The following is a 122,805-nucleotide window of genomic DNA, read 5'->3' as shown; positions in this document are numbered from 1 at the left end:
CCTTCAGGACCTTTTCCATTATCTTACCGACCACCGAAGTAAGTCTAACTGGCCTATAATTACCAGGGTCATTCCTATTCCCTTTCTTGAACAGAGGAACAACATTCTCCACTCTCCAGTCCTCTGGCACTATCCCCGTGGACAGCGAGGACCCAAACATCAAAGCCACAGGCTCTGCAATCTCATCCTTTGCCTCCAACGAATCCTTGGGTATATCCCATCTGGCCCAGGGGACCTGTCGACCCTCAGGTTTTTTCAAAATTGCTAATACATCCTTCCTCAGAACATCTACCTCCTCCAGCCTACCCACCTGTATCACACTCTCATCCTGAAAAACATGGCCCCTTTCCTTTGTGAACACTGAAGAAAAGTATTCATTCAACGCCTCTCCTATTTCTTCTGACTCCATGCCCAAGTTCCCACTACTGTCCTTGACCGGCCCTACCCTCACTCTGGTCATTCTTTTATTTCTCACATAAGAGTAAAAAGCCTTGGGGTTTTCCTTGATCCTACCCGCTAAGGACGTCTCATGCCCCCTCCTAGCTCTCCTAAGCCCTTTTTTCAGCTCATTCCTTGCTACCTTGTAATCCTCAAGCGACCCTACTGAACCTTGTTTTCTCAGCCTTACATACTCTTCCTTTTTCCTCTTGACAAGACATTCAACCTCTTTTGTGAACCATGGTTCCCTCACACGGCCATTTCCTCCCTGCCTGACAGGGACATGCCTATCAAGGACACGCAGTATTTGTTCCTTGAACAAGCTCCACTTTTCATTTGTGCCTTTGCCTGACAGTTTCTGTTCCCATTTTATGCTCCCTAATTCTTGCCTAATCGCATCATAATTACCCCTCCACCAATTATAAACCTTGCCCTGCCGTATGGCCCTATCCCTCTCCATTGCAATAGTGAATGTATTGCTTTGCCCTGCCAATGACATCCTCAGCTTGTGAGTCTTTGCAATAATCCCTGACAACAACAGCGGCAGACTATATTTTGCACAGGTCGAACCCAGTCACAAAAATTCCCTGCTGCCAGCCTTAATGAAAGTGGATATGATGCTCAGCCTGTATCGTTGTGATATGCTGTCAATCATCGCAATGGCCTGTCCCCGAGTACACACCACCTTCATTGCAACAGCAACTGCACTCCAAAAATATTCAATTGGCTGTAAAGCCCTGTGGGTGCCCCGAGGATGTGAACAACACTTGTTAGGGTGTTCTGCCTGAATGTGGGGGTTATGGTGGGCCAACCAAAGATCCAGCGACTTTCAGCAGGACAAGATCTAGCCACTGTTTAAATGATGAGTCAAGAACAGGAGGGAGATCGAGAGCGAAGTGGAATGGTGTAACACCAACAATCTCTCCCTCAATGCCAGCAAAACTAAACAGCTATTCATTGACTTCAGGAAGCAAAGTGTTGTACACACCCCTGTCTGCATCAATGGTGCCTAGGTGTGTTATATTTTGAATAATAACTTATCTAAAATATATATATTACTCTTGAATCCACCAGGATGGTAAAATGACCAATAGTCTTCTTGTTGAAAGATTAACTATTTAATGAGTAATAAAATAATAAACTGTGAGTCCTTTTACTCAATACTAAACTAACAATAAAGAATTAAAGTAAAATTCAGATAACTATACACTATTATGACAAACTAGTTCTAACTTCCCACACTCTAGCTGTTCTATGTCTTGCTTGTTCACTGTTCTGAATCACATCATCATGATCATCTGACTTAGAAAAGGCGGGAAATCAGTTCTTATAGTATCTGACTATGAGCCATCTAGTGTTGAAATGACTGTACTACATTTACATACATTGAACAAAGAAAAGTACAACACAGGAACAGGCCCTTCGGCCCTCCAAGCCTGTGCCGACCATGCTGCCCATCTAATCTAAAATCTTCTGCACTTCTGGGGTCCGTATCCCTCTATTCCCATCCTATTCATGTATTTGTCAAGATGCCCCTTAAATGTCACTATCGTCCCTGCTTCCACCACTTCCTCCGGCAGCGAGTTCCAGGCACCCACTACCCTCTGTGTAAAAAAACCTGCCTCGTACATCTCCTCTAAACCTTGCCCCTCTCACCTTAAACCTATGCCCCCTAGCAATTGACCCCTCTACCCTGGGAAAAAGCCTCTGATTATCCACTCTGTCGATGCCCCTCAAGTTTTAGACCTCTACATGATCATGCATATTGATATCTGAATATCACTACAAGTTGGAGATGGTTGACAGCTTCAAATTCCGAGGGGATGCACATCACCAAAAATCTGTCCTGGTCCACCCACGTCGACACCACAACGGAAAAAGCACAACAGCGCCTTTACTTCCTCAGGAAACTTAGGAAATTTGGCATGTCCACATTAACTCTGACCAGCTTTTACAGATGCACCATAGAAAGCGTCCTATCGGGCTGCCTCACAGCCTGATTTGGCAACTGCTCGGCCCAAGACTATAAGAAACTACAGAGAGTCATGAACACAGCCCAGTCCATCACACAAACCTGCCTCCCATCCATTGACTTCATCTACACCTCCCGCAGGCTTTTTACCAGGCTAGAGGGGTCATTTAATGGGGGGGGGGAAAGTATCACGTTACATATAATTGTGTATTTTTAAAATTTCTTTGAACACTTTATTAGTTATAAAAATATTGGGAGATGAGGAAATGGGTGATGAAGGACGATTGGAAGGGGAAGATTATATGATGGGCGGCACAGTAGCGCAGTGGTTAGCACAGTTGCTTCACGGCTCCGGTGTCCGAAGGTTCGATTCTCGGCTTGGGTACAGTCTGTGCGGAGTCTGCACATTCTCCCCGTGTCTGCGTGGGTTTACTCCGGGTGCTCCGGTTTCCTCCCACAGTCCAAAGATGTGCAGCTTAGGTGGATTGGTCAGGCTAAACTGCCCTTAGTGTCCAAAAAGGTTAGGTGGGGTTACTGAGATAGGGTGGAGGTGTGAGCTTAAGTAGGGTGCTCCTTCCAAGGGCGGGTGCAGACTCGATGGGCCGAATGGCCTCCTCCTGCACTGTAAATTCTATGGTCTATGATTGTGGACACAAAATGACGGGAAACCAGTTTATAACTTAGGGGACAAGAGGTGAGAATTCCTGTCAGCGCAGAGATGGAGATTGTAGTACTGGGCCAGGGACAGAGATAGCAATTCCTGTCAGCATGGATCGCAAGAAGGTGCAGCGTCGTTCGATGGCAGAGGTGGTGCCTGTTGATGCAAAGGGTTGAGGTTGTTGTCCGATTCTTTTGGATTTGTCATTCATTTGTCCACAAATGAAGTCCACAGGGTTTCATTGATAAGTTTACTTGACATTTATTTCCTATTATTATTTAGCTAATATGTTTTAGTCCAATAAGTTGATTGATTAGTCTGCAGTTGATTAATATTGATTGCTTGATATGTGTCTTGTTTTATTTTGCTTCTGTTCAATAAATTTTGGTATTATTTGTTAATTCAGTTCTGAGTCTTTGCCAGATCGTTGTTGAATTCAAATACATACAAACATACATAGAAAATAGAAGCAGGACGAGGCCATTCGGCCCTTTCAGCCTGCTCCGCCATTCATTCTGATCATGGCTGATCATCAAGTTCAATACCCTGATCCTGCCTCCCCCCCCCCCCATTTCCCCTGATCCCTTTAGCTCCAAAAGTTATATCTAATTCTGGTTCTAATATGGTTCAAAGGGTAATTTGGGATCCAGTGAATAGGTTGCATGTAACTAAATTATAAAATGAAATGAAAATCGCTTATTGTCACAAGTAGGCTTCAAATGAAGTTACTGTGAAAAGCCCCTAGTCGCCACATTCCGCTGCCTGTTCGAGGAGGCTGTCAAGTCTAAATTTATCAAAACACCCCTTTTTTAAACACACACAAATGGCTCAATTTTGTGAAAAAGGATCATTCACAGAACTTGAACCACCAGGTTCCGAGCCACTTTGTTCGTGGTACCTCTGCGCTATTTTATAGATTTTCTGCCTCCGCTTGAAATGGAAAATACAGACTGACATATTAAACATCATACAAACATTTATTTTCCTACGAGTCGTAAAACATGGGAAATCCTTTTGAAGCTGGTTGTTAAAGCTGCAATTACACTTTTTTGACAATTCTATTAATCATAATAATCTTTATTATTGTCACAAGTAGGCTTACATTAACACTGCAATGAAGTTACTGTGAAAATCCCCCAGTCGCCACACTCCGGCGCCTGTTCGGGTACACAGAGGGAGAATTCAGAATGTCCAATTCATCTAACAAGCACATCTTTCGGGATTTATGGGAGGAAATCGGAGCACCTGGAGGAAACCCACGCAGACATGGGGAGAACGTGCAGACTCCGCACAGACAGTGACCCAAGCCGGGAATCGAACCTGGGACCCTGGCGCTGTGAAGCAACAGTGCTAACCACTGTGCGGCGTTACACCAGATCTTGAATCTTGGGTGCGCTCTATGTAATGGGCCATTTAATGAATTAACTGTCATGATAATAAACGCATTTTGAATATTTTTCTCGAACGCTTTATGAATATGGTTATTTTGGCATTTAGCAAATGTTTACCAAGTCCATCGCTTCAAAAGATTGGACAAGTTGGGCCTGAGTCCACTGGAATTTAGAAGAATGAGAGGTTATTAAAATGTATAAGGTCTTGAGGGGGCTTGACAGAGTGGATGCAGAAAAGATCTTTCCTCTTGTGGGAGAGACCGAAACAATTGAAAAATAAGGGGCTTACCCATGTAAGAAATGGAAAAGGAGAAATATTTTCTTTCAGAAGTTAGTGAGTCTGGGAGTGGTGGAGGCAAGGTCATTGAATATTTTTAAGGTGGCGGTAGATAAATTCTTGCCTAACGAAGAAATGCAAGGTTACCAGGGGGCAGGCAGGTAAGCGTTGAGGCAATAGTCAGATCAGCCATGGCCTTATTGAATGGCAGAGCAGGCTCGAGGGCCAAATGACCCACTCCTATTCTTAATTTGTATGTTCATATGCTCTTAATCGTTCACGGCATGTGGGTATCATTGAAAATGCCAGCACTTGTTTCTCTTAAACTGGTTGGTGCTAAGTCATTTCAGAGGGTAGCTAAGAGTCAACCACATGTAGGCAAGACTGAAGAAGAGTGCGTCAGATTTCCTTAGCATATGGGTTTTTACAACAATCAAAGATGGTCACCAAATCAGATTTTATTGACTGAATTTAAGCTTCACCAGCTGCCATGGTTGGATTTGAACCTGTGTCCTCAAAGCAATAGCCCTGACCTTAGCAACATTACCACTACGCCACCATCTCCCATTGCTATATTTCATTCAACCACAAGTAATATCACAACATGAGAATTTATGCCTGGGAATTCATGGATGTGTTTCATTAATAGGGTGTTTTCAGAGAAGATTGTTTGCATAGGAGATCTCAAGCAGGAATTGTATGAGGACACATGGTCGCCCTATTCCAGGAATAAAAAAAAACAAAGTTAGCAATCCTTACCCACCATGCGCACATAATTTATATTTGTTTATGCATTGTCGTGTTTTGTTTACTTGGTTACCTGGTATTGGGGAATGAGCCCGGCCAGGTGGTAGATGTTTCAGTAGGGGAGCATTTCGGTAACAGTGACCACAATTCAGTAAGTTTTAAAGTACTGGTGGACAAGGATAAGAGTGGTCCTAGGATGAATGTGCTAAATTGGGGGAAGGCTAATTATAACAATATTAGGCGGGAACTGAAGAACATAGATTGGGGGCGGATGTTTGAGGGCAAATCAACATCTGACATGTGGGAGGCTTTCAAGTGGCAGTTGAAAGGAATTCAGGACCGGCATGTTCCTGTGAGGAAGAAGGATAAATACGGCAATTTTCGGGAACCATGGATGACGAGAGATATTGTAGGCCTCGTCAAAAAGAAAAAGGAGGCATTTGTCAGGGCTAAAAGGCTGGGAACAGACAAAGCCTGCGTGGAATATAAGGAAAGTAGGAAGGAACTTAAGCAAGGAGTCAGGAGGGCAAGAAGGGGTCACGAAAAGTCATTGGCAAATAGGATTAAGGAAAATCCCAAGGCTTTTTACACGTACATAAAAAGCAAGAGGGTAGCCAGGGAAAGGGTTGGCCCACTGAAGGATAGGCAAGGGAATCTATGTGTGGAGCCAGAGGAAATGGGCGAGGTACTAAATGAATACTTTGCATCAGTATTCACCAAAGAAAAGAAATTGGTAGATGTTGAGTCTGGAGAAGGGTGTGTAGATAGCCTGGGTCACATTGAGATCCAAAAAGACGAGGTGTTGGGTGTCTTAAAAAATATTAAGGTAGATAAGTCCCCAGGGCCTGATGGAATCTACCCCAGAATACTGAAGGAGGCTGGAGAGGAAATGGCTGAGGCCTTGACAGAAATCTTTGGATCCTCGCTGTCTTCAGGGGATGTCCCGGAGGATTGGAGAATAGCCAATGTTGTTCCTCTGTTTAAGAAGGGTAGCAAGGATAATCCCGGGAACTACAGGCCGGTGAGCCTTACTTCAGTGGTAGGGAAACTACTGGAGAGAATTCTTCGAGACAGGATCTACTCCCATTTGGAAGCAAATGGACGTATTAGTGAGAGGCAGCACGGTTTTGTGAAGGGGAGGTTGTGTCTCACTAACTTGATAGAGTTTTTCGAGGAGGTCACTAAGATGATTGATGCAGGTAGGGCAGTGCATGTTGTCTATATGGACTTCAGTAAGGCCTTTGACAAGGTCCCTCATGGTAGACTAGTACAAAAGGTGAAGTCACACGGGATCAGGGGTGAGCTGGCAAGGTGGATACAGAACTGGCTAGGCCATAGAAGGCAGAGAGTAGCAATGGATGGATGCTTTTATCATTGGAGGGCTGTGACCAGTGGTGTTCCACAGGGATCAGTGCCGGGACCTTTGCTCTTTGTAGTATATATAAATGATTTGGAGGAAAATGTAACTGGTCTGATTAGTAAGTTTGCAGACGACACAAAGGTTGGTGGAATTGCGGATAGCGATGAGGACTGTCGGAGGATACAGCAGCATTTAGATTGTTTGGAGACTTGGGCAGAGAGATGGCAGATGGAGTTTAATCCGGACAAATGTGAGGTAATGCATTTTGGAAGGTCTAATGCAGGTAGGGAATATACAGTGAATGGTAGAACCCTCAAGAGTATTGAAAGTCAAAGAGATCTAGGAGTACAGGTCCACAGGTCATTGAAAGGGGCAACACAGGTGGAGAAGGTAGTCAAGAAGGCATACGGCATGCTTGCCTTCATTGGCCGGGGCATTGAGTATAAGAATTGGCAAGTCATGTTGCAGCTGTATAGAACCTTAGTTAGGCCACACTTGGAGAATAGTGTTCAATTCTGGTCGCCACACTACCAGAAGGATGTGGAGGCTTTAGAGAGGGTGCAGAAGAGATTTACCAGAATGTTGCCTGGTATGGAGGGCATTAGCTATGAGGAGCGGTTGAATAAACTCGGTTTGTTCTCACTGGAACGAAGGAGGTTGACGGGAGACCTGATAGAGGTATACAAAATTATGAGGGGCATAGACAGAGTGTATAGTCAGAGGCTTTTCCCCAGGGTAGAGGGGTCAATTACTAGGGGGCATAGGTTTAAGGTGAGAGGGGCAAGGTTTAGAGTAGATGTACGAGGCAAGTTTTTTACGCAGAGGGTAGTGGGTGCCTGGAACTCGCTACCGGAGGAGGTGGTGGAAGCAGGGACGATAGTGACATTTAAGGGGCATCTTGACAAATACATGAATAGGATGGGAATAGAGGGATACGGACCCAGGAAGTGTAGAAGATTGTAGTTTAGTAGGGCAGCATGGTCGGCACGGGCTTGGAGGGCCGAAGGGCCTGTTCCTGTGCTGTACATTTCTTTGTTCTTTGTTCTTGTTCTTTGTTTTTAAGAAAAAGATAGATGCCTTTCTAAAGAATAAAGGGATTCGGGGATATGGTATACGGGCCGGAGAGTGGAGCTGAGTCCGCAAAGATCAGCCGTGATCTCATTAAATGGCGGAGCAGGCTCGAGGGGCCAGATGGCCTACTCCTGTTCCTAGTTCTTATGCTCTTATGTTCTTATATTTCTGGTCGATGGTTCTTGCGAAGGTTGCGAGCAGGAGAAGAAGGGAGCGAAGGGTCGATCTGAACTTGGCCCCTATCTTTATAGTTCCCAGGAGCTTCGTTTGTGCCCTGTTGGCTGCTTTTCCCATCAGCCTTTTCGGTTAGCCATTTTACATCGGGTTTTGGCCAAATTAATCGGGAATCAGACATTTTAGGTGGCTACAACATACAAACAAAAAACAGAAAATGCTGGGTAATCTCAGCAGGTTTGACAGCACCTGTGGAGAGAGAAACTGTCAACGTTTTATAAGAACATAAGAATTAGGAGCAGGAGCAGGCCATCCGGCCCCTCGAGCCTGCTCCGCCATTCAATGAGATCATGGCTGATCTTGTTTGGACTCAGCTCCACTTTCCGGCCCGAACACCATAACCCTTAATCCCTTTATTCTTCAAAAAACTATCTGTCTTTATCTTAAAAAGAATTTAATGAAGGAGCCTCTACTGCTTCACTGGGCAAGAAATTCCATAGATTCACAACCCTTTGGGTGAAGAAGTTCCACCTAAGCTCAGTCCTAAATCTACTTCCCCTTATTTTGAGGCTATGCCCCCTAGTTCTGCTTTCACCCGCCAGTGGAAACAACCTGCCCGCATCTATCCTATCTATTCCCTTCATAAATTTATACGTTTCTATAAGATCCCCCCTCATCCTTCTAAATTCCAACGAGTACAGTCCCAGTCTACTCAACCTCTCCTCGTAATCCAACCCCTTCAGCTCTGGGATTAACCTAGTGAATCTCCTCTGCACACCCTCCAGTGTCAGTATGTCCTTTCTCAGGTAAGGAGACCAAAACTGAACACAATACTCCAGATGTGGCCTCACTAACACCTTATACAATTGCAGCATGACCGCCCTAGTCTTAAACTCCATCCTTCGAGCAACGAAGGACAAAATTCCATTCGCCTTCTTAATCACCTGTTGCACCTGTAAACCAACTTTTTGCGACTGCTGCACAGCGGCATGTTTTAATATTTTATCATTTAAATAATAATCCTTTTTGCTGTTATTCCTACCAAAATGGATAACCTCTCATTTGTCAACATTGTATTCCATCTGCCAGACCCTAGCCCATTCACCTAACCTATCGAAATCCCTCTGCAGACCTCCGGTATCCTCTGCACTTTTTGCTTTACCACTCATCTTAGTGTCGTCTGCAAACTTGGACACAATACACTTGGTCACCAACTCCAAATCATCTATGTAAATTGTGAACAGTTGTGGGCCCAACACTGATCCCTGAGGGACACCACTAGCTACTGATTGCCAACCAGAGAAACACCCATTAATCCTCACTCTTTCCTTTCTATTAATGAACCAATCCTCTATCCATGCTACTACTTTACCCTTAATGCCATGCATCTTTATCTTATGCAGTTTTGAGTCTGTGTGACTCTTCAAATAGGCTCAAATCTTTTAACTCTGTTCCTCTCTCCCCAGATGCTGCAAGACCTGCTGAGATTACCAAGCATTTTCTGTTTTTATTTCAGATTTCCAGCATTCGCATTATTTTACTTTTATTTAAGAACATGCGAAATACGAGAAGCAGTAGAGCACATGGACCATCCAGAATGCTGTGTCATTCAGTTCGAATGGGGGCTGATCTTAGACTTAATAATAATCTTTATTGTCACAAATAGGATGACATTAACACTGCAATAAGTTACTGTGAAAATCCCCTAGTCACCACACCCCGGCACCTGTTCGGGTACATAGAGGGAGAATTCAGAATGTCCAATTCACCTAGCAGCACGTCTTTGGGGACTTGTGGGAGGAAACTGGAGTACCCGAAGGAAACCCACGCAGACACGGGGAAAACGTGCAGACCCCGCATAGACAGTGACCCAAGCCGGAAATCGAACCTGAGACCCTGGCGTATGAAGCAATAGCGCTCGCCACTGTGCTACCATGCTGCCCCTTGAACTCAATTATCCTGCCTGCTTCCCCCCGTATCTCTTAAACTCTCTTATGTGGTGATATGTATGTTCACATCAATGTATATAGTTGTCCATCAATGTGCATAGTTATCGGTACGACCTCCCATCAGCAGGTGACATTTGAGATCCATCACATGACACATGATACTCACCAGTTGGTAGTAAGTCGTGCAAGAAGATAATCGCGCTTCGAGTAGCTTGCGGAAATTTCACTGAATTTATTTTGTAGCCATCGTCGGTATTGTAGTTCCTTATCTTTCCACGTGTTCGTTAATAAATCATCTTCCCAGTTAAACAATCATATGTTCTGTGTACATCATTACAACGGTTGGATTACAGAACACAACAACCGAGGCCCAAAAATCTTGTCTATCCCAGCTGTACAAATGTATTCAACGGTGCAGCATTGTAGGTCTGCACGCATAGCTTTAAAGCTGTTTTGTTTCCCCTTCCCTATTACAGGTGCTGGCAGAGTTGCTGCAACATTCACACCTGACCTTTGACAAAGAGCCAACCAGGCTCGAAAAGTTAACTCCCTGTTATTGTACACTTTGTGGTAATATGTCGTTACTCTTTGCCTCATAATCCAGAATGGTCTGATGGCACGATGATAAAGAAACCACCAATCTTTAACTTGAAGTAAAACTGATTTATTGGATAATGATTACATTAAACACAGTTTGCACACTCTACAGAGCTGTAACTATTAATAAAGTAAGACGGAGTCTGTTAAATTATAATCTATAATTAAGTGTTAACTAATGAATGGCACGTTCTAATTTTCTGTAATCTGAACTAGTCCTGAGTCGTTATCTATCTCTCGCCTCTGCTAACACGACCCAAGATTCCCTGAGGTCTGAGATGTATACTAGTAACTGGTGGTGCCCTCTAGTGTTTACATTACTGAGATGTAATAATTAACCCTTTAGTTTTATGCCTATATACATATCATTGCACTCCCTCCTCGCTCTCTCTCCACAGATGCTGTCAGACCTGCTGAGATTGTGCAGCATTTGCTGATTTTTTTTGTTTGACATTCCGGCATCCGCGCTAGTTTCCTTTTATTTACCCGGCCCGAGGAGGCCACCCGGAAGTCCCAGAACCCCCCCGTTCATTTAGGACCCTACCTCGCCCAGCGCAGCGCCTGAGACAAAAACACAAATACAACCCAAAGCCGTTCTGAGAATCGAACGGGTCGGGGATTCTGGTGGAAAGGAGAGCGAGCCCTGGGCGGGCAGTCTGCCGGGGTTGGCGGGCGGTGCTGGGTTCAGGCGTGCTCCGGGGGCAGCTGTGGGAGGGCGGGGTCCTGGCGGGTTGTCATTGGGACGAGTGACCGCCGGCCGTGCGGGGAGGCGGGGATGGCGTATCGCGGGCTGCTGGCGCGGCTCCTCGGTGAGTCTTTACCCGCGGCGGCGGCCCGAAGCCCGGCTCCCGGTGGCCGAGTGCGGACAGCGCGGCTCCGGCCACCCCACTGTCCCTCACAGCTGTTGCTCTTTGACGGGGAAGCCTCAGTGTGTAGGCCGCAGAGTGACCCCCCCCTCACCCACACAGGGAGGTGGGGCTGGTCTCTTACACTCGGGGCCAGATTCCTCCGACACCCGCCCAGTCCTCTCCACCACTTGACACTTCTGCCGTCCAGCTTCTTCATGTGTCTTGGACTTGCTTTCCGAATTCTAGTCTTTTATCTATATTTATATATATATATATATATATAAAGTTTTTTTTGTCTCGTCCCCGAAATTTGGAATAGAACCACTAATACTAATCTTTATTAGTGTGATAAATAGGCTTGCAGTAACACTACAATGAAGTTACTGTGAAATCCCCATGTCGCCACGTTCCGGCGCCTGTTCGGGTACACCGAGGGAGAATTCAAAATGTCCAATTCACCTAACAAGCACGTCTTTCGGGACTTGTCGGAGGAACCGGAGCACCCAGAGGAAACCCACGCAGACACGGGGAGAATGTGCAGACTCCGCACAGACAGTGACCCGAGCCGGGAGTCGAACCTGGGACCCTGGTGCTGTGAAGCAGCAGTGCTAACCAGTGTGCTACCATGCCGTTAGTTAGTGGAACAGACAAATGTTTCTGTGGCCATAGACTCCAGGATGGTATGTTGCGTTCCTGGTGCCAGAGCCAAGGATGTCACAGAGTGGCTGCGGTAAATTCCTCTGCGTTAGGGTGAACAGCCAGAGGGTGTGGTACTAGTGACTTGGGTAGGAAGAAGGATGGCTCCGGCAATTAGAATTTCTGGAGCTAGGCCTTCTTGGGGAACATGTTTAAGTTAATATGACCGGGGTATGGGGGTGGGTGGGTAACATTTTAAGCTAACATGACGGGTGTGGGAACCAAGAAGTATTCGAGAGGAATACTAGGATGCACTGAATGGGACTGAAAGCACTCATATAAAGAACAGTAGGTTAGCACTGCCTCACAGCTTCAGGGACCCGGGTTCAATTCCAACCTTGGGTGATTGTGTGGAGTTTGTACATTATTCCCGTGACTGCGTGGGTTTCCTCTGGGTGCTTTGGTTTCCTCTCTCAGTCCAAAGATGTGAAGGTTAGATGGATTGGCCATGATCAATTGCCTGTTAATATTCAGGGATGTGCAGGTTAGGTGGTGACAGGGGTCGGGTGGGGGAGTGGGCCCAGGAAGGGTGCTCTTTCCGAGAGTTGAAACTGACTCGATGGACCGAATGGCCTCCTGCACTGTAGGGATTCTATGAATAGGTGAAGTTGGACTAAGGGATTAAGTATTAACATTTACGTCCGGGTTACTGAGCAGGTATGTGAATGCAGTGTATGGTAAATAAGATTGGGAGGTACAGGCACAGATTGTGTTGTGGAAACATGATGTTATGGTGATGAGACCTGGCTCAAGGATTGGATTGGATTGGATTTGTTTATTGTTGCGTGTACCGAGGTACAGTGAAAAGTATTTTTCTGCGAGCAGCTCAACAGATCATTCAGTACATGAGAAGAAAAGGGAATAAAAGAAAATACATAATAGGGCAACACAACATATACAATGTAACTACAAAAGCACTGGCATCGGATGAAGCATACAGAGTGTAATGTTAATGAAATCAGTCCATAAGAGGGGCATTTAGGAGTCTGGTGACAGTGGGGAAGAAGTTGTTTTTGAGTCTGTTCGTGCGTGTTCTCAGACTTCTGTATCTCCTGCCCGATGGAAGAAGTTGGAAGAGTGAGTAAGCCAGGTGGGAGGGATCTTTGATTATACTGCCCGCTTTCCCCAGGCAGCGGGAGGTGTAGATGGAGTCAATGGATGTGAGGCAGGTTCGTGTGATGGACTGGGCAGTGTTCACGACTCTCTGAAGTTTCTTGTGGTCCTGGGCCGAGCAGTTGCCATACCAGGCTGTGATGCAGCCTGATAGGATGCTTTCTATGGGGCATCTGTAAAAAATAAAGACTGGGTGTTAGGTGTTCAGAAAAGGAAGGAAAGGGGGACAAAGAGTACAAGAGCAAGGAGGTAATGCTGATCTAATACAAGATATTAGTTGGACCTCAGCTGGAGTATTGTGTGCAGTTCTGGGTACCACACTATAGGAAGGATGTGAAAGCATTGGAAGGAGTGCAGAAGAGGTTTACAAGAATGGTTCCAGGGATGAGAGACTTCAGGTATGAAGATTAATTAGAGAAGGCTGAGAAGTAGCACAGTGGTTAGCACTGTTGCTTCACAGTGCCAGCGTTCCAGGTTCGATTCCCGGCTTGGATCACTGTCTGTGCGGAGTCTGCACATTCTCCCTGTGTCTGTGTGGGTTTCCTCCGGGTGCTCCAGTTCCTCCGACAAGTTCCGAAAGACATGCTGTTAGGTGAATTGGACATTCTGAATTCTCCCTCCGTGTACCCAAACAAATGCTGGAATGTGGCGACTAGGGGCTTTTCACAACTTCATTGCAGTGTTGATGTAAGCCTACTTGTGACAATAAAGATTGTGACAATAAGAAGATAAACTGTTCCTGTTCGTAAAAGAATCAAGAAAGAGAGGGAACAGATTTAAAGTGATTTGCAAAAGAAGCAAATGTGATATGAGAAAATACTTTTTCACACACAGTGGTTAGGGTCTGGAATGCACTGTCTGAAAGTGTGGTGGTGGTCGGTTCAAGTGAGGCATTCAAGAGGGCATTTGGTGATTACTTGAATAGAAACAATATACAGAGGTATGGGAAGAAGGCAAGGGAATGGCCAGTTTGGAGAGCCAGTACAAACATGATGGGCCAAACGGCCTCTTTTGGAACCATAACAATTCTGTGAACTATTGAGCTACTTTTGAAATGTAAGCAAAGTCGTCATAGTCCCAGATGACCATAAGCTGCTTTCCCCTTTGAGAGGGAGAGCTGATTGGTGATGATTTAACCTGAGGGTCACCATACCTCGCGCAAGGGACAAAGTTGAGAAGGTGTACCTTCATGAATAACCTGTACGGGAATTGAACCCATGCTGCTGGCCTAGCTTGACATCATGAACCAGCTATTCAGCCAACTGAGTAAACTGCGAAATGCAATATCTGTTGTAATGCTGGAAACGCGGCAGTTTGCACACAGTAAGCTGTCGAAAACTCCAAGGTGATGATGACCAAATAATCTATTCTTGTGATGTTGATTGAGGGATAAGTATTTTATTTTGTTGCAAATATATACTCAATTGGTAAAATATCTGAGAATATGACAAACATTTCAAAATGTCCATCACACAAAGTGTAATAATATTGAGGTTTTCTACATATTGTTATGGGCCAGAGTTTAAAGATCCCCAAAGTGTATCATGGAGTTTACCTGACCCACAACTTTTAATAGATTGTGGTATGGGGAGCACAAGGCCCACTCTACAGGTGTGGTACAGCAGAAATGGAAAAGTATTTTTTAAAGCAAAACAATGTTTATTCTATGAACTCAAGTTAACCTTTTTAAAACATACAATGAACATCTTAGCAACCATTAATTCAAATACAACCCCAAAGAATAAAACACTAAGTAATCATTTGCGCTTTCCCTTTAACATCCATACGACTTAAAAACAAAACCTTTAACAGAAGCACATCAAGTTAAAGTCACTACTGAAAACATTTATAATTCTGAATTCACCAAATGATCAAGAGATAGTTTTTTCATGGCAGCGAGATCAACAGTACAGCTGCTCTGCCTGGCTTCAGCTTCAACACTGAAAACGAAACTAAAACACACGCTGCAGCAAACAGCCTAAAACGAAAGTAAAAAGTTGACAGACAGCCCAGCTCCACCCACTCTCTGACATCACTGCAGTAGTAAACACCCATTTCTTAAAGGCACTCTACAGATATTTATATACATGCCCATTTATAAACACATATTTCTTAAAGGTACTCTCGCATGACAATATATCATGTTGCCCTCTGAGGTACTTCAATACGGTCAAAGAAGCATTACAGACATTTCAAAATGGGAGGGAGAAATATTGCCAGGACACCGGAGATAACTCTTTAAAATAGTGCCATGGGAATCCTTTATATTCACCCGAGCAGGCAGCTGGTGCTTCGCTTTAATGTCTCGTCCAAATGTGTGATGCAAGTTTGTAGATCTCTTGCACAAACAGCAATTAATACATATTCAACTGTAAATTTTACATCCGAGATTGATATTGTTGCTTCACAAATATGTTGAGGGATATGGGGTAAAGGCAGGTATGGAGCTCGGTGGCAGGTCAGGCTTGGTCTCCGTGATTGGTGGAGTGGCTTGAGAAGCTAAATGGCTCACTCCATATGCATGTGCTTTTTGGGGAGAGGGGTACTTGACTCTGGTTCAGTGTACTTACTGTCCCCCTCTTGTATTTTTCCACTTTTTTCTGAACTGAATTGTCTGTATGCATACTTTAATATGGGCGATGGATTTTGTGCATTATTTTGTTTGTGATGAAGTTTTGTTAGACTGAATTTACCAAGTCCGATTTAGCCTGAAGTGCTTCCAGTTTTCCCAATATAATTTTTATTCATTGCTTATCTCCAATATTTCTTTATCCTCCCAGTTTATTTTGTGCTTTTGTACCCTCCATTTGTTAACTTTTCCCCATCTCTGCATATTTCACCCACTTTTATTCCTTTCCCAGTGACTGACGCTCCCCAGGCTCACTATTCGGGTCTTTTTTTATGTCTTTTCTTTCCTTCGTTGATTTTCTTTGTATTGTGGCTGCACGGTAGCACAGTGGTTAGCACAGTTGCTTCACAGCTCCAGAGTCCCAGGTTCGATTCCCGGCTTGGTCACTGTCTGTGCAGAGTCTGCATGTTCTCCCCATGTCTGCCTGGGTTCCCTCCGAGTGCCGGGGTTTCCTCTCACTGTCCAAAGATGTGCAGTTAGGTGGATTGGCCATGATAAATTACCCTTAGTATCCAAAAAGGTGAGGTGGGGTTGTGGGGATAGGGTGGAGATGTGGACTTAGCTGGGGCCAAATGGCCTCCTTCTGCACTGTAAATTCTATGATTCTATGATCTATGATTCAAGGTACAAATAGTACTGGTACTGCTGCCACAGAAACTTGCACTGTTTGACAACTTCAGGTTGTGTACATTGAGCCTGCCGCCAGGTTTATTTGAGATCAGCTTTACAAGAATGGCTGCCTGGTCAAGGGATTTCTGTATCTAGATGCTGCGCCTTGCCAGGGTGGTGTGTAAAGCTTCCAGCTACCCTCTGCTATTTCATCAAAGTTGTGAGGCTGGATGGTAAGTGGTAGAATTTGCGCTAGACTTACTAAAACCAGCCAGACAAATATAAAAGCTCGAGGTTTGTCGAGGGAAAATCGAGATTTTGCAACTCTGTGTTTATTTTGAAAAACGTATGTCGGAAGCTGCCTCCACTTCCAAGACTAACAAAGAGAGAAATAAGGAACGAGAGGATCAATTATGAAGGTAGGCTAGCCAGTAACATTAGGAATGATAATAAAAGTTTCTTTAAATACATTAAAAACAAACGTGAGGCAAAAGTAGACATTGGGCCACTCCAAAATGACGCTGGTAATCTAGTGATGGGAGACAAGGAAATAGCTGAGGAACTAAATAAGTACTTTGCGTCAGTCTTCACAGTAGAAGACATGAGTAATATCCCAACAATTCAGGAGAGTCAGGGGGCAGAGTTGAATATGGTAGCCATCACAAAGGAGAAAGTGCTAGAGAAACTAAGAGGTCTAAAAATTGATAAATCTCCGGGCCCAGATGGGCTACATCCTAGAGTTCTAAAGGAGATAGCTGAAGAAATAGTGGAGGCGTTAGTTATGATCTTTCAAAAATCACTGGAGTCAGGGAAAGTCCCAGAGGATTAGAAAATCGCTGTTGTAACCCCCCTGTTCAAGAAGGGAACAAGGAAAAAGATGGAAAATTATAGGCCAATTAGCCTAACCTCGGTTGTTGGCAAGATTCTAGAATCCATTGTTAAGGATGAGATTTCTAAATTCTTGGAAGTGCAGGGTCGGATTAGGACAAGTCAGCATGGATTTAGTAAGGGGAGGTCGTGCCTGACAAACCTGTTCGAGTTCTTTGAAGAGATAACAAATAGGTTAGACCAAGGAGAGCCAATGGATGTTATCTACCTTGACTTCCAAAAGGCCTTTGATAAGGTACCTCACGGGAGACTGCTGAGTAAAATAAGGGCCCATTATATTCGAGGCAAGGTACTAACATGGATTGACGATTGGCTGTCAGGCAGAAGGCAGAGAGTTGGGATAAAAGGTTCTTTTTTGGAATGGCAACCAGTGACGAGTGGTGTCCCGCAGGGTTCAGTGTTGGGGCCACAGCTGTTCTCTTTATATATTAACGATCTAGATGACGGGACTGGGGGCATTCTGGCTAAGTTTGCCGATGATACAAAGATAGGTGATGGGGCAGGTAGTATGGAGAAGACGGGGAGGCTGCAGAAAGATTTAGACAGTTTAGGAGAGTGGTCCAAGAAATGGCTGATGAAATTCAACGTGGGCAAGTGCGAGGCCTTGCACTTTGGAAAAAAGAATAGAGGCATGGACTATTTTCTAAACGGTGACAAAATTCATAATGCTGAAGTGCAAAGGGACTTGTGTGTCCTAGTCCAGGATTCTCTAAAGGTAAACTTGTAGGTTGAGTCCGTAATTAAGAAAGCAAATGCAATGTTGTCATTTATCTCAAGAGGCTTGGAATATAAAAGCAGGGATGTACTTCTGAAGCTTTATAAAGCATTAGTTAGGCCCCATTTAGAATACTGTGAGCAATTTTGTGCCTCACACCTCAGGAAGGACATACTGGCACTGGAGTGTGTCCAGCGGAGATTCACACGGATGATCCCAGGAATGGTAGGCTTAACATACGATGAACGTCTGAGGATCCTGGGATTATATTCATTGGAGTTCAGGAGGTTGAGGGGAGATCTAATAGAAACTTACAAGATAATGAATGGCTTAGATAGGGTGAACGTCGGGAAGTTGTTTCCATTAGCAGGGGAGACTAGGACCCGGGGGCACAGCCTTAGAATAAAAGGGAGTCACTTTAGAACAGAGATGAGGAGAAATTTCTTCAGCCAGAGAGTGGTGGGTCTGTGGAATTCATTGCCACAGAGGGCGGTGGAGGCCGGGACGTTGAGTGTTTTTAAGACAGAAGTTGATAAATTCTTCATTTCTCGAGGAATTAAGGGCTATGGAGAGAGAGCAGGTAAATGGAGTTGAAATCAGCCATGATTGAATGGTGGAGTGGACTCGATGGGCCAAATGGCCTTACTTCCGCTCCTATGTCTTATGGTCTTGTGGACTGTCCGCACGGCAGAATAAACAAACGAGCATGACGAGATTTGTGCCCATTTGGGTACCATCAAGGAGGCTTTTTGATTTAACATTTTTTTAAAGGTGCAAAGCCACTTTGTGGGCATCTCGTTTTTAAAAAATTACAATGTTAAACACAGTATTTAATTCACTAAATAAAAACAAAATGCCGCAGATGCTGGAAATCTGAAATACAACTCTTCCAATGTTCAATTTCACAGCCAAAGATACCGCACGACATTGATTAAGAATAACTCCAGGTAGTCCGTGCTGGTTACTGCCAAAATTCCTGATGTAAACAATCATTCGGTTTAAAACAGCCCTCCTTAACATGATTATCATATCTCGCCTTCTGCTTTTCTTGCCCCTTTCCTACTTTTGCTTTGTAGCAGATCCAGGTGAGACATTGGTCTTCTACTGATCAATAATCCAGCTGGTGAGAGTCTCGTAGTTATTTGGTGCGATACAATACTGACTTTTCCTGAGTCAGTCACGTCCTAGCAGACTCAGCCCATGCCCTTTTATTACTAGGAGCCTTGCTCTTGCTTCTTGGCTGATATATGCAATATCTACTTCTAACGCTCCAAGCAATGGTATAGTCTCGCCGATGTCCATCCAAAGGTTGATTGTTGCCTGAGTAAGAGCTGGAGCCTGCTTAGAGCTCCAAATCTTCCTGAAGATTTCCTCACTGAATACTGATGCAGAGGCTCATGTGTCCACCTCCATCTTGATTTTCTGTCCATTGACCTTCACTGTAGCATAAGTAGGCTCTGTGTACCCCTCATTCATATTAAACATGTTGTAATAGTGCTCCTCTGCCTGGTCTGAGCTTTCCAAGCGAAGCGCTGGTGACTGAGGCTTCCTTGCATTTGAAGTTCCCTGCTCAGCATTCAATTTTCTCTTTGCACCCCGGCGCTTCTTCGCTAAATGCATCTTATTGTTGCATTTGTGACAAACAAGATCCGTAAACTTAAAATGATTCGCATTGTGTGACCCTCCACACCTAAAACATTCCACTGACGTCATCTTTTTACTGCCAGGTGTTTCTAATACATGCAGTGCACCCCGCCTACTGCCGCCATTGGCCTTCTGAATAAAGTTAAGTAAAGTCACCAAAGTCCCAGATGACCAATAACCTGCTTTCCGCTTTGATGGGTGAGCTGACTAGGGGGGCATTTAACCTGAGGATCACCACAATTCAGACAAAGGAAAAGGGTGAGAAGGTGGGACTTCATGAATAACCAGCCGGTACAGGAATTGAACCCACGTTCCTGGCTTCGCTCCGCATCACAAACCAGCCAACTGAGCTAAACCGGTCCCCTTCTGAATAGCCTTTGCATTATTGACGGCCATTTCCATGCCCTGAGACATTTTTAGAGCCTTCTTAAAACTAAGTGTGACTTCTTCCAGGAAATGCCGCCGAATGCTGTCCTTATTAATGCTACAAATTAGTCTGTCCCAAAACATGCCTACCAAAACTACCCCAAACCTGCAATGTTCAGAGAGCTGGCGCAATTCAGCAACAAAGTTAATTACAGACTGTACTGTCTTCCGAAAATGACTGTGGAATTTGAACCATTGAACAATTACTGAGGGCTTAGGATTGTGGTGATTCTGAACGAGTTTAACTAAATCCACAAATGAAATGTCGTCTGGTTTCCGTGGGTGTAGCTAAATTTCTCACTAGCTTGTAATTCTTTGCTCCACACATGCTGAGGAGAATTGAGTGCTTTCTAGCCTCTTCTGTGATTCCATTTGCCAAGAAAAAGTGTTTCAACCTTTCCACATATTCAGTCCTGTTCTCGTTCCCTTCCACAAGCGAGACACAAACCTAGCAATGGTACTGTTAACTTGTCTTCCATTGGTAAACTTGCAAAATTTCATGTTGAACTTGCTGAAACTTGAATTTTTAAAATTCTCGTCACCAAAAAGATTAGGTGATTTGACCACCAAAATGTCAGCAAAATTTGTGGTCTTTAATATATAAAAATAACAAAGTTTAAAATACAGTATGGACTTTCAAATGGGAGCAACTAGTTAAGCATTGGATAATTGGTTAATTGGATTCTACTAATAGCACTTAAATACGAATATATACCGGTAACAACAACTAATTACATCGCAGCACTTACGGATAACATCAGCAATGAATTTCTATAAGAAGATGCATAATAATAATACTCGACAATAGGGAAAGATTTCATTTATGTAGCGTTTTTCACAACTTCAGGACGTTCAAAACTGCTTTACAACTTCCAGAGTTTAAAAACATTCTTTCATGGGATGTGGGCATCGCTGGCTGGGCCAGCATTTGTTGCCCATCCTCAATTGCCCTTAAACTGAATGGTTTGCTTGGCCATTTCAGAGGGCAGATAAGGGTCAACCACCTTGCTGTGGGCCTGGGGTCACATGTAGGTCAGACCAGGAAGGTTTCTTGGGAAGGTTTCTTTCCCAAAAGGATATTAGTGAACCATAATTGATAATAGATTCATGGTTGTAGCTTTCAATTCCAGATTGATTAATTGAAATAGTATTCCACCAGCTGCCATGGTGGCATTTGAATACTTGTTCCCAGAGCATTTGCCTGGGTCACTGGGTTACCACCACTTGGCCATCTCCCCATAGATGTAGTCACTCTTGAATTGCAGGAAATATTGCAGCTGTGGAAAAGCTGCTTGATGAATCAAAGGTATTCTTGTGAACATGAATGAATGGTGTTTCAAATGTTCTCGCAAAGTGTCAGCCTGGATCTGTTGATTGGGCGGCATGGTCGAACAGTGATTAGCATTGTGACTTCACAGCGCTAGGATCCCAGGTTCGATTCCTGGCTTGGGTCACTGTCTGTGCTGAGTCTGCACATTCTCCCCGTGTCTACGTGGGTTTCTTCTGGGTGCTTCGGTTTCCTCCCACAAGTCCCGAAAGACGTGCTGTTAGGTAATTTGTAACATTCTGAATTCTCCCTCACTGTACCCGAACAGGCGCCGGAATGTGGCGCCTAGGGGCTTTTCACAGTAACTTCATTGCAGTATTAATGTAAGCCTACTTGTGACAATAAAGATTGTTATTAGTATTAAATATGCTGTGAGCTTTGTTCTGATATTCTCCATTCTTTTGGTGTTTCTTCCCAGCCTTAATTCCTTTTATTTTGTTGCGTTTTTCTCCAATTAATTACAAAAGTTGGATGTTGCTCATTTGACCCAGAATTCCTTGGGTTGGCTCTGAGTTTCTCCAACTTCTGTAGATGAATCTTTGGAGTTTGCTCTGTTTAACATTGTCCTGTGTTTTTTTTACCGTAGACTGGTGGAATTGCTAACTTCGGAACAGGCTGGGGTTTTTTTTCTATCAGAATGTGTCTGATTGCTGATTCTGTTTGTGATGTAGACTTTCATGTGAGTCAGGTGTTAGAGAAAAGCTAAGACAATAGGAAAAAACACTACAGATACTGGTAATCTGAATTTAAAACAAAACCATGCTGGAAACACTCAGCAGATCTGGCTTCATCTGTGAGAGAAACAGTTAATGCTTCAGATCAAGATGACATTTTATCAGAACAGATGCAAGGTCACCTCAATCGGAAACATTAACTGTTTCTCTGCACAGCTGCTGCCTGACCTGCTGAGTATTTTTATCATTACTTCTTGTTATATAAGAGAGAAGCTCTCAACTTAGCCAGTGTCCTGCAAATCTATTCCAGTCTGATTGCTTTTTTTTGTTCAGGATAAAGACATAAGCATAAAATAATTACAGAGACAGGAGGCCATTCATGAATGTAAAATCCTCTCATTGCAGCAACCAATTATTTCCAAATCTCCTTTTCTCTAACTAGATGTTTCCATGTTTGATCATTCTTTTGTATGAGGCATTTCCTTAGATTGGATTCTAATTTTTCCTTTTTGCGAATTTGAAGTTTTATCCCTTTGTCCTGCTCTTATGATTTAGTTTGCAGCATTACGTTAATAATTTCCCGGGCGGCATGTGCCACAGTGGTTAGCACTGGGACTGCGGAGCTGAGGACCCGGGTTCGAATCCCGGCTAAATTGTCCCTTAATTGGAATAAATAAGTAAATAATTGGGTACTCTAAATTTATTAAAAAAATATTAATTTCCTGGTTCTTTAATTTGAAAATATGTGCATTTATATAGCATCTTTCATGACCACAGGACATCTCCAAGCGCTTTGCAACCAATGATGTGTTGTTGAATTGGAGTCAAGAATGCAATGTAAGAAACAAGGCAGCCAATTTGCACACCGGAAATTAGCACACACAGCAATATTATAATCTGTTTTTATAATATTGATTTATGAACATGAAAGGCAAGGACACTGGGGAGAGCTCCTCTGCTCTTAATAGTGCCAAGGGTTCAAGCCCACCTGATAGGGAAATCTGGGCTTTGGCTTAATGCCTCATCTGAAACATGGTACCTCTGACTGTGCAGCACTGCCTTAATACCATATTAGAGTGGGACTTGACACCACAGTCATTGATTCAGAGGGGAGAGTGTTACCAACCCACCCACAGCTTACATTTTGTGTGCTATATTGTCTACTTTCTATAAAATAAATTTTCCGAATCCTCTTTCCAATCTTGTCTTTGAAATTCAGACCTCTAACCTGGCAACATTTTTCAACACTGCCTCCAGTTGCTTTGGTCACAATAACTTCTAGATCTATTAGTTAAAGCTGCAAATTGACTGGGGTAATTGAAAGATCGTGCCGTTGACACTTATGATTTTAAGACTTGTGATGTGATATTTGCGGAACTGCCATCTGTCAACTTTATACTAGTATCTTTGTGTTCTTTTGCACTTTGTAAACTATTGACTTAATAGGTTTCAGCTCTTTATTCATAATAATAATCTTTATTATTGTCAAGTAGGCTTACAGTAACACTGCAATGATATTACTGTGAAAATACCCTAGTTGCCACACACTGCTTCACAGCGTCAGAGTCCCAGGTTCGATTCACTGTCTGTGCGGAGTCTGCACGTTCTCCCCGTGTCTGCGTGGGTTTCCTCAGGGTGCTCCAGTTTCCTCCGACAAGTCCCGAAAGACGTGTTGTGAGGTGAATTGGACATTCTGAATTCTCCCTCAGTTTACCCTTCGTGTGACTTAAGTAATTGTGAGCTGGAGCTAGATGTATCAAAATAAAATGAGGGCAAAATAAATGTTTTAGGAATTCTAATGTCGGGTTCAAATGTCATTGATAAAGATTTTTCAAAAATGAGCTGAAGTCAGATCAACAGCTATGCTTTGTTTTAGAAACTGTTTGGAAATGCCAGCATTTATTGCCCAACCTTGATTATCCTGAGAACATGGTGGTCGGCTTCCTTGAACTGCTGCAGTCCATGTGGTGTAGGTGCACCAAAGTGTTGTGAGGCAGAGAGTTCAAGGATTTTGACCCACCGACAGGGAGGAAATGGAAATATAGTTCCACATCAGGATGATGTGTGCCCTTGAGAAGCTGCTGGCGAGCCGACTTCTTGAATCGATGCAAGTATGCCGACAGTGCTGTTAGGAAGGAATTACCAGGATCTTGAACCACTGACAATGAAGGAACATTGACATAGGCAGGGTGGTGAGTGGCTCGGAGGGGAAACTGCAGGTGATGGCGTTCCCATGCATGGTAGCACAATTGCTTCACAGCTCCAGGGTCCCAGGTTCGATTCCGGCTTGGGTCACTATCTGTGCGGAGTCTGCACATCCTCCCCGTGTGTGCGTGGGTTTCCTCCGGGTGCTCCGGTTTCCCCCCACAGTCCAAAGATGTGCGGGTTAGGTGGATCGGCCATGATAAATTTCCCTTAGTGTTGGGTGGAGTTACTGGGTTATGGGGATAGGGTGGAGGTGTTGACCTTGGGTAGGGTGCTCTTTCCAAGAGCCGGTGTAGACTCGATGGGCCGAATGGCCTCCTTCTGCACTGTAAATTCTATGATCTGCTGCTCTTGTCCTTCTAGGTGGTAGAGGTTTGTGTGTTTGGAAGGTACTTTTGAAGGCGCCTTTGGTCAGTTGCTATTGTGCATCTTAATGAGGGAACATGCTGCTAGTGTTCGGTGGTGGTGGAGGGGGTGAATGTTTAAGGTGGTTGTCTGCCTGTTTATTTCATTCACAGTTATCCCACCACCAATTTGCTGTCTGGCTACTACCTGAGGCTGAACAAGGCTATCTGTTGCCTCCATATTCTAATTAACCTGGAGTTGAGCTTCCATTTCCCTATCCTTTCCGATACTAAGACTGTGTGACTTCAATTCCAGAATGTCACTTGTCTCTATCTATGTTCCAACCCATCTGCGACTGGAACTCTCATCCATGATTTTGTTCCCACATTTGTTTGGAATGTTGCCATTCCAATGCTCTTCTGACTGGGTTCCCAGCTCTGCAAACTTCAGCTCATCCAAAATTTCTGCTGCCCATATTCTACCTTGCACAATTTCCATTTGCCTATCACCACTGTGTTCATTGACCTAAATTAAGTCCAGGTCTATCACATCAAATGTATAATTCTCAAACCTGTGGGAAAATCTTTCCATGGTTTCACACTTTATCTCTGTAACCTCTTCCAACCCTAAACTCTTCGAAAACTTCGTGTTCCTTCAATTTTCGCCCTGTACATAGCTGATTTTGTTTGCCCCAACATTGGTGGCCATGCGTTCGCTGTTTATGTGCGAAGCTGTAGGAAGCTGTCTCTGAAACTCGCTCCTCAATCTCCTCATTTTAAGTTTAATAATAATCTTTATTTGTGTCACAAGTAGGCTTATATTAACACTGCAATGCAGTTACTGTGAAAATCTCCTAGTTGCCACATTACGGCGCCTGTTCGGATCCACAGAGGGAGAATTCAGAATGCCCAATTCACCTAACAGCACGTCTTTCTGGAGGAAACCGGAGCACCCGGAGGAAACCACGCAGACACCGGGAGAATGTGCAGACTCTACACAGACAGTGACTCAAGCCGGAAATCGGACCTGGGACCCTGGCGCTGTGAGGCAACAGTGCTAACCACTGCTACCGTGCTGTTAAAAACCTTTTTTTGTCCAAGCATTTGCCCAAATACCTTGCAATGTGATTCAATATCACATGATACTCCTTTGACATATCTTGGAACACTGGCTGAAGGGTGTTATTAAAGCACCCTTACACACATATATATATATATATATATATATATAAAGTGAGTACAGATGAGGAAAATGGTTCAGCGCATTCATTGCAACCTGGTGTCGCAGGTGGTTGTGTCCCCATGTGTCTGCTGCCCTTTTCCTTCGGGCTGGTAGAGGTCGTGAGTTTAGAAGATGTTATAGTGAATTGCTGCAGGACATCACGATACAATGGCATCGCCATCACTGAATCCCCTCCCATTAATATCGTGGAGGTTATCATTGACCAGAAACTGAATTGGTCCAGCCGTATAAATACTGTGGCTACAAGAGCTGGTCAGAGACTGGGAATTCAGCAGCGATAAATTCACTCCTGATTCCCTAATGGCTGCCCACCATCTGCTAGGCTCAAATCAGGGATGTGATAGAAGACTTTCCACTAGCCTGGATGAGTGTAGCTTCAACAACACTCGAGAAGCTCAACGCCATCCAGTCCTGTTTGATTGGCATCCGATCCACCACCGTAAACATTCACTCCCTCCACTGCCGGTGCACAGTGGCAGTGTACCCATTGACTATCATGTGGAGTTTCTCCAACATGTTTCACGCCTTGATCATGGTCATTGGCAGCTTATTTAACCATTTGGGGGCGTAGAAATTGAGCATGATCACGAGTTTGCTTCCTAACCCCACATCCATCCTGTGGATAGTAATCAGGCATAGCTGATTTTGACCTTGCTGCTTATCTGTTTTCAAGCTCTGTAGCTCAGCCCTAGCTCGCTAGGTTTGGCTAATTTAGCACAGATTGTGAATTGAACTTGGGACTCTGTTGTGCAGTCCAACTGGGGGTGGGCAATAAATGCTGGCTTAACCTACGACACCCACATCCCGTAAATGAATTAAAAAAAACACCAAGAAGATATCAGCAGCCTGGTCGGGCAATGCCTTTTTAATAAAGTCTGCATGAATAATTTATCACGGTGGCATTACTACGTAATATATATAAAATCCTGACCAAAAGGAAGCCAATTCTTATTTGTACCATAATAATAAAAGTGAAATACTGCAGATGCTGGAAATCCAAAATAAAAATAGAAAATGCTGTGAAATCCCAGCAGGACTGGCAGCATCTATATAGAGAGTTACAGGGTTAACATTTCAAGCCTCTATAGCTCAGAGCACATTTGTACCATTTGCCGTCTTGTCTCCTTCACATATTTGACCCTGTTCTATCCTGAGAGTGTTGGCTCCTTGCTGGGGTCTTTCTCAAGCATTGTCCACATTGGCAATTGCTGGTAGATGATTTGATTCTGGAGAACATTGCAGCCAAACCCCCAAGCTGTTCTTGCCTGAGATTACTTCTCAAGTCTGGCTTAGTATTCCCAGAGTGAGAACTCTGACCAATTTGTCCTTCCCTCACCCATGTGATTGAGGTGAACTGCAACAATCCCACTGCGATGGGTGAGATCAACAAACATAGTACAGATTGACAATTGAAGCTGGGGGATTTCTGATCGGGCTGCATCATAGCCTGGTATGGCAACTGCTCGGCCCAGGACCGCAAGAAACTTCAGTGAGTCGTGAACACCGCCCAGTCCATCACACGAACCTGCCTCCCATCCATTGACTCCATCTACACCTCCCGCTGCCTGGGGAAAGCGGGCAGTATAATCAAAGATCCCTCCCACCCGGCTTACTCACTCTTCCAACTTCTTCCATCGGGTAGGAGATACAGAAGTCTGAGACCACGCACGAACAGACTCAAAAACAGCTTCTTCCCCACTGTCACCAGACTCCTAAATGCCCCTCTTATGGACTGATTTCATTAACACTACACCCTGTATGCTTCATCCGATGCCAGTGCTTATGTAGTTACATTGTATATGTTGTGTTGCCCTATTATGTATTTTCTTTTATTCCCTTTTCTTCTCATGTACTTAATGATCTGTTGAGCGGCTCGCAGAAAAATACTTTTCACTGTACCTCGGTACACGTGACAATAAACAAATCCATCCATCCATCTGTAGATCCCCACCATTCCATTCGATTTTTAAAAATCAGTTGGTATATGTTTTGTTCTCTCTCTCTCTCTCTAGCTCATCATCTTCTCCAAGCCATTTCCCGGTCGATGGATATCTTCCTAAATTTCTGTTTCTGTGTGGGCGTTAATACTTCAACTCTTCCTTCAATACCTTTTGTATATTCAGTGTTTGAAAACTGATCTGATCCAGGCTCAGTGTAATGGTTTGACCTTGCTATTTGACCCTCTCCTCTGATACCTGTTGTTGTCCACACCGCCGGCGCATTTTATATTTCTCGTGTACAATATCTGAAAATTGTTTTTCTTTTGTTGGACAGAATAGTCCTGCTTAGCCAACACCAGCTGCTAACTGCATTGGAAAAAATCATTAACAGCCTTTTGACATTAGAGAATATTTCTGTGCAGGTGAAATGCTACAGAATGGATTGTTGCTGCAAAGCAGATATTGAAGAGAAATTGTAATCTTGTACTTGGACCTTCAATATGAAAACCAATACTACTTCTATAACCTATGTTGATCCCTTACCTCGTGCAGTAAACAAGAAATTAAATGAGATTTAGGTTCAAGAGACAATCACTGGCGCTTTATTACTGCAGGAATTTTTAAATTTGGTATTTCATGTTTGCAAGTATTGCTATGTTAACCTGTACACTTCTTGAAATTTCTTGGATCGCGGATAATAAAACTTGCGTTAATTCATTGAGTATTATCCGATTCATCTTCGAGCAAAATCTCCAATATCAATGCACTTTTCTTAATATTAAAGGGAGGCATCCTGGAATTGTCGAGCACAGCAGACCACTCAGTCCTTTGTATTGTGCTGGCTCCTTAGTGGAACTATGATAGAAACCTACTTTATTATAGGTAATAAAGGGTTAAGGGAAGAAATGATTTAGTGCATATAGTAAACCAGGACAGAAGAAATTGCTGAGAGCATGAGAAAGATCTGATAAAGGTAGTCAGTATTCAGATTGACTATTCACATCGCATTGTAATCATTACTGGGCAAACCTCCCAGTTCTCGAGAATATGGTGGGAAAGCAGGTGGGCTCGACCACACCACATTATAGTAACATAGAGAAATTTTCCCATGGCATATCTCTTAAAACTTGATGGACAGACATTTTCGGTGAATTATATGAATAATAATAATTTTAACCCAATCACAGTCAGAAAGGGGATGGAGTTTAAAAAGATTATGATTTCTTTAAGAGACCAGGAAAAACCTTTTGCGCTCTCTCGGAATTCATCTTAACCTAACCTACGAAACCTATTTCTACTTTGCTTCGCAAACAGCTATTTACTGTCATTCCAGTTTTGTATCGTGCATTTTGCAAATTGAATTGTATCTCGAATTTGACTCAATCATCTCTATTTGTGTTGGACAAACAACTTTTAAATTCTGTATTTATATGAAATTTGACTTGATCAATAGACTTTGAAACTGACAGAAACATACTCTTGACTTGACTCGAGAAGCTCAGTCTTGAGTTCTGTATGATTGATATATAAGTGCGGCGACACAAAAATATATTAACAAATACAGATCCCATCAAGCTATCCATTTAGTCCTACTCCCCTGCTGTTTCCCCTTGGTCCTGTAAATTTGCTGCTTTAAGGTTTTTATCCTGTTCCCTTTTGAATGTTGCTATTTAATCAGCTTCCACCGCCCTATAAGGATTATAATCAGCTGTTTCCTTTGCAAAACAGTTGAAATCCGTCTCTTCTAGCTCCAATCCTTCTGCCATTGGCAATAGTTTAGCTCAGTGGGCTAGACAGCTGGTTTGTAATGCAGAACAAGGCCAGCAGCGCGGGTTCAATTCCCTTACCGGCTTACCCGAACAGGCACCGGAATGTGACGGCAAGGGGCTTTTCACAGTAACTTCATACTTGTGACAATAAACGATTATTATTATTAGTTTCTCCTTATTTACTCCATCAAAACCATTCATGATTGTGGATGTCTCGAGCAAACCCCTTAACATTTTCTATTCGAAGGTGAACAACCTCAGCTTTTCCAGTCTGCCCATGTAGTCAATGTCTGACTTCCCTCATACCAGCCGAGTAAATCTCTTTTGCAAGGCCTTGATACCCGTTCCAATGTGCAGTTCCCAGAATTGAACAAAACTGATCCAACAGGGCCCTACCCAGTGTTTTCCAAAAGGTTTAGGCATAACATTTTCACATTTGTACTCTTGAGCCTTTATTTACAAAGTCAGGGATTCTGCGTGCTGCTTTAACGGCCTTTCCAGCTATCCTGCTAACTTTGATGGTTTCTGTACATATGTCCCAGGTCTCCCCTGAACCTCTGTTAACATGGTATTTAAAGATTTCTAGTGTCCCTTAGTGTGAGTGTGGCTCCCTGCAAATCTGTTCTCTGATGCTGTCCTTTTATCTCCTTTTGGGCTCATCAACTCAGGATTCACATCCTGATGGGAGAAAGTTAAATTACAAAAGGTTTGGCTAACTCTTTGCCTATTCATTGTATCAAAACTCATAATTTAAAAAATCTCAGTTAAATCTCCTCTTAGTTATGTCCCCTGCAGTGGGAAAATCCACTTTCTCAAGCCTCTTTTCATAACTGCAGTTTTGCATCCCTGCTAACAACCTAGCAAATCTACAGTGTACACTGTCCATGACTTTAAAGCCCAATCATTGGGGTGCTCAAAACTGCTGAACGCGTCCTCGCAATTGACACCAATAGAATGAGAAGTGGTCAACAATTTAAAATTATTAGTGTGTGCAGGAAGATTAAGAGAATTTATTTCGACAAGAGACTTACTGTTTGGAACATTTTGTCATGTGGCATGGCACAAGCAGAGATCTTTTAAGGGAAAATCGGGTGAGTATTGGAAGCAGAAGCTGATACACGCCCATTGATAAAATAGTAGTACTGGCTTCCATCAGCTCTGTGAACATTTTTATTGAAAAGAAAATCAAAAGCAAAATACCAAGGATGTTGGAAATCTAAAATATAAGCAGTAAATGCTGTCCAGCAGATCTGGTCGTATTAGGAGAGGGATGCAAAGTTAATATTTTAGGGCAATTATAAAGATTTGCATTTATATAGAGCCTTTTGTGATCATAGTCAATGAAGTACTCTTGAAGTGTAGTCATTGTTGTAATGTAGGAGATGTGGCAGTCATCATGTACACAGCAAAACAAAAAAGCCCTACAAACAACAGTGTGATAAATGGACAGATTTTGTTTAGTGACGTTGGTTCGGAGATAAATATTGTCCACGACTCACCATTGTTTTTTCAGAATAGTGCCGTGAGATCTTCTGAGCCAACCTGTGAGGGCAGTCAGGGTCTGAGCTAAATGTCTCACCTGAAAGTCAGCACTGGAAGACAATGCAGCACTCTGTCCATGCTGCACGGTGTGCCCACATATTCAGCTTTTGTGGCCCTATCTCGAGAATGAGACTTGAAGCACAACCTTCTTACTCTGAAGTGGGAGTGCCATCAACCGAGCCAGAGCTGACACAACCTGTCCCTGTCATTGTGCAAAGAGAAATCTTGCTCCATAGATATGGTGAACAGAACGTGCAGAATGTTAAATTACTGGACAGTTCTTTCTGTTTCGATTACAGTACTAAAAACATTGCTGCTGTAGCAGGAGGCACCTATGCTTAGACCGAACAGCAGATTTACACCCGCCAACCACCATCCGTACAATTCCCACACCGATCTGTACACTAGAAGGTGTTCCAAGTTTAAGAGGGCAAAATGAGAAGTTGTGAGTGGATCACAGCACGCAAATTGCACATAACTACAATTTAAATTGTGATAACACTGGCTGCATCTCCATTTTCTTTGAATTCACCCTTCGTAGCTTTGGGCCAATCTCTGCCCTTCACCCTCCACCTCTCCTCTTTCCTCCTTTACAACATGCTTCAAAACCAAACTCTGATAAAGGTTTTGGACATCTGCCTTTTCTAATATTTTATGCATTAGTGTCATATATTTTGTTTTTAATGCTGCTGTGGAGCACCTTGAGATGTTTTATTACCTTAAAGGCGCTGTATAAACACAAGTTGTTAATGTAAATACAAGTTATCGTTCAGTAAATGCCCAGAATGTTGATTTATTTTCCTTTCATAGGTGCTGTGTATTTTCAACATTTTCTCATTTTATTCCTGCATTTTCAGTGGTTAATTCTAGCATGTGTTGGGTGGGGTAGATAATTAATTTCAGATTCTCCTTGGTTCACCTCCTTGATTTAGTTTTTAAATTTTTTCATGGGATGTGGACACTGCTGGCTAGACCAGCATTTATTGCCCATCCCTAATTGCCCTTGAGAGGGTGCTGGTTAGGTGTCCTCTTGAACCACTGGGGCTGGTTTAGCACAGGGCTAAAGAGCTGGCTTTTAAAGCAGACCAAGGCAGGCCAGCAGCACGGTTCAATTCCCGTACCAGCCTCCCCGAACAGGTGCCGGAATGTGGCAACTAGGGGCTTTTCACAGTAACTTCATTTGAAGCCTATTTGTGACAATAAGCGATTTTCATTTCATTTCACTGCTGTCCTTCTGCACTGTAAATTCTATCTATCAATCCTTGTGTAAGTACAGCTACGGTGTCGTTAGGGAGGGAGTTCCAGAATTTTGACCCAGCAATGACGGAATGGCGATATATTTCCCCAAGTCAGGATAGAGATTGATTTGGAGAGGAACTTGAAGGTAGTATTGTTCCCATGTATCTGTGGCTCTTGTCCTAGGTTGCAGATTTGGAAGGTGCTATCAAAAGGTGAGCTGCTGCAGTGCATCTTGTAGATGTATACCCTTCTTCCATTGTGGAAGTAGTGGAGGGACTGAATATTTAAAGTGGTGGATGATTTGCCTATCAGTGGGCTGTTTTGTTCTGGGTGGTGTCAAGTTTCCCGAGTGTTGGTAGAGCTTAATAATAATAATCTTTATCAGTGTCACAAGTAGGCTTACATTAACACTGCAATGAAGTTACTGTGAAAATCCCCTAGTCGCCACATTCCACGCCTGTTCGGATACACTGAGAGAGAATTCCGAATATTTAATTCCCCTAACAGCACGTCTTTTGGGACTTGTGGGAGGAAATCGGAGCACCCGGAGGAAACACATGCAGGCATGGGGAGAACTTTCAGACTTCTCACTCATCCAGGCAAATGGAGAATATTCCATCACAACCCTGATTTGTGCCTTGTAGATAGTGGACAGGCTTTGGAGAGTCAAGACGTGAGTCATTGTTCCAGTCCCGGTTGAAGTTATAACTGGACTAGAAGATCCCTGAATGGAATCCTGGCTCAAAAGACCCTAACTTTTACTTTTTAAAAATAAAATATGGAGGAACAGAGTCACAAGACTGTTGATTAGTTTTAACAACATGAAAAAGACATTTATTAAACATGAAAAAAATTGGATTAGAATGCAATTCTTCTTTACTCCCACCTTATCTTAACAAATACACACAGATTTTAAGATTAACGCAGATTACAAAATACATTGTAAACTACAATGGTCTCATTAACACACAGAGCCCCTTTTCAGCACACAGGATGACTGTGGTAAATGCACACTCCACTCTGAACCCAAGTTAGTGTCTGTGGCTGTCTTTGAAGAATCCCCCCAGATGATTGTCACATGAGAGTTTCCAAACTCCACTCCCAAAAACATGCTTTAAATTATTTTCTCATGAAAATGCTTTCCCTTGGCGGTTTCTATTTCAAAATCCAGTCCAGGGTTTATAATTTACACTTTCAAACAAAGCTTTTATTCCACTTTTAACAGTGAATCCAGTCCAGGATTTTACACCAACCCCTTTCAGGATTTCTTTGTATTAAAAACTTTTACACAAACTCTGAGATCCAGCAACTGATTTCTATTGTTAACTCCTGTTCCATAGACTAGTAAAATCTCACAAACCTGAAAATCACTTCAGATGTCTTTCTGGCATCTCAATCTTCCTCTCAAATCTGTTTGCACTGAACAGATCTCTGTTCTAGTATCTTTAACCTCAGACTTCTTGGAAACTTTTCTTAATTTCTTTTGTTTTCTTAACTAGCTGCTCATTACTGCATGGTATGGGTTTTCTTATAGCAAAGCTGAGAGATATTTTCCTACTCTAGCCTACTAAAACACTTTCTGTGAGACCTGCCTTCTCACTCTCTACATATTTCCAACTTCCCTGGCTTCCAGTTAAACTCTAAACTTAAACGCTTATTTTCCCTTACAAGGCCCGAGTTTTTAAGACACAAGATTTCTCTGCAGGCCTATTACTTTTCACACCATAGCCCTCTAAAGGTAGCACAGTGGTTAGCACTGTTGCTTCACAGAGCCAGGGTCCCAGGTTCGATTCCTGCTTGGATCACTGTCTGTGCGGAGTCTGCACGTTCTCCCCATGTCTGCGTGGGTTTCCTCCGGGTGCTCCGGTTTCCTCCCACAATCCAAAAATGTGCAGGTTAGGTCGATTGACCATTCTAAATTGCCCTTTGTGTCCAGAAAAATGGTTAGTTGGGTTTACTGGGTTACGGGGATAGGGTGGAGGTGTGCACTACGGTAGGGTGTTCTTTCCAAGGGCCGGTGCAGACTCGATGGGCCGAATGGCCTCCTTCTGCACTGTAAATTCCCCCCAAAACCTCCTGCCCTTCACCTTGAACTTGTCTCCCCTTATGACTGACGCTTCATCGAAGGGGACCAGCTGATCCCTATCCACCCTGTCCATGCCCCTCATAATCTTGTACACCTTGATCAGGTCGCCCCTCAGTCTTGTCTGCTCGAGTGAAACCAACCCAAGCCTATTGAACCTTTCTTCAAATCTTAAATGTTCCATGCCATGCAATATACTTGATGTGGAGATGCCGGCATTGGACTGGGGTGAGCACAGTATGAAGTCTTACAACACCTGGTTAAAGTCCAACAGGTTTGTTTCAAATCACTAGCTTTCAGAGCACGGCACCTTCCTCAGGTGAAGTCCTGGAGGGGAGGAGAGGTATGTTCCAGAAACATATATGTAGACAAAGATGCAAGACAATGAATGCGAGCATTTGCAGGTAATTCAGTCTTTACAGATCCCGAGATAGGGGTAACCCCAGGTTAAAGAGGTGCGAATTGTCTCAAGCCAGGACAGTTGGTAGGATTTCGCAAACCCAGCCCAGATGGTGGGTGATGAATGTAATGTGACATGAATCCAAGGTCCTGGTTGAGGCCGTACTCATGTGTGCGGAACTTGGCTATACGTTTCTCGGCGATTTTGTGTTGTCGCGCGTCCTGAAGGCCGCCTTGGAGAACGCTTACCCGGAGATCAGAGGCTGAATGCCCTTGACTGCTGAAGTGTCCCCCGACTGGAAGGGAACATTCCTGCCTGGCGATTGTCGTGCGATGTCCGTCATCCGATGTTGCAGCGTCTGCATGGCCTCGCCAATGTACCACGCTTCGGGGCGCATTGGAACTGTCGATCGATGAGCCATATCCCGTTCATACAAGGGCATCTTTCAGCGTCTGTAGATGTCTGTTACGCTCCTCTTCGTCTGGGTAGATCCTGTGTATATAGAATCATAGAATTTACAGTGCAGAAGGAGGCCATTCGGCCCATCGAGTCTGCACCGGCTCTTGGAAAGAGCACCCTACCCAGGCCCACACCTCCACCTTATCCCCATAACCAATAACCCCACCCAACACTAAGGGAAATTTTGGACACTAAGGGCAATTTAGCATGACCAATCTACCTAACCTGCACATCTTTGGACTGTGGGAGGAAACCGGAGCACCCGGAGGAAACCCACGCACACACGGGGAGAACGTGCAAACTCCGCACAGACAGTGACCCAAGCCGGGAATCGAACCTGGGACCCTGGAGCTGTGAAGCAATTGTGCTAACCACTATGCTACCGTGCATCCCCTAAGGACAGGAGGGCCTGTCCATAGGGGATGGCTTCTTTAATGTGTTTAGGGTGGAAGCTGGAGAAGTGGAGCATCGTGAGGTTATCAGTGGGCTTGCGGTAAAGCAAAGTGCTGAGGTGACCGTCCTTGATGGAGATGAGTGTGTTCGAGAATGCAAACGATTCTGGAGAGTTGCCCATGGTGAGTCTGATGGTGAGATGGAACGTATTGATGTCATCGTGTAGTCGTTTAAATGATTCTTCGCTGTGGGTCCAAAGGAAAAAAATGTCATCAATGTATCTGGTGTATAACGTCGGTTGAAGGTCCTGTGCGGTGAGGAGGTCTTGTTCAAACTTGTGCATGAAGATATTGGCATATTGAGGTGCGAATTTGGTCCCCATGGCTGTTCTGTGCATCTGGATGAAGAACTTGTTGTCGAAGGTGAAGACGTTGTGATCCAGAATGAAGCGGATGAGTTGCAGAATTGCGTCTGGCGATTGGCAGTTGTCAGTGTTGAGTACTGAGGCTGTTGCAGCAATGCCGTCATCATGGGGGATACTAGTGTAGAGTGCCGAGATGTTCATTGTGACAAGGAATGTTCCTGGTTCAACTGGTCCATGGGTGCTGAGTTTGTGTAAGAAGTCCGTCGTATCGCGACAGAAGCTGGGCATTCCTTGTATGATGGGTTTCAAGGTGCCCTCAATGTAGCCAGAGAGGTTCTCATACAGGGTCCCATTGCCTGATATGACAGGACGGCCTGGTGTGTTGACCTTGTGTATTTTCGGGAGGCAGTAGAGATCTCCAACGCGGGGAGTCCGTAGGATGAAAGCATGTAGGGTGCTCTGAAGGTCTGGATCCAAGGTCTTAATCAGTCTGTTGAGTTGGCGGGTGTGTTCCTTGGTCGGATCTGCGGGTAACTGTCTGTAGTGTTCCTGGCTGTTGAGTTGTCGGGACACTTCTTTGCAGTAGTCCGTTCTATTCAGTATAACGGTGGCCCCTCCTTTGTCTGCTGGTTTGATGACGATGTTGCGGATGGTCTTGAGAGCGCAGATGGCATTGTGTTGTGCTTGGGTGACGTTCGGGGCTGTCTTGTGAATGCGACTGATGAATCTGGCATTGACGCGACTCCTAAGGGCAGCACGGTGGCGCAGTGGTTAGCACGACTGCCTCACGGGGCCAAGGTCTCAGGTTCGATCCCAGCTCTGGGTCATTGTCCGTGTGAAGTTGACACATTCACCCCGTGTTTTCGTGGGTTTCACCCCCATAACCCAAAGATGTGCAAGGTCATGCTAAATTGCCCCTTCATAGGAAAATATGAGTTTGGTACTCTGAACTTTTGACATAGATACGCTGCAGAGCTGGGCTGAGAGGTGGCAAATGGAGTTTAATGTAGAGAAGTGTGAGGTGATTCACTTTGGAAGGAATAACAGGAATGCGGAATATTTGGCTAATGGTAAAGTTCTTGGAAGTGTGGATGAGCAGAGGGATCTAGGTGTCCATGTACATAGATCCCTGAAAGTTGCCACCCAGGTTGATAGGGTTGTGAAGAAGGCCTATGGAATGTTGGCCTTTATTGGTAGAGGGATTGAGTTCCGGAGTCAGGAGGTCATGTTGCAGCTGTACAGAACTCTGGTACGGCCGCATTTGGAGTATTGCGTACAGTTCTGGTCACCGCATTATAGGAAGGACGTGGAGGCTTTGGAGAGGGTGCAGAGGAGATTTACCAGGATGTTGCCTGGTATGGAGGGAAAATCTTATGAGGAAAGGCTGATGGACTTGAGGTTGTTTTCGTTGGAGAGAAGAAGGTTAAGAGGAGACTTAATAGAGGCATACAAAATGATCAGGGGGTTAGATAGGGTGAGAGTCTTCTCCCGCGGATGGAAATGGCTGGCACGAGGGGACATAGCTTTAAACTGAGGGGTAATAGATATAGGACAGAGGTCAGAGGTAGGTTCTTTACGCAAAGAGTGGTGAGGCCGTGGAATGCCCTACCTGCTACAGTAGTGAACTCACCAACATTGAGGGCATTTAAAAGTTTATTGGATAAGCATATGGATGATAATGGCATAGTGTAGGTTAGATGGCTTTTGTTTCGGTGCAACATCGTGGGCCGAAGGGCCTGTACTGCGCTGTATCGTTCTATGTTCTATGTTCTAACGGCTTGAGCATACATGTCGAGTCTAGGGCAGCGGCCTTCCGGAGGGGTCCAATTCGACTATTTCCTCTTCAGTTGCCGTAACCGATCTGCGGTAATTGTCAAATTACTCCTTCCAAAGTGTATCATCTCACACTTTTCAGGGTTAAATTCCATCTGCCACTTTTCTGCTCACTTGACCATCTCTTCTATATCTTCCTGTAACCCAAAACAATCAGCCTCGCTGTTAACCACCGGGACAATCTTTGTGCCATCCACAAACTTACTGATCCTACCCCCCACACATAGTTATCTTTGTTATTTGACGAATAATAGGGTACCAGCACAGATCCCTGTGGTACGCCACTGGACACTGGCTTCCAGTCACTGCCATCACCCTCTGTCTCCGACAACTAAGCCAATTTTTAATCCACCTTATTAAATTACCCTGTATCCCATGTGCATTTGCCTTTTTTATAAGTCTCCCATGGTTGGACCTTGTCAAAAGCTTTGCTGAAATCCATATAGACTACATCAACTGCACTACCCTCATCTACACACCTGGTTACCTCTTCCAAAAAATTCAACCAAATTTGTTAGGCATGACTTACCTCTGACAAAGCTGTGCTGACTATCCCTGGTCAAACCTTGCCTCTCCAAGTGCAGATCGATTCCTTCAGAATTTTCTCCCAATAATTTCCCTACCATTTACATGAGACTCACCGGCCTGTAGTTCCCTGGCTTATCTCTACAACCTTTCTTAAATAATGGAACTGCATTAGCTCTTCTCCAGTTTTTGGCACCTACGCCATGGCCAGAGAGGAATTAAAAATTTGTGTTAGAGCTCCTGCAATCTCCTCCCACAGCAGCCTGAGACACAATTCATCCGGACACGGGGATTTGCCCATTCCCTGAATTCCATACCTGCTACTTCATTCTCTTGGGTGAAGGCAGATATGAAGTATTCATTCAACACTCTGTTGCTAACTTTTGGTTGGTTCAATTGGCTCTGTTTTATTACCTTTGCTCTCAAGTCGCCAGGTATCTTTATGATACCGCCACGAGGTTCAAGTCCAAGTAATGATCAATAACTCAATACACCGATTAGTAAGATTCAAATAAAAGCATATTTATTCTACACAGTAATCGCTAATCATGCACAAATTCTACGTCTAAGCTAGTTCTACAACTAACAGGCCTATACTTAACTTCGGACTGGCCCACCAGGTCAGGGGAACAAACGGCCTTTCGTTCGGGTTCTGAGTCTATGGGATTCGAAGTTGGTACGGATTGGTAGCTAGGAGCGCCTATCTCCTAGCGAGTGTTGAATTAAGACTTACGGTCTTTTGGTGGTCACTGCACCGGTCACGGTCAAGGTTGGTTCGCGTTGCTGGGTGACCCGGGCAGGAAGAAGAGAGCGAGTTGAACTTGGGGGGCTTAACTTTATAGTCCCCAGGGGCTTCCCGCCTTTCGGGGCGGACCCTGTACCTGGTTCTAGGTGATTGGACTTTGTTCCAATCGCTTGGTTCGATTTGTCCAATACTGGAGTGGTTCCCTGATCGATGGGCGGTCTTGAGGTATTCGTTAATCTTGTTTGTGTTGGCTCCTGCTGGCGCCGGGGAGTCTGGCTTAGTTTTGTGTGTCCCAAATGTTGCTCTTGTTCCCGGGGATTGCTTATTAGTATGTAGCTGGCTGCTACATTATTATGTTGATGGTCGCTGGTATCGATGCTGTCTGGGCTTTTGCAGAGTTAAATACACAGCAAACCTGCACCTGCTGGTTTCTGCCTGTGTTGGCTGAATTTCCCATCAGCCTTTGCCGTTCGCCATTTTAAACCGTGACTTGGCCAATTCAGGTGACTACAACCCTATCAACATCCTCTGGCTCCTTTAGTCCTTAATGTCAAGTGGAGATGTTTAGTTTCTCTCTTGGAGACTATCAGTGCATGGTACATGTGGCGGGAATATCACTTGCTACTTATCAGTCTGAGTCTGAATATTGTCCAGACCCTGCTGTGTCTGGACACAAACTGCTTCAGTATTTGAGGATAACATTCCCACTTCTGACCTAATGATGGAAGCAAGGTCATTGATGAAGCAGCTGAAGATGGTTGGGCTAAAGACTCTACTCTGAGGAACTCCTGCAGCAGTGTCCAGTGACTTGGGTGATTGACCTCCAACAATCAGAACAATCTTCATTTGTGCCACGCATAACTCCAACCAGTGAAGGTTTTCTCCCTGATTCCTTGTGACTCCATTTTGCTAGGGCTCCTTGATGCCAAACTCGGTCAAATGGTGCCTCAGGGGCAGTCACTCTGACCTTATTTCTGGAGTTCATCTTTCCTGTCCATAGTTGGACCAAGGCTACAATTTGGTCAGGAGCTGCATGGCCCTGACAGAACACAAACTGAGCAATTTTCCATATTGCCAGGTAGATGCCAGTGTTGTAGCTGTATTGAACAGCTTGGCTAGCGGTGCAACGAGTTCTGGTTCACAAGTCTTCAGTACTATTTTCTGAATGTTGTCAGGGCCCACAGCCTTTGCAGTATCCAGTGCCTTCAGCACTGACTTTTGTTATCAGCGGTCTATTCTGATTTTGGAAGCACACCATGTCTGCTGCCTGTTCTCTCTGGGTTTATGTGTTCCTTAGTTTCTGGCTTCTGTCAGCTCAACGAGATATTAACATGTGAATCCACTCTCCATTAGCTTAAAGTACTCCTGCAGTACTTCCATACCTGTGCTGGCTCAAAACTACCCAGTTGATAGTGGGTGTTGATCTGCCTCACTTTTATTTGACATCTCATCTGGTCTCCCTGCAGCTTCATGCTCATTCCATCGCAGCTCAATGACAGTAATGACTATAGACTTTAGTGTGTGGTGTTTGATATGACTGCAAACGCTGTAACCTGGCGAATAGACAATTCTGCTTAACCATTTCTCCAGAGAGACGGGAGATGCACATTACGTGCAATTTTTCCTTTCTTTTGCATCCTTCAATTACTTAATTTCAATAGAGAGTACAGTCATTTTTTTTAAACCTAGGTGGACTGGAGTGGTCTGTACGTTTCAGTGTTTCTAGTTTCTATTTTATTGTTTTGTTTCATTTTATCAATGAAAGATTTTCCTCTCTTTTTTCCTTGAGGCGCTGACTCTTGCTGGGGCATGTTGCACGGGCACTGAGCACCTATTAACTTTTGTTCTGTGGGATTAATTGAGTCATCAAATATAACACCACAGAATCTTGGACCAGAGAGCATAGTCTCCGAATACAGGAGTGCCAATTTAAGACTGAGATGAGGAGGATTTTTTTCTTCTCTAGAGGGTTGTGAGACTTTTTCCTTGCCACGCAGTGCTGTGGGGTCAGAGCCCTTGTGTATATTTAAGGCTGAGATAGATTCTTGATCAGTAAGGGAATCCAGTGTTACAGTGGTGACTTCTTTATTTCTATGCGAACCACAAGCTGTTTCTTATATTGACCGAATGACCACACAACATGTGTATTAGTTCAAAGATAGTTTATTAATAACACAAGACTTATTTCTATATGCAATGATACACGCGACTACGCTCTAAACTAGACCTAATAACTAAGATGACCTTTACTTAACTTCGGGGTGACCGGCTCTGTGCGAGAGGTAAGGCCTTTATCTGTGTCCACGTGGGTCAGTTGGAAGTCTTCAGGTTCGTCTCGCTGGGCTCGTCCTTCAGGTCGTGATCGCGGGTCCTTGAACTTGGCTTGTTGATATGCTGCAATTGGTCGCACACAGGCCCGTCCAAAAGAGGCCGAACCCTAGAGTGCAGGGCTTCTTATCCTTCTTCTCTTTCGCGCCTTTATGGGCGGTGCTATCTCTAGCTCCAATGGATCGATAGGGTTTCGATCACCCTCATTGATCCTGGCCAATTAGGGGGCGGATACCTCGGTGGCTGGGCGGGTCCCAGCTATCATTGTTCTAGGCACGTAGGCCTTTCCAAATAAGGGGAAGTGGCGCCGGTTAGTCTGCTACTACTGTAACTCCTTGGTTCAAACTATTGTCCTGGGGGAAATGGTGATTGACTTTTAATGGTTGCAAGTTTTGGTCAGGTCTGGCTTTTTTGCACAATACACAGACTGTGTACTTGTCTGTGTCCAAGTTGACCACAATTCCCATGGTCCTTTGCAGGTGGCCATTTTAGATGGCTACAACGGGGAAGTGGACGTGAGGAATGTCAGATCAGCCATGTGTGATATGGTACAAATTAAGTAATGGTATGATGGGAAAACTGGTCAATGGGAAGACCGGTCAAAAGGTTTGATACAATATAAGAAAAACTGAAACTACTCATTCCAGCTCCCCAGGCCCAGGTAAAGAATGCTGCCCTAACCATTTTCAGACTAGTATGGCCGTAGGCCAACTCTGCATAACTTGAAGTCTGAAAAGATCAGCGAAGGTCGAGCCATTCCAAAACACCGGACCTCGGCAACTCCTGATAAAACTAACTCGTCATAACCCAGGGCCGTAGGAATTTAAAACAAAGATAAGTTCAGGAAGAAAGAAGTCTATTCCGACCTTTCAATGTTCCCTCCGAGGACTAAATAATGGTATGAGTGATATGACCAAACATGTCTTTGCTTCCGTTTGTATTTCCGATCAAACTCCTGACCATACTGTTGTCACATAATCTTGATAAAGTTAATGTATAAATATTGAGCTAATTCTCCGCGAAAGCGTGGAACTTGTGAAAGACTGAGCAGTTTTGTTGACTGCTCTCTGACTTCAATTTCAGCCATTACTGCATGCAGTTGTTTTCGAAAATAAAGCTTGTTATTCTGTCCTAACGATGGTGTTGTATCTTTCTGCTACAGAAGCGGGAAAATATTGACTTTGACACATGATCCTATTGAATGGCAGAGCAGGCTCGAGGGGCCTAATGGCCTCCTCCTGTTATTTCTTGTGGTTTTATGGTCCTACTTTCATGCTCGTCCCCCAAATTCTTCTGTACTCTGATTTTCAAGCAATTATCTCATTCCCTTTCAGTGGCAACTTGAGCATTCTTACTAGATGCTTTCGTGATTGTCTTGAGTGTGTACCCTGTAACACTTAATGATGTTGACAAATCTCTTGAAGCTTTTCTGCTCTAGTGAAAGAGAAATCCAGTTGTGGAAGTCTCCCTTCATAAATGTTACTGTCACACTAGCCACAACATCGTTGTAAATCTGGGCTGTACCTTTCCATTGCTTTCATACACCTTCCTCTCGTAGAGTACTCCAAACTGCACACGGTGCTCCCAACTGGGCAGAATGCCTTGTATAACTTGAACATTGCATCATTGTTTCAGTATTCTATAGATTACACCGATACAAAAGCAAAGGTTCTGTTTTCCTTTTGCTGGAATATATCTGCTTCTGCTGCTTTTTATATAGCGATCAGTGTTCTTTGAGAATATTGAAAACCTTGACTCTAATTAAGTGTGCTCTTTATTGGAGGGATCACTTGTGAGTTATAGTGCCTCAGCTGCCGCTGTGCTAGAGATGAGTTAACTCAGCTTAGACTGGGCATCAACTTTGGCACTATCCTGGTCTGCATGGATCAGTTGATATGTGAGGTGGTGCATTTACTGAGCTGTCGCGAATCGCTAGCAGACTGTACTGAAGTTGGGACTTGCTGGTCTGTCCAACTGAATTGCTATGTTAGCTTAACAAGATTCTGAGAGTGTAACTGGTAAATGTATTTTACTGGAGGTGGATCCATAATCTGACCACATTGGATTGAAACATCATTGTTTGCATTATCACTTGGGCATTGTTTGTTGGTCAACTCCCATGTAACCCTCCGCAGACTGGACATGGTGTGTACATCTGAACCTCCATTCTCTCTCATTCTTTCACGGGATGTGGGTGCTGTTGACAAGGCCAGCATTTTGTGCCCATCCCTAATTGCCCCTGAACTGAGTAGCTTGCGAAGCCATATCAGAGGTTAAGAGTCAACCATAATGCTGTGGATCTGGAGTCACATGTAGGCCAGACCAGGTAAGGACAGTAGATTTCCCCCCATAGAGGACATTAGGGACCAGATGAGTTATTGCAACAAGCTTTTAATTCCAGATTTAAAAAAAGATTTAATTTAAATTCCATCATCCTCCATGGTGATTTGAGCCCATGTCCCCAGAGCATTAACCCGGGCTGCAGAATTACCAGCTCTGTGACATTACCACTGAGGTACCATCTCCCCAATAGTTTGCAGTCAGTCAAGTTGTGTGGGATATTTATGACATCAGAATTCAGTGCTTTTCCCTCTTGTGTCCAACAAAAACAGTTTAGGGACAGTTTTACAAAACAGGGTTGGGCCACCTCATATCGAAAGTCAATCTATCACAGAACCATAACATGGAATATACAGTGCCAAAACAGGGTACTCAGCCCAACTAATCTGTGCTGATTTTTATACCCTACGCCGGTCTCCTACCATTCCACCTTCCTCCTGTCAGCCTTTAATTCCTTTTACCCTCATGTACTCATCAAGTTTCCTTTTGAAAGCATCAAAGTTGCTTGCCCCAACCACGTCCTGTGATAGATAGCAAGTTCCATTTTCTGAATAAATCCATTTGTTCTTTTTTACCCTTTGGACAGAAAGAAACTATTTTCTCCTTTTGTGATTATCTACCTTGTTGGCAACTGAGTAACCACAACATAAGAATATAAGAACTAGGAGCAGGAGTAGGCCATCTGGCCCCTCGAGCCTGCTCCGCCATTCAATGAGATCATGGCTGATCTTTTGTGGACTCAGCTCCACTTTCCGGCCTGAACACCATAACCCTTAATCCCATTATTCTTCAAAAAACGTTATCTTTATCTTAAAAACATTTAATGAAGGAGCCTCAACTGCTTCACTGGGCAAGGAATTCATAGATTCACAACCCTTTGGGTGAAGAAGTTCCTCCTAAACTCAGTCCTAAATCTACTTCCCCTTATTTTGAGGCTATGTCCCCTAGTTCTTCTTTCACCCGCCAGTGGAAACAAGCTGCCCGCATCTATCCTATCTATTCCCTTCAGAATTTTATATGTTCCTATAAGATCCCCCCACATCCTTCTAAATTCCAACGAGTACAGTCCCAGTTTACTCAACCTCTCCTCGTAATCCAACCCCCTCAGCTCTGGGATTAACCTAGTGAATCTCCTCTGCACACCCTCCAGCGCCAGTATGTCCTTTCTCAGGTAAGGAGACCAAAACTGAACACAATACTCCAGGTGTGGCCTCACTAACACCTCATACAATTGCAGCATAACCTCTCTAGTCTTTTTTTAAATTTTAGAGTACCCAATTCATTTTTCCAATTAAGGGGCAATTTAGCATGGCCAATCCACCTACCCTGCACATCTTTTGGGTTGTGGGGGCGAAACCCACGCAAACACTGGGAGAATGTGCAGACTCCACATGGACAGTGATTCAGAGCCGGGATTGAACCTAGGACCTCGGTGCCGTGAGGAAGCAGCCCTAACCACTGCGCCACCGTGCTTCCCTGATAATGGGCAACATTTTGTGCTATTCCTAAATTTAACATCAATAATGAGTCCTTGCATAAGAATAACTGAAACAGTCGGAGTAGATTTAGGAGAAGGTCGATGATGGATTTCCTATGAAATAATTTGTTTAGACCTTCAAAACCTTGTATAAAGTTCTGCATGGATGATTTTTAATTAAAAAGGGAACCATGCAAATTACGGGTAGAACTTAGCACCTGATAAAAGTCAGTTTAAAGATAGGGAACAGAGTGCTAGTGAGAGATGAGAAGCACGGACAGGAAGGATGTTAAGTGGATTACTGCAGTGTTCAGTGCTTAAGCTCCTGTTGTTTCTACACTGTACAAATGACCTGCATGCTGAAACTAATAGTAATAGGCTTGTCAAAACTGCAACACTCAAGTGGGAAGACAGTGGAGATGGAGGTTGCAGTTAATAATTTGCAGAAGGATTTGTGCAACTGGGGAGACTAACGACAAGTGGAATTGAGTACTGACAAACGCAAATTACATTGTACGTTTGGGAAAGAAAAATGCACCTAACTATGAATAGGGAACAAATCGGATAGGGCAGTCAGGCAAGATCTGAGGAAGGAAAGGGTCTATGAATAAAAATAGCTGAATACTAGAGAGGGTTAGACTTCATCAATTCAATGACATTTTTTCAACTCATGGCTACTCTTTGTGGCTCTTGACAGAAAGTTAGTAACATTGATTTAAAGTTATCATGTTATAAATTACAAACTTAACCAGGGTGTTATCACGTTATAAATTACAAACTTAACCAGGGTGTGGGAAGAGATGTTAAAAGTAGCTTCCATTTTTAAGTTATCCTCTCTGTTTACAAATCCCTCCACGGCCTTGCTTTTCCCTATATCTAATCTCCCTATTCAGTCCGGGTCCTTTGCACTGCTCCAGGTCTGCCCTCTTGCACAGTGCTCAATTATTGGCAGCTATGCCTTTAGCAGTCGTGCCTGAAACCTCTTGACCTCTTTTTAAGGCACTCCTTAAAATCTCTTTGACCAAACTTTTATCTGAAGGCCTTTTTAAAAATAGATTTACCTAATTATGTTTTTTTTCCAATTAAGGGGCAATTTAGCATGGCCAATCCACCTACACTGTACATCTTTGGTTTGTGGGGGTGAGACCCATGCAAACACGGGTAGAATGTGCAAACTCCACACGGACAATGATCCAGGGCCAGGATTGAACCTGGGTCCTCAGCGCCGTGAAGCAGCAGTGCTAACCACCGCCATCGTGCCACCCTGAAGATCTTAATATCTCCTTATATGAATCATAAAAATGTAAGAAATAGAAGCTGGAATGGGTCAAAAGATGCCTCATGTAACATAATGACTGAACTTCTACATCTACACCACTTTCCCATCTTATCCTTTCATTACCATAGTGCCCCAACCCTATGAATCTCTGTCTTGAATATATTCAATAAATGAGACTCCACAGCCCGCTGGGATTGAGAATTCCAAAGATTCGCAACCCTCTTGAGTGAAGAAATTGCTCCTCCTCTCAGTCTAAAATAGTTGACCCCTTGTCCCGAGACTCCAACTTCTGAACACTCCATCCAGGGGTAGCAGCCAGTCAACTTTAGTTGTCAAATTGTATTGGACAATATTCCTATGAAGTGCCTTGGGATTGCATAAAGATGCTATGTAAATGCAAGTTGTTTGTTTAAATGCAAGCAAATGCATTTGTTCCTAAGTTTCTTTGACAAACTCATATAACCTCAACATTTCTCAAGCAAAGTAAATGAAGATGGAGCATTGACACATTGCTAATTTCAGTATCCCAGAGCAATTTTGAACTCTTTGCACCCTGCGCATTACGTTTAGCTGTTTATCTTGTGTTAATAGTGGAAATGTGCACTTATCCCCATGGGGGATTATTTGTTTCGGTGATGTCTGCACTGTTTAATACAATTTTGTAGCTAATTTCTTTGGTGTGTTAATTATCAAGTTTCTTTCATCATTCAAAACTTTGTTAAGATAGGCAAGTTTATAAAGACGTATGAGTGAGAGATAAACCTATATCTGACTAGGACCGAGATCATCACTTTATGCATCAAATTATCAAAGCCTAAGTGATGCCCTGGACTCATTTTGATCAGCTGGTGATTGTGTTTGGTGGGGGTGGATTACAAAATCTGAGAGGAATTTCCCCAAATTACTTTTCAAAATTAGCCTGGGTTTTTAAATCTAGTTTTTTTTTTTGCCTCTCCTAGGAAATCATATAGTTTGAGGTGGGATGGAGCGTCTTTGTATCGTGATGCACAAGGCAGCGCTATTATGTGAGCAAAGCTGCATGTAACCAGAGGGTCGTCTCCTGACTGTCATTGTGTTGTGTGAATTGGCACTTTGCCACCGGACCTCCTTGAGTCTGTATAGCATATAATAAATCAGTGCAAAAAGAGACTTGTGTTGCTAACATTGGCCTTTTATTAGTTGCAGTGGAGCGGATTGGAGTAAGGCACTGCTACGCCGGCTCAAGGCAAAACCTCTACATAGACAAAGCAACAAAGGTCATTTGCCAGGGCTTTACTGGGAAGCAGGTGCGTCTTGTTTGCATTCTGTCTGTCTGAAATTAGCGTTTAACTTGCCACCTTTTATGTCTCATTCATTTAATTTTGACACTTGGCATGCGGGTTTGTATCATCTTTGGACCCGAGTATTGGCATTTTCACAATGGCGAACTGCCGTAGGCTTAAGGCAAATCAATGGATTTTAAACCTAGATTTTCTTGTGTGTGGGGGCATGTGTTCAAATCCCACCATGTAAGTTGGATATTAATTGATAAAATCTGAAATAGGAAGCTAGTCTCAGTCATGGTTGTAACAACCCATCTAGTCACTAATGTCCTGTAGGAAATTAACTCTGCTGCCTTGACCTAATATGGTTGATGTGTAACCCTAGAGCCACAGTAAAGTGGTTGACTCTAAACTAAACTCTGAAATGACCTAGCAAGCCACGCCATTCATGGACAACGACTGCTGGCCTCCTCAGTGACACCCACATCTCAAGAGAGTGAAGAAACATTAGACTGGGGATTGTCCCTGAAGCATTTATTCAGAGCGATGCTTGGCAATCCTTTAATAACTGAGTCAATATCTGTAGATATGTAGGTATTCTAGATTGCTGGGGAAATGAATTGTGTAAAATGACAGGGAACTTTTAATTTGTATGGAGATGATTGGGCAAAGAGTTTCTGAGCCCCTGGGTCTGTTTAACAATTTCCACAAAGAAGTCAATAATATTGATATATTAAAAATAATTCTGTCCCTTTCACGTTAAAGGCACCTGTATTTAGAGCAGTTGAAGATCTCTTTTTTTCATGCCATCTGTGTCCACTCCTTTACTGCGTGGGCTACCACACGTTTACCACCCTCTTTGTAAAGTAGTTAAATGTAAAATAGCTGTGCATCTTCCCTCTTCCATACATAGTGTTTATGTCTGCGTTTGTGGCCATTTCCAATTTTATGCAGCAATTAACTTCTGTAATAAACTGTACTTTAATCGTGGGATGTTGATCTTTTGTTGCTGAGGATGCTGATGGAACATTGCTGAAGGAAATAGATTTAGAAGTAAAAAGCTTACCCCCACATACTTGTAAAACTCTGCAAAAGAAAATATTTAGATCAAACTGTTAAAACAAAAATGGTAAAATGGATATCCATTTAATTTAGACCCCGGTGTGTTCAGTTTGTAAGATGATAAATCTCTCCTGAACTTGGTTATTACCGCTTCATAGATTGCCTTTAAGATATTTATTATCAGTTACATTTTTTGTTCATGTTTAATTTAAAGAAATGCATTAGAGCATCGGAATAGAGTTTCTAATAAAATCTTCTCGAGCAGTTGCACAATAAATGTTCCCTGAGCTGTTTATATTCCTCATTCTTTAACATCAGCCATTAAATGTGTCCTTGTGCTGTATATTATCTTGAGAATTGGCTGGCTAACGGGCTTTTTTTGCAATACTTTGCAATACAGTTCAAGCAATACTTGGAAACTAAATTACTTTTGTTGTATTCTTTGTTTTTTTTAAAAATGGGAAGCTCTGTTTTATTTTAAATCCTAATTGCTATTGTGACACACTTGCCTAAATACTGGGCTTGGTGCTCCGACGGGTCGTCGCCGTTTTTGCAAAGCTCCGAAAATCCTGTCTGAAAAGTAGGCTGGTAGAAAAGGACGTCCACATTCTCCGTTTTAATTGCACCCTGTTCTGCCCTTTCCAGTCTGTTCTGAGTTAGTATGTATTAGCCCAGGGAGCAGTCGGTGCAGTGTGTTTTGCCTCAGCTTGGGTTGGATGTAGAATTTTCACACTTGATTGCTCTCCAGTGCTGGAAAACGCATGTGCATGATTAACAAGGCCGTGTTGGGCTCTGAGCTCACTCCCCCTGTACAGTAACATGTGGGCTCTTACTCTTGTGGCTCGCAGATGAATCAGCTTACTTGGCTAAAGTACCAGTGGAGACAAAGTTGGATTAAAGTGCAAGCTGTCGCGTATATTTGAATGTTAATTTGCTAACTTTATTTTCTCTTTCATTTATTGCATATTCCAGGGAACGTTCCACAGTCAACAAGCCTTGGACTATGGTACTAATGTAGTAGGAGGAGTGTCACCAGGGAAAGGGGGCAAAAACCACTTGAATTTACCTGTATTCAACTCCGTTAAAGAGGTAAATGTTTAATGCTTTCAGTGGTGACTTCTCACCGAAAAGAATCCTTCTCTGTTTTAAAGGATGTAACAAAAAACGTGTACAAATATAAAAATTACATTTGTAAGGTGTACCAAATTTCCCCAAGCAAATATTTTCTGCAAATGTAATCATGATGAATTGTTCAAAGAAAATATGGAATCAGCACAAAGTCTTGAGCTTTTCAACAAGTTCAGAATCAGTCTTGAACCGCTTTTGGAATATATCTGTAATTACCTCATTAGCTTCTCAAGCGCTAAAGAGAATATGTAGGTTTCAAATAACTTGGATAAGGGTTTTAAAAATTAAACTTCAACCCAGGGTGAGAAACTCTGTGGGGAATCAATAAGGGACATTTCGATGGTGGAAGTGCTGGCGAGTGTGACCATTGACTGGGGGAGCTGGTGAGACCATTACATGTATAAAATTCTTTACTTGCATTCTACTTCTTCAACACTGCCGATGCTGTGCAGTAAGCCCTCAAAGCCAGTCACTGCACCCAAACAGAAAATGTGCACATAGCTCTTCCCAACTAATTCTCCCCTGACAGAAATACTCCAAAGCCATTCTACCTATGCTCACCCAGGAGCCCATTTCCCAAGTTTCCTCCCCATCTAAATCAGAAGGCAGACCCTTTCTCTGCCACGCATCCAGTGGTTGTTGGTCCCCTTCTTTGGACTGCTGACCTGCAAACCCCCCCCCCCCCCCTCTCTCCGCAGCTGGATCCCCCTCGCCAGGCATTGCCTGAATCCGTGAGCGCCCGTCATTCTGGATGCACCAATACTTCCCCACCCGTCCAGTCCGATACGCAGAACATTACCACCCCCCCAATACCTTGACCATTACCTTAATTACTCAAGTAATACCACGAGTCCCAGCACCTTGGCTCTGCCATAGCTGTTCTCCCTAGTTGCTGATCCCACAGACAAAATGGTAACCATCGTGATGGAAGCCAATTTACCTCTGTGAACAGGGTGAAGCTGGGGTCGAAAATAAATTGTATGTTTTGTACCATTGACCAGTGATCACCAAATAGCTTTGACTTGATTGCAATAGTCACCATTTTGCTTAAAATGTTCAATGCAGTTCACAAAATTTGTGGTGGAAAGTGGATGAATGAAACCCAGTGTGACCCGATAGATTTATGTGTCAAGAACAACTTGCATTTTTATAGCATCTTTAAAACTGAATTAAATAAAAGCACTCTACAAATTTGATTAATACAAATGTCAGGAAAAAGTTAACAGGCACCGAGCCAAAGAAAGAGATACAAAACCTTTGTCAAAGAGACGGGATTTAAGGTAGGTCTTAAATGAGGAGAGCAAATTCGAGAGGTTTAAGGGGGATATTTCAGAACGTTTGGGCCAAAATAACTGAAGGCACATCTGGTGCAGTGGGGCAATAGCAGCAGAGATGGCAAAAGGCCAAAATCAGGAATGGGGAGTTCTTGAAAGAGGAGGGGGAAGGCTGTAAGGCTGGTGGAAGTTAATGAGAGGAAGGGGTTTAACCACAAAAATAGAGTTCCAAATTGGAGGCATTGAAGCACCGAGGTGGGCACAGTTGATTGGTAAGTGGAACATGGTGAGGGAATGGGTTACTTGCAGTAAAATCTTTGTTTGAGCTAAGGTTCACGGAAGGCGAAAGACGGGAGGCTGGTCAGGAAAATACTGAAGTAGTTGAGTCTGGAGTTGGCAAAGACAATGCCGAAGGTTTCAGCAGCATGCAATTTATGGATTTCATTAGTCTCACATGGTGCATGCTCTTTTAAATTCTCCTTTTTTTAATTCTCCTTTTTCACATTTTCTCCCACATTTACACCCATCAACAATAAACAATAATCAGCAAGATATGTCAATCCCCATAATAACAACAATCCCATCCGCCCACCAAACCTCAGCCCACATGTTTACATAAACAAATGACAAAAAGGAATCAGGGATTACCCATAGTCACCCTTAATCTACACAGCCCCCCCTCCCCCCACCCCACCCACCCCCCAACTAATGTTCGATGTTATCCAGTTCTTGAAAGTGCATAATAAATAGTGCCCATGACTTGTAGAACCCCTCCGAGCTTCCCCTCAGTTCGAACTTAACCTTCTCAAGGGTCAAGTATTCAGGTCCCCCCCGCCACGCCAGGGCACTGGGTGGAGAGGCTGCTCTCCATCCCAGCAGGATCCGCCTTCGGGCGATCAACGAGGCGAAGGCTATGATATCTGCCTCCGCTCCCGTTTCCAACCCTGGCTGGTCCGACACCCCAAATATGGCCTCCTGGGGACCCGGGTCCAGTTTCACACGCACCACCTTGGAAATTACCCTAAACACCTCCTTCCAGTACTCCCCTAGCTTTGGACAGGACCAAAACATATGAACGTGATTCGCGGGCTCCCCCCCCCCCCGCAACGCTCACACACATCCTCTACTCCTTCAAAAAATCGGCTCATCCTCGCCCTCGTGAGGTGCGCTCTATATACCACCTTCAGCTGTATCAGCCCCAACCTCGCACATGAGGTGGAGGCATTCACTCTTCGGAGCACCTCACACCAGACCCCCCTCCTCTATAACCTCTCCCAGCTCTTCCTCCCACTTTGCTTTGATCCCTTCCAGTGGTGCCTTATCCTCTTCCAGAATAGCTCCGTACTCCGCTGACACTGCCCCCTTCTCCAGTCCCCTTGTCGTCAACACCTCCTCCAGCAATGTGGAGACCGGTTCCTCTGGGAAGCTCTGTATCTCCTTCCTGGCAAAATCCCGAACCTGCATGTACCTAAACACTTCTCCCTGCTCTAGCCCATACTTCGCTTCCAGCTCCCTCAATCCTGCAAACCGACCCCGAAGAAACAAATCTTTTAGCGTCTTAATCCCCTTCTCTTCCCATTTCCGAAAACTTCCATCCCACCTCCCTGGCTCAAATCTGTGGTTCCCCCGAATCGGCATTTCCCTTGACCCTAAACCCAACCCGAAGTGTTGGCGAAACTGCTTCCAGATTTTCAATGAAGCTATTATTACCGGACTCCCTGAATATTTCCCCGGAGCTATCGGGAGCGGCGCTGTTGCAAGTGCCTTCAGCCCCGACTCCCTGCACAAACTCTCCTCCATTCTGACCCCCAGAGAATCCACCCCTCTGACCCAGCTCCGCACTTTCTCCACATTCGCCGCCCAGTAGTAGTACAACAAGTTATGGAGACCCAAACCCCCTGCCTGCCTTCCCCTCTGTAGCAGCACCTTTCTCACTCTGGCCACCTTCCCTCCCCATATGAATGAGGTAATCCTTCCCTCAACCTCCCTGAAAAAAGACTTCGGCAGGAAAATCGGTAGGCATTGAAAAATAAACAGGAATCGCGGCAACACATTCATTTTAACCGCCTGTACCCGACCGGCCAGTGACAGAGGAAGGCCGTCCCACCTTGCCAGATCGGCTTTCACTCTCCCCACCAAACTAATGATGTTGTACCTGCGAAGCCTCCCCCACTCCCGGGCAACGTGCACCCCCAGATACCTAAAATGAGTCCCTGGTCTACGGAATGGCAGCCCCCCCACCCCTGCCCCCACCCCCAGCAGACACCACAAAGTACTCACTCTTGTCCAGGTTCAACGTGTACCCCGAGAAAGACCCAAATACCCGCAGTAGCTCCAATATTCCTCCTATCGACGCACTCGGCTCCGACACATACAGCAGCAAGTCGTCGGCATATAAGGACACCCTATGCTCTATCCCCTCCCCGCACTATTCCTTTCCATGCTCCCGAACTTCTCAATGCGATGGCCAACGGCTCAATCGCAAGTGCAAACAGCAGGGGGGACATAGGACATCCCTGTCTTGTCCCACGGTGGAGAGGAAAGTATCTCAAACTGATATTGTTTGTGCGGACACTCGCCTTCGGTTCCTTATATAATAGCTTTACCCAGTTCACAAACCTTGGTCCAATCCCAAACCGCTCCAGCACTGCCAGGTACCCCCATTCTACCCGATCAAACGCCTTCTCGGCATCCAATGCCACAACTACCTCTGTTTCCTTTCTTTCCGCCGGTGCCATAACAACGTTCAAGACCCTCCTAATGTTCGAAAACAGCTGCCTCCCTTTCACGAACCCCGTCTGATCCTCCCCTATCACCTTCGGAAGGCACTCCTCCAGCCTACCCGCCAATACCTTCGCCAACACTTTTACGTCCACATTCAGAAGTGATATGGGCCGATACGACCCACACTCCGTCGGATCCTTATCTTTTTTTAGTAACAGGGAAATCGACGCCTGCCCCAAGGTTTGTGGCAACACCCCGTTCCCTATCGCCTCCTCTAACATCCCCACCATCAGGGGTGCCAACCTATCCTTAAATTTTTTATAATATTCCACCGGAAACCCATCCGGCCCTGCCACCTTCCCCGACTGCATCCTCCCAATCGCATCCTTTATCTCCTGCTCCACTATTGCTCCTTCTATGTAGCCCTGTCCCCCTCCCCTAGCCTCGGGTACTCCAACCCATCGAGAAATTCCTGCATCTCACGGTCTCCGAGTGGCTCTGACTTGTACAACCTCTCATAAAACGCCTCAAAAACCTTGTTAATCAGCACTGGGGCCACCACCAACTTCCCTGCCCTATCCTTCACCTGAAGAATTTACCTTGCCGCTGCCTCCCTCCGGAGCTGACCTAACATACCTTATCTCCATGTTCATAAACTGCACCCCTTGCTCGTCAAAGTTGGCGCACCGCCTTCCTGGTGGACAGTCGGTCGAAGCTCGCTTGTAGTTCCTTCCTCTTTTCCAGCTTCGCCGGGTCCCCATCCTCTGCATACCTCCTATCTACCTCCAACATCTCATCTATTACCCTCTGCCACTCCAACCTCTCCTCCTTATCCACCCTAGCCTTAAACAAAATTACCTCACCTCTCACCACCGCCTTTGGAGTCGCCCAGATGACTGCCTTCGACACCTCACCCGTACAATTGAAACCTACATATTCCTTAATTACCTTTTCAATTTTCTCACAGAATACTTGGTTCCCCAAAAGCCCCATATCCAGTTTCCACCCCGGTCTCTGCGCTGCCCCCTTCTCTAGCACCATATCCACCCAATGTGGAGCGTGATCTGACACTGCAATTGCAGAGTATTCCGACCCCTTGACTCCAGCCAGCAAAGCCTTCCCCACCACAAAAAAGTCGATCCGCAAGTATACCTTATGGACCGCTGAGAAAAACGAATACTCCTGTTCCCTTGGGTGCAGGAACCTCCAAGGGTCCACCCCTCCCATTTCCACCATTAGCCCAGCCAGCGCCTTCGCCCCCCCCCCCGCCCCCCGATGGGACCAGCGGGCGTGGCCGTGATCTGTCCAACCTTGGCTCCTGCACCAGGTTCCAGTCCCCCCCCACAATCAGCTCATGCGTGTCTAAGTCGGGAATAGCCCCAACCACCTTCCTCGCGAATCCCACATCATCCCAATTAGATCCGTATACACTTAACAGCGCCACTAACCTCCCCTCCAATGCCCCTGTCACAATCACATATCTACCCCCCTGATCTGCCACCCTTCTCCATCTGGAAGTGTACCCTTTTGCTGACCAGCACCCCGCTACCCCTTGAGCCCTTCCATCAAATCCGGAGTGAAACACTTGGCTAACCAAGCCCTTTTTAAGTCTCACCTGGTCCTTCACCCTCAAGTGAGTCTCCTGCAGCATTGCTACATCGGCTTTCAAACTTTTAAGATGTGCAAGCACCCTTGACCTCTTGACCGGACCTCCTAGCCCTCTCACGTTCCACGTGATTATCCTTACTGGGGGTCTCTCACCCCCCCCCCCCCCCCCCCCCCCCCATACCTTTCTTTCTTATCCACCATCACCATACCACCGGGCCCTGCCCCATAAGCCTGACCCGCCCCTGTCCAATGTTAACATCGAACCCCTTCCCCCCCCTCCCAAGAACCCCCCCTACAAAAACATCCCCCAACATCCCTCCCTCCACCCCCTCTCGCGTGCCTCGTAGGCCCATTGAAGCCTGTTATCCAGGCTCCAACGTCCGCAGTCCTCCTCTCACCTCACCCCCGTTCACTAACTGACTTTAGTTAGCTAGCGCGGGTGGCTCGCCCCCACCAATACCTCTCGCCCCCTTCCGCCCAGTCCCAGAGAAAGAAACACCAAAACAAACCCAACAATCCAACCCCTACAATTCACTAACATGACATTTAACCGTCGCAACACAGAACGCCATAAACTTGAACTCTGTAACAATGCAAAGAGAAGTAAATTTCAAACTTCAATACAAATCAGTAAAAAGAAAGAAAGTTGTAACATTTGTACATTTGTACATTTTCCAGCCACTCAAACACAGGCCACAGTCTTTCTTCCAGTTCCGCTCTTCACGTCTGTCCCAAGCCTTCTGCCCTCACGAACGCCTCAGCCGCCTCCGCTGTCTCAAAATAAAAGTCTTTGGCTTTATATGTTACTCTCAACTTCGCCGGGTACACCACACCAAATCGCACCCCCTTCTTGTACAAAGTTGCCTTCACTCGCCCAACGTTGCTCGTCTTTTTGCCAACTCCACTGTCCAGTCCTGGTAGATCCGAACCGCAGTACCATCCCACAGCACCTCACGCTTCTGTTTCGCCCAGCTTAATACTTTCTCCTTCATGCAAAACTTATGGAAGCAGATAATTACTACCCTTGGCGGCTCGTTCACTTTCGGCTTCGGCCTTAATGACCGATGAGCTCGGTCTAGCTCGTACAGGGTGGGGTTCTCACCCTCCCCCATCATCTCCGCCAACTTCTTAGCGAAGTATTGCGTTGGCCTTGGGCCCTCTGTCCCTTCGGGCAAGCCCACAATTCTCAAATTGTGCCGCCTTGAGCGGTTTTCCAAGTCTTCCAGCTTTGCTCGGAGCCCTCTGTTGACCTCCACCACCCTCCGCAGCTCGTCCCCCATCGAGGTGACCTGGTCGCTGTGTCGTGTCACGGCCTCCTCCACCTCCTTCATCTTCTCGCCCTGCTCTCTCATCTCGGCCAATGCCTTTGCCACCTCCACCCTGATCGGGCCGATTGCCTCCTCCAACAATGACCTCACCACGACCACCATCTCTTTCCTCAGGATCTCCATGTGCCTCACCAAACGTTTTTCCAGCTCCACCACCATCACCTCGGTCATCTTCTCCACTGTAAGTAGTGCGGTCCCGCCTTGCAGTTCGGCTTCCGCCATCCTGTCAACACTTTTGCTTTTGCTCGTCTTCTCCTTCGGAGGCAAACCCGCGTTTCCTCCTTTCTTTGACGCTGCTTTTCGCATCTTTTGGCGGCTTATTGTTTTTTATCTTCTTTCCTTTCTCCTCTCTCCCCCTTCACCCTCCTGCTCTTCATCAATCTGACATTCTTCTTTTTTGAGAAAAAAAAAACTTTTACCAAACTTCCATAAATCTTCTTTCTTTCTCCTCTACATTCATCTGGGACCAGGCTTCAACCTCCTTCTTCCTAGGTGGGAGCCATCCGACGTGGAGCACCCTCCCTACATGGCGCTCGGGCCTGCCGTCACGGCCTCTTCGTAGCTCCGCCCCCGCTGCTCCGACTTGCCGGGCCCGGCCCGGCGCCTCAGCCTCCGCTGCCCGACACCCGCGCGGGATTCTTCGCCGGCTTTGAAACCGGCCCCGCTGGCTGCTCGTGGCGGCCCCAAAGGCCGACGATAGTCGGGGAGTGCGTGGGGTCTCGGGGATTTCCCCGAAATCGCCGCGAATCGCGGCCACAGGCGGGAGGTCTTTTTTTTTTTGCAGCCGCCCTGCTCGCCCACCCCACCGGAAGTCGTGCATGCTCTTTGTAACAAAAGTTTTAATAACAGTTTTGTTTTATCTGAATGCAATTACATATTTTACATATATTGTGGATCATTATGCACTGAAACATTACAGTGAGAGGCTTTGTTTTGTTGATGTTGTCCTCTACAACCCTATGCTTCCCATCTGCAAATATTGGATGCCAATCAGTTCTTCAGTTATTAGTTAAGATGCATACTAATGCAGGGCAGCACCGCGGCACAGTGTGGGTTAGCCCTGCTGCCTCACGGCGTCAAGGTCCCAGGTTCGATCCCGGCTCTGGGTCACTGTCTGTGTGGAGTTTGCACATTCTCCCCGTGTTTGCGTGGGTTTCGCCCCCACAACCCAAAGATGTGCAAGGTAGGTGGATTGAACACACTAAATTGCCCCTTAATTGAAATAATATGAATTGGGTACACTAAATTTATATTTAAAAAAAGATGCATACTAATGTGACCAAGGTTGGCTGGATGGTTCCTCCTTTCCTCCCTCACGAGGCTCCTTTTAATAACATGTTTGCGAATGGGACCTCAGTACATCGGCTATCTCAACAGTCATAGAATCCCAACAACGGGGCAGCACGGTGGCGCAGTGGTTAGCACTGCTGCCTCACGGCGCTGAGGTCCAAGGTTCGATCCCGGCTCTGGGTCACTGTCCGTGTGGTGTTTGCACATTCTCCCTGTGTTTGCGTGGGTTTCGCCCCCACAGCCCAAAGATATGTAGGCTAGGTGGATTGGCCATGCTAAATTGCTCCTCAAGTGGAAAAATTGAATTAGATACTCTTAAGTTTAAAAAAAAAAGAAAGCCCAACAATGTCTCTATCCTGAAGAAGATTCGGCATGTCTGCATCGACTCTCACAAACATTTACAGATGTGCAATGGAGAGCATCTTATCAGGCTGCATCATAGCTTGGTATGGCAACTGCTCGGCCCAAGATCATAAGAAACTGCAGAGTGTGGTGAACTCAGCCCAATGTATCACACAAGCTTGCCACCCTCCCATTGATTCTGTCTAGACCTCCCGCTGCCTCAGGAAGGCAGACCGCATTGTCAGAGACCCCTCCCACCCAGGCTTTGCCCTCTTCCAGACCCTTCCATCAGGTACAAGATACAGAAGTCTGAAGACCCGCACATCCAGACATTGGAACAGCTTCTTCCCCACAGCTACAAGACTCCTCAATGACTATCCCTCGGACTGATCTGTTCCCTATAAGAACACTATTCACGATGCCTTATGCTGCTCTTGCTCCTGTATTTGCTTTGGTTTGGCCCCTTGTTCCGCACTGTAATCAATCACTGTTTGTCGATGTACCATTTGTCAATGTTCTCTGTTGATTATTCTTTTTGTCTAATGTGTACATTCCCTTGGCCACAGAAAAATACTTTTCACTGTACTTCGGTACATGTGACAATAAATATCAATCAATCAATCAAGCGAATAGCCTGTATCCTTATAGGGTTAACTATCCAAACTTTTGAAAGCCCTGTAAAGAATAATTTGCTCTTGTACTTTGTACTTTGAGGCCAAAGAAGGCACTGGAGCTGATGCATCTGTTATCTACGTCCCTCCTCCATTCGCTGCTGCCGCCATCTTCGAGTCGATTGATGCCGAGATCCCACTGGTGGTTTGCATCACAGAAGGAATTCCACAGCAGGACATGGTGCGGGTGAAACATCGACTCATTCGCCAGAATAAGACCCGCCTCGTTGGCCCGAACTGCCCAGGTGTGATAAATGTAAGTGTCTTGAATAAGTGATTTATGCCACTTTAGTTTAAATGGTCAATTTATATTAATTGTGTGTTGATCTTATTTTAAGATACTCCTCCACCCTTCAAGAGTAATAAAACCTGAAGTTAGATTAAGGAGAAAAATATAGTGCAGTCCATTGTGAGCTAAATTACAGGCACTCTCATATCCAACATAAATACATTTACAGCTTTATATAGAGTAGTTTCTTATTCCCCTGTTTTTTCCAATTATAAAGGCACTGATTGTATTTGGGTATCGCTCCTGTCATGATATGCAGACATGCAGATAATGATATACAGACAGGCATCTAATGAACACAGAGAATAGAACATGACCAATGAGCAGACAGGACACTCGGGGGCGGTATCTCACTATAAAAGGCACGAGGCACTCACACTCCGCCGCTTTCCACAGATGAACATCTACAGAGTGAGTCAGAGTATATGTACAGTATCACACCTCCAGCACGTGGCTAAGACCTAGTCTGGTTCAGTCAGACAGAGTAACCACACTTAGGTTAGCAGAGAGTCGAACTCATAGAGAACTGTGCTAACTGTGCTACTGCTTCAACAAATCAGATTGAACTAACTTCAAGGTCTGGAGTATCTTTTGGTTAAAGCTGCATCCAGTTGCAGCCTGTGTTATCCCTGAGTACATAACACAACATGGTACCAGGAGTGGGGTCACCCTGTACGCAAGCACCGCGAGGTAGATGTCAGAAGCAGAATCCGCGACTTGCAGATGGGCTGTTTCACAATGTGCACCCCTTTTTCAATCTTTTCATTGGACTGCGGATAGTGTGGGCTGGAAGTGACATGTTTGAAATGGTATGACTTGGCAAACATAGACCACCCGTGGCTGTTGAAGCAGGGGCCATTGTCACTCATGGCACTGAGTGGGATACCATGCCTGGAGAACGTCTCCTTACAGACCTTGATGACGGTCCGAGTTGTGAGGTCTGAGAGCTTCACGACTTCAGGGTAATTGGAGAAATAGTCAATAATCAACACGTAGTCACGACCATTCACACGAAAGAGTTCAATGCCAACCTTGGACCACGAGGAGGTCTTAATTTAATGCTGCTGGAGCGTCTCCTTGCTCTGCGCTGGCTGGAAGCATTGACAGGTCGCACAGTTGAGAACCATGTTCGAGATGTCCTGGCTAATACCGGGCTAGTAGACAGCCTGCCTGGCTCTGCGCCTGCACTTCTCGACGCTCAGATGTCCTTCATGGATCCTGCAACTTTGGTGATATTGCTGACTCCATGATCAGAGACCGAATCGTTTTTGGAGTTCACTCTGATCCTCTGAGAGAGCAGCTACTGAAAATCAAGCATATGACCCTGCCAGTCGCGATTGAAACATGCACAGTGCATGAGCACGCCAAAAATCACTATGCCCAGTACAAATCGGCTGAACATGAGAAACTTCCATCCCATGAGGCAGTGAGTGTGCAGGCCATCACCCGGATGCAGCGCCTCAGCATTGATGAAAGCGGCTATTTCGAGTGCTTTTCCCGGGGCCCCATGCATGCGCGATGCGAACGGGATAACAAAGCGGCCGACACCCGCACTGCGCATGTGCGACGACGCGTGGAGCGTCAGGACGCCGACATCATGACGTGCTCGAACTATGAGGCCACCAGTCAGGCTTCCATCCCGCCTGTCAAGGCGCCGTCGTCCCCACCAACACCTCTCCGGCGGTCGACAAGGATCAGATGCAAGCCCCAGAGACTGGACTTATGAACATTTGTTTTGTTTGCTATGTTCTGTTTTCTTACATTGGCCAACTGTCTTCACATGTAAATACGTTCACATATGCCACCGTGTGTAAATATGTTAATATATGCCACCACATGCAAGTACGTTCCCATGTGCCAACAAAACATTAAAATAAAGGGGAGATGTCATGATGTGCAGACATGCAGGTAATGATATACAGACAGGCAGCTAATGAACACAGAGAACAGGACATGACCAATGAGCAGGCAGGGCACTTAGGGGTGGTATCTCACTGTAAAAGGCATGAGGCACTCACACTCTGCCTCTTTCCACTGATGAACATCTACAGAGTGAGTCAGGGTGTATGTACAGTATCACACCTCCAGCACGTGGCTAAGAGCTAGTCTGGTTCAGTCAGACAGAGTAACCACACTTAGGTTAGCAGAGAGTCGAACTCATAGAGAACTATGCTAACTGTGCTACTGGTTCAATAAATCAAATTGAACTAACTTCAAGGTCTGGAGTATCTTTTGATTAAAGCTGCATCCAGTTGCAGCCTGTGTTATCCCAGAGTACATAACACAACAGTTCCGACATAACTTGATACAACGCCAGGGTTATTATTCTACACGTGTGAATTATAGATGTTCGCTGACCATTTGACCACAAGTGCATCATAGTCAAATCAGAAGTTATCCTTGTACAAAAGCAAAATTCTGCGAATGCAAGAAATCTGAACAAGAACAGAAAAAGTTGCAAATACTCAAAATTGCACCGGCAGCACCTGTGGAGACCGAAATGGCATTACTGTTTCCGATTGATGATGTTTTATCAAAATTGCTTCCTGTAAAGTACAACATGAAATACAGAATGAAACGTTTCCAGTCGGAATCATTGCAAAAACGACCGAGAGCAGAAAATGGCTGACTCTGTGCCCATTTTTAGATGCTGATGAATACTGAGCTACAAGGTTCGGTGAGCTGGATAGGTATCATAGATTATCTAGTGCAGAAGGATGCCATTTGGACCATCGAGTCTGCACCGGCTCTTGGAAAGAGCACCCTACCCAAGGTCAACACCTCCACCCTATCCCCATAACCCAGAAACCCCACCCAACACTAAGGGCAATTTTGGACACTAAGGGCAATTTATCATGGCCAATCCACCTAACCTGCACATCTTTGGACTGTGGGAGGAAACCGGAGCACCCGGAGGAAACCCACGCACACACAGGGAGGATGTGCAGACTCCCAGTGGTTGTGTGTTCAAATTTCACAATAGCCAGCTGTGAACTTGGACTCTGAAGTTGGTGATTTGTGGACGAGTACGAGAAAAAAATGATCATAAAAGCTGCCAGATTAGCATTTTTGAAAACCCAACCAGCTCGGGGAAAGAAACTTGCTTCCCCGGCTCTGTTTGGCTTACACATGACTGGATTTGACTGTGGGTTGTTGACTCTTGATGCTCCCAGAGCAAGTAAGAATGGGCAATAAATACAGCCTTGCCAACATTGTCCATGGGGCGGGAAAAAAAAGAAGCAAATGTAATGTGTTAAGACCAACCGCGCACTTTTTCTCCTGTCTGGTACGTTGAAGTAGTCTGCTGTTTAGTTAAGAATGTTCAATAGCTGTTTGTTATGTATCATCTCTTGATTATCTTAGTTTGAGCAGCTAGCCTCATTTTTACTTGTTTCTTTCTTTTTTTTTGGCATGTTTGTTTGCATGATGTAAATTGAGAAAAGCTTTTATTTTTGTGCCTCCTTTTTGTATTTTGCTTATTTGATTGTTGCGTGCATTCTGTGACATGCCTTATTCCCTTGAATTCATTTATTCTTTTGAAGCCTGGAGAGTGTAAAATTGGAATCATGCCCGGACATATTCATATGAAAGGACGAATTGGTAAGTACTGGAAACAAATTGGTTTTTATCTCTCTTAAGGATATTTGGCATTATGAAGTGCAATGGGGACAATGCGACTATGTATTTAATCTAGAAAAAATGTTTCCCATGTCTAATTGAGCTGTACAGACAGGAAATGTTTGATTCGTGGAAGATTCAGCCAGGCCTTGGAGTGCTTCGAGTTGATCTCTGTGCTCTGGATTAAGTAGGAGAAATTATCGGTCCGGCTGTTTGCTCTGATTTCACATAACTGTTGCCTTCAGTTGGAGGCAGGATTGGGTTCAGATTGAGGGGCCTGCCAGAGTTGATTAGCAGGGGTTCTGCTTGAACTCTAAATGTTTGAGGTCAGTGAAATTGCACCCCAACAAGAATCAGCACCTTCAGAAAGGGAAAGCGCAAGGTTAGCTTGCAGCTTTTCTTTCCTGCAAGGCGTTGGCAGTGAGCTAACACAATTCAAAACCCCACGTTTGTTCGATACACCCGCATGACTTGTTCTCTTCGGGGAGCAGTTGAGAGGCAATCATGTTGGTGTGGACATAGAGACATATTGAAAACTGCAGCTTTCAATCCTGAAGGCAGCAATGGACGAGCTGAGTGTTTACACTTTGACAGCTTCATTGGTGGGATTCTCTGGCTCCTCCTGTCGACGGGATCGTCTGGTCCTTCCAAAAGCCAAGTGACATTTGGCTGGCCTGCTGCATCCCCAGCGGAGGGACCTGCCATGCTGGGGATGGAAAATCCCAGCTATTGTTTCTGTTATTGGGAGATTTTTATTTCCAGACTTTTAAAGCTGAATTCAAATTTCCAAAGTTCCAGGGTGGGATTTGAACAGATGCTCTCCCAATTGTCTAGGTTTCTAGATTATGGATCCAGTAACATGACACTCTTTTACATGCCCATATTTCTTCTTTGAGAACTTCTTCCCTCCTGTCCTCTTCTGAAGGAGTTAATTCCTCACTGGTTATGACTTCATGAGTGCAGATTACAGTCCAGTGCCTTGCACTGTTGGCTGCTTATTGTCTGAGCTTTTGCAAGTTATCAAACCAGAGAGGCAGAATGGCTGAATTGAAATCTTGTCTTTGCTTTGTATCCATGCATAATTACTTCCAGACACAGCCACTGGATAGTGATGGACAAATGATCAGGCCGGCTTGTAGAGCCTGAGATCAGCTGACTTAGTACTGACGGGGATCCAACCTAAGGCTTTCTTGCTCTATGTGGCTCATCATCTTGGACAAATTAATTGAGCTATGATAATTAAAATAGGCAACAAAATGAGGACATGGCACGCCAAACCATTGTAACCAGGGAACTATTTTGGTGGGGCTCTTTCATATTTTCAATGAACTAATGTATTTATTTTCAGGTATTGTTTCGAGATCTGGCACATTAACGTATGAAGCGGTTCACCAGACGACGCAAGTTGGCCTGGGACAGTCTCTCTGTATTGGTAAGTCACGTGCTTCCATGCCAGGGTCATGCCGGTCTTGTATGCCATGTGTATTGCTACAAGTGCAGCTGTGCCAAGAGAGCGGCATGGAAACAGTATATTCATTAGTACGCTCGTGTGGTGTTCCCACCATTGTGAGTAGTGAAGATGCCTTGATGCAGGTTTTGTGGTAATGTCATGACTCGGCAATTCTTTCTGTTTGTTTTTTAAGCTGACTTAGAAAAAGGTGCAAGTCGTTTTTGGCACAGCTGTCCCACAGCCTTCCTCTAGGGTTACTTCCAGCAACACAAGACCTACTCGTCATGAATCAGCGATACAAACACTGCCTCCGATTTATCATCTACCACTTTTAGGTTCTCCCTTTTGTGTCACCTACACTTTACCTCTACCATCTTTCCCGAACCATTCTTGCCCCTTGACATCCAACATTCACAATGATTGCGACAATGCTCACTTTAATTAAGCATCCAGAGTCACATTTTCTCAGAATTACTGGCAGTATTTTGAAATCTGTCAGCCTTAAAAGTGTTATGAATGGATATTTGCCAAAATCTATTTTGGTTGTGATTTCAACAGCACTCTCTCTTAATAAGCGTTCAAGTGGATGAAAATACATCCAAAATCTGACCAAATCCGTTTTAAGGTCTGTCTTTAATTGTTTTTATCCTAGACCCAGTGCTGGTCCATATCCATCTTCATTTTGGCTGGAGGTTTTCAATTTGCCAAAAGACCCCCATCTAATTACTGTGTCAGCTGAATGCATGCATCTTGCAGGGTGCTAAAAACTGATTGTAGATTCCTAAAAAGAACCAGTTGTGTGTGGCTGATTGCATCAGTTCAGGAGCATGCCAGGCTGTTATAATGATCATTGGTGCTCTGATCTCCTTGTCAAGGTAGCATTCTTCCCCACACCTCCCCTTTGGCAAACACTAATCAATCTTATGACAGGCAGATTTTAATGTCAATCAGGACCTTTATATGTTGTGTGCCATGATTAAAGAAAGAAAATCTGTGTCCTGTGATCTTTAAATCTGGAGAATGAGTGCAAAGCATTAAGGAAAGGATGGGTTTGACTGACATCTTTGGAAGGAAACAAACCTGGGAGATTCCTTCTGCAATACAAAACTCAATTGGATTTCTTCACCAAGCAGAACAAGCAACAAAATAGTTTTGCGATCTTGACTTGTAATGATGAGATACAGAGTAATTTTGGCGATTTAAATCCTAGGTATTGGCGGAGATCCTTTCAATGGAACGGACTTCATTGATTGCCTTGATATCTTCCTGAAGGACCCCAAAACAGAAGGCATTATTCTAATCGGAGAGATTGGAGGCAATGCTGAGGAGAATGCAGCAGATTTTTTGCAGCAGCACAATATGGTGTGTATAAGACTTGCCATCTTTACAAAAAAAAGTATATATCTATCTATCTGTCTTGGGGGTGTGGTGGAGGGAGATTCTGTTAAACATTCATGATTAAACCCCTTTCCTTGAATCAAAGCGAAAACCATGTATTGGGTCAATGCTTCACCATCTTAAGCAGTAGCATTGGATATTCGATTGCTAAACCGAAGAATATGGCAACTTGTCCCAGGGTTCAAGTGGTGTGGTGCTAAACCAGGGAGATCAGAATATTCTTTGTGCTGGTAGCCAGAGGGAGCCCCCGGCATAATGGCCAGCACCTCGAGGAGAGGAGGAATGTGAAAAACATTTGAAAGAATATTGTTTTTTATTCGGCTGTTCACAATTATAAAATAGAATTGGAGTAACTATGGCAGATATGTATATTGGATTGCAGCGGACTAACCGGCTTTGACAATGACTAGTGGACGTCTTGTGGAGTTTCCCGTGCGAGTACACATGTATAGTGGGATGAAAGACCGTGTAGGCAGAGCGGCACAGAAAGCAGCGAGGGGAATTAACCAGATTTGCAAGGAGATTGAATATCGAGGACCACAGAGTTGGTGTATTTATGAAGGCCAAGGAGAAAAATATGATCCTTCCAAACAATGTAAAAAAAATACTCAAGGTGGATGGCACAGTGGTTAGCAGTGCTAAATTGCCCCTTAATTGGAAAAAATAAAATAAAAATAAAATACTTATGGTGCTGTGAAAAGAGGAGGGCAGCTGTGAAAATTGGTGCATGCAATGAATGTCTGTGTTGGTAAGTTTGTCTGCATTTCAATTTTCTTGATGTCTCCATTTTATAAATGTTTCTAATATAGTAGAGAGGATAAGTTAGTTAACTTTCATATTGTTAAACCAGTCAGAAGAATGGGTTTGACTGGGCCTGCTCCCATGGTGAGTTGTGTTGAAGACCACCAGTATTCTTCACAATTTGTGGGTCTTCAAACCTTGCCCAGGGCCAACCAGGTGCTTAAAACCGTCCGGTTTTATTCTCAAGCTCAGGTTAGTTGGCTGTGACCCGACAAAAAGAGAGTTTGAACTCACAATCGCAGATGGAAGTTCTGTTTTGGTAATAAATGAAGATCCTTTCCTGGTAGGGTTAATTCTTCACAGCTTTGTTTTTAAGGTCCTAATGATAATGGATTTTCATGTCTGCCAAGAGAGCAGCTAGACCAAAAGAAAATCGGCATACATACTATTTTTGTTTTGTGTTTGTTGTGTGCAATGCTTTGTGTGCAAGGCATTCAATTATATGGATTACCCTGGATGATTATTACTGTAGATCAATTAATTGATTGTGCTAGTGCACCTTGCACACCTGTGTGTGCATCCCCTCCCTCTCCAAAGCAGTTAAACAACCAAGAACTGGATCTCAGCATTGCTGCAGTGTTTTCCGTTTCTCAGCATGTTCCTGGACTGTCTGCCAGCTATCAGTGTATATACATATTCATTTGAACATGCATAAATCATTGTGCTAACATTTTCACAAGGTGACCTGGGATTTTTTTCCCCTTCCCTTTTTAGATGGATGCAAATTTTAATATAAATTTAGAATAAAGCTTTGCAAAAGCCTGTGTGCAATAGACTTGCTCTTTCCTCGTAGCAGGCCTTTTATTGGTTGATGCAGAACCCTTTGTGCCCCATATTCTCAAAACGCTCACCAGGGGGGTTTATTTAAAAAAAATATTGCATTATTAATTTTTAACCAGATCTGCATGGGCCCTATGCACTCCAAATCTTGATTAGTGCCATGTTGAGTTGGTAATAATGACTTGAGGAAGGGGACCTGTTCTCCCCTGTGTCTATAAATCATTTCTATCTCCATTCTTTTAAATGTTTATCCTGCACATCCCCTTCTGTTACCCTTTTCCCTCGTGGTTTATGCCAGAGTTTGGACACATGCGATTTATTTTGCTGTGCAAAATCTGATTCCTCGCTGTTTATCAGTTCACCTAGTGAGCTGCTGGTCGCAGAAATATTAAAATTGTGCTGCTCAAGCCTGCTTGTGATACCAGTAAAGATTATTATTATTCTTGGTATGAAATTCAGTTGAAGTTGACCAAGGTATTAAACTTTGCAAGCAAGAAAACACCTTTTCTCAGAAGCATCCTAAAGTGTTTGATAGTTGCATTTCGAGGGAGGTTAGATTAGTACATGAGGACAAAGAAATGTATCGTTCTGCAAGTTGGTTAGATGAAGCAAGGTGTGAGAGGTTCACCTTTCGCATAGACCAGCTGAGCCCAATGGCCTGTGTCTGCTGTTGATTTTATGTCAATATTTTATAAGTGCCTCACTGTTAAATACAGTTAAAAAAGTTGTTGTTTAACATCAACTCTCTTAATGACATTAAAGTGAAATAACATTAAATAAGTTGTCAATAAGGTTAAAGGTGACAGTTTCACGTTAACATCATTTGTCACAGGCTTCCTCTTCTGTGACCAGTTTCCTCTCATGCTTTTTCCCGCAGTCAATCGGGTTTTCCCTCGCTCTCAATCCATCTTCCTCCTGCTCCCATCCCCAGCCGACGCTCCTTCTCCCTGCCCTTGCTGCCAACCCCAATCTTTAAATCTGAGATCGATAGAGTTTTGTTAAGCAAAGATATTAATGGCTATGAACCAAAGACAGCTATATGAAGTTGAGTCACAGATCTGCCATGATCTCATTGAATGACGGGACGGCTCAAGGGGCTGAATGGCCTACTCCTGTTCCTATGTCTCTAATCTGCCCCTTGCCTTCCAGCCCCTGTTCTTACCTGAGTCCTCCCGATCTGTTCTTCAGTGTCTTGTGGCTCCGTTCCTGGCTTCACTCCTGAACTCAACGGGGAGGCGATGGCATAGTTGTATTGTCACTGGACTAACAATCCAGAGACTCCGGGTAATGCTCTGGGCCTGGGTTCGAATGGCAGATGGTGCAATTTGAGTTCAATAAAAATCTGGAATTAAACGTCGAATGATGGCCATGAAACCACTCGATTGCCATAAAAACCCTGGTTCATTAATGCCCTTCAGGGAAGGAAATCTGCCGTCCTCACCTGATCTGGCTGACAGTGACTCGAGATCCACCGCAATGCGGTTGCCTCTTAATTGCCCCGTGAAATGGCCTAGCAAGCCACTCAGTTAGGGAAGGGAAACATTGATCAGTGGAAGTAACTGCTAACTGTACTGACCAACATCTGTCACTAGATGGAGCCTGGTCAATCTAAAAGTACTGAGATGAGTACTGTAATTTTTTAACAACATTTTTTGTACATTGTATTGCTTTTATATATAGTGATGTATTCTATTTTACAAGTTATTTCTGCCAGTAATGCACACTATTGCACATGTTTGCCATAGTATTTCAATGTGTACATTGTTTTCTTCTGGGCGAGAAATGTCTGAAAGAAATTAACTCTGACTTTAACATTGATTCCTAAACCCACAATTCACTTAAAGACACTTCATTTAAAGTCACGATTTTCGTGAACACAGCCACAATTTTAAGTGAGGGCCTACTGTACTGTGTTACACGTGACATTGTGCATAGTATTACACGGAACTAATATTGGAAGTATTAAACTTGGAAGGAGAGTATTTATACATGGAGTTGTTCAAATATAGTGGTGGCCAAGCAGACCAAGCAACTTAAAAGGAAGCCAAAAGAAGAGAGAACCATAATTGTTTGTAACCTGCATCATGATCCTTGCTTATTCCCAGAGTTTATACCAGCAAATAATACTAATTCTGTTTGCTGCTTTTGCTACCTCTAGACTTGACTATTCCAAAGCTCTCCTGTCCATCTTCCACCAAGGTAGGTAGGTGAACCCACAGCTCCCCTCCTAACTCTGAGTTTCAGCCTGAACCTGTCTGGATAGAGAAAATGGTCATGGCTCACAATGCTTCTTTAATAGTTTATCGTAACATCGATAAACTTACTAACGCCAGTACTCTGCTCCCCTTGTAAGTTAAATCAGTATTATACTCAGAAAACATTGTTACCATAGCTTCTGAGCTGCACTCGTGCTGTTAACCCTGGAATTACTGCTTCTGAAAAGTTGTTGCTTCTGTTTCAGCTGTTCCTTTAATCCTGTTTTGATGCATCCAATTCCCTTATGAAGTTTATTTTCTGAGACCTCTGTACGGTGCAGTGCTGCCACAACTGCCAGCTGCTGCTTTTACTGTTGCCTTATTGCTATCTGCTACCTCCGGGTGCTCTGGTTTCCTCCCACATGTCCCGAAAGACGTGCATGTTAGACATTCTGAATTCTCCCTCTGTGTACCCGAACAGGAGCCGTAATGTAGCGACTCGGGGCTTTTCACAGTAACTTAATTGTAATGTAAATGTAAGCCTTGTGACAATAAAGATTATTATTACCTGCAGCCACCACTCCTATTGCTAAACACATGTTTCTTAAAACTACTAAACAATCAATTCCGTGAGAGAGATTGCCACAACCTCTCCCCAAACTTGTGTTTTCTTTCAGATTGTAACAGTCTCCTATCCTGGTTCATGAATAGTCCCATTAACATAAAGGTAAAGTCGCCATAGTCCCAGATGGCCATAGGCTGCTTTACCCTTTGAGGGGGAGAGCTGACTGGTGATGGTTTAACCTGAGGATCACCACACCTCAGGCAAGGGGTATGGTTGAGAAGGTGGGGCCTTAGACCAGTTAACATATGAAGATGATTTCAACGGGAAAGATCCTGGTTATAATATCAGCTAGGTATCCCTCTAATCAAAGCGTTCTCTGGGATTAACATTTCCAAGAAATATGGAGGCATATTTGGATGCAGTGGCTCCAAATCTGTAGGTATTATTTACGGGCATTACAGTTTTTAGACACATATTCAATGTGTGGTCTGATGGCTTTGTTAGCTGTCTCTTGGCTAGTATGTTGAAAAAGTCATTGTGTCTATGTCGGGTTTTCAGATTCCCGTGGAATGTTGGGAGGTAGAATTTGGTCGATTTCTGAAAGAGATCCATCACAAACGGCCCTTTATGCTACGCAGTATCTTTCTTTTTGGGCTTTTAAATGTTGGTTTCCTTTAAGCTGGATGCTCTCTTGCTGAAGAACCAGCTACACCCCCCTACGTAAGCCTGAGCTTGTCCAAGTCTGCCCATATCTTAATTCACACCAAGTCTTGTTTACCCATTACCCTGTGTACATTGAGCTACATTGGCTCTCGGTCTGGCATGTCCCCATTAAAAAAATTTGATCCTTGATTTCAAATTTCCCCATGCCTTTGATCCCTCCCTGTGCCCTCCTCTAGCCTGACAGGCCTTCAAGATCTTTCCACTGCTCTGTTTCTGACCTCCAGTACATCCCTCGTTTTTAATTACTCCACCATTGATGGCAATGCCTTCAGTTGTTAAGGCCATGATTTCTGCAGTTCCCTCCCTATACCTCGCCAGCTCCCATTCCAGCCTTCTGAAATGCTCCTTAAAAATCTGAGTCTTCAACTAACCCTTTTGGTCGCCTGTCCTAATGTCTCCTCATGTAGTTTGGTGTCAAATGTTGGTGTTTAACACTCCATGAAGCGCCTTGGAATGTATTTCTATGTTAAAGTTGCTATACAGGTGAAATTCTTTTTGGTTAAGCCCTGAAGGGACAGTAGGGAGAAACTGGTTATAGTTTGGATTGGACCAAGTTATCTATCCTTGATCAGAAATATGAGCCACTGCTGAAGTGAATTGAAGGTTCCTGCTAATGAGTCCTCTGAATGAAAGTAAAACTCAGGTTCTGCCAGTATCTGAACTGTGGCTGTTCCCAGGTTTGCTCCCTGGTCTTGTGAAGTTAGCCAGTACAAGTGTTGGTCCAGGTGTTGCATTTGACCTGGGTGGTGGGCAGAGGGTTAATGAGAGTGAGGAGATGGAGAAGGGGGGGGGAAAGAGAGGCTGGGTAAAATACCACATCCAATGCTGCTCAGTGATCCCTCATGGATATTTGATGAGGAAATTAAATGAAAATCGCTTATTGTCACAAGTAGGCTTCAAATGAAGTTACTGTGAAAAGCCCCATGTCTCCACATTCCGGCGCCTGTTCGGGGAGGCTGCTACGGGACAAGCTTGAGTTCAGCCACAGTGCCATTCCTGATTGTGTGGTCTGTTAATATTCACTGTCTGGGCTAATCACAGAATTGTTATAGCACAGAAGGAGGACATTCGGCCCATTGGGTCTGTGCTAGTTGTCCAAATGAGCGATGCACCAATGCCATTCTCCTGCCTTCCCTCTGTAACCCTGCACATTCTTCCTTTTAAGATAATCCGGTTCCCACTTGAATGTCTTGATTAAACCTGCCTCTACCAGAGTCACGGGAAGATCATTCCAGATCTTAACCACTCGCAGTGTAAAAATAATTCCTCATATCTCATAGCTTCTTTTACCAATTACCTTAAATCTGTACCCCCTCATTTTCAATTCTTCTACCAGTAGAAACAGTTTTACCTATCTACTCTATCATTATCTTCTATCGTATCACTTAACAGTTCCAATTTTTCTAATCTGTCTCCCAACCTGAAGTTATTCCTCCCCGGAATCATTCTTGTGAGTCTTACCTGCGCTCTCTCTGATTGCCCAGAACTGGTTGCATTACTCCTGTTGAGGTCAAAGCAGTATTTTATACAAATTTAACCAAACCTCTTTACTTTTGTACTCTATGCACCTATTAATAACGATTGGGATACTGTATGCTTTATTAACCATGCTCTCAACCTGTCCTGCCACCTTAAGACTTTTGCACATATTCAGGTTCCCCTGCTCCTGCACCCCCTTTGGAATTATACCCTTTAGTGTATAGTGCCTCTCCATGTTGTTCATTCCTAAATGAAGCATTTCACACTCCTCTGCATTGAATTTCATCTCCTTCCTATCCCCCCATTCCAACAACTTGTCTATGACCTTTTGAAATTCTACACTATCCTCCCAGTTCACAATGCTTCCAAGTCTCATACCATCCACAAATATCGAAATTGTGCCCTGTGCACCAAGGTCTAGGCCATTAATATATATCAGGGAAGCAATGGTCTCAGCACTGACCCTGGGGAACTCTACGACAAATATTCCTCCAGCCCGAAAAACATCCATTATTCACAAAGCTAAAAGCAAATTATTACGGATGCTGAAATCTGAAACAAAAACAGAAAATACTGGACAATCTCAGCAGGTCTGACAACATCTGTGGAGAGAGAAGGGAGCTAACATTCTGAGTCTGGCTGACTCTTTGTCAAAGCTTCCAGACTCAACATGTTAGCTCCTTTCTCTCTTCACGGATTCTGTCAGAACTGCTAAGGTTATCCAGCATTTTCTGATACATTAGCCACTACTTTCTGTTTCCTGCCACTCAGCCAATTTCTTATCCATGGTCCTATTGTCCCTTTTATTCCATGATGTGAAAAATGGTTACGTGGATTAGGAATGGCTACATGATTAGGAACCGTATGGAGATAATTAAAAGAAATGTTCTAAAAATAATATTGAGCATACAGAGAATGTAGCTTATTTTTTCTGTCAGAAAGATGTAATCACATCACTTTTTTTCTGGTTAGATATTAGAAACTTGAAGGATAGCAGAATTTGCGCAATATCTGACATTAAATGAAAGATTGGGAGGTCAGCGTGACTTGTTCTCGTGAGAATCCTTGTAGAATTCTCGTTGCAACAAAGAACCTGATTAAATCATGTAATATATTCAAAATATCAAGTAACCTATTTGAAAGTGGTGTGCAGGTTAGGAGCATATCGCATCTTCTTAGATTTTGCTGTAATGAAAGGCGCAGAGTTAAAAATATGGCAATTGTTTCACATTTATTTCAATTTAAATGCATATGATTTTTTAAAAAAATCTTTCAGAATCAATACTAATTTAGATGGCAAAGATCTAATGTTGCTCTGGAAACTAGATGCTGGTTTTACATAGATCAAATCTAACGTGTATTTCACACATAGGTGCTGGCCAAATCCCTCTGTGTACCGAAAACAGCCAGTGACATTGTATTTTAAGTTGTATGGGTGGGATCGTGTAGAGGTTACTAATCTAGACTCCAGATCCTTCCATAGCTGTTTGAGAATTTCAATTCTGGAAATAAAAAGCTGGCATCACTGAAAGCTGCCACAATGCTATCAGATTGTTTGAAAGCTTAGCTAGTTCATCAATGTCCTTTGGCTGTGCTTATCCATGTCCTGTTGCACAGCAATGTGATTGATTCTTTAACTGCCCTCTTGCATCAAGGCTCACCACTTCCTCGTGGTAACTAGAGATGGCCAATAAATGCCAGTAATTCCCACTTTACAGAATGAATTGGGGAAAAGAAAATCCCCAAGATAGCTTGGGTCATGTTTCTTCTGCGTTTCTAACTTCATCGCAACCTTGGTTTGTCCTCCAGCCCTCAATTGGCTGAATCTGAGCTATCCTAATTCTTAAAATGACTGAGTTATTGATAAATCTTCATCAATTTGTTAGTCATATCAACCCTACACTGCAAACTCCTGTTGGCTGGATCTTCATCATGAACACACTACAAGTTCAGAGGACTTCTAAATTCCAAATTTAGTTTTGAAATATTTATCCATGTCCCCTTTTGAAAGCTCTCGATTCTGTTTCCAGTACCGTTTTGAGTAGGGCCTAACCACCTGCTGCAGAACAAAGCTTCTCCTACTTTCCTTCTTTGTTCTTTTGGTCATGATCTTAAATTGATGCCCCGGGTTATTAAATCAATAATCATAAGTTCTATTCCAGGAGATTTTACTCCAGTGGCACAGGAACTTGATGAGGCCGCATCTGGAGTACTGTATACAGTTTTGTTCTCTTTATTTGAAAATGGATATAATTGCATTAGAAGTAATTCAGAGAAGGTTCACGCGACTCATTGCTGGCATGCAGGGCTTATCTTATGACGAGAGGCTGAAACAGGTTGGGCATGAGGGGCTGTTTAGCACAGGGCTAAATCGCTGGCTTTGAAAGCAGACCAAGGTAGGCCAGCAGCACGGTTCAATTCCCGTACCAGCCTCCCCGAACAGGCGCCGGTATGTGGCGACTAGGGGCTTTTCACAGTAACTTCATTTGAAGTCTACTTGTGACAATAAGCGATTTTCATTTCATTTCCCCATTGGTGTTCAGAAGAACGAGCAGTGATCTTATTGAAACATGTAATAAGACCCTGAGGGGACTTGGTCGGGTGGATACAGGGAAGATGTTTCCACTTGTGGGGGAGACTAGAACTAGGATACAGTTTCATTGTTATATACGTTTTAGTAAATTTAGAGCACCCAGTTCTTTTTTTTCCAATTAAGGGGCAATTTAGCGTGGCCGATTCACCTGCCCTGCACATTATTTTGGGTTGTGGGGGCGAGACCTTGGGGTGTCCCAAGGGCAGACACGGGGAGAATGTGCAAACTCCATACGGACAGTGACCTGGGGCCGCGATCAAACCCGGGTCCTCGGCACCGCGAGGCAGCAGTGCTAAGCACTGCACCACAGTGCTGCCCTTGGGATGCAGTTTTAGACAGGGTTGAGGAAAAATTATTTCTCAGACAGGGATGAGGAAAGATTATTTCTCACAGAGGGTCATTAGTCTGTGGAAATCGTCTTCCCCAGAAAGCATTGGATGCTGGGTCATTGACTTTATTCAAGGCTGAGTTAGATAGATTTTTGCTAGCCGTGGGAATTTAAGGTTATTGGGAACAGACAGAAATGATGATCAGATCAGCCATGATCTAATCAATTAGCAGAGCAGGTTTAAGGGTTGAATAGCGTACACCTGCTCCAGTCCTATGTTCCTATATTCCCTCAATGCTACATCCCCACTTATCTTATCTAGCCCCTTCATCAAATCACTGTTTACTTATCCCTGTCTTACTGAAGTGACCTAATTTCAATAGTTTTTCTTCATAACCATAACCAAAGTAGAATTTTAGTGTATTACTTCTGCACCCATGTCTTGGATACTCTTCCAAAAATTGAAAATTAAAAACTGTACGTGTGTTCTAACTCCAGCCACACCAATGATTAATATAGATCTAATGTTACCTCCTTGCTTTTGTAGTCTGCACCCCTAGTTATAAAATTAGATTCCCATGTAAGAAGTTTTATCGATTTGTCCTCTAATTTTTAAGAGATTTAAGCATGCCTTCCCTTCATTTTGTTGTTGTTTCCTCTTATACCTTGGAGTATTTTACTGCATTAGAGGCACTATATAAAAGCAAGCTGTTGCTCCTATGGTGCTGCTTTCCAAGTGGCGGTTTCCCTTCAGTACCTTGCTAAAGTACCCATTAGTCATGCATGAACATTGACAGTAAATGTTGAGGGAATTTGACAATGCAGAGAGGAAGAGAACCACAGCTCAGCTAGATTCTGCCCTCAACCATTCACTTTCCACTGGATAATAATAATAGTAATATAATAATAATAACCTTCTATTGTCACAAGTATGAAGTTACTGTGAAAAGCCCCTAGTCGCCACATTCTGGTGCCTGTTAGGGTACGGGAATTGAACACGCGCGGCTGGCCTTATTCTGGATCACAAACCAGCTGTCTAGCCCACTGAGCTAAACCAGCCCTTATAATAGTCCAATCACCCAACTGAAATTAGATAAGCCGAGGTAACCTGGAGCATCCATGGTTTGTGTGGCTCTGTCCTCACCAGCTTAACCTAACTGAGCTTAACCTAGTGGGAGGCAGTGCCATAGCGGTATTGTCACTGGATTAGCAATCTAGAGATGCCGGGCAATCCTCTGGGACCCTGGGTTTGAATCCCACCATGGCAGATGGTGAATATGAATTCTAGAATTAAATGTAAAAACTCATCTGGTTCACTAATGTCCTTTAGGGAATGAAATCTGCCGTCCTTGCCTGATCTGGCCCACATGTGACTCCGGATCCACAGCAATGTGGTTGACTCTTAAATGCCCTTGGGGATGGGCAATAAATGTTGGTGCACTTCCCAGGAATGAATTAAAAGAAAGCCACTGGGGAGGAGTGACCAGATTTAAGCCCTATATTTCCAGTCATGAAGTCACTTACGGCACAGAAGGTGGCCATCAAGATCCTTGCTGCCTCTCTGTAGAGCAGACCAGTAGGTCCCGTTGCCTTGATCTATCCTTCAAAGGGGCTGGTTTAGCACACTGGGCTAAATCGCTGGCTTTGAAAGCAGACCAGCAGCACGGTTCAATTCCCGTACCAGCCTCCCTGAACAGGCGCCGGAATGTGGCGACTTGGGGCTTTTCACAGTAACTTCATTTGAAGCCTACTTGTGACAATAAGCGGTTTTCATTTCATTTTCAAATGACCAGCCAATTTCCTCTTGAAAGCATTGATTGTCTCTGCTTCCATCCTCTTGTGGACAGCCATTCAATAGTTAAAAAATTCTTCCCTGCATTCCCCTCAAAATCTGTGACCCTTGGTCCCTATACCATCAGCTGACGGGAACAATTTTTCCTTGTTCACCTGGTAAGCCGAGTAAATTTGTGGTATGATTTTGGAAAAATCTTATGCAAATTTTCTTCCGGTATTTCCTATTTTGGATAGGGACAGAAGGACTGCTATTTCAAATTGAATTTTAGTTGACCTTTTATTCATTCTGAAATTCACACTTTGGTCTGACAGGCATATGACTGGTATTTGTGCCTCTATTTTTCTCCCTGAGGATGTCTGTACAGCAGTGGTGTGCAGTGGACGGCAAGTGTTTGATGCTGATTACACTAAAAGCCATTGTTGGCACAAGGGCCAGATGGTAGCTCTGACTGTAACATTAATCTCGGTTACCAGTGTTTCTCTTTGCAGATTTAGGGTTGAACCTCGTCCAAAGGAAGAAGATGTTGCTTTTCTTTGCTGCCAGACAGCTATCGAGGGGTACCAAAAAAGTCAGTTTCAGGCATTGGCAACGCAGCGTGCTAAGGATGTTCAAAAGGAGATTCAGATTTGACAGACACTCATTGATAGTTTTGTTGCAATTTCCTTATGATTTTCATGTACACGGAATTACCACGTTTTCTAATTCTAAGTGTGGTGTTTTTCGAGTTGAAAGTCTTCAAGAAGCTAGCAACAACTGTCTGAAAACTCCATAACCCGTCCATAGCTGCCAGAGAACAGTGAAATATACTTGAGGTGCAATCACTCTTGCGTCTGAGATTTGCCTCTCCTCCAGACCATAATAATAATAATCTTTATTGTCACAAGTAGGCTTACATTAACACTGTAATGAAGTTACTGCGTTCATCTATGCGGGGTTACTTCACTGATACAGCCAAGACCTGTATCACATGCTCTGGTCGTGGATCTAAAAAGCAAGCACCAGTATATTTAAGTAAAGACTGGAGTGGATGCGTAATAATGAGTAGAAGTAAGTGATCTTCTAATTGTGCACCAATGACAGTAAGTCAACAATGTACTGTGTGTTTTACCTTTACCTCTCACCATTTTTGGAGCACTTGACCACTGACACTAAAGGGCTAACCTGTGAGGGTCTGTTTCGTTCTACTAAAACAGGCTATATTTCCTGATTCGTTTCAATTGGGAGTCAGCCATCCACTTGTGAAAAGGGGAAAAATTACAAACATTCTATTTTAACTGTTTTACTTTGAACACTTTAAAGAACAGTTTCTTCCTGGTACATCGGTTACATGTGATAATTTATAACCTTGCCTTCCTCTGTTAAATTATAAACACGTATACCCTTGCTCAGTATCATTGCTCACTACTTGTAAAACTTGTAATATTAGGCAGATAAGGAGCTCCCACGTTAGCACCTGTATTTATCTGGCTTTCATGCTATCAATCTCCCTTGCCCTCTTGCACATTGCACTATGGCCCTTCTGCCCACTGGACACTGAGGTTCCCTCCTCTTCTTAGCATTGTTGCTTCCCAGAGCCAGGGTCCCAGGTTCGATTCCCGCTTGGGTCACTGCCTGTGCAGAATCTGTAAGTTCTCACAGTGTCTGCGTGTGTTTCCTCCCGGTGCTCCGGTTTCCTCCCACAAGTCCCGAAATACGTGCTTGTTAGGTGAATTGGACATTCTGAATTCTCCTTCTGTGTTCCCGAACAGGTGCCGGAGTGTGGCGACTAGGGGCTTTTCACAGTAACTTTGTTGCAGTGTTAATGTAAGCCTACTTGTGACACTAATAAAGATTATTATTATTATAGTCTGGAGGAGAAGGCGCAAGAGTCCTGAATGCATCTCGAGTGTATTTCAATGTGACAATATTATTATTACAAAATCTTCACTGTCAATATTGCTTTCTTTCACCTCTGCCTGTGCTTCCTCCTTCTCTGGCTGCCCAAAATTCTCGTCCATGCCATCATACCCCGAGGCTCAACTTCTCATAAAAGACTAAACTGCCTCCCTGTGGCCAAACCTCCTCCAGTTGCAAAGCATTCAAAAGCTTCCAGCCAATCCTCAAACCTTAACACAGTCTCATATCCCCATTACTCCCCTTTTTCAAAGCTCCAGTTATCCCGTTGTGGTCATCGCAAAATTTGCATATGTTCTGCCTGGGCTTTATTCGTTAATCGTTTTTAGTTTTATATATCAGGTTTGGTGGTTACCTTAATGGTTATCTCACGGCTTTTATGTTGAAAGCATTGACTGCTCTCCTAACACGGGGTTACTTCTACTGGCAGTAAAGCTTAGTCAGGATTGAGAAGTGTCAATGTTTCAGATCGGTGACCTTGCACCAAAATCGATGAAGAAAAGTCACTGACCTGAATCATTAAGTCTGATTCTCTCCACACACGCTGTCGGGCCTGCTGCAAATTTCCAGCATTTTCTGATTTGATATTTCATACAACGAAGTGCTTTGCTAGGCCAATCTGGAGAGCAGTGAAGAATCAGCCACATCAATGTGAGGCTTGAGTCATGTATAGACCACACAAAGGACAGCAGGTTCTTTCCCTGGAGGACTTTAACGTACTAACTGGATTTTTAATAATAAATCTACAGTTTCATAGTCACTTTTGATTTTACATTTTATTTTCAGCTTTTCTTTTTTTTTCAAATTCCTGAATTTAAAATCTCAGCCCATGATGGGGGTTGAACTCATTCACTGGTCTACTAGACCAGTACCGACCATCTACCTGTCAGTCCGTAATGATCGATTTGTTGCTTACTGTTTTTACAGGGGCCCAATGCTAAACCAGTGGTCTCGTTCATTGCTGGTCTTACTGCACCGCCAGGCCGGAGAATGGGACACGCTGGTGCCATCATTGCAGGAGGCAAAGGTGGAGCCAAGGAAAAGATTGCTGCCCTTCAGCATGCTGGAGTGGTAATCAGCATGTCCCCTGCCAAGCTAGGTAGCACCATACAGAAGGTAAATATGAATTTTGGTTCTAGAATTTACAGAGAATGCAAAACCTGAACATTGGGCATGTTTTATCATCTGTAAGATCCTCCATATGAATTTGGACCTTCGTGTAAACACCTCCCTTTGTTCACACAGTCGAAATCATTCCGACTTTGTCTTATCCACCGCTGATATGCGGACTGTCCTAAATGGTCTTCATCCAGTCCTCAGCATTGATTTTCCTTTATAATTGTGATCCACTTCAATTTCATAGAATCTTGCAGCATAGAAGGGGCACCATTTGGCCAATCACCCCTGTGCTGGCCCCTTGAAAGAGCTGTCCAGTTTCATGAGTTAAAGAAAAGCGTTACCCGAAGGTAAATTAAAACTTTGCCCAGCTTATTCAATAGGGCAGCACGGTAGCATGGTGGTTAGCACAATTGCTTCACAGCTCCAGGGTCCCAGGTTCCATTCCCCGCTGGGTCACTGTCTGTGCGGAGTTTGCACGTTCTCCCCGTGTTTGCGTGGGTCTCCTCCGGGTGCTCTGGTTTCCTCCCACAGTCCAAAGACGTGCAGGTTAGGTGGATTGGCCAAGCTAAATTGCCCTTAGTGTCCAACATTGCCCTTAGTGCTGGGTGGGGTTACTGGGTTATGGGGATAGGGTGGAGGTGTGGACTTGGGTAGGGTGCTCTTTCCAAGAGCCGGTGCAGACTCGATGGGCCGAATGGCCTCCTTCTGCACTGTAAATTCTACGTAAAAAAAAAAATGCATGACGAGCCTATTGGATGCCTGTTGAGTTAAGTCTTTTAATTGGAAAACTCCCATTCAATTTCATACAGTTCAGTTTGTGGTCAGTGACTACTGAGCTGGCCGGGTCTCTGTATGATTCCTGTCGCATTGAACACAGCTTTTGATGCCTCAGCCTAAAACAAAGCTCTTTATATCTGTCAACCCCTCATCACTGTAATAGGAGAGATGCAGAATTCTCATTCCTTCTTTCGCCACTTACCTTTTCTTAGAAAAACACACAGTGGAAGTCACATAAAAGCAGTAAATATGACCCAGCTCCTGGTACCATCTGCCTTCTAGGTTTAACTTATCTCCTCAAAATGCTGTAAATATTTTTTTTAAAGAGTTCAATTGTTTTAAAAGAAAGCAATTCCTGGATTCTACGCTCTGAGTGTTCTAGGTTTGGTTCCAACTGTTGTGCTCGACTTGCTGCTTTGCTTTCCTCGCCCAGCGATTGAGTATCTTGTCTTGCTGCAACATGGCTTCTTACACAGTGTGGCCACCCTCTCTCTTGTGACGCTTTCGTCGGCATATTCCCTTAGAGAGCTCTGCACATGGCTCCGCATATCGTTTTGCACCACAGGGCTGCTGTTTTTCTCTCTCGGTGGCAGCACTCTACAAAACAGCCAGGCACACCATGCTGTGTGATCCTTGCTATTGGGCAGATTGACACACTACCCTGCTGACTTGCCACGTTCCCTGGTGCATTGATCCAAGGCATGCACGTTGATACATTCCTGAGATTATTCAAATGAAAACTGATGCTGCTTTAGCACTGAATAATACAGCTGTTAAAAAAACTGCAGATTTTGCGTCTTAGCTGCTACATTGCTTGTACCTTGATCATTTCAAGGCATGTCATTTCAGGGGGAAAACGTGACTTTCCTGTGGCCCCACCATCTTTTCAAACTGCACGTCTTTTCAATTTGTGAAGCTGCTTTTTTAAAAACTTGAGTTTTAATACTCTGGCTACATATTGCAATTCAAGAAGTACATAGAATCTTTGACCATTTCTCGCAGTACAACTGGTCTTGGACTAAGATAACCCAAAGCATAAAGGCCTGATCATGACCCAATAAATCCCACTGAAGTGTGTGTGTGGATTGGGTTTGACTGTGCCTCCACTTAGTCGAATAGCCTACCAGCCTTGTACCAGAAGGGAGGAGTTCCATTCTTACATCTTCATGCAGTCCCTATTCAAATTGTTTCAGCTTGATTTTACCCTCAGCCGCAGCTCCCGGACCACCCTGGTTAAAGGTGGCAATTGACAATTTGGGACTGCAACCGTGGTACACCAGCCCTCGGCTCCTTTTCAGGTTTCACACCATCGACCGCCTCTGTTTTAAATGTTAATTTAGTTCAGTGGTATTAATCTGAACCAAAGGGTAACAGGTTCAAGCCCCATTCCTGTCTTTTGAGTATATAATCCAGGTTGGCAGTTCCATGCAGTCTGTGGGAATGTGGTACTGTTAGACATGAAGAAGAGCAGGAGGTACATTGGAACATAGGTTTGTCAGGTTTTCCTATAAAACAGTAGGAGCTACATTTTAAAGTAATTGATTGGTTGTGAAGCACTTGGGAGAATGCTGAGAGCATAAATGGTGCTTTATAAGAATACAAGTCTTTTTTCTAAAGTGTCAAAAAGATTGTTTCTGTTACGATTTGCCGTGCCATCCATCTTAACACTGTACGAAATGGCAGTGACGTATGGCAATATTTCACTTGTTTCATCGAGTCGCACTACAGCTTGTGGCGGGCTGCAAAAAAACCTAGTCTACTCATTGGAATGAATCAATAGCTTATGTTGTTTCCTTTTAACAAATCAGCTCAAATAATTGTTTTAGTATTGGCATAATGTGTTGGATTTATTGATGAAATAGTGCACTGGGACCCGAAGTCTGCTAGTTAGATTGTCTTAAAAATATATTTTCACATGGGATTACTAGTCATTTGCATGAGGAAACTACAGGGGAATAACAGGCACTGAGACTCAGCTACCTAGCCTGACTATACCTTCAATGCTGTGCAGAATTTCTTCCTGAAAATTTGACTCGCTGTGTCGCGTTTATACTTTCCTCAATAGATGGAGGCTGTGGAGTACAGTAATCCATAAACTGTGAATGCAAGTCACACCAAAACAGTTTGAGAATTTGCATTCTGTTTAAAAATAAATAAATAGTTGGTATCAGTGACAATGACCATGACGCTGTTGGATTATCGTTTTAAACAACTGATTCACGAATGCTTGTAGATCTGGAAACCTGCCATTTCACTGGTCTGTCCTCAGGATCGCTGAGTTGGCTCTCAGTTTCCCTCCGAAGTGGCCTTTAAACCACTGAGCTCTATGAAGGCAAATAGGGATAGACAATAAATACTGGTTGTGTTATGCTGCCCAAAAGCCTGAGATCGATCTTAAAAGATCAAAACCCTCAAGAAAGAGTTGGGAGATTTCTGGAAGAATTTCCCCACAGCCATCCTTTAAGCAGTGCCTGCTATGGCTCAGTTGGTAGCACTCTTGCCTCAGTCAGCAAGTTGTGAGTTCCAGTCCTGCTGTCGGACTTGAGCACAAATATCAAGGCTGACACTCCAATGCCGAGGGAGTGTTGCATGGTTGGAGTTGCTGTCTTTTGGACATGATGCTAAACTGAGTCCACGACTGTGTTCTCAACTGAGAGGTAAAATATCCCATGGTATCATTTTGAAGAAGAGCAGGAGAGATGCCCCCAGCGCCCTGATCAATAATTATCCATCAATCAATATTACAACTCTTGTGGACTGCAGCGGCTCAAGGAGGCGGCTCAGCACCGCCTTCACGAGGGTAATTCGGGATGGTCAATAAATGCCAGCCTAGCCGGTGATGCCCACAACCCATAAACAAATTTTAAAAAACAAACACTACCCTAAAATACTGGTCAGAATCACATAACAAAAAGGGGTCTTGGTTTGTTCATTTACTGGAAAGAAGTGGCTCTGGTGACAATGATACGAGGTGTGAATGCTGGGAGCAGCATGGTGGCGCAGTGGGTTAGCATTGCTGCCTCACGGCACCGAGGTCCCAGGTTCAATCCCGGCTCTGGGTCACTGTCCTCGTGGAGTTTGCACATTCTCCCTGTGTTTGCGTGGGTTTCGCCGCCACAACCCAAAAAATGTGCAGGGTAGGTGGATTGGCCACGCTAAATTGCCCCTTAATTGGAAAAAATGAATTGGGTACTCTAAATTTAAAAAAAAAGTGTGAATGCTTGTAAATGCCACCAAGTGGCAGCAAAACACAATTTATCTGAGCTCCTTGACTTCTTTGGATGTGATAAAGGCCAACACTGAAGATGCAAGCTTAAGATGAGCGTGAGCCTTGATGAATTGACGATGCGATTACTATTTAGTATGCCTACAAATGACCAGGAAATAGTGATACCTAGCTGCAGGTTGAAAGTCATTGTTCTGCACAGTTGTCTTTTCAACACAGTCTTCTATTTCTTTGACTTCTTGTTATCAACTGAATTAACTTAAAGATGTGTGAGTATATGCTGCCATTTAATAATATACCAATATTTTTAATTTTCCATTGCTCTATATTTTTGAAAGGAAAGTACTTGCATTTCTTTTTCTATATTCATTTATGGAATGCGAGCTGGCAGTGCCAGCATGTTTGCCCATCCCTAAATGCCCTTTCTTGAATCACTGCAGTCCATGTAAGTACACCCGTGGTGCTGTTCGGGAGGAAGGTCAAGTGCAGGAACGTTGATATATTTCCAAGCCAGGATGGTGAGTGGCTTGGAGGGACTTTCAGGTGGTGGTGTTCCCACATATCTGCTACCCTTGTCCTTCTAGATGGGTAGTGGTCATAGGTTTCAAAGGTAATATCCTGAGTTCCTGCAGTGCATCTTGTCGATGATGGCAATGTAAAGTTGCCATAGTCTCAGATTACCATAGGCTGCTTCCTTCTTTGAGGGGGGAGAGCTGACTGGCGGTGATTTAACCTGAGGACCTCTACACCTCAGGCGCGGAGCAAGGTTGAGAAGGCGGAGCCATGAATAACCTCAGCCGATGTGGGAATTATATCACGAACCAACTGCCCAGCCAACTGAGCTAAACCGGCTCCACGATGCATACTACTGCTACTGTGTGTAATTGATGGTGGGAGCAAATTGTTTTGGATGGTGTTAGGATCCCAGACCAGACGCTAACATAAAATTCTGACAGTGCAGAAGGAGGCCATTTAGCCCTTCGAGTCTGTGCTGACTCTCTGAAAGAGCACCCTACCCAGGCCCACTGCCCCACCCTATCCCCATAACCCCATCTAACCTGCACATCTTTGACACTAAGGAGCAATTTAGCACGGCCAATCCACCTAACCTTTACATCTTTGGTTAGGATGCCAGACAAGAACCCCAAACACTTTGAATTTGTGAAACTGTGAGGAAAGGATACCTCACCCCAGCAATGACTCTGACCAAAAGGGATCTTTTATGTTAAAATAAACCTTAATTTAAACACAGAATTAACCACATTTACATCAAAGAAAATAGCTTTACAATTATCAGTTAAACAGTTCTTAAGCACAAGGAAAACTTAAACTTACTCCTTACACCTTCACTAACTCGAATCAAGCAACCCCAATACAGTTCAAATGCCAGTTATAAATAAAGTTAACAGAACAGATTTACTTATCTTGTCGAGATTTTTTAAGAGGGAATCTTTCAAGAGCAACCTGAAAATCCTTCTGTCTTGCAGCATTTGGCAAAGCTGCTGTTCAATTTAAAAGCCCAAAACAGACTACAAAACCATAGACAGACCTGGTTCCTCCCATTATTACATAATCTGTATCCCACTATGATGTTCCAACACCTGCTTAGGTAGAACTCAATACAATCCCTCATAAGTTATCTACTCTCCAAGGAAGCTGCAGCAATCATAAAAATGTTGCACTCGGCATCTCTCTGTAAACAAGTAAATGGTTAAAATTAATAATTACCTCATCTTTTATGACTTGAAAATTACAGCTTTAGCAGACATATAGTCTGGATGCCTTAACCTAGATTCTTTAATAATACTGCAACTAATATATACATAATTCATGCTTTTAAAAAACCTTATTGCAATAGATATTAAATGAAATATATATACCAATTTCTTACATTCATCACAATGTGATGCCAATCAAACGGACTGCTTTGTCCTGGATGGTGGTGAGCTTCTTGAGTGTTGATGGAGCTGCACTCATCCAGGCAAGTGGAGAAGATTGCTTCACATTCCTGACTTGTGCCTTGCACCTTGCAGGTGGTCAGCAGGCTTTGGGGAGTCAGGAGGCCAGTTACTTGCCACAAGTATCCCAGCTTCTGACCTTCTCTTGTAGTCACAGCATTTATACAGCTAGCCCAGTTCAGTTTCTGGTCAATGGTAACCCCCAGGATGTTGATAGTGGGGGATTCAGCGGTGGTAATGCCGTTGAATGTCATGGAACAGAAGTTCGATTTCCACTCGTTGGAGTTGGTCATTGCCTGATACCTGTGACGCTAATGTTGCCTGCCACTTGTCAGCCCAAGCTTGGATGTTGTCCAAGTTTGCTGCAGTTTGATATGGACTGCTTCAGCATCTGAGGTGTTGTGAACATTGTGCAATTATCAGCGAACATCCCCACTTCTGACCTTACGGTGAAAGGAAGGTCATTGATGAAGCAGTTGAAGATGGTTGGGCCTAGGACACTACCCCGAGAAACTTTCGCAGTGATGTTTTAGAGCTGAGATAATTGACTTCCAACAAGCAGAACCACCTTCCTTTGTTCTGCTTGATTTCAACCAGTGGAGAGTTTTCCCCCTGACTCCCATTGACTCCAGTTTTGCTTGGGCTCCTTAATGCCATACTTGATGTCAAGGGCTGTAACTCTCGCCTTGCCTCATCTCACCTCATTTAGCTCTTTTGCCCATATTTAATGTTTGAACGATGTCTGTAATGAGGTCAGGAGCTTGAGTGGCCCTGGTGAATCCCAAACTGTGCATCTATGGCAGATTATTGCCAAGCAAGTGCTGCTTGATAGCACTGTTGATGACCCCGTCCATCACTTTACTGATCGAGAGTAGACTGATAGGTTGTTAATTGGCCGGGTTGGATTTGTCCAACTTTTTTGTGTACAGGATATACCTGGGCAATTTTCCATGTTGCCGGGTAAATGCCACTATTGTAGCTATGCTGCAGCATTTTGACTAGGAGAGCAGCAGGTTCAGGTTCCTCAGTACTATTGACGGAATATTGACAGGGTCTAAAGTCTTTGCAGTATCCAGTGCCTTCGGTTGTTTCCTGTTTTCATGTGGAGTGAATTGAATTGGCTGCAGACTGACATCTGTGATGCTGGGGTCCTCCGGAGGAGGTCGAGATGGATCATCACTCGGCACTTCTGGCTGATGATAGCTGCAAATGCATCAGCCTTCCCTTTTGCACATATGTGCTGGGCTCCTCTATCATTGAGGATGGGGATATTTGTGCAGCCTCCTCTTCCAGTTAGTTGTTAATTAACCACCACCATTCATGACTAGATGTGGCAGGTGTGCAGAACTTGGATCTGATCCATTGGTTGTGGAATTGCTTAGCTGTGCCAGTCACTTGCTGCTTATGATGTTTGGCACGCAAGTAATCCTGTGTTGCAGCTTCACCAGCTGGACCCCTCATTTTTTGGTATGCCTGGTGTTGCTCCTGGCATGCTCTCCTGCAATCGTCATTAAACCAGGGTTGATCCCTGGCTTGGTGATAGTCGTAGAGTGGGATATATGCTGGGCCATGGTTACAGATTGTGGTTGATTACAATTCTACTGATGGCCTACAACACCTCATGGCTGCCCGGTCTTGAGTTCATAGAATTATAAAATTAGCAGTGCAGAAGGAGGCCATTCGGCTCATCGAGTCTGCACCAGCTCTTGGAAAGAGCACCCTACCCAAGCCCACACCTCCACCCTATCCCCATAACCCCACCCAACACTAAGGGCAATTTTGGACACTCAGGGCAATTTATCATGGCCAATCCACCTAACCTGCACATCTTTGGACTGTGGGAGGAAACCAGAGCACCCAGAGGAAACCCACGCAGACACGGGGAGAACGTGCAGACTCCGCACAGACAGTGACCCAAGCTGGGAATCGAACCTAGGACCCTGGAGCTGTGAAGCAATTGTGCTAACCACTATGCTACCTTGCTGCCCTGTGCTGAGTTGCTAGATCTGTTCAAATTCTAGCCCATTTAGCAGAATAGTAATGCCACGCTACATGCCACTCTTCAATGTCTCCACAAGGGCTGTGTGGTGGTCACTCCTACCGATATTGGCATGGACAGATGGCACGTTGGTGAGGACGAGGTTAAGTATGTTTTTCCCTCTTGTTGGTTTCCTCACCACCTGCCGCAGACCCAGTCCTTTAGGACTCGGCTAGCTCTGTCTGAGGTGGTGCTACTGAGCCATTCTTGGTGATGGACATTAAATCCCTTACCTTGAATCCATCTGCACCCTTGCCACCCTCCATACTTCCTCCAAGTGGTGTTCAAATGGAGGAGTGTTGATTCATCATTTGATGGGGGTGGTGGTGGTGGGTGCTGTATGTAGTAAACAGGAAGAGGCTCCCTTGCCCATGTTTGACCTAATGTACTGAGACTTCATAGGGTGCAGTGTCGATGTTGAGGGCTCCAGTGCAACTCCTTCCTGATTGTAGGCCACTGTGCCGCCATCTCTGCTGGGTCTGTCCTGCCTGTGAGACAGGATAGACCCACCAGGAATGATGATAGTGGTGTCTGGGACATCATCTGTAAGGTGTAATTCCACGAGTATGACTATGTCAGGTTGCTGCTTGACTGGTCTGTGAGACAGCTCTCCCAGTTTCGACACTCTCCCAAATGTTAGTAAAGGGGACTTTGCAGAGCCCACAGGGCTGAATGGCCATTTTTCTCTGCTGTGTATTCTTTTGAAATAAAGCATGAAAAAAAAAACTATCCAAGAAAGAAGAAAAGTTCACAATGGGCCAAGGGCAGTGAAATCTGCATATTTCTGTATATATGTTGAGAAATCCGCCGGCAGCACATAGCACTCTGAAGGTTGTATAGGGTAGGAAAGAAGACAGGATAAATGAATCAGTTTGCTTTTGCAAATAATACATGTAATAGGAGCAGAATTAGGCCATTCGGCCCATCGAATCCACTCCGCCTTTCAATCATGGCCGTTAGGTTTCTCATCCCCATTCCCTTGCCTTCGCCCCCATAACCCCTGCTCCCCTTATTAATCATAAACCTATCTATCTCTGTCGTAAAGACACTCAATGATTTTATAATTGCAATGAAGTTTTTTTTAAGCATTCGGTAAAGTACATCAAATTAAAAATCTCTGTACTGACTGTCGCTCTCCTACAGTTTATTTTTCTATCTTGCCTGGGAGAATAACAACCAAAAAAGAATATGCCACTGGAGCAAGATGAAGGACAGGAAAATAATTCAGTGAATGGACTAGAGTTTATTAATAACTATAGGTAGGCAGCAGTAATTGCTTTGTATATGTATTGATATACATTTTAAATTCTACAGTTAAACTGATTGTGGGGTGACCAGGTTAAAGGTGGAGAAATAATTTTGTTGAAGGTGGAATTCAATTATTTTGATGAAAGTCATTTTAGATTTTTTTTTTTTGCAGTCGTACCGTTCAACTCCCAGAAGCTAGTTACGTTGTGTGGGAGAGTTATTTGTGCACACTGTTTTCGCAACACCTTTAAGTGGAGTACTTAAGAGCTTTAGAATCACTGTTCCACAGTCGTTGTCAGAGCCTTTCACTGCCTGACTCCGGTTGCTTATATTTTATTTGCGAACCCAGGCATGGAGTTGTCAGCAACCTATTGAACTGCGGAAAGTCCCAACTAAGCCCAGTCTAATCCCCACTCAACATCCACACTCATCTCAGGAACGATTGATAGATAGAGATTCAGGAGCAAGGACGCTGACTGACTTTCTTCTGTTTCTGTTTGCTCCACATTCCCTCCCCTTAATCCAAGATGATGTGCCAGGTTAGCATGCAGATTAAAAGGAAAGGTTGCTGGAAATCTGCAATTTAAACAGACACTGCTGGAACCACGTAGCAGGCCAGACAGCATCTATAGGGAAGTTGGGATATAATATTTTGGTGATCTTTTTGTTTCTTGCCAATTGCCTTGACGAAGGTTTGCGAGTTTGCAGCAGGCAAGGGAACTTTCTGATCTCTTCAGTAAATTGGTTAACGTTACTAACTAGCTTTAACAATTAAGTTTATTTAAAATAACATTTATTTCACTATTTAATTTCCTTTCAGAGGGTCAGTGCAGACTCGATAGGCCGAATGGCCTTCTGCACTGTAAGGATTCTATGATAATAGTCTGTGTGACTTTAACACCAGCCTGAATTAACACAGGAATCCATCCTGTGTTTCCTATAAAATTAGTAATATTTTCAACAAGTGCTTTCCAAAGAATGCCCCTCAAGATGCATTGAATTTTTAATTTACGCTGCTACTTTTAGCCTTGTAATTCCATCTGCCTTTGGTTTCTTCTCTCTTTGTGCTTTTCGCTGAAGTATTGAGCCAGCGGACACTCTGCTGAAAGGCCTGCTGTTGTGATATATCCAGAGGTTCAGGTGCATTGTTTGTTTCTCCCCCATCCTGAGGAGAAATGCTCAACTTCCTCAGCATCTTCCTGCAGCAGGTCAACCAATGCTGAATGTGCATCATGCTGCTTCATGTCCTATCATTACCAGCCTGCTGAGCAGCATATATTCCTGCGATGCTCAAATGTATGTCTTGGCATTCCATCTTATCACTTTGATGAATGTCCTTATTAGAGATGTGCGTGCGTGCTTTAAAAAAAAAAGATCTATATATCGCACCGTCTCTGCCCCCCCCACCCAGATGCTAATTTTCTGTTGTAGTTACTTTGTCCCACTTGTGACCAAACTGGGTCTGCCTTCCTTAAAAACAGCAGGAACCGCCCCCATTGCACCTGTCTCCATTATGGGCTGTCAGCCAAACTGGGTCAACAACAGCAGCTTGCATTTATGTAGCACCTTTTACCCAGTGAAATGTCCCCCAAGGTGCTTCACAGGAGCGACTTTGAACAGAATGTGACAACGAGCCTGCCAGCAGACATGAAGACAGGATGGGTAGATTCTGAGGAGTGAGGGAAGAGAGGTGAAGAGGATTATGGAGTGAACTCTAGAGCTTAAGGGCACAGGCAATTAAAGGCACAAGAGGTCAGTTGTAGGGTAAAGATAAGTGGATGCGCAAGAGGCTGGAATCGCAGAGTCAGGATGCAGGAGGGGTGATGGGCTTAATAAATGTGATGCTACATTTTGCTTGCAGTTCAAAACTCTTAACGGCAAAATAGAATTTTTTTTGAATTGTTGCAATAAAAAGTGAAATTTGGGAAATAGTTTTGAGAGAGACTGGGTGGATTTTGAACTTAATATTTTAAACCCAAATTCATTAGGTTAAGGGAAGACAAGTTGAAAATAATAAAAGTTATATTTAGGACTGATCAAGAGGGTTTTATTCACAGAGTAATCAGTACATTGATTGATGGAGTATGAAGTTTAAACACCCTGGAATCTCTTCCAAATCAATTGGATGCATTAATGGGAGGACATTGGGGTTAGTCTGCTCAGAGAAGCCAGAATTGGGCGAATAGCCTTCTTTGTCTGTTGGATGATCAGAATTTTTTTATGGTGGTATTTACTACACTGCAAAAAGAAGAGGTGTTACCGAGTACTGTTGCTGCAGTTTTAATTAAATTAAAAACACTCCCTCTTTAATTTAAAAAAAAAAATCACTTTGAGTTCAGAATTTGAACCTGCTTTTGATAAATGAGATGCCACTTTGATTATTTTTACCTCTTTTCCAGGAGTTTGAGAAGAGGAAGCTGCTGTAAATCCCTGACAAAAATTGTCTTTAGAACAATATAAGCTTCTCGCACAATCCAGTGCCTCGATCGTCCACCTCACTGTTTCAATCATCTGGATGAAGTGACTGAATCTATATTAAACAGAACAGAGCCATATACATATGTTTTGTCTATTTTGTCTGAATCTGTACACTAGATGAAACACCCACACAGAAAATAAATAGTTTTAAAAACCAGTTAACTTGTGTGTTTTCTTTTGTTGGAGTAAAACCTTTTTGACTGCGGAAAAGCTTGGAGCTTAAAGACAGGAGATGAAATAGCCCCACTTGTTCACATGTCAACCCCTCACTCACTTTCTCAAAATACCCTTCAATTCTTCCTGTGCAGAGTTGCATGATTTTGATATCAACAGTTGGCACCTGCTACTTTATTGAACTTTTTGTTGCATAATCCCATTCCTTTTTGTTATAAGGAGGTCAAAGCTAGACCCTACCAACTAGAACGGCTGACTGTACTTAAAATTGACAGACCACCAGGACCAGATCAGATGAATCCGAGGAGACTGAGAGAAATAAAGTGGAAATTGTGGAAATCTTCCAATCTTTGGTTGCAGGGGCGGTGCTAGCTAAAGGACTGGAGACTAGCGAATGTTAACCCTTGCTCAAAAAAGCATGTAAGGATAAGCCTAGCCAGACAGTTTAAGCTTGGTGTGGCAAAACTTTAATGAACGATAATCTGGAACAAATTAAAATCACTTGGTTAGGTTAATTAAAGCAGTTTGGCAGATTTGTTCAGGGCAAGTACGTTTTGAGTTTTTTTGATGAGGTAACAGATAGCTGCTGAGGGTAATATGGAGGACATGGACTTCTGAAAGGTGTTTGACAAGTGCCACATGACAGAAATTTTACAGCACAGAAAGAGGTCATTTGGCCCATCGTGTCTGTACCGGGCTGTTATGACACCCTGGGTTAGTGTGCAGTTGATTCCAGCCCCACAGATCCTGGAGTCCCTACACGGGTTAATTAACTAATAATTTGTATAACTTTTCTGAGATCTTTGGCCCTTGACTGCTCCAATGACTTACAGGCAACAGATTTGTAAGTTAAACACAACTGTTTATAACAAAAATAGAGATAAGGCGTGCAATAATCATACCAGAATAACAGCCAGCTAATCTACTTGCCCCTTCTACCATCTCACTCTCTACCCAAACACACACAAGACAGACACACACTGAGGTAGGGAAAGGGGTAAAATGATAGGGGCTAAAATTGAAGTCATTGTAACCTATCCTCCCCAGATACAGAATGTTTGAAATCACCAGTTGGATTACTAACGAGGATCTACTGGCAAGGCATTCAATCCGAACTCCCAGGCTGTAGGCTTTCCTCTGGGGAGCTACTTTCACTTTTATTAACCTGGTCCTTCACTCAATAAAACAGCTCCAGGCCTGTGAAATTATTTGTTTCCAACTTCACCAGAATGTTGTCTGAGATAACAGCAGAATTTCCCACATGGGAGTTTAAAAAGGGTCTTCAAACAACTGACCCTGCTCAATCTGGCTGCAGAGAGCGAAAGGTCTTTACTTTAGACAGAGTCTATCAGGTAAGTGATCAAGGCTGTGGCCCTTATGGGTTGCGATCAAACAAACTAAAAGCCAGATGGAGCATTCCTGCCCTTTGCAGAACCTTCCACAACAGTCAGCACCAATCAGCATAGATTACCAGCAAAAAGCCGGGCAATGTAAACTGTTCATTGGCTGACAGCCAAGTCCATCAAGATGAGACTCTCTGACGTCCGACTAAACAGCACATGTTGCTGTAGATTCTTTTTTTAAATTAAAGGTGAAGTCCCATCTTAAAGGCATATGTCCCATTAATTTTCCAGGTACAAAAGTTGAAGTAGCAGAGTACCAAATTAAAAGGAAAAAACAAGGGACAGAGGGATTAACAGTAGGATCCTTACACAGTCCTCTGAATGTGCAATATACATAGTGATATTCCCAGTCTTCACCCATAACGCTGCATATTCTTCCTTTCCAGATAGCAGCTTAATTCCCTTTTGAATACTTTGACCCTGCCTTCACCACACTTTCAGGTAGTGCATTCCAGCCATTAACCACTCGCTGCCTGAAAACATTATTGCTCATGTCGCTTTTGTTTTTTAGCCAATTACTTTAAATCTGTGTTCTCTCGTTCTTGATTCTTTCATGAGTGGTAATAATTCCTCCTTATCTAATCGAACCCCTCATGATTTTTAATACCTCTACCACATCGCCTCGCAGCCTTCTCCAAGGAAAATAGTCCCAACTTCTCCAAACTATCTACATAACTTATCCCTGGAACCATATTCCAATGTCTGCACATCTTGCCTAAAGTGTAGTGCGCAGAATTGGATGCAATACTGCAGCTGAGGCAGAGTTAGTACCTTCTACAAGTTCAACACAACATCCTTGCTCTTAAACTCTGTGCCCCTATTAGTAAAGCCTAGGATTCTATGTACTGCTTTAATCATGCTCTCAACCGGTCTCATCTCCAATGACATGCACATATATTCTCCCGTCCCGCTGCCCCTGCACCTGCTTTGGAGTTGCACTCATTATTTTACATTGTCTCTCCATAATCCTACCAAACTGAATCACTTTACACTTTGTATTGGACTTCATCTGCCACTTGTCTACCCATTCCACCAACTTGGCCATGTCCTTTTTGAATTTTTAGGCTAACCTTACTGTTCACAATGTTTCCAATTTAGTTCCATGTGCAACTTTTGGGATTGCAGCCTGTACACCAGAAGTCTAGATCGTTAACACATTAACATCCAGGCACGAATGTTAAATTAAACACACTTAAAGCTGTACCTTATTTCTAATGTTTACCAGTACAAATGTAACTGCCTTAAAACTACCTTTGCTTTCCTAACACTTTGTCTAAGCAGACAATCCCATCTGCTGGTTACTCTGGGTTATTAAATGCAATGACCTTTGTATAGCTCTCCTTGAAGTTGCATTGTAAGTCCAGAGGGAGCTGTTAGTGGCTCTTCCACTAAATTCCCACACCTCCAAATTCCCAAGTAGCTTCTTTTGTTTGCAGTTCACAGATTAGCTCAGCCTTTTTAAAGGTCTTTGTTCAGTTGTAAAATTTTAAAGCTAGCAATGCACATATCTATATATATTTCATTAAAAAATATATAGTCTGAGGTCTTAGTCCCTCAGCAGCTTGTTGTTCAGCTGCTATTTGTCCTGCCAACTTTTGGTTCCAATTTATTTGCCCCAGGTCCATTTTTACCCCATTGAAGTTGGCTTTATCCTAGTTAATAATATGATAATCTTTATTGCCACAAGTAGGTTTGCATTAACACCGCAATGAAGTTACTGTGAAAATCCCCTAGTCACCACACCCCGTCGTCTGTTCGGGTACATGGAGGGAGAATTCAGAATGTCCAATTCACCTAACCTGTACATCTTTCGCAACTTGTGGGAGGAAACCGAAGCACCCAGAGGAAACCCACGCAGGCGGGGGAGAACATGCAGACACTGAACCAAGCTGAGAATCGAACCTGGGACCCTGGTGTGAGAAGCAACAGTGCTAACCACTGAGCTACCGTGCAAAAGGAAATGGGGCGTGTACAGGCCCAAACTGTTACCTTTAGGGTGAAATGTAGGAGCAACAAGCCCAGGGAACCCTGGATGTCTATGAATTTTCACGACTGAAGAAGAAGGAAAAGAGAGGCTTTTAGCAGGTCTAAAGGGAGCACATCAGCAGAGTCCTTCTTGGCCCATAGGAAGTGCAGGGGGGCACTTAGGAGAGAAAAGAGGGGACAGAAAAAAACACTGGTGAGTGAGATTAAGGAGAATTCCATGATACTCTATAGGTATATTAAGGGGCAGAGGATATCCAGGAAAGAGACCAAAGGGGCAATCTGTGGGTGGAGCCGGAGGACATTGGTAGGGTGTTAAACGAGTACTTCACATCTCTCTTCACTCGGGAGAGAATGTTGGTGCAGAATTTGGGGAGGGGGGAAACTGTGAAGTTCTTGAACAGTTTGACATTGGAAGTTTTGGCAGGCTTAAAAGAGGACAAATCCCCAGGGTTGGATGGTTTGTAACCAGGTGGCTGTGGAAGAAACGGGAAGAAATTACAGGCACTCTGACCCAAATGTTTAATTCCTCTCTGGCCACAGGGAGATTTCAGAGGATTGGAGGACAGCTAATGCGGTTCCACTTTTCAAGAAGGGTGGTAGAGATAAACCAGGTAATTACAGAACAGAGTAGACCATCAGTGGAAAGGAACCTATTGGAGAAAGTTCTGGAGGGAAAATTAATCTCGACTTGGAGAGGCCAGGGATAGTCAGCATGGCTTTGTCAGGCAGATCACGCCTAACGAATTTGATTGAATTTTTCAAGGAGGTGATTGGGTGTAGAGACAAGGGTAGTGCAGTTGATGTTATTTATATGAACTGCAGAAAAGCCTTTGACAAGTCCCACATGGGAAGTAGGTAAAAACACAAGGGATACATGGTAACTTCGCAAGTTGGATCCAAAACGACCTGTGCTAGGAGACAGAGGGTAGTCGTAGGAGGCTATTTGTGTGCCTGGAGGCCTCACAAGGGTGAGGATGAGCTGACCTTTTGACCGAGTGGAGAATGCTTGTGAACGGTGTCGGGCGGGGTCCGCAAATCACATTCATATATTTTGGTCCTGCCCAAAATTGGAGGGGTATTGGAGGGAGGTCTTTCGGGTACTCTCTAAGGTGGTGCATGTGAAACTCGAATTAGATGCCCTAGAAGCCATTTTCGGAGTGTCAGATCGTCTGGGGTTGGAAGCGGGTCTGAGGCAGGTGTCTTAGCCTTCGCCTCGCTAATCGCCCGAAGGCAGATTCTGTTGGAGTGGAGGTCAGCTTCTCCGCCCTGTGCCTCGGAGTGGCGAGGGGACCTGCTGGAATTCTTAACGCTCGAGAAAGTAAAGTACGAGTTGAGGGGGTGGATGGAATGGTTCTACAATTCATGGGCCTTGTTCATCATGCAGTTTCATGAATTGGATGACATCAAACATTGGGGGGGTGAGGGGGTGTGGTTGGGGGGGGGGTTGGAATAAGACCATAAGACAGGAGCAGAATTAGGCCATTTGGCCCATCGAGTTTGCTCCGCCATTCAATCATGGCTGATATTTTCTCATCCCCATTCTCCTGCCTTCTCGCCAAACCCCTGATCCCCTTATTAATCAAGAACCTATCTATCTCTGTCTTAAACACACTCAGTGAATTGGCCTCCACAGCCTTCTGCGGCAAAGAGTTCCACAGTTTCAGCACCCTCTGGCTGAAAAAATTCCTCTTCATCTCTGTTTTAAAGGATCGTCCCTTTAATCTGAGATGGTGTCCTCCTGGTTCTAGTTTTTCCTGCAAGTGGAAACATCCTCTCCGCGTCCACTCTATCCAGGCCTCGCAGTATCTTGTACGTTTCAATAAGATCCCCTCTCATCCTTCTAAACTCCAACGAGTACAGACCCAGAGTCCTCAAACGTTCCTCATACGACAAGTTCTTCATTCCAGGAAATGTATAAATTAATGATGATTCTTTTTCATTGGTGTTTTGTATTCAAATGGTTGGGAGCTGTTTGAGGGTGGGTGGAACGATGGGCATTGTTGGCTGGGGGATTGCCATTGTATTTGTTAATTATTTGTTATTGTACATATGATGAAAATGTGAAAAAAGGAGACTAAAAATACATTTTTTTAAAAGTGCGAGCTGATGCACTTTGGAAGCAGTAACAAGACAAGGGAGGACTCAATTAATGACAGGACACTAGGAAGCTCAGAGGAACAGAGGATCTTGGGTGAGTCTGAGCAGATCCTGTGGATACGGAGGGCTTGTCCATAGGGGCTGGCTTCTTTAATGTGTTTAGTTAGGGTGGAAGCTGGAGAAGTGAAACATCATGAGTTTATCCGTGGGCTTGCGGTAAAGCGAACTGCTGAGGTGACCGTCCTTGATGGAGATGCGTGTGTCCAAGAATGCAACCGATTCTGGAGAGTAGTCCATGGTGAGTCTGATGATGGGATGGAACTTATTGATGTCATTGTGTAGTCGTTTCAGTGATTCTTCACCATGGGGCCAAAGGAAAAAAATGTCATCGATGTATCTGGTGTATAACGTTGGTTGAAGGTCCTGTGCGGTGAGGAGGTCTTGTTCAAACTTGTGCATGAAAATGTTGGCATATTGAGGTGTGAATTTGGTCCCCATGGCTGTTCCGTGTGTCTGGATAAAGAACATGTTGTCGAAGGTGAAGACGTTATGATCCAGAATGAAGCGGATGAGTTGCAGAATTGCGTCTGGAGAAGATTGCGCATATAGAGCTGACATTAAGTTTCTACACGTATTCCCCGCGTTGGAGATCTTTACTGCCTCCCGAAAATACACAAGGCCAACACACCAGGTCATCCTGTCATATCAGGCTATGGGACCCTGTGTGAGAATCTCTCTGGCTACATCGAGGGCATCTTGAAACCCATCGTACAAGGAATGCCCAGCTTCTGTCGCGATATAAGAACATAAGAACATAAGAACTAGGAGCAGGAGTAGGCCATCTGGCCCCTCGAGCCTGCTCCACCATTCAATGAGATCATGGCTGATCTTTTGTGGACTCAGCTCCACTTTCCAGCCCGAACACCATAACCCTTAATCCCTTTATTCTTCAAAAAACTATCTATCTTTATCTTAAAAACATTTAATGAAGGAGCCTCTACTGCTTCACTGGGCAAGGAATTCCATAGATTCACAACCCTTTGAGTGAAGAAGTTCCTCCTAAACTCAGTCCTAAATCTACTTCCCCTTATTTTGAGGCTATGCCCCCTAGTTCTGCTTTCACCCGCCAGTGGAAACAACCTGCCCGCATCTATCCTATCTATTCCCTTCATAATCTTATATGTTTCTATCAGATCCCCCCCTGCACCGGCAGGCAGGAACGTTCCCTACAAATCAGGGAACACTTCAGCAGTCAACGGCATTCAGCCTCTGATCTTCGGGTAAGTGTTCTCCAAGGCGGCCTTCAGCATGCGCGACAACGCCGAATCGCCGAGCAGAAACTTATAGCCAAGTTCCGCACTCATGAGTACGGCCTCAACCGGGTCCTTGGATTCATGTCGCATTACATTCACCTCCCACCATCTGGCCTGGGCTTGCGAAATCCTACCATCTGTCCTGGTTTGAGACAATTCACACCTCTTTAACCTGCTCCATCTGGACCTGTAAAGACTTAATTACCTGCAAAGACTCACATTCAAAGTATCGTCTTGCATCTTTGACTTTGTCTGTATGTATGTTTCTGGAACCTACCTCTTCATTCACCTGAGGAAGGGCAGTGCTCAGAAAACTAGTGATTTGAAGCAAACCTGGTGGACTTCAAACTGGTGTTGTAAGACTTCTTACTGGATAAGAGAAGGTTGAGAGGAGATTTGATGGAGGTGTTCAAAACCACAAAGGGTCTGGACAGACTAGATGAGAGAAAGCTCCCCATTAGTGGAAGTGTGGCGAACAAACGGACGGAGATGTAAGGTGTTTAGCAAAGAACCAAACGGGACATGGGAAATTATTTTTAATGCAGCGGGAAATGGAAAGGAAGTGGAAAGCACTGCCCGAGTGTGGTAGAGGCAGATTCAATCACAGCTTTCAGTCAGGATTTGGATAATTATTTGAAGGGAAAATATCTGTATTAATAATTAGACTAAGACGAAGGGGATAATGGAGCTAGTTGATTTGTTCTTTCAAAGAGACAACACAAACACGATGGGCTGAATGACCTCCATTCTATAATTATGGGCTACAGAGCAGGATCCTACAAAGCTGGTGATAATAATGGTGAATAGGAGTAGTTTGACAGCAACCTGTCCTCCCCTCTCAGCCAGCAGCTGGCCCCAAGCTAGATACTCTTTCTTTAAGGCCCCCTCCCTTCTTTCTGGCAATTTTCTTACCTTCTCTTTCTGCCCCGCCCAGAGGTGCTGAGATTGATAATGTTCTATTGAATTTAATCATTATTCATTACCTGACCCCCACTGACTCATGCAAGTTTTTATTTTATTCTTGAAGTTGCTGGCAAGGCCAACACTTGTAGACCACACTTATCTGACCTTGAGAAGGCTGTGGTGAGCCGCTATCTTGAGCCGCTGCAGTCCATCTGGGGTAGGTATACCTGCAGTGCTGTTAGGAAGGAAGTTTTCGTAGAATCTACAGTGCAGAAGGAGGCCATTTGGCCCATCGAGTCTGCACCGGCCCTTGGAAAGAGCACCCTACCTAAGACCACACCTTCACCCTATCCCAGTAACCCCATCTAACCTTTTTTGGGCACTTAAGAGCAGTTTAGCAAGGCTAATCCACCTAACTTGCACATCTTTGGACTGTAGGAGGAAACCGGAGCACCCGGAGGAAACCCATGCAGACACGGGGAGAACGTGCAAACTCCGCACAGACAGTGACCCAAGCCGGGAATCGAATCTGGGACCCTGGTGCTGTGAAGCAATAATGCTACCCACTGTGCTACCGCGCCGCCCATTCTAGGAGTTCTAGGCCTTTGACCCAGCAAAGAAGGGGTGATATATTTCCAAGTCAAGATAGTGAGTGAATTTGAGGGGAACGTCCATGTGGTGGTGTTCCCATGTATGCTGCCCTTGCCCTTTCAGATGGCAGAGGTTGCGGGGTTGGACATTACTATTGAAGAAGCCTTGTTCAGTTGCTGCAGTGCAACTTGTAGATGTTACATTCAACTATCACTATGCATTGCTGGTGAAGGGAGTGACTATTTAAGTTGATAGATTGGATGCTGATCAAGCGGGCTGCTTTCTCCTGGGTGGCAATGAGCTTCTTGAGTGTTGTTGGAGCAGCACCCATCTAGGGAAGTGCAGAGTATTCCATCACACTGTTGTCCTGTACCTTGTAAATGCTGGGAAGACCTTGGGGAGTCAGGAGGTGAGTTACTCACCACAGAATTCCCAGCACTGAACTGCCCTGGTAACCATAGCATTTAAATGGCTGGTTCAGCTCAATGTTTGGTCAATGAATGTTGATAATGTGGTTAAGAAGTGCCAAGTGGGGACCATGAAGGATATCACAGTTGAGTCCAATCCTGCCCTAGTTTAACATCTTATCTGTACTTGCATCTGTAATTGCTGGACAGTGATCATGAGTGGGGACAGCCCCTCCTCTACTATGTTTAGGATCATAGTCATGGACTTCTGTTTCAGCTGAGATTTGCTAAGACAACAATCAAAACCTTTCTGAGTTGGATGACTCCTTTCCATAACCAGGAGCACCCACTGCTTATGTTTGAAGCTGTATGTGTAGATTAGGGGTGTGGGTTATAGTGCTGAAGCAGAGGTATACAACCTTCATAGTTTGGCTTCTGGTGTGTTGCCAGCCTCTATTGAGCTTGTTGGCAGTGTCAAGAGAAGGAAGGTTGTTTGTGTTGATATTTCTTGCGTCTTGAAGCTTCGGGCCATAACTGCATGATGATGTGCTGTATGTGTCCGTCATGCTGTCTGATTCGGTAATTAAGCAAGGTGAAAAACATCCACCCTGCAGACTCTAAGTATCTATCTCAAACACGCAGTGCCATTTAGTCTAGCAAGGCATGTTAACACAGATTGGTTTCCTAACTACTGTTGTAAACCTAAATAATTTAGATGATCACTTATATTAGTAACAATGCACTTAGGCAAATTTATGATCCTACTTTAGAGCCTATTAAGCAATTAATAACCTGTTAATTTTACATCATATTGCCCTATGGTAGCCTGAGTATGGTTTGAATGTTTATGCCAAAGGGCTGTTTAGGCTCAGGGAGAAAGTAAATGAGGACTAATAAATATAAACAAGGGAACCCGTCACTTTGGGAATGTCATGGAGTTCAACATTGTTTTCCATGTGTCTGTATAATGTAATTTTGTTTTATCAGACAGTATTGACAAAATTTCGGGCTAAATGGATCCCCAACCATGAGAAATTGCAATTTTCTTCAATTTCCTATTGTGTACATACCTACCCTGGGTACGACGGGGCAATGGAAGGAAATGGCTAACCGCCACTGGTAAAAACTGCCAAGAAAACAGCTCAGGATGAAGCACCAGCAGACAGTGAGCCAAGGACAAGCCATTGGGCAGAGCACACACAAATCAGTGAATGAATGAACGAATGAATGAATGATCGAATGAACGAACGACAACAGTATGAATCCCCAAGTTGTGATGAGGTAAAAGGCATGTACACATGAGATGATAGAGGGTTACCACGCTTGTGTTGTCCATGGGAGTCTTCCTGTTAGTCAACACCATGAACAATTGCAGTCCATGTATACTGGGCCCATTGTTGACGGCACTTTGAGCAAACTCTCAGACTTTTTCCCTGAGATTACCCAGGTTTTTGCAGACCCACTCCATCCTCCTTTGTGACGACTGTCTTGTGTTTTATATCAGACTAAATAGATTCTTGATTTAAAAAAATATATTTTTATTCAAACATGTTCTATTTTATACAAACCATTTTGTAACACCAAACCACAATAATACCTCCAATCACAAACCACCCCCTCCCGCAGGAAAGAAAACAAAAAAATACAACCAAATCCCCCCCACTCCCTCACCTACCCCCTGCTCCATCCCCATTCCTCCCCGAGGCAAAGGACAGGACATTGCCCCCGCACACATCTGCAGCTCTGGCAAGTCTGACACCCCAAATATGGTCGCTAAGAGACAGGGCTCCTGTTCAATTTTCAGAATCGCCGACATAGTGCTGAGGAAGGAGACCTAGAAACCCACGAGCTTAGAACATGACCAGAACATGTACACATGGTTGCCCCACCCCCCCACAATGCTCCCGCAAAAAACCTACTCATCCTAGACCTAGTCAAGTGAGCCCTATACACTACTTTAAGCTGTATTAAGCCAAGCCTCTCATACGAGCACATGGCACTCACCCTCTGGAAGGCCTCACTCCACACCCCATCCTCCAATACCAGCCACAACTCCTTTTCCCACTTCACCTTAACCTCCTCCACCGTAACTGTGTCTTCCGCTGTAATCCTCCCATAGACCTCCACGGTACTTCCCTCCTCCTCCTCCAACCATGCGAACAAAATAATCCTCTCCATCAGCGACAGGGAATGTCAGAAATATCCTGACGTGTTAGGCAGGTTGGTTCGATGTGGACTGCACTCGATGCAGGGAAGCTAGAAATAGACGTCTAACACTGGAGAAGATCCAACACTGTTTTATTCAACGATAGAACTGATATACATATTCAGCTGTGGGTCGACACTATACTGAACTGACTGGAGACCTTGCAGTAGCCTGACCAGACTTACTAGCTACCGCATGGTGTTTGCACTTGCTCGCTCGTGGACTCTGACTGTCTCAGTGGCTGGGTCCCGAGAGAGCGGGAAACCTAGTGCCCTCTGGCTTTATAGTGGTAGTGTCCTGTCTGGGGATTGGCTGCACTGTGTTGTGTGCTTACTGGTCATCCTGTGTGCCAATCTCTGCCTGTCTGCATCTCATTATATACATGAGTGGATATTATGACATCTCCCTTTTTTTTTAGATAAATAAATACTAAGGTGTGCGTGCGTATATATATATATATATATATATATATGCCTGACTATATACAAAAGGTGTCTAAATGAACGTATATACATAGGAAAGTGTCGATAGTACAGATACATGGCAAACAAAACAATATTTACAGAGGTTAAATCGATGAAGTCACAAAATGTACAAAAGTTCAGTCTACAGATTCAGTCTTTGTGGTGGGCAACGAATTCTTGTCGATCGCCGCAGAGGTGGATCAGGAGCCGCCTGCACGTGGATAGGTGGGATCGCTGCCATCGCGGTGGACGCATGGGCTGGCAGGATTGCTGGTAGATCGGTGTCCTCATGGCAGGGTACGTCTGGAGGAAGCATCGTAGGCAGCGGGGCACTTCAGTCAGATAGCGGGCGTGGAACTTTTCGCAATGCCCGTCTGTTGTGCCATAGCAGGGAGCCAACAGCCATGCGGACAAGGAACGATCTTGGGGCCACTTGTTTGCTCACAACAGCTGTGGCTGACCAGCCGCCCTCAGGCAACTGGACACGAACATGATCAGTTGGGGCCAGCTCGGGTAGATCCGTGGCATGAGCATCATATGTGGCCTTCTATTGGGCCCGTGGCTACTGCATTTTCTGTAAGACCGTGAGGTGGTCAAGGTCTGGAACATGGATGGCTGGAACTGTGGTCCTCAGAGTGCGATTCATGAGACAACCCAGTGGACAGTGGGGTTGCCCTGTATGCCAGCATCGGCAGGTTGAAGTCGGAGCCTGAATCTGCGGGTAGTGGGGACTGGAGGTTACGTGATGGAAGTTGTAGGACTGTGCAAAATCAGACCATTCCTGGCTGTAAAAGCAAGGACTGTTGGCGCTCTGTTGCTAACTTTGGCTGTTTCTTAATTTAGCTCTGTTTAATTACGTTTGCTCAAGAGTTGCCAGGTATCTTTCGACACCGCCACAAGGTTCAGAACTAAATACTGATCAATGACTCGATACACCAGTTAGTAAGTTCAAAAGCAATGCTCATTTATTTACACACAGTCAAATCTACTCATGCATAAATTCTACAAACTAAACTACCACTATTACTAAAGCCTATACTTAGCTTCGGGTGCCCACTCAGTAAGAGGAACAATGGCCGTTGCTCGATTCTGAGGCTGCTGGGTTAAGCTGTTTACAGGGTAGCAACCAGGAGCGTCTATCTCATAGCGTGCGTTGACTTGGAACTTAGTTGGTCTGATGTTGCTGCTAGGCTGGTCTCTCTCTTCTCTGAGAGCCAAAGCCAAAGGAAGAAGATTCTCCCTTGGGGAATACCTTTTCTACTAAAAAGGGCTTTGCGCGCTTTTGAACTTGGCCTCAATTAATTGGGTCTTTCCCCAATCATTCTTATCGATCTTCCTCCAATAGGGGGTGGTTCCCTGATTGCTGGGCGTGTCCTAGTGACCGTTGGTCTGCTTTGTTTTAGTCTCTTCTGGTGCCGGGGAGTCTGCCTTAACATTGTGTCTCTAAATGTTTCCCTTTTGTCCCCGGAGATGGCTCATTGCTTGGTAGTTTCTGTCCTGTCTGAGAGCTTAAGGTTCTAATCAACAGACAGAGCTTGCACCTGCTTGTTTCTTAGTATTGTCCAATTTTCCCTGCTGTTATAACCTGCCTACTTACCATTGGCTGGGGACTAATGACAATCCCACAATCCTGTGGGAGTGGGAGCTTCCCCAATGAGGGGGGCGGAGAAACCATTAGTAAACTCCAAGTATAAATAAAGCTGGCCAGTTTGGAAACAGCAGGAAGGAGTGTGCAGCAAGGGAAGTTGCTGCTGTTATATATATATGTTATTGTAAATAAATGTTATTACTTTGTATCCTTAAAACTCGTGCTGGATTCTTCGTGGCCCTCACAAAACTGGCGACGAAGGTTAAAGTGAATAGCTGTCTACACTGATGAAGTCACCTCCCTGGATTTTTGTTGGATACAGGTTGGAAGTTGTTTTCTATTATACCATGCCTCTGGACGGACGTTTGGATGTTTTTGATGCTGCGCTGGAAAGCTGGAACCAGTACACACAACGGATGCGTTACTATTTCCGGGCAAACAATATCACCGAAAACGAGCGCCAGGTGGTCATATTGCTCACCGCCTGCAGCCCCATATGTTTGGGGTGATTAGGAGCCTTACGTACCCAGCTGCTCCGGACATCAAAACGTTTGATGAACTTGTGAATATAGTGGGGCAACATTTTAACGCAACCCCGTCCACGATAGTCCAGCGTTACCGGTTTAATACCGCTGAGAGGACCCCTGGAGAATCCCTTGCCGATTTTCTATCCAGGCTACGCAGGATTGCAGGATTGTGACTATGGTGAGACCTTGTCAGAAATGTTACGCGACCGTTTGGTTTGCGGTATTAACAATGCGGCCACCCAGAGAAAATTGTTAGCTGAGCCAACATTGACTTTTCAACAGGCCATTCAAATAATATTGTCCCGAGAGAGTGCAGAACGAGGAGTGCAGGGGCTACAGGGAATGGAAGTGCATGCCTTGGGGCGCAACCCCTTCCGTCCGAAAACGTCCCCCCGCACTCCTGCGGTACCTGGGGTGAGGCAACGTCCGGACTGACGGCAGTGGCCGTCAGACATTCCTCCCTGAAGGGAGCCTTCTCCAGAACCAATGGATGAGGAGCCATGTCCGTGTCAGACTTGTAGGCGCCGACCCCGTCGTGGACGGCGGTCCTGGGGGCGCCAGAGGCGCCGTCATTCCGACCGAAACTGGGACCAGCCCAGGGGCCGTAACTGGGACCAGCCCATCCATGTGGATGAACCTGCGGCGACTACTCCTGAGGACGTGGAGACGGAGGACGACTGCCTGCAGCTGCATTGTGTGGTAGCTCCCCATGTGGCCCCCATTAAGGTGACAGTATGGGTCAATGGCCACCCGCTTGAGATGCAGTTGGACACTGGCGCAGCGGTCTCCGTGATCGCCCAGAGGACATTCGACTGCATCAAGCAGGGTATACAGACCCTTACATTAACCGACTCACAGGCCAGGTTGGCCACCTACATGGGGGAACCGCTGGACATTGCAGGAACTACAATGACCCCTGTTGTTTATGGACGCCAGGAGGGGCGTTTCCCACTTATCGTGGTGCGTGGCCATGGGCCCAGCCTGTTGGGTCGGGACTGGTTGCGCCATTTGCGGTTGCAATGGCAGCACATCCTCCAAACAGTTTCTGAAGGGTTGACTGAGGTGCTAGGACGATACCCAGATGTATTCCAGCCTGGTTTGTGGAAAAAAAGGGACTGTAGCCCATATCCAAGTCGAACCAGGAGCCACGCCACGCTATTTCTAGGCGCGCCCGGTGCCTTATGCCTTGCTCGAGAAGGTAGAACGGGAGCTCACTCGTTTGGAGAGTTTGGGTATTATCAGGCCCATCCGTTTTGCTGACTGGGAAGCACCAATTGTACCTGTAATGAAGCCAGATGCCACAGTTTGCTTGTGTGGCGACTATAAACTTACAGTGAATACGGCTTCCCGACTCGACCGATATCCAATGCCTCGCATAGAGGATCTCTACGCGAAGCTTGCAGGTGGACTCACGTTCACAAAATTAGATATGCGTCACACCTACCTGCAGTTGGAGCTGGACCCTGCCTCCCGACCATATGTAACGATTAATACACACCGGGGCCTGTATGAATATACATGGTTGCCCTTTGGAGTATCCTCTGCCTGCGCAATTTTTCAACGTGTTATGGAGGGCATTTTGAGAGGTTTACCACGTGTTGCTGTCTACTTAGATGACGTTTTGATTACAGGGACGTCGGAGCAGGAACATTTGGAAAATCTGGAGACTGTCCTTAGACGCCTTTCGGAGGCTGGAGTCCATTTACGTCGCACAAAGTGCGTATTTCAGGCAAAGGAAGTAGTCTACCGAGGTTATCGGGTGGACCGCGAAGGTTTGCACCCCGTCGCAGAGAAGGTGCGTGCAATTCAACAGGCCCCCGCCCCGACTGACACTTTGCATCTTCGTTCTTTTCTCGGTCTCGTAAACTATTACGGGAAGTTCCTCCCCAATCTGGCAACTACACTGGCCCCTTTGCACCTTCTGCTAAAGAAAAATCACACCTGGGTTTGAAGTATTCCGCAAGAAACTGCTTTCTGGCGGGGAAAGCAACAATTGTCGTCGTCTGGGTTACTAACCCACTATGATCCTGGAAAGCCTTTGCTCGTCACATGTGATGCATCCCCGTATGGTATTGGGGCCGTCCTGTCCCACAAGATGGAGAACGGGGCCGAGCGACCGATAGCTTTCGCCTCCCGCACATTTACTGCAGCAGAGAAAAAGTACGCGCAGATCGAGAAGGAGGGCCTGGCAGTGGTTTTTGCGGTGAAACGCTTCCACCAGTACGTGTACGGCCGCCATTTCACTATCGTGACTGATCATAAGCCTCTGCTGGGACTTTTCAGAGAGGATGAGCCAATACCGCCCATTGCTTCCGCACGGATCCAGCGCTGGGCTTTGTTGCTTGCTGCATACGAGTATTCTCTGGAGCACAAACCAGGTATGCAGATAGCAAATGCCGACTTACTGAGCCGATTGCCTTTATCGACCGGCCCCATGTCGACCCCCACGACCGGTGAGGTGGTTGCAACCCTAAATGTTATGGACACCTTACCTGTCACGGCATCACAGATCCGTGAGTGGACCCAGACGGAGCCAGTCCTGTCAAAGGTTCGGCACATAGTCCTGTATGGTGGGCAGCATAGACAGCTCCCAGGCGAGTTGCGGGCATTTTCCTCCAAGCTGTCAGAATTCAGAGTTGAAGACGGCATCCTCTTGTGGGGGACGCGTGTGATTGTCCCGGAAAAAGGCCAGGAGCTGATACTAACAGACTTGCACAATGGGCATCCAGGTGTGACCAAAATGAAAATGTTGGTCCAGAGTTATGTCTGGTGGCCAGGCCTCGACACCGACATTGAGAAGGTGGCCCAAAACTGCTCCATTTGCCAGGAGCATCAGAAGCTTCCGCCGGCCGCGCTCCTACATCACTGGAAATGGCCAGGGCGGCCTTGGGCATGCTTGCATGCAGATTTCGCAGGCCCTTTTCAAGGATCCATGTTCCTTCTATTAATTGACTCCCAGTCTAAATGGCTAGAGGTGCATAAGATGCAGGGGACAACGTCCTGCGCAACAATTGAAAAGATGCGTTTATCGTTTAGTACGCATGGCCTCCCCAAGGTGCTGGTCACGGATAACGGCACTCCATTCATGAGTGAGGAGTTTGCGAGGTTCACGAAGATGAACGGCATCCGCCATATCCGCACTGCCCCTTACCACCCGGCTTCAAATGGGTTGGCAGAGCGCGCAGTGCAGACATTCAAAAGAGGCCTAAAGAAGCAGTCTTCCGGATCAATGGACACGAGACTGGCTCAGTTTTTGTTTACGTACAGGACCACCCCCCATGCAGTGACTGGGGTCGCTCCCGCAGAACTCTTAATGGGCCGGAGACTTCGCACCCGCCTTAGTATGGTTTTCCCGGACATTGGCGCAAAAGTACGCCGCACACTAGAACGGCAGGGACAGGGATTTTCTCGGCATCGGCCGATTCAACAGTTTGCGCCCGGTGACCCAGTGTTCGTTCGGAATTTTGCTGGTGGTGCCCAGTGGGTACCTGGTGTAATCTTTCGCCAAATGGGCCCTATATCTTACCAGGTTCAAGCCCAGGACCGTCTCCAGCGCAAACATGTAGACCGCGTTCGGTCCAGAAGACTATCCCCTCAAAAGATTCCCCGCCCCCGGAGCTCATTTCTACAGCTGCAGAGACCAGAGACAAGGGAAGGTAGTCCTCACAATCTTCCACTGGTGCCTCACTCGAAACCTGCTCAGGTCGTTACAGAACCGAATGGAGATAGAGACGCTGACATAACGGAGGCAGCAGACTCTGACTCCGAGATGGAGACACAGGATGCATCAGAGGGGGAATCCTCGGGTCCACGGGCCGTGGATGTACAACCGTTGCGCCGTTCATCACGGATGCGCCGGTCTCCGTCTCGTTACACGTCGCCTGATCCAGCGCCGCGTGCAAATGGTGTCCGGCCTGCGGCAAAACGAGTCCGATGCCCTCCTTCGCCAGGGTCTTCGGTGGATTCCTTGGACTTTGGGGGGGAGGGATGTTATAACCTGCCTACTTACCATTGGCTGGGGACTAATGACAATCCCACAATCCTGTGGGAGTATGAGCTTCCCCAATGAGGGGGGCGGAGAAACCATTAGTAAACTCCAAGTATAAATAAAGCTGGCCAGTTTGGAAACAGCAGGAAGGAGTGTGCAGCAAGGGAAGTTGCTGCTGCTGTTATATATATATGTTATTGTAAATAAATGTTATTACTTTGTATCCTGAAAGCTCGTGCTGGATTCTTCGTGGCCCTCACAAAACCTGCATTCTTTGCAAGTGACCATTTTGTAATCGGGATGTGGCCATCCCAGATGGCTATACCCCCTCCTTGTGATCCTCAATGCAAAGCCTGAAGGATCACACTACTATGCTGTCTTCATCCTCTGACCAACCGGGGCACCCATACTTAGACTCTACACTGTCCTATCCTATGCAACACAATTGTACCTAAACCATTTTAAATACATTCATTATCATAAAAACTCAACGGGGCGCTATGACATTAATACATGCATGACAGAAAAATAAAAAACTGGAACCTCGAACTATTCTCAATAAACTATCCTCATTCAAACAATCCAAAAATACAAACAATCCAAAAATAATCTATACATCTTAAACTGTACAAAATAGCAGCACACATATATCTCAGGCCTGGCAGTCAGGCTCAGAGGTTTACATCTCTTTATTCCGTAGAGTACATTAAAAAAAATGGATGCTCTTTAATCCGTCCCAATGGGTTCGGGGGTCTGGTGAAATCCGAAAATGGGGGACCTAAACCTGTATACCGGGGTGCGAGAGCGAAATGCTCTCTTTCGCCATTTCCTAACTCTAAACGTTTGCACGGTACTGTAAAGTATCGCCAGCACCAAGAGTGCTTCAACTACATATGAGAGTGAGTACCAGGTGATAACCTTATCACACCAGGTCGAGGTATTGTTAGCTGTCGCTGGGTTAGTTATCTCGGGGTTCCGTGTATTGCAGGGGTGGGAATAATTTACGGTTTGTGTGGTAGGGGTCAGGGGGGTAGCGTCCGCGCACAACTGAAGGGATCCCGCTAAGATCCACGTGAACACGAAGGCTGTCTTCATCCTTGTCGGTCTTCTACTTTGGCTTCCTCTGGGGTTCCTGGGGTTTCCGGAGTTCTGTGAACACAAGCATAATTTCTGTTATTATCTTGCTTAAGATCTCGTATGTCTGTCTGTCTGTCTTTTATTGCCAATTTCCCTTTATAATTGGTCACCATCTGTGACTCCCTCATTTAAAAAAAAACCTGAATATTTGGACTAGACATCTAAGAAAAATACTGCCATACTGCGAGCCGTCTCGCAGCCTGTGTGATTTACCATCCCAGTGTTTGAGGATGTAAATAGCAGAGGGAAGCAACCTAAGGGTTGCTAAAACCAAGCAAAAGAATTTTGAACATAACGAGCCAAAAATGGGGAGCGTATGGGCCGCGGCGGGTAAGAAATGGGTGGAATCCCCAGGTAGGACGGTGATCAATGCCGTTTGTGCTCTACCCGAGCGTAGCTGACCAGAGTGGGGGGGGTCCTCAGGCAGGGCGGGACCAATGCCGTTTCTCCACTGCCTGAGCAACCGGCAAGAACGGGTAAGAATGTGGTCGTAGTGGGGGCTACCTCTCGAAATAGGAGAGCAACTATGAGTCGTGTCTGTCGACAAACTAGTTCCTCTGAACTATTGTCTGGGGACAAATTTGTTCCATTAACAGGTTTCTGGGGACAAACTAGTTCCTCTAACAGCCATTGGGTGTCAAAGGAGTGGTGACGTGGGGCCGTGAAAACTTTCGAGTTTACAAACAACACTTAACGTTAACACTGACGAACAAACATACAACAAACATGGTGCAGGTTCCATCAGAAAGGACACCGTATCTCTCCATCGGTTCCTTTTTTCTCCATCATCTGGACACCTCACTGCTCAATAGGGAACAGTGTCGCAAAGGAATTTGTTTGGTGGGAGTCAGACTCTAAGTCATCATCTTCTCCCAGCTGCCAAACTCTAAAGCTGCTTGGGGCGAATTGGGGTCCATCTCATCATTCCGGATGAGCCTGAACGAATTGTCTCGGTGCCAGAATCGTGTGTCGAGGTGGGAGCTACTTGGTTTTAATCCGTAATCGTCGGGCGGTGGGTCTGGGTCAGGGGCTTTGATATAAGTGATCTCAAATGGACCAGTAGAATCATGCTCGGATTCGGTGGGAGTGGGGCCTGGTGCAGGGGTGTAGTCGTCACGTGCTGTGCTGTGGCTATCGTCATCGTGATCGCTATCACTGTCGCTGTCGCTGCTGGTTGAGGGAAGGGAGAGGCGGAGTCGTGCCTCTGGGGGCGGAGTTGAAGTCGTGTCTGAGAGCGGGCTGGAGTGGTTAGGGGAGGGTAGGAATACGTCATCTGTGGGCGGGGCATGCTTGTCTGTTGCTGCGAGCAGGATGTGGTATGTGTGGTTATTCTGTGAGCCGTAAGCCTTGAGCTGGTTTATATGAAACCACGCAGACTTACCATTGGGATAGGTTATTTTGTATACTGAGGGGCTGACTTTGTCCGAAATGGATTACGGTCCGGAAGATTTTGGGGAAAGTAACGAGCTGGGGTTGTAAAGGGAAAGCATAACTTGTTGCCCTACTGTAAACTCAGTGGCGTGTACTGTTTTGTCGAAACAAGGCTTGCTCTGTTTCTTCCTGGTTCCAAGTCTCACTGCTGCTGCGAGTTGGGCTGCCTTTATGTTCTGTATCAGGGGCGAGATTCTCCGATCCCCCGCCGAGTCGGAGAATCGCCGGGGGCTGGCGTGAACCCCCCCCCTGCCGGTTGCCGAATTCTCCGGCGGGGGTGGGAATCGCGCCTCGCCGGTTGGTGGCCCCCCCCACCGATCCGCGGGCGGGCCTGTGCCGTGGGGGCACTCTTTTCCTTCCACCTTCGCCATGGTCTCCACCATGGCAGAGGTGGAAGCGAACCCCTCCACTGCGCATGTGCGGGAATGCCGTCAGTCGGTTCATGTGTGCATTCTCTGAACTGGCGCTAACGTTATGGATCAGCTTTTTCCTATTCCTGTTTAGGATGCCTGTCTGTTGGCTTCTCTGCTGCTTCTGGGGCGCGTGGCACTCTCATGCAAAGTGTCCTAGCTGTCCACAGTTGTAACATTCCTGAGCTTTGAGCTGGGGTGGGCTGTTCCTGCCCTCATTTACCCATGCGGGGTTCTGGTGCGCTTTAACTGGGTTCATCTCTGCCTGCTCTTCATCGGGTGTTATAAATGCGGTTTTGCCTGCAATTGATTGCTCCGAAGCGTGGGACGATCTCTTCAAAACCCATTTTTCATTGTGGGCCTCATCTGAGGGGTCATAATTTGCGCAAGCTTTTCGTCCTGCTTCTGTGGCGTGGGAGACTAGAATTATCTGGGGTCAAATGGGCGCGGACTAACTCTCCAAAAACTGGGGTGAAGTGAATCCACAAACGTCCAGCAAACACTGTGGGGTGCTCTGTCTTCTTTTGCCTACACTTATTTAGGCCTTCTACGGGGCCTCCTCTGTTAAAGCCGATCGCATCAAGGATCGCTGTGTGCATCTCTTGGAGTGTGCACCCTCCTACATTCTGTGGGTCGGGAAGGGCTGCTACGACTGAAGGGTTGAGGGTTAAAACTGTGAGCTTCACTTGCTCCTTTTCGTCCAGGCCGTACATGGTAGCCTGTTGTTTGACTTTCGTGAAAAATTGGTGGGGGTCTGATGTGGGAAGGAACGGTGTAATTTTTCCACACGCGTCCTGTAATTGGGTCACGGTTAACGGGGTTTGGAAGGGAAATCTGCTTCTCCTTCTCCTGCGGCCTTGCCGTGTGTGGTTACAGGGTTCATGGCGGGGGTGTTCTGCCTGTTCGGTTGGGGATGGGGTGCTTTCCTTTTCTGGGGGTTTTCCTGAGTACATGTCCCAGGTACGTATCTATGGGCAGTCTCGTTCAATTCCTGCCAATCGGGGCCATTTTCTTGATCTAATTGGGGTCCGAATGTACTTTGAAATCCATTTTGAACGGAAAGCAGAGATTGCAATTCTGCAATTTGCTTCCGGCACTTTGCATGGTCTACGGAGCTCTGCCTTTGTTCTGTTGTGGAAGCATGGAGTGCTTGTATGGCTGCTTTTAAATCATTGCATTGTTTCTGCAATTTCTCAACTTGCTGTTCTGTTTCTTGTCTTACCAAGACCGCACGTTGTGTGTCCTGGTAGGCCTTATCATATTGCGTCTGAAAACTGTTCAAATGCGTGAGACAAGACTGATGTGCCCGCTTGGCATCATCCACCTCTCTGTCGCTTGCTGCTAACTGCTCTTTTCAATCTCGATTCTCCTTCTCTACCTCACTCACGTCTACCTCACTACTTCTGTCTCTCTCCTCTATCTCTCTATGGAGAGTTCTAACGACCTCCTCTGTACCTTGCAATTGTGCCAAACAGGACACGTTTGCCATCGGCTTGCGAGCTTTCCCTAAGCTCTTCTTGTAGATCTCTGACAGGTTCTCCCACCAAGTATGTCCTATACTCCCGGGTCCTGTTTCCTCATTATCGCAGAATTCACTCCAAAGGGGCAATCCTTTCCCTTTGAGATATTTCCTGATCTCATCTTCCCAAACGGGACACTGTCCTACTCTACTGGTCGCTGCGACCTAGAATTCCTGGGGGTTCATACGGCGTTCCATTGCCTTCATTGTCATTTTCTCTATCTACTGAATTTGAAACAGGGGGTGATAAAGTGGTGATGTAAACACGGGTACGGCTTACGCTAATTTCTGGCCCACAAAACTCCCAACAGTTTTACGCAACAAAATCTTTCAGGTTTACCTTATATCCCTGTTAGTACGCATGCATTAACACACTTCCGAATCTCAGAGGCTTGATCAGTACTGTTTTGACGCTTGTCGTTTTTCTTTCTGTTCCCAATTGGATTCTCAATTGAACTTACTTGGTCTGGTGTAGCTGCTAGGCTGGTCTCTCTCTTCGCTGAGAGCCAAAGTCAAAGGAGGAAGATTCTCCCTTGGGGAATACCTTTTATACTAAAAAGGGCTTTGCGTGCTTTTGGGCGGGCCTTGAACTTGGCCTCAATTAATTGGGTCTTTCCCCAATCATTCGTATCGATCTTCCTCCAATGGAGGGGTGGTTCCCTGATCGCTGGGCATGTCCTGGTGACCGTTGGTCTACTTTGTTTTAGTCTCTTCTGGTGCCGGGGAGTCTGCCTTAACATTGTGTATCTAAATGTTTCCCTTTTGTCCCCGGAGATGGCTCATTAGTATGTCGATTGCTTGGCAGTTTCTGTCCTGTCAGAGAGCTTAAGGTTCTACTCAACAGACAGAGCTTGCACCTGCTTGTTTCTTAGTATTGTCCAATTTTCCCTGCATTCTTTGCAAGTGTCCATTTCGTAATCAGGATGTGGCCATCCCAGATGGCTACAGCTCATTACTGTGAGCGGAATCCCATGCCTGGTGAATGTTTCTTTGCAGGCTTTGATTACCGCCTTCGACGTGAGGTCGGACAGTTTCACCACTTCTGGGTAGCTGGAGAAGTAGTCGACCAGGAGTACGTAGTCACGCCCCTTGGCGTGGAAAATGTCTACACCTACTTTGGACCATGGAGAGGTCACGATCTCGTGCTGTTGCAGCGTTTCTTTGGGTTGAGCTGGTTGAAACTTCTGACAGGTGGGGCAGTTGAGGACTGTGTCCGCAATGTCCTGGCTGATGCCCGGCCAATAGGCTTCCTCCCGAGCTCTGCGTCGGCATTTCTCGACCCTAAGGTGACCCTCATGGAGTTGGCCCAGCACCATAGCACACATACTCTGAGGAATTACGATCCTGTCGAGTTTCAGAAGGATTCCCTCCACCACCGTCAGGTCGTCTTTTACGTTATAGAACTGGGGACATTGTCCGTCTGCCAGCCATTGGTAAGGTGCTGCATCACACGCTGCAGCAGAGGATCCTTGGACGTCTCCTCACAAATTTGGACCACCCGTTCATCAGAGGCCGGAAGGTTGGTGGCACACAACTGCACTTGCCCTTCTATGTGGCAGATGAAGTCACTTTGTTCACACGGTATCGGAATGGACCTGGATAGGGCATCTGCAACGATCAGCTCTTTGCCTGGCGTGTAGACAAGTTCGAAGTCGGAGCGGCGTAGCTTAAGAAGAATTCGCTGTAACCGAGGTGTCATGTCATTTAAATCCTTCTGGATTATATGGACTAGAGGCCTGTGGTCCGTTTCTACCGTGAATTTTGGCAGGCCGTAAATGTAGTCGTGAAACTTGACTATCCCTGTCAGGAGGCCCAGACACTCCTTCTAAATCTGAGCGTACCGTTGCTCAGTGGGCGTCATGGCCCACTGAGCAACGCAGCCCAGGATGAGGAGTCATCGCGCTGAAGGAGCACCGCCTCAATGCCGTCCTGGCTTGCATCAGTCGATATCTTGGTTTCCTTGGTTGGGCCGAAGAAACCGGGGCTGTGGTGAGCCTTGCTTTCAGCTCACGCCATTCCTCTTCATGCGTGTGCAGCCACTGGAATTCCGTCGACTTGTTGACGAGACGTCAGAGGGCCGTGGTGGATACCCCTAGTTGACAGGAGCCACTGGCAGCTATGGCATTGCCATTGTAGTCGAGGAGCTTGCAGGCCGGTGGAAGAATGCTTGGTCTGGTGCGGATGGTGTCGAGGTTAGATTTTGAGATGAGGTTCCCTGATGCGCCGGTGTCCAGTTTAAATCAGATGCGAGCCTTGTTCACTGTGAGGACAGCACACCACTCGTCATTGGGATCCACACTGAGGATCGAGAGGCGTTTCGCCATTGTGGTGGAAGGCAGCACACGTGTAGTTACGATGCCCACCCGGTATGGGGACTTGAGGCACTCAGCATCAGGGTCTGTTGGGCTGTCAGGAGCAGAATCTGACATGCCTTGTATTGAGCGGACACTTCTGCGCCGCAGCTGGGATCGCTGGCTGCTGAGCGGTGGAGCAGATCTGCAAAGGGCTGCGTAGTGGCCAAGCTTGCTACACTGTAGACATCGGCATCCTTTTGCCAGACATTGCCGCTTTAAATGGGCGGGCCCACAATTCTGACACATCATGACGCCGATGTCAGTGCGTTCCGTGCGCCATCACGCATGCGCAGTGCAGTCGGTCGACGTATGCACCTGCGCAGTCGGGTTGTCGGGCTCGTTGTCCACTCGGTCGAGGCGCGCATGCGCAGGGACTCGGGAAAAGCGCGCGAAACGGCCACTCTCCTCGATGCTCAGGCCCTGCATTTGTGCAATGGCCTGCACCCATTCTGCCTCGTGGGAGGCCAGCTTTGCAATTTCTGCCGCCCTGATGTGGGAGTAACGATTCTTAGCATGCTCATGGACAACGCACGTCTCGATAGCGACAGAGAGGGTCAACTGTTTGACTTTCAAGGGCTGCTGTCGAAGGGAGTCGGAGTGGACCCCGAATACGATCTGATCCCGGATCATGGAATCAGCCGTCGAGTCATTACATGACTGCGCTAGGATGCGGAGATGGGTCATGAAGGACTGAAAAGGTTCATTCTTATACTGAAGCCTCTGCTGGAAAACATGCCATTCAAAGCTCTCATTCACCTCAATGCCGCGTGGCTGTCAAACTTCAGCAGGACTGTTTTGAATTTCGTTTTGTCTTCGCCGTCAGCGAACATAAGGGAGTTGTAGATGTGGATGGCGTGGTCCCCCGCGGTGGAGAGAAATAGCGCAATCTTCCTGGCATCCGATGCTGCTTCGAGGTCGGAGGCCTCGATGTACAAGAGGAACTTTTGGTTGAAGATTTGGCGCTGAGGTTGTCGGAGATGTGGAGCTGCGGAGGAGGCTGGATGTTTTCCATTTCACCGGATGGCTGCTTGCTGGTCAATGCTGATTCACTCGAGGTAGGTCCGTCAAGATCAGTATCACTCTGGTACCGTGATGTGTTCGGCAGGTAGGTTCGATGTTGACTGCACTCGATGCAGGGAAGCTAGAAATAGATGTCTAACACTGGAGAAGATCCAACACTGTTTTATTCAACGATAGAACTGATATACATATTCAGCTGTGGATCGACTCTATACTGAACTGACTGGAGACCTTGTAGTAGCCTGAACAGACTTATTAGCTACCGCAAGGTGTTTGCACTTGCTAGCTCGAGGACTCTGACTGCCTCAGTGGCTGGGTCCCGAGAGAGCGGGAAACCTAGTGCCCTCTAGCTTTATAGTGGTAGTGTCCTGTCTTGTGAATGGCTGCACTGTGTTGTGTGCTTACTGGTCATCCTGTGTGTCAATTTCTGCCTGTCTGCATCTCATTATATACATGAGTGGATATTATGACAGATACATTTTGCGAAATTGCAAACTTGCAGGTATCTGAACAAGTCGGACTGCGAGAGCCCAAATTTTTCTGACAACTCCAAACTCACAAACCGTCCCTCCAAGAACATACCCACCATTCCTTCTGACCCCTTCTCTTCCCACCCGCCGAACCTCGCAGGTTCAAACATATGATTCGCACAAATCGGAGCCAGCTTCAATACCGCCCCCAATTTAAAATGTTGCCAAAACTGTCGCCATACCTTCAAGGTGGAGACAACCATCGGATTTGCTGAATTTTTCACCGGCGAGAACGGGAGCGAGGCTGTCGCTAGTGCCCGCAGCCCAGACCCTCCATATAATTTATACGTGACCAGATGCAGGGAGCCTCCGGATCCTCAGATCATTGCAACACCTTCTCCGCATTTGTCACCCACTAATGGTTGAGTAAGAAGTCCTACAACACCAGGTTCCGGTGCCAGGGCCCCATGCCCGGGCCTACATCAAAACTCCCCCGCCCCCTCCCTCTGCAAAATCCAAACCCATTAACATCCCCATCCCCCATTTTGAGCCACGTACTACCAGAATTCCTACCCAATTCGTATCCCCAATGCCCTCGGCCCTCCTTCAGCCCCCAGTACAAGATCATAAATCCTCCCTCAATATAAGATCATAAATTTCAATTAACCGTATCTATATACAAAAGGTATAAACAATATAACATCCCCAAATGGTCCCGTCCCCACGACCATAAAAGTCCCATTCAAACCTGTCTAGCCCACTGAGCTAAACCTGCCCCTGCACCACCTTATTCAAGGAGATGCTGATCTTGTTCCAGTTGACCACAATTGTTACTCTTGCAAATTGCCATTGATGTCAGTACGACCACCTATGCATAAAATCTGAGTTTTGATTGGCTCCGCGGCTGTGAAACTGATGTTTTTACTTGTGAGAATCATGATGTATGAGGAATGTAAATAGTCAGTGCAGAAAGTAACAGGACAAGAAGAGGACTCAAGGTTATTGTATGTTTGTTTAGTATGAAATGAATGTGGCAGCTGATGTCTCATTATCTCGATTGAACAGTGATCTATTAGAAGGATGGATACACTTGTGACTTTATTGATAACCTAATGCTTTATACAATAATAACTTTCTCTTGGATTATTCCCAACAATCATAAAACATCAAAGATAGGGAACAGGATACGTACAAATGGAGTATTTCTTTTGCTTTTCTATGGACATATAAATAGTAAAGGAGGAGGCTGTGGTGCAGTGTTATTGTCACTGGACTAGTAATTCAGTGACCCACGGTAATGCTCTGGGGGCCCAGGGTCGAACACCACCAGGGCAGATGGTGAAATTTGGAAATAAAACAGATTCTTCCCCACTGTTACCAGCCACCTGAATGACCCTCTTATAGACTGAACTGATATCTCCACGCATTATAATAATAATCTTTATTATTGTCACAAGTAAGCTTACATTAACACTGCAATGAAGTTACTGTGAAATACAAAGAACAAAGAACAAAGAAATGTACAGCACAGGAACAGGCCCTTCGGCCCTCCAAGCCCGTGCCGACCATGCTGCCCGACTAAACTACAATCTTCTACACTTCCTGGGTGCGTATCCCTCTATTCCCATCCTATTCATGTATTTGTCAAGGTGCCCCTTAAATGTCACTATTGTCCCTGCTTCCACCACCTCCTCCGGTAGCGAGTTCCAGGCACCCACTACCCTCTGCGTAAAAAACTTGCCTCGTACATTTACTCTAAACCTTGTCCCTCTCACCTTAAACCTATGCCCCCTAGTAATTGACCCCTCTACCCTGGGGAAAAGCCTCTGACTATCCACTCTGTCTATGCCCCTCATAATTTTGTATACTTCTATCAAGTCTCCCCTCAACCTCCTTCGTTCCAGTGAGAACAAACCGAGTTTATTCAACCGCTCCTCATAGCTAATGCCCTCCATACCAGGCAACATTCTGGTAAATCTCTTCTGCACCCTCTCTAAAGCCTCCACATCCTTCTGGTGACCAGAATTGAACACTATACTCCAAGTGTGGCCTAACTAAGGTTCTATACAGCTGCAACATGACTTGCCAATTCTTATACTCAATGCCCCGGCCAATGAAGGCAAGCATGCCGTATGCCTTCTTGACTACCTTTTCCACCTGTGTTGCCCCTTTCAGTGACCTGTGGACCTGTACTCCTAGATCTCTTTGACTTTCAATACTCTTGAGGGTTCTACCATTCACCGTATATTCCCTACCTGCATTAGACCTTCCAAAATGCATTACCTCACATTTGTCCGGATTAAACTCCATCTGCCATCTCTCCGCCCAAGTCTCCAAACAATCTAAATCCTGCTGTATCCTCCGACAGTCCTCATCGCTATCCGCAATTCCACCAACCTTTGTGTCGTCTGCAAACTTACTAATCAGACCAGTTACATTTTCCTCCAAATCATTTATATATACTACAAAGAGCAAAGGCCCCAGCACTGATCCCTATGGAACACCACTGGTCACAGCCCTCCAATTAGAAAAGCATCCTTCCATTGCTACTCTCTGCCTTCTATGGCCTAGCCAGTTCTGTATCCACCTTGCCAGCTCACCCCTGATCCCGTGTGATTTCACCTTTTGTACTCGTCTACCATGAGGGACCTTGTCAAAGGCCTTACTGAAGTCCATATAGACAACATCCACTGCCCTACCTGCATCAATCATCTTAGTGACCTCCTCAAAAAACTCTATCAAGTTAGTGAGACACGACCTCCCCTTCACAAAACCGTGCTGCCTCTCACTAATACGTCCATTTGCTTCCAAATGGGAGTAGATCCTGTCTCGAAGGATTCTCTCCAGTAATTTCCCTACCACTGAAGTAAGGCTCACCGGCCTGTAGTTCCCGGGGATTATCCTTGCTACCCTTCTTAAACAGAGGAACAACATTGGCTATTCTCCAGTCCTCCGGGACATCCCCCGAAGACAGCGAGGATCCAAAGATTTCCGTCAAGGCCTCAGCAATTTCCTCTCCAGCCTCCTTCAGTATTCTGGGGTAGATCCCATCAGGCCCTGGGGGCTTATCTACCTTAATATTTTTTAAGACACCCAACACCTCTTCTTTTTGGATCTCAATGTGACCCAGGCTATCTACACACCCTTCTCCAGACTCAACATCTACCAATTCCTTCTCTTTGGTGAATACTGATGCAAAGTATTCATTTAGTACCTCGCCCATTTCCTCTGGCTCCACACATAGATTCCCTTGCCTATCCTTCAGTGGGCCAACCCTTTCCCTGGCTACCCCGAGTATACCCGAAATACCCCGAGTCGCCACGCACCCGCGCCTGTTCAGATACACCGAGGGAGAATTAAGAATGTCCAATTCACCTAGCAGCACATCTTTCGGGTACTTGTGAGAGGAAACCCCGAGCACCTGGAGGAAACCCACACAGGCACGGGTAGAACGTGCAGACTCTGCACAGGCAGTGACCCAGGCGGGAATCGAACCTGGGACCCTCGCTCATCTCTACTGTGTAGCGCTACACTCTGTATGCTTCACCCGATATCTATGTATTTACATTGTGTATTTATTATATGCCCTATGTTTTTCATGTTTGAAACGACCTGCCTGGACTGTACGCAGAACAATACTTTTCATTGTTCCTCGGTGCACGTGACGACAAATCTAAATCTAAATAAAAGTCTAAAGGTGATCATTAAACTATTGTCGATTTTCATAAAGATCTATCTGGTTCACTAATGTCCTTTCGGGAAGGAAATCTGCCACCCTTACCTGGTCCGGCCTACATGTGACTCCAGAACCACAGCCACGTGGTTGACTCTCAAATGCCCTCTGGCAAGCCAGTCAGGCCAAGGGAAATTAGAGATGGGCATTGAATGTTGACCCAGCCAGCCACGCCCACATCCCATGGCTGGGTGTAAAATAAGGGGTGCAGCCAATTAGGGCCATAAAGGGGGATTTACGCATGGAAGCAGGGGGCATAGCTAAGGTATTAAATAAATACTTTATATCAGCCTTTACCAAGGGAGAAGATGATGTGCAGATCAGGGTGATAGAGGAGACAGTTCAGCCAGTTAAAGGGTTTAAAATGAATAAGATTGAGACATTTGAAAGGCTCTCTGTATTTAAAGTTGATAAAGCACGAGGACTGGATGATCAGCACCCAAGGATAGTGAGGGGAGTGAGAATGGAAATTGCGGAGTCACTGGCCATATTGTTCCAGGGGTGGTGCCAGAGCACTGGAGAATGGCAAATGTCATTTCATTTCATGTCGCACCTTTGTTTAAAAAAAGGGTGTAAAGATAAACCCAGAAACTACAGGCCAGGCTGTTTAACCTTGGTGGTGGGAAAGCTTCTAGAAATGGTAAATCTGCACAAAATTAATCGCCACTTGGGCAAATGCAGATGAGCCAGCAGGGATTGCGTAAGGGCAGAATGTGGTTAACTGATTTGCTTGAGTTTTTTGATGAGGTAACAGACTGTTGATGAGGACAATGCTGTTGCTGCACTGTACATGGACTTCCAAAAGTATTTGATAAAGTGCCACACAAGTCTTTCAAGCAAGGTTAAAGCTCATGAAATAAAAAGGGCGGTAGCAACATGGATATTGGATGAGTGACAGGAAACAGAGTGCAATGGTTAATGAATATTTTTCAG

At 45.0% G+C, this 122,805-nt stretch overlaps 1 protein-coding gene across 1 annotated transcript; it reads left to right on the top strand.

Moving 5' to 3' along the window:
* The first annotated feature begins 11,330 nt into the window (after positions 1-11,330).
* Positions 11,331-92,308, top strand: suclg1 (succinate-CoA ligase GDP/ADP-forming subunit alph). Its single transcript, XM_072497641.1, has 9 exons — positions 11,331-11,443; positions 47,891-47,997; positions 50,008-50,124; positions 59,444-59,656; positions 63,232-63,289; positions 64,656-64,739; positions 65,968-66,119; positions 80,235-80,423; positions 92,073-92,308. The coding sequence occupies exons 1-9, from the start codon at positions 11,410-11,412 to the stop codon at positions 92,097-92,099; spliced, it is 981 nt and encodes a 326-aa protein (XP_072353742.1). The 5' UTR covers positions 11,331-11,409; the 3' UTR covers positions 92,100-92,308.
* Positions 92,309-122,805: the final 30,497 nt, after the last annotated feature.

The sequence above is a fragment of the Scyliorhinus torazame genome, chromosome 3, assembly GCF_047496885.1.
Source record: "Scyliorhinus torazame isolate Kashiwa2021f chromosome 3, sScyTor2.1, whole genome shotgun sequence".
NCBI classification, from domain to species: domain Eukaryota; kingdom Metazoa; phylum Chordata; class Chondrichthyes; order Carcharhiniformes; family Scyliorhinidae; genus Scyliorhinus; species Scyliorhinus torazame.
The sequence above is the reverse complement of the archived record's forward strand: the minus strand, read 5'-3'. Positions and strand labels throughout refer to the sequence as shown.

Coding starts and splice junctions, on each gene's coding strand:
- suclg1 (XM_072497641.1), top strand. CDS start 11,410: ATGGCGTATCGCGGGCTGCTGGCGCGGCTCCTCG. Junction 63,290..64,655: donor TCATATGAAAGGACGAATTG/GTAAGTACTGGA, acceptor ATTTATTTTCAG/GTATTGTTTCGAGATCTGGC. Junction 64,740..65,967: donor GGGACAGTCTCTCTGTATTG/GTAAGTCACGTG, acceptor TTTAAATCCTAG/GTATTGGCGGAGATCCTTTC.